Source organism: Struthio camelus, chromosome 23 (genome assembly GCF_040807025.1).
Source record: "Struthio camelus isolate bStrCam1 chromosome 23, bStrCam1.hap1, whole genome shotgun sequence".
Classification (NCBI taxonomy): Eukaryota; Metazoa; Chordata; class Aves; order Struthioniformes; family Struthionidae; genus Struthio; species Struthio camelus.
Genome location: NC_090964.1, coordinates 7,866,337 through 7,998,610, shown reverse-complemented (window position 1 = coordinate 7,998,610; position 132,274 = coordinate 7,866,337). Strand labels below are relative to the sequence as shown.

The 132,274-nt window shown below is 49.9% G+C and overlaps 13 protein-coding genes, 2 long non-coding RNA genes and 1 other non-coding gene across 34 annotated transcripts in view; 8 read left to right on the top strand and 8 right to left on the bottom strand.

Moving 5' to 3' along the window:
* LOC138062022 (uncharacterized) overlaps positions 1-2,526 on the bottom strand; it is an 8,077-nt gene extending 5,551 nt beyond the window's left edge. The window contains exons 1-2 of the long non-coding RNA XR_011135997.1: positions 2,422-2,526; positions 1,486-1,645 (exon numbers count right to left, since the gene is read on the bottom strand). This is a non-coding gene — a long non-coding RNA (uncharacterized lncRNA). The remainder of the gene's footprint in view (positions 1-1,485; positions 1,646-2,421) is intronic.
* Positions 2,527-2,602: 76 nt separating this feature from the next.
* Positions 2,603-16,693, top strand: CAP1 (cyclase associated actin cytoskeleton regulatory protein 1). The gene is made up of 13 exons (XM_068917348.1): positions 2,603-2,703; positions 8,033-8,145; positions 8,596-8,696; positions 9,349-9,426; positions 11,323-11,466; positions 11,567-11,652; positions 12,196-12,301; positions 12,412-12,589; positions 13,299-13,486; positions 13,694-13,817; positions 13,919-14,001; positions 14,547-14,690; positions 15,263-16,693. Exons 2-13 carry the CDS (start codon positions 8,052-8,054, stop codon positions 15,344-15,346), a joined length of 1,410 nt encoding a protein of 469 aa, XP_068773449.1. The 5' UTR covers positions 2,603-2,703; positions 8,033-8,051; the 3' UTR covers positions 15,347-16,693.
* Positions 16,694-16,882: 189 nt separating this feature from the next.
* PPT1 (palmitoyl-protein thioesterase 1) lies at positions 16,883-21,917 on the bottom strand. Its single transcript, XM_068917349.1, has 9 exons — positions 21,779-21,917; positions 21,453-21,562; positions 20,499-20,626; positions 20,100-20,170; positions 19,172-19,274; positions 18,989-19,079; positions 18,380-18,478; positions 18,098-18,169; positions 16,883-17,621 (listed from the first exon to the last, which is right to left on the bottom strand). The coding sequence occupies exons 1-9, from the start codon at positions 21,882-21,884 to the stop codon at positions 17,499-17,501; spliced, it is 903 nt and encodes a 300-aa protein (XP_068773450.1). The 5' UTR covers positions 21,885-21,917; the 3' UTR covers positions 16,883-17,498.
* A 60-nt stretch (positions 21,918-21,977) lies between these two features.
* Positions 21,978-27,899, top strand: LOC104139847 (sodium-dependent phosphate transport protein 3-like). Of its 7 annotated transcripts, none has more exons than XM_068917694.1 (13): positions 21,978-22,187; positions 22,700-22,849; positions 23,221-23,393; positions 23,649-23,882; positions 23,960-24,047; positions 24,370-24,456; positions 24,897-25,015; positions 25,230-25,391; positions 25,590-25,722; positions 25,807-25,954; positions 26,308-26,398; positions 26,940-27,090; positions 27,200-27,462. In XM_068917694.1, the coding sequence occupies exons 2-12, from the start codon at positions 22,753-22,755 to the stop codon at positions 27,069-27,071; spliced, it is 1,464 nt and encodes a 487-aa protein (XP_068773795.1). In that variant the 5' UTR covers positions 21,978-22,187; positions 22,700-22,752; the 3' UTR covers positions 27,072-27,090; positions 27,200-27,462. The 7 variants fall into 7 exon arrangements, 6 of the variants coding, with proteins under 6 accessions (XP_068773795.1, XP_068773791.1, XP_068773792.1 ...); XR_011136042.1 differs by lacking the exon at positions 27,200-27,462 and adding an exon at positions 27,757-27,873 and having other exon boundaries at positions 22,012-22,192; positions 26,983-27,090; XM_068917692.1 differs by lacking the exon at positions 27,200-27,462 and adding an exon at positions 27,757-27,899 and having other exon boundaries at positions 22,012-22,192.
* Positions 27,900-28,584: 685 nt separating this feature from the next.
* RPL11 (ribosomal protein L11) lies at positions 28,585-32,354 on the top strand. 2 transcript variants are annotated; one of them, XM_068917688.1, is made up of 6 exons: positions 28,585-28,705; positions 29,066-29,216; positions 29,560-29,666; positions 30,065-30,196; positions 31,113-31,223; positions 32,284-32,354. In XM_068917688.1, exons 1-6 carry the CDS (start codon positions 28,700-28,702, stop codon positions 32,311-32,313), a joined length of 537 nt encoding a protein of 178 aa, XP_068773789.1. In that variant the 5' UTR covers positions 28,585-28,699; the 3' UTR covers positions 32,314-32,354. The 2 variants fall into 2 exon arrangements, with proteins under 2 accessions (XP_068773789.1, XP_068773790.1); XM_068917689.1 differs by having other exon boundaries at positions 28,697-28,781.
* Positions 32,355-35,137: 2,783 nt separating this feature from the next.
* On the bottom strand, positions 35,138-61,073 carry LOC104139849 (kelch-like protein 31). 2 transcript variants are annotated; one of them, XM_009668237.2, is made up of 3 exons: positions 60,828-61,073; positions 37,391-38,602; positions 35,138-36,163 (listed from the first exon to the last, which is right to left on the bottom strand). In XM_009668237.2, exons 1-3 carry the CDS (start codon positions 60,911-60,913, stop codon positions 35,431-35,433), a joined length of 2,031 nt encoding a protein of 676 aa, XP_009666532.2. In that variant the 5' UTR covers positions 60,914-61,073; the 3' UTR covers positions 35,138-35,430. The 2 variants fall into 2 exon arrangements, with proteins under 2 accessions (XP_009666532.2, XP_009666531.2); XM_009668236.2 differs by lacking the exon at positions 60,828-61,073 and adding an exon at positions 41,661-41,769.
* ELOA (elongin A) lies at positions 42,586-57,964 on the top strand. Of its 2 annotated transcripts, none has more exons than XM_068917685.1 (11): positions 42,586-42,764; positions 47,974-48,030; positions 48,720-48,838; positions 49,738-50,956; positions 52,413-52,527; positions 53,020-53,172; positions 53,641-53,738; positions 54,055-54,235; positions 54,530-54,641; positions 54,953-55,104; positions 55,791-57,964. In XM_068917685.1, the coding sequence occupies exons 1-11, from the start codon at positions 42,693-42,695 to the stop codon at positions 55,850-55,852; spliced, it is 2,340 nt and encodes a 779-aa protein (XP_068773786.1). In that variant the 5' UTR covers positions 42,586-42,692; the 3' UTR covers positions 55,853-57,964. The 2 variants fall into 2 exon arrangements, with proteins under 2 accessions (XP_068773786.1, XP_068773785.1); XM_068917684.1 differs by having other exon boundaries at positions 42,587-42,764; positions 53,017-53,172.
* On the top strand, positions 60,430-63,475 carry PITHD1 (PITH domain containing 1). Its single transcript, XM_068917686.1, has 6 exons — positions 60,430-60,663; positions 60,873-60,916; positions 61,080-61,157; positions 62,061-62,165; positions 62,735-62,843; positions 63,046-63,475. Exons 1-6 carry the CDS (start codon positions 60,460-60,462, stop codon positions 63,145-63,147), a joined length of 642 nt encoding a protein of 213 aa, XP_068773787.1. The 5' UTR covers positions 60,430-60,459; the 3' UTR covers positions 63,148-63,475.
* A 640-nt stretch (positions 63,476-64,115) lies between these two features.
* Positions 64,116-76,002, top strand: LYPLA2 (lysophospholipase 2). 2 transcript variants are annotated; one of them, XM_068917230.1, is made up of 10 exons: positions 64,116-64,163; positions 68,953-69,058; positions 69,760-69,791; positions 70,531-70,596; positions 71,422-71,469; positions 71,687-71,757; positions 71,975-72,048; positions 72,257-72,358; positions 72,804-72,980; positions 73,324-76,002. In XM_068917230.1, exons 2-10 carry the CDS (start codon positions 68,981-68,983, stop codon positions 73,372-73,374), a joined length of 699 nt encoding a protein of 232 aa, XP_068773331.1. In that variant the 5' UTR covers positions 64,116-64,163; positions 68,953-68,980; the 3' UTR covers positions 73,375-76,002. The 2 variants fall into 2 exon arrangements, with proteins under 2 accessions (XP_068773331.1, XP_068773330.1); XM_068917229.1 differs by lacking the exon at positions 64,116-64,163 and adding an exon at positions 64,223-64,245.
* A 172-nt stretch (positions 76,003-76,174) lies between these two features.
* Positions 76,175-82,387, bottom strand: GALE (UDP-galactose-4-epimerase). Its single transcript, XM_068917228.1, has 11 exons — positions 82,191-82,387; positions 80,476-80,602; positions 80,257-80,372; positions 79,723-79,836; positions 79,046-79,222; positions 78,737-78,850; positions 78,581-78,647; positions 78,367-78,452; positions 77,738-77,815; positions 77,417-77,531; positions 76,175-77,327 (listed from the first exon to the last, which is right to left on the bottom strand). Exons 2-11 carry the CDS (start codon positions 80,594-80,596, stop codon positions 77,272-77,274), a joined length of 1,044 nt encoding a protein of 347 aa, XP_068773329.1. The 5' UTR covers positions 80,597-80,602; positions 82,191-82,387; the 3' UTR covers positions 76,175-77,271.
* A 1,012-nt stretch (positions 82,388-83,399) lies between these two features.
* HMGCL (3-hydroxy-3-methylglutaryl-CoA lyase) lies at positions 83,400-87,856 on the bottom strand. Of its 2 annotated transcripts, none has more exons than XM_068917227.1 (9): positions 87,508-87,856; positions 87,039-87,119; positions 86,721-86,828; positions 86,206-86,301; positions 85,494-85,642; positions 84,794-84,857; positions 84,251-84,439; positions 83,968-84,093; positions 83,400-83,638 (listed from the first exon to the last, which is right to left on the bottom strand). In XM_068917227.1, the coding sequence occupies exons 1-9, from the start codon at positions 87,556-87,558 to the stop codon at positions 83,537-83,539; spliced, it is 966 nt and encodes a 321-aa protein (XP_068773328.1). In that variant the 5' UTR covers positions 87,559-87,856; the 3' UTR covers positions 83,400-83,536. The 2 variants fall into 2 exon arrangements, with proteins under 2 accessions (XP_068773328.1, XP_068773326.1); XM_068917225.1 differs by lacking the exon at positions 87,508-87,856 and adding an exon at positions 87,194-87,317.
* A 559-nt stretch (positions 87,857-88,415) lies between these two features.
* Positions 88,416-94,856, bottom strand: FUCA1 (alpha-L-fucosidase 1). Its single transcript, XM_009668266.2, has 8 exons — positions 94,481-94,856; positions 93,254-93,388; positions 92,907-93,044; positions 92,117-92,222; positions 91,449-91,649; positions 91,048-91,238; positions 90,100-90,199; positions 88,416-89,433 (listed from the first exon to the last, which is right to left on the bottom strand). Exons 1-8 carry the CDS (start codon positions 94,825-94,827, stop codon positions 89,293-89,295), a joined length of 1,359 nt encoding a protein of 452 aa, XP_009666561.2. The 5' UTR covers positions 94,828-94,856; the 3' UTR covers positions 88,416-89,292.
* LOC138062007 (uncharacterized) lies at positions 94,753-103,355 on the top strand. Its single transcript, XR_011135969.1, has 3 exons — positions 94,753-95,059; positions 100,959-101,273; positions 102,881-103,355. It is a non-coding gene; the product is annotated as an uncharacterized lncRNA (long non-coding RNA).
* Positions 95,571-104,800, bottom strand: CNR2 (cannabinoid receptor 2). 3 transcript variants are annotated; one of them, XM_068917223.1, is made up of 2 exons: positions 104,239-104,800; positions 95,571-97,776 (listed from the first exon to the last, which is right to left on the bottom strand). In XM_068917223.1, the coding sequence occupies exon 2, from the start codon at positions 97,761-97,763 to the stop codon at positions 96,654-96,656; it is 1,110 nt and encodes a 369-aa protein (XP_068773324.1). In that variant the 5' UTR covers positions 97,764-97,776; positions 104,239-104,800; the 3' UTR covers positions 95,571-96,653. The 3 variants fall into 3 exon arrangements, with proteins under 3 accessions (XP_068773324.1, XP_009666536.2, XP_068773325.1); XM_009668241.2 differs by having other exon boundaries at positions 104,456-104,695; XM_068917224.1 differs by lacking the exon at positions 104,239-104,800 and adding an exon at positions 99,066-99,559.
* Positions 104,801-113,051: 8,251 nt separating this feature from the next.
* On the top strand, positions 113,052-118,117 carry LOC104139854 (uncharacterized). Its single transcript, XR_011135968.1, has 3 exons — positions 113,052-113,269; positions 114,367-114,572; positions 115,745-118,117. It is a non-coding gene; the product is annotated as an uncharacterized protein (transcript).
* A 1,237-nt stretch (positions 118,118-119,354) lies between these two features.
* On the bottom strand, positions 119,355-130,438 carry SRSF10 (serine and arginine rich splicing factor 10). Of its 6 annotated transcripts, none has more exons than XM_068917220.1 (7): positions 130,124-130,419; positions 127,969-128,073; positions 126,099-126,202; positions 124,349-124,511; positions 123,994-124,047; positions 123,725-123,826; positions 119,355-120,581 (listed from the first exon to the last, which is right to left on the bottom strand). In XM_068917220.1, the coding sequence occupies exons 1-7, from the start codon at positions 130,186-130,188 to the stop codon at positions 120,563-120,565; spliced, it is 612 nt and encodes a 203-aa protein (XP_068773321.1). In that variant the 5' UTR covers positions 130,189-130,419; the 3' UTR covers positions 119,355-120,562. The 6 variants fall into 6 exon arrangements, with proteins under 6 accessions (XP_068773321.1, XP_068773322.1, XP_068773319.1 ...); XM_068917221.1 differs by having other exon boundaries at positions 123,994-124,044; XM_068917218.1 differs by lacking the exon at positions 123,725-123,826 and having other exon boundaries at positions 130,124-130,434.
* Between the last annotated feature and the right edge of the window lie 1,836 nt (positions 130,439-132,274).

Sequence of the window (132,274 nt, the reverse complement as noted above, 5' to 3'; positions counted from 1 at the left end):
GTCTCATCGTGATGCAGTCAGAGACAGAGAGAGCTGCAAGAGGCAGACAGACACTGGCATGGTGGAAAATAGAGCAAGAAAAACAGAAAATGCATCAGTTATGAGCAGAAGCCCCCGTACACAGAGCACCTGGGACAGCAAGGGGGCCATCAGGCACAGTGTCTGATTATGTCAGGCAGACCATCCAGGTGACTGCAGAGGAACTGCTCTTGCCTCCTCTATTGGCCTCAGCCTAACTAGGAAGGAAAACGTGAGGGCAACGGTTCAGATCTCGGAGGCTACTCAGCCCTGTGTGATCTTCCAAGGCAGCTGGCCAGGAGCCAAGGGGTTGTGCAGAGGGGAAGAGGGTTACAAGAGCTGCAGTCTTCACCAACAAGACGCAGGTGCTATCAGCTTGCTGCTCATCCTCAGAGCCCACAAAAGCAAAGCCTGAAGGTTTTCAATGCCTCCCCAGCACAGAGGGAACACAAACCTTGTGGAGACAACCTCACTAGATGTCAGTAGAGCCCCGCTCGCCTGCTCCCAGTCCTTCTGGCAATTCCCAGCAATGCAGCCCCCCTTCTTGCCTTCCCCTGTCAGGGACCCCAGGCAAAGCCCAGAGCTCTGGCTCAACTCAGGAGCTCTGAGGCAACACCATGGTGACTCGTCCCCCATTCCTACTTTGCTGAGCGGCTGTTGCAGCAGATATTACCATCTATGGTAGCAGAGGAGAGGGCAGGAAGCAGTGGTAAAGTCAGCAGACCTCACTGGGTTTCTCCTCCTTCTCATTCTGTAAACGGGCCCCAGCCTTCTCAGGGGGAGATGCTCAGTCTGTTTTTCCATGCACAAACCCTGAACTCAGAGGGCAGCTTCACCTCCTGCTTCTGGGGATCTGAAAATGCAGAGGAAAGCTCCTGTCCTTGCAGCAGACAGGCATGACCCTTGCCCCTTCTTTAACTGTGGCAGCAAACACCTTTTTTTAACAGCAAGTCCCGCTATAATGGTAAAAGCAGACAGTGGAGCCTTGTGTAGGAACAAGCCAGCGTTGACTCCAGGGACCTCTTCCTGATGCTGAGTAATTTTTCCCTTGACCTCTCCATTCTTGGTCTCTCCAGCAACAAAGCCAGGATAACAATATTTATCCACCCTCTGCCAAGCGCTTTGAGACCCTCAGATCAAAGGTCTCTGAGCACAACAAGGCTCCAAAGTGCTGCATACCCAGCAACGTAAGAGAGTCTTGTAGAAGGTTCCTTCTGCAAAGTGCTGAGGTTCAGATAAGCCGGCACAAGCAAAAAATAAAAAGATTTATCTTTACCATGCGTAGACCAGCAATAAAAAGCTCCCTGGCACAGAACACGAGCAGCACCAGGACAAAAGATCTCCAGTTTCCTGGCCTGTCCTTCCCCAGGGAAGTACAGTTGCACCTCCTCATGCAAAAAGCATTTCCCACTGTCAGCCCAGATTTAACTCACATTTAGCCCAGTTCACCTTGCAGCTTTTGCTTACCTAGGCTCCTCGGTGAGGGAACTTTCTGCTCTTTTGGCTTCAGCTGGAGCGGAAATGGCTTGTGTCCCAGCCAAGTGCTGCTGTTGAGCAGGATGCCAGGAGTGCCTCCCTGGACACTTAAGAGCATCTCCGGATCTGTGCCAGCCGCCAAGGATGTATCCTGAGGAAAGTGTGCAGCTGTTTCAATTGTAAATAGCCCCCAAGAGGGCTTTTCTCCCATCCCACATCCATCAGACCTAGCTCAGAGGGGGCCCTGACCTCAGTTCCCCACCATGCGGCGTGACACCATTGCTGAGGGGAAGGAAGCCCCAATGTGTTGACCTTTCCACCTCTTTTGAGGGGTATTCATGCTCCAAACCCCGATTCTGCCCTGGAAGTACCTTCCCAGAGAAGTCCTCTTCCCCTCTACAACAGCTTCACCATCCCTAAGGGGACCACTGTCCCCCCCAGTCCCATGCTGGGGGTCCCAGGGAATAGCCCCTAGCCACTTCACTAGAGCCCCAACCTCCAGCCTAGCCCCATGCCCAGGGGTCCCAGCCCCCTAAACCATCCCATCTCCCAACCCCTCTCTGGGGCCCTAGACCTCTTGAGAAACCCAGGGCTCCCCAGGCCTCCCCCTCCCCTCTACAGGCCCCCCAGGGGACCCCTAGCCCCTCCCTGGGGGGATCAGGCCCTCCCTGAGCCCCTCTCTGTGTGTCCCAGCCCCTCTCTGGGGACCTCAGCCCCCCCCCCAGCAGACCCCTAGACCCTCTCAGGGGGGCTCAGGCCCTCCCTGAGCCCCTCTCCACAGGTCCTGACCCCCCAAAGGACCCCCAGCCCTTCTCTGGGGAGCTCAGGCCCTCCCTAAGCCCCTCTCTGGAGGTCCTAGCCCCTCCCTGGGGACCTCAGGCCCCCCAGAGGACCCCCAGCCCCTCTCTGGGGAAGCTCAGGCCCTACCTGAGCCCCTCTGTGGGTCCCAGCCCCTCTCTGGGGACCTCAGGGGACCCCTCCCTGGGGAGCTCAGCCCCCCCCTCAAGGGGCACTCAGCCCACCCCCACGGCCACGCCCCCGAGCGAAGTCCCGCCCACCTGCCCCGCCCCTCCGCCAATCCCGGGGCTCCGCCCGGTCCGCGCCGCGCCGCGCGCACTTCCGGCGCGCGGGGCGGGGGCCGGAAGCGGCGGGCGCGGGGTTTGCTGGGCGGCGCCGGGCGGAAGCGGAGAGCGAGAGCGCGGCGCGGAGGTGAGCGCGGCGGTGGCGGCCCCGGTCCCGGCCCCGGCCCTGCTCCCAGCCCCGGCCCGGCCCGGCCCGGCGGGGGGGCGCCGCTCCGCTCCGCCCCCGGGGCCGTGCTGGCTGGCGGGCGGGCGGGCCTTGCCCCGGGGGCGGCGGGAGGCCGGGATCGGACCGGACCGGGCCGGGCCGGGCCGGGCCGGGCGGGGGAGATTCCGTCCGGCTCTGCCGCGCCGGTAACCGGATTAAAGCGGGCGGTTTCGAGTCGTTCCGCCCAGCGGCAGCGAGCGTGGGTGAAAGGCGTCGCTCGCTGCGGGCGGCTCGGGGCGGTTTCCGTTACCTGCGGCGGGCGGGGGCGGCCGCCGGTCAGTGCAGCGCTTCCCCGGCGGCCGGCGCTCGGGTGTCGGGGCTTGGCCGGCGTCGCCGTGGGGCCGGCGGCCGCGGCGGAGGGCTGCGCCGCCGCGGTCGTGCCGCTGAAGGGGAGTTGGGCCCCGCCTGCCCCTGCGCTGCCCGCAGCCCGGAGCCCTGGGCGTGCGGGCGGCTGCCCGGCCCCCGGCGGCTGGCCGCGGCCTTCGTGCCTCGGTTCGGGCCTGTGCGCCCGGGACGCGACGAGCAGGCAGGTCGGGGAGCGAGCCGGGCCTGTAGCTTGGCGGGGCTGGCGGTCCCCCGTGACTCAGGCGGGCAGTGGAGGCGTGCTCGAGTCACGTCTCCAGTCTTCACCTCCAGGAGTGCTTTGTCTGCAGCCTCAGGCAAGGATGTTTCTGTAGCAAGGACCAGTTTGTCCATCAGAACGCCAGGGGCTCTTTACATATTGCTGTGTTGGGGTTTTTTTTTTTTTTTTCTCTGTAGTCTATTGCTGACATTTCTGTTTACCTATTACATCTTGGTGGTGAATAGGACAGGGTCGTGGGACAAACTGGTTGCCTTGGTTTTCTGTGGCAGTGAAATGAAAAAAAATGATAGAGACGTTTCATGCATCAAGTCACAGGATTTTGCACATCAGGTTCTGGAAGTCATTGGTAGCTGGGCTGTAGATGCACATCACTGGACAACTGTGAAGCAGCAGCATTGAGAAACTGCTGTATCCCATTTCTCTTCCTACAGAACCACCTACAAAAAAGTAGAATGTGTCCTAAGGCGATCCTCGTGTTTCCAGAATATTGCTGAGCTTTCTGAAAGCCCCAAATACCCCTTATTTTTCATGTAACAAACTTCAGCCCAGCAGCTTCTGCTTGAGCAGGCACGGCTCAGGAGAGATGCCGACAAGGGTCGGAGCTCTGGATTCCTGATAGAGAGCTTGTATGGTATCCAATTTAGCTTAGATTTGAGATCCTTAGTTACTTCCCTGGTGGACTCATCGTCCTGACTGGGGAATGGAAATGAAAGAGGACAGTAAGTCTGGCAAGTGCAAATCTCCTATTTTGTGTAATTGTGATGAAGAAGGAGTCCTCATGTTTGCTCTAGTGGAGTAAAGTGCTACTTTTAACCTCTCTTAATGTCTGGGTAAACATGCCAAATAACGTTTTTTAACAACTTCAGTAGGCTTTGTTATTTGGGAGAGCTTAAATAGGGTCCAGATGGATTTTTCTTTCTTTTTTTTAAAGCAGTCTTAGTTTTCTAAACAAAGTTGAGCTGAAATACCAGGAGTAGGCACCGTGGGTTCTGGACCAGCATCAACAAATATTGCTGTACTATAAACAGCAGAAATTTCTGTCTTGGCAGCTTTTGGGACTACCAATAGCTGTCTTGTATTCGTTTCTAGCCCTGACAACTCACTCTAAAATCAGTCCTTTGAGTCCTGTCTTGCTTCAAATGATTCTTCACTCAGTCAGCTGAACTGTTTTAGAACAAAATAATTGTTTGGGCTTTTGGAAGATATAAATGCTTGAAATCATCTGGTAGCTGATCCCCTGGGATAGTGCAATGTCAGTTCAGAAATAAACTGTGGTATGTTCTTAATTTAGTTGTCCCATCTTTATTTCTTTTGACTGTAGAAACAGGAAGTAGCTGATGCACATTTCATGTTGTTGACAGCAATTTGTCAGGCTTCACAAAAACTGAATCCGAACCGAGGTGCGAGTCTGCTCTAACACTAGCGTTCATTTCTTCTAAAATCTCTGAATGAGGACTCAGGTTAGGGTACTGTCTTGGGCAACCAGGTGAATTTTATTTATGCAGTTTTTTTGAGGACTTGTTCACTCCTCTGAGGAGCAGCCTTTGGCTGACTGCTGAGGAACATGCCGACTCCTTGATGTTCTCTAAACGGGAAGCTCCTCTTACTGTGTTGTTGTACAGGATTGGCTTTGGATTAACGAGCGTTTTTACAAATGAAATCCTTTCTCTTTATTGCTCTGGTCAGTATTAAGCAGACTAGTTATAAGGGAAAGCCAGTTGTATGTACCGCTATGTTGAAAGCCATGTTCCCAAGGCTTGACAGAAATAAAGGTTAGTTAATAGATTAACCGAATGTGCTATGAAAATGAATAGACTTGCTTACCTAGAGTGAAACGCACAAATGTTTTGCTGCAAGTTCATAACTTCTGCTCCGTTGGTAATCAAAGTTCAATTGAATTTAAAGAAGACCTAGATTTAAATCCTGCATTACAGTCCCAAAAGGGAGAGCTTCATCTAAACTCCAGTTCTGTCATCTGGAGAACTCTAACCCCTGCTGCATGACATAACTTGAAAACCTTTCTCCGTTTATCCTGAGTACAAAACAATGCACTGGACAAAAATGACCCTTAAATGACCTATATGTCTCCTTTTCCTGTTTAAAGAAGGCAAATAAGATCTTGCTATATATACTTTACTAAGATACTAAGATCCCTGAAGTGCAGTTACTGACAAAGTTTACATTCTAAGTGTTCAACAGACAAAACGCTATTTAGATATAGCCCAAGCAGGTGTCTTGTGTGTGGGTGTTGTGCGTTTCCCGCCCCCCCCCCCCCCCCCGCAAAGTATATGTCAGGCTTTCTGGATTGCAGGCTCTTGCTGTTGATGCTGGGTAGATTCTTGCCTGTAAAACTAAATATTTATATTTCACGCAGACTGGGTTTGTGGATAGTAGAAAGAGCTGCATCTATGACCAGAGAGCATAGTAAGGGTGAGCCAGGATAGATGTAGTGAGGAGTGACTGCGGTATAGCTGCCTGCTGTAGGACATTGCGTTGTCTGTACTTAATTCTGATTTCACTTTACCAAATTATTTTTCTTGAAAGTTGTCCTTACGCTGTCCATCAAACAAATTAAAATGATTTCACCGTCTGTCAGACAGTACTAGATTTCCAAAAGAAAACTCACTGAGGGCCCCAGAAAGATCTGTCAAGCGGCAAGGAGAATGAATTTCAAGGAGCAGTTTCTTTTTAAAGGACGTTAATCCCAACAGCGTATCTAGGACTAATGCTATATGTTCCTCACAGTACAGGCCCACAACAGCATGTTTTATTCCTCAGGGTAGGAAGCTACTTTCCATCTGGACTTTCTGGTTTGTAATCCTGATTTGCAGTGCAGTTTGAGACTCGGTAATGGGGCTGATCAGATTAGAGTCTCATATGGAATGTGGTGGGGATCAGTGGTGCAGAATAGCAGCTTTGTCCGCCCAGTGCTCAGTAAAGCTGGTGTCCTTTCTGAAACCCCTGCACTGAACCCCTGTGCCTGCAGCTTGCTGCACTCTCAAAGAACAGGGAAGCATCCTTAGCAGGTGGCTCTCTAAAAAAAGCGTTCCTTTAGCGTGCTGGGAGCGGGGGAGGCAGAGCCTTGCTCTTGGCTGCACGCCTACTTGTAGACGTGAGCCCCATTCTGGATACGTCGTCTTCAGCTGAAGCAGAGCACTTGGATCCTGTGGTCAGGGTTTCTACATTATGCAGAACAAAAAAAGAGGTATTCATTACTGTTGATTATATATGTGACCGCCCACAAGTTTCAGCCTCTCTAAACTTTTTGCATCTGGAATCCATCCAGTAACTGCTGTCCAGTTCTGTGCAAAATATCTCCTCTGGTTTGCTGTTGCACAGAGGAGGAAACTGCTCTCTTCCTTTTGGGGGGGCCTTCCCCCCTTGCACCACAGCATTGCTTCTCCTGATGCAAACAGGAGAGAGAGGAGTGGAAAATGACCTTGTTTGTCTTGTGACATCAGTGCTGCTCATGACTAATGCTGGATCTGCCCCACGTCTTCTGGAAGTCAGGCGAAAATGTGGACTTTAGAGCAGGGCTGAGAAGGCTTGCGAGCAAAAGCAGAACAGCCGTTAGAATTCAGAGTTTCGTTTCTGAGGGGAGATCTAGTCTTGGTTCGTGTTCGCAGCTGGATAAACCCTTTTGGGTATGCCAGGGAATGTGCTGGGAAGAACATTCTCCTTCAGGCAAGGTTTTGAGCTTTTGCAGGCTCTTGCAATAAGAGGGAAGCTCAGTTCAGGCCATAATCGTGATTCATGTTGTAAAATGTTTCAACGACTGGCGATAAGATAAAAATGCAATTGGTGGATTGCTGCTCCCTCCCTACATTCCCTGTGCATTAGTGTGCTTAGGGGGTGACTTGTCTTGCTCCTTAGTGCTGAGTCTCTGCAAAGCAGAAATTAACGGAAAGTTTATATTACATTTAACTTTTCCAGATGAGAAGCTTAAAATGACTTATGTGCCTAAATCGCTTTCCCGTGCAATACTTGCTTGCAGAGTAGGTTCTGCAGTCTACATATGAAAGCCTGTAGGAGGAGCGTACGAACAGGGGCATATTGTTGCAGAAGCAGCTATGCATTCTTAGTTTGCACAGCTGCCTGTCTTGGCATGTGCCTGAGTGGCTCAGTTTGCACAAAGATGCTCTGGACTGTGGTGATGTCTCTAGGTGGAATTCAAGACTCCCAAGAGTTGCCTGTGGATGTATTTGAAGAATCAAAACCACCAGTTCTAACATGAAGCGCGGTGAAATCCTTCTAGTGAAGCAGTTTTGTTTGACTTGCTATATGGTCGTATTTGGGACTTTGGCCAGTAATTAACTGCAGTAAGATTCTCTGCAGGCTTTTGCTTTATTGAGTGGTGTCAATATAAGGTTAGAAGACGAACTGTGTTAATATCCTAATAAGTACCTACAGCAGCGTAGAAACTATATGGCCATTATGGATTGACTGTGGCCCTAGAAAGTGGCCGTGTGCATGGCTACTGCATAATCAGAACGCCTCTGCTAATGTGAGGCTACCCTGTCATCCATCATTGGGGTGCAGACCTAGGCAGAAATGCTTCTCCTGGAACTGGCAGAGCTTGTACCAGACAGCTGATAAGCCCTCTTGAATATTTGGCATATGGTTTTCATACTGTCAGAGGATGCGAATAATAGTAGTCCGTCTGTGCAGGTTGTGAACAGTGGTAGATATGGAAAGACTGGTTGAACGGTTGGAGAAGGCTGTGGAGCGCCTGGAGGTGGTGTGCCAAGGACCTGGCATGTGTGGAGATGATACTTCCAAAGGTAAGGCCCCAGCTGCAACTCCCCTCACCAGCAGGGTCACCCACAGCAGTCCCTGGGCCGAAGCGTCAGCCGGGCAGTATTGCGATGTCAGACAACAGCAGTACCTGTTGCAGAGCAGCCGGTGCTCATGCAGTACGTGCAAAGAGCTGTTATGTGAACTGGCTGTATGCAGCGGGGAAATGAGTTGCACAGCAGATACTGCGCAAATGCAAGGAGGCCTGTGGTTACCATCCTGCTAAGAAAGGAACTTCCTGTGGCTGCAGCACTTCCCTTGTCTGCGTTTAGCTGTGTGCTTCAGGACGAGCCTTGTGCGTTCCATTGATGTGACCGTGGGAGACAGTTCAATGAGAAGTGGGTGGGCGGTGTAGCCCAGGAGCACAGTGTGCCTGAGTGCTTCCAGCTTAGGATCCCACCGGCAGCAATACCCATGCTGTGATTCCTTCTCTGCAGGAGTGGCGCAGTATGTGCAGGCTTTCGATGCTCTTCTAGCTGGCCCTGTAGCTGAATACATCAAGATCAGCAAAGAAGTTGGTGGGGATGTGCAGAAGCATGTAAGGATTCACTTTCTTCTCCCTCTGCTCTAAATAGATACTGCTTATCCTTCAGGAGATTTAAAGGCCAAGTGTGCTGTCAGTGTTTGTAGTCCTTTAGCACTTTTTTCTAGGATGTTAATAATCCCTTGGCATTCAAGACAGATGCAGATGCCCAGATTACCTCTAGTAGATTGCCACGTACATATGCTATGCGTCTAGCCCCTTTGAAGCAGTTAGGCGCCTAGCTCTCTTTACAGACTTTGGCGCATGCCTTTAGGAGACATGTAAACTATCCAATCACAGAGCTGTTAAGTTCTTGTTGGTTTTCCCTGAGGATAGCTGTCTCCAAGAATATGCACAGCTATCAGAAGGAGAAACTGATTACACATGTCGGCTTGCCCGCCTTCACAACCATAAGCAAGTCAGAAGGATGATGTTGCCTAGACTAGCAGCATGTTCTCTTTGTGTGGAGTTAATTATAGCAGCCCTTTGGACAGCTAGGTAGCTAATATATAATGGTACATTTCCCAGCGTTTCAGATCAGTGTAACTGCTTTCTTACAGACTAGGAACTGGGGGCAGTGGGAGCTTAAATGACTCCATTAGCGTAATTGCACTGGGTACCTGTGATGAAGCAAGGGAAGATCTCTCACGTTTCTCTTTATGCTCAGGCTGAGATGGTTCACGCAGGCTTGATGAGCGAGCGGTCTCTTTTGGTGATAGCATCTCAACATCAGCAGCCGACAGAGGTAAGCCTGGAAAATCACTCACTGGAAACAATGTATGCTCTTATTTCAGAGCGGGGGATAACTGCAAATGTAGGGGAATCTGGGCCATTATAGTTGCTTCAAAGGAGGAACCAGACTAGGCCTGGAGACCCGCACTTGCTGAAAGTGTGGCCTGTGCTGGGTGCTCATCCAACTCCTATGCAGAATTCCAGAAGTTGATGCTTAGAGCTGCAGAACCAGCATTTTCCAGTAATTGGAGCAGCACGTTTTCTGTAACTGTGAAAGCAGCTTGTGCATATCATCTCACAGTTTGTATCTCAAGTTTCACCTGGCACCAATGCTGCACAATCACTGTTCCCCAAGATGCAAGCCACAGACAAGAACCTGTCTGAGACAGGAGCCACAATGTGATCTCTGTAGAGTGTGCTTTTCATTACGTGATGCTAATACATCTTCAAGCATTAAACAGATTCCTTCTGCAATAGAGTAGACATTTGTCTCCCCTGAATGGTGTCCGAATAATAGCTAGGCTTTTAGGATTGATTTGTCCTTAGTGAGTAATTTAACACTTTTTCTTAGCCTGCCACTTCTCAGCAGGATGCGAGTGACTGAGAATCTGATCCCAAGTGCATTGGCATTTCCCTGCTGAGAAGTGATTTGCCTGAGCAACAGGATCCCACCCTTTTTTTTTGTAGTTATTCTCTGACTCAGTTGTGGCTTCTACTGTTACGCTGTGGTAGCTGGATTTCTGCGCTACTTTGCTTTTCACTGTAAAATATGTCTGTGTCTTTTTCCCCAAACTAGGCACTGGAAGACTGTTTATCTTTAACCAGGCTTGCTAGGATGCTGCTCTGCATAGCCTTCAGCCTGAGAATCTGCTTATAAATTCCACTGACATTATTTAAATAAAGGATTATGAACAGACAACAACCTTAATCCAGTATAGGTCTTTGTGCAGGCTGTCCAGCAAGAGTCTAGTCAGTTCTGAAGTAGCCAGGTTAAAATGCTGAATGCGTGAACTCTCACTGCTTATGTTTGTTGAGGGGTTGGGTGGGGATTTCCCACGTTAGGATGGAGCTTCTCAAAGTGTAGCCTGGACGGTCATTCTAGCTCTCAATGTTTTCATCTAAGTGGAGGAGGAGACAGCAAAAGAAAAAAATCAAGATAAGCAAAGCTTGGTTTTTAAAACCTAACTTTATCCCTCATTCCTGCCATCACCAGGAGAGGGACTTTCTGATCTGAAAGGAAAGGAAAGTGGCCCAAGAAGCATCTCTTGAAATTTGTAATGGGCTGCTCTGACCTCAGAAGACTTCTAAGCACTTGCATTCAGGTTTCCAAGTAGACAACACCCAGGACAATCTTTTTTTGTCATCCAAAAATTAAAAGCTTGGACTGATTTGAGGAGTAATTTGAATCCTGAAGTCCAGACATCATCTCTGTTTTGATGGGGTGAGTTGAGAACTTGCTGGGACTCAGATTATGATGCCAGCTGTAGATCCCAAGCTGCAAAATCCCACATAGCACTTCCTTTCTGTGAGCATTTACAAAGGAGAGGAAAATTTTGAAAAACTGCCTTAGAACTAAAGGATCCAGGAGAGGCAAATGCTATTTCTAGCCTCATTACTAACAAGCTTTGTCAGTGTCTCTTGGATTGTACATGAGTCACAGTTCTTGGCATATTCCCACGGTACCGATCCGGCTGGACTATTACTTCAGCCCTAGAGAAGCTGGACTGTGGGACTGACCTTGACTTGTGCAGGGGGTCATGTCTAGATGGGAGCTGTACAGGAACTTGTGCCAGTTGGAATCTTTCTCAGAACGACCATCATTTCAGGCAAAACCGCCCATGAAGACGTGCTGCTGTTCTAGAGCGCAGTGCTAACGCTCTTAATTGTTACTGCCTTTATTGTCTTGCAGAGTAAGCTGTCAACACTTCTGAAACCAATTTCAGAGCAAATCCAGGTGGTGCAAAACTTCAGGGAGAAGAACCGTGGTAGCAAACTGTTCAATCACTTATCAGCTGTCAGTGAGAGCATCCCAGCCCTGGGCTGGGTGGCCATGGTAAGAACTGCACTGGAAAGTGGTTTCCTTGGGCCGGCAGGAAAAGCCTGGCTCTCTGGTGCCTCAGCTGCTCTGTGCCAACGTGTTCTTTCTTCTTTAGGCTCCAAAGCCTGGCCCTTATGTGAAGGAAATGACTGATGCTGCCATGTTTTATACCAACCGGATCCTTAAGGAGTACAAGGATGTGTAAGTTCACCTTCTCTCTTAAAGATATAATTGAACCCAGCTAACGGGGTGTGCAGAGCCTACTCCAATCTGTAACCACAGCTGCCTTGATCTTAGCTTTGTTCTTCTTTTTAAAGGTTGGGTATGTTTATAAAGCCTTGCTTAGCTGTTTTTTTCCTGATTCTTATGGCTAAGATTGCTTGTATTCATATCGCAGCTTGAATCTCTGGTAGCAAATGCATGGCTTTTCCTGTCTTGGCATCACCTGGTGATGGTCTGAACTGCTTCCCAAGGCAGCAAGATGCATCTCAGGAATGGGTCGTTAAAATTACCAGACCCCTCAATTAACCTGGGGTATGGAGCAGGCCTGTGGCCTTCCACCTGCAGGTATAAGATGATTATTGAAGTCGGAACTTAGTGCTGGAGATGTGAGACTGCTGTGCTTGTCCAGCTGAGCCTTGCCTGCAGGCTGAGAGGTGGAAAGACAGAAGGATCTGTTCATAGTCCATAGGTTTTGATGGTAAATGTGCCTTTTCGCTCCTCGTGGTCTCTTTGTATCCTCAGAGATAAAAAGCAAGTGGACTGGGTGAAAGCTTATCTGAGTATCTGGACAGAGCTGCAGGCCTATATCAAAGAGTATCACACCACAGGGCTGACTTGGAGCAAAACAGTAAGTGTTGGCTACGTCTGCAGGAGCCTCTTGGAAAATGAGTGTTGCGTGACTGTTGCAGCAGATGTGGAGCTTGTGCAATCACCTTTCCTCTTGCTGGCCTTTTACAGGGTCCAGTAGCAACAGAAGGGGCTAATGTGCTGTGTGCGCCCCCAGGTGGGGCTGCGCCTCCCCCACCGGGCCCTCCTCCCCCACCTGCTCCTGCCCCCGCGAGCGCCAGCACAGACACCTCTGCCTCTCGCTCAGCGCTGTTCGCCCAGATCAATCGGGGAGAAGACATCACCTCCAGTAGGTGGAAGTAGCTAGCAGAGGGTGGGCTGCCGTGAGCGAGGATGTGCGCGCGAGTACTGTTGTGCTGTGAATCCTGAAAGACTGGCTTTTTTGATTCCTCACTTGTTGCCATCCATGAATACACCCGTGTAGAACGTACGCTGGCAACAACAAAAGATCATCTGCTCTGAGTATGAGGCTAGGAGCCACAAGCAGTCCTGAGACAATTCACAAGGACAAAGGGAGCACATCTGACTTACCATTCTCAGCCTCATCTGTCAGGTGTAGCAAGAGATTAGTGTATAGCTGGGATGAGGAGAGAGGGAGCTCTTCAGTTGCATGCACATCTCAAGTATAGAAGGTGCAATTTTTCATGTATTCATGTCTGAACAAAACTTGCCCTTTTTGTGTGCCACCTGGTTAGCACATCAGGAAGGATGTGAAGCAAAGGTGAGGTGCTTAGCTCAAGACTTTTTCCAACTGCAGAGTGGAACAGCTGGGACCTTCTGGTTCTACAGCACATCTTGTTTTCATTAATATTGAAGTGTTTCTGGCTCCCTCTTTCAATAGCTGTCACTCATGCTTGGGTTCCAGTTAGGGCCAGCCTCAAGAGCTGATTTGTATTCTGAAAAACATTAGCATGCTGATCACTGTAATCACTGATGTCTGGTGTCTGTGAAACTGCATTATGAGGAGGGCTGGAGCTCAGGTTTGGTTTCTTTTGCAGGCCTGAGACATGTTTCAGATGACATGAAGACCCACAAGAATCCAGCACTGAAGAACCAAGGGGGTCCTGTACGAAGCGGACCCAAACCTTTCACTGCTCCCAAACCAGCATGTAGCGGTAATCCCTCCACAAAAACCTCTCCAAAGGAACCTCCATTGCTAGAATTAGAGGGCAAAAAGTGGAGAGTGGTGAGTGCCTGACGTCAGCATGAGCGTGTGGGAGGGATGGGAACCTTACAGCAGGGAAGGAAGAAGGTCCCCTAAACACCTTTGTTGTAAAAGGCATCAGCCGGAAGGAATGTGCAGTTTACTTTTAAAGGGGGTCTGCTGTCCAACTGTTCATAGATTAATTGGTCTCTCCTCCAAGAATAAAGTGCACTTTCCTGGCCTTTTCAGGAAAACCAGGAGAATGCCACTAACCTGGTGATCAGCGACACAGAGTTGAAGCAAGTAGCATATGTTTTCAAGTGCACAAATAGTACACTCCAAGTCAAAGGCAAGATCAACTCTATCACCATCGGTAAGTGGAGCAACCCTCAAAATGCTTCTGCATGCTGATCTGCGTGCAGAAGGCTGAATCTGCAAAACCTTTTCGTGAGCTACTCTATCTTCTCCTTGCAGATAACTGTAAGAAGCTAGGTCTGGTGTTTGATGATGTGGTGGGCATCGTGGAGATCATAAACAGCAGGGACATTAAAGTTCAGGTGAGCGTCTGCAGCTTGCTGGCTGCCTGGGGTGTGAACACTGCACTATACAATGGGACATCTGTAGCGCCTGCTTTCAGTTGCATTCAAGAATGGGAATGTCCATCTGTGGAGAAAGGTCATGAAACCTCTTCTGACCTAAGGCTCTTCAGCCTCACCAGCCTAGCCCTTAAAGGCTTGAAATTTGTCTTGCTGAGCTGCTTCAGGGATCTAGATAAAAGATCAGTCTGCGAGGTGGGCAGTGGATCTGACTGCTCAAGTAAGAGGCCAGCAGCAGAATCTTACTCTGATTCCAGCGTTGGTACCTGATACGTGATGGGTGACTTGCCTGGTTTTCACTTTAGTTTTGTTCTGAAGAGACCAAAACAAGAAATAACCCTGGATTTTTGTCAAAGGTGGGAGTATGAGTTCAGTGTGTCGGGGTGGGAAGAGGGGTTTAAAGCCAAACAAACCTCTTGCCTTGAGGGCAACTGCAAAAGACAAATGTTGCGGTTGCCCAATTCAAGAGGATGCTCTTGTAACTGCTACTTTGACCAATCTGCTAGGTAATGGGTAAAGTGCCAACGATTTCCATCAACAAGACAGATGGCTGCCATGTTTATCTGAGCAAGAACTCCCTAGACTGCGAAATCGTCAGTGCCAAGTCATCAGAGATGAACGTCCTTATTCCCACGGAGGGCGGTGACTTTGTAAGTGTTGGTTTTCAAATCAGTGTGGAGGTCTGCCAGAGGTGGAGTAAAGCAGGACAGGATTCCTTGAGAGGCAGGAATTTGTAGTACTACACAGCATTTCAGTCCAAGTGATATCTCTTCCAGTATGTCTTGGAGGGGAAAGGATGTATATAAATAAGGAAGGATCCTTCTGGGTCTGCTATTTGATCTTGATGTTTGAGAAGTGTTAGGCAATGGGATGGCATTTGTTTTCACAAGGAGATCTTGGGGAAAAATCCAACTTTAGGGTCAAGAAAAAAAAATCGGTCTTCCCCCTCCACTGCCTTCCCTTTCTGAAGGGGAATCCTGCTGCTGACTGAGGAGCTGGCTATAAAGACGAGCCCTTGAGAAAAGGTTATGGCAGGGCATATTTTGAGCCCAGCTGGGAGTATCATAGTTACAATGAGGTCTGCAGTGATGATTCTAGACTGGGGACACAGCACATTTTTTTTTTTTTTAAAAGAAGAAAAAGTGCCTAAAGGAGTGGGAATACTTGCTTGTCTCAGTCATACACAGATTTTTGATGACAGATTTCTATTTTTACTCTCCAGACTGAATGCCCTGTCCCAGAACAGTTCAAGACAGTGTGGAACGGTCAGAAGTTGGTTACCACTGTGACAGAAATCGCTGGCTAAGCAGAAAAGCTCCAAGGCTCATGCCTTCCCCTGGCCCTGCTGTGGGACAAATCTGCTTTCAGATGATTCTCTTAGATTTCCTGTACCTTTCTGCTCTCAAACTGCTTCTCTTCTACCTGAGAGACACAGCTACCTGCCATCACTGAAATACCTCTGGCTGGGATTTGGTGGTGGTGGTGGTGGGTCAGTTATTGTCCACGTCTATTAGCAGGAAGGTTTTTTTTTTTTTCCCTCCCCTTGTCCAATCTAACTGCACCAATTGATCATGTCAGATTTTGAGTGAACTTCACAGCCAGTATTGGCAGTTGGCTTTCAGAGTGTTGTTTGGGTGGTGGTGTGTTTTTTTTTTTTTTTTTTAATTGCCTTTAAGCAAACTCTTCATGTGAGAGAAGAAAGCTGTCCCCTTTTTTTGAGTCAACAAATAACAGTGTCTAGGGTCCAGAGTACGCAGTTGCTATGGCAGATGTCTCAAGGATGCCCTGGAAGCTGCTAATTCCAGCTCTGTGTATTAATCACTGGCATTACAGGACATGGGAACAGTTTTGTTGGACCAAAGGCTGAGGACTTGGGCTGTAGCATTCCACCCTGACTTCCCGTTCATCATTCCTACTAGCTCAGTGTATTTCTGATTGTGCCATGACAGGAGGCTTTATATTAACTGGTGCCACAGGAAGACTGCAGTGGAGTGACTGCAGTAACCCTCCCCCAGCAGTCCAGCTGGAAGCTTGAGCTGAGCACCTTTCCATGAGCCCTCCACCCTCTAAAGGGAATCTTTGCCCCAGGGCTTCCTTCTCAGAGCAGCTGAACTCAGGTTCAGTCTTCCAGGACACTTCTCAACCTGTCCCCTTCTGCAGAGGAAGGGTCTCCTTCATTCCAGGGTCAATAGTGCAGTATAGTAAACATCTGAGTTGGAACAAGTTGGTTCATCACTCTTTCTCATTGGTGTTCAGTCACCATAGAGTGAAACTTCTCAATCTCCCCTTTCCCCTGTTGCTTGGCTCTTTACTTTGCGGGAGGCTTGCAGTCTCTGTTCCAGGGCCCTGGAGTAGAGCAATGAAGCTAAGACACAGTACTGTACTGACCTATACAGGGCGCTGCACGTGCTTTGACCTTCATGTTTCCAATGCCTCGGGTGGCATAAGCATATCTTAAAGGCATTTCCTCTGTAAAGTGTCAATGTTCTCTTTCTCTAGGACAAAACTTACAAAAAAATATGCAATTTTTTTATTTTGAGACTGTCCTGTGACTTGTACTTGTCTTCTCCTGAGGCTTGTGGAAAAACCTTTCTTATGTACTTGAGATTATACAGAAGATAGAATAAAGTTAATGCCAACTTGCTCATTATAATGGCTCTTGTTTAGTCTGCACAGAGATGTACAGGACCTCAGATAGGACAAGATGGCCCTTGCTGGATAACTCTGCTGGGATTGCTTTGAAGAGTACTTGCTCCATGCAGCAAAACTGAAGAGGAAGTGTAGACTTTCCCTTAACCCCCCTCACTGACTCAACCTGTCAGTAACTCTCAAATCTCACCCCTTTTTTAGTTGGTTAGAGGTAAAGTTTTTATTCATGTGAATTGCTGTACAAAAGTGCATAAAGTAAGCCTTTAGCCAAAAACTGTTAAAGATGTTAATACCCACTTAATCCAAAACCCTCCCTTTCCCCCTAGAATCACCTAAATTTGGCCCTTTTCCCTGCCTTGAAGTAGAGACTGTAATCTATCTTTCCTCTGCATACAGCTATGTAAGTCTACTTGCTGATCTCCTTCAGCAATGCAGCTTACTTAAACTAGTGATTTTGGTTAATAGTGCCATTGCTTCCTGAGAGGAACAGGTACCATGGGCTGTAAGCGTGACTTAAAACAAACATTTTGAGCAGCTCAGCCATTCTGCCATGATGGAGTGACTGGCACAACTGCAGCCTTACCAGGGCCTGCATAGGATTGGAGTGCTTTAGAGTTAGTTTAATTACGTTCAGAGGAATCTCAGTCTCCTACTGCAGTATAACAGGGGTGCCACCTCTGCATACTGTGGAACTGCTGAGCTAAAGCCCCCCTTCTGCTCCCCCAGATCCCTCACAGGCACAGTAGCAGCTGCATTAACTACAGTGACAGAGCCTCCACAGTACTCTCACGTGATGCCTCCTCCTAGGTTCACTGGAGGAAGGGGAGGATAGTGGTGTAAAACCACTCTTCTGAGAAGTGCAGGTGATCCCCTTTTACCCCCAGGAACACCAACTTTCCTGCTTTGTCCATTTGCTGCAGCCCCAGGCGATCCTGAAGAGAGAGAACCATTATGATAGCTTCACTGGGCCCTGCCATAGCCAAGCACTGCTAACAGCTGGTGAACCGGGCCCAGGAAGAGCCCCAGTGCTGTTGCAGCAGCAGTGGCTGGCAGGCTGCAGCAGGTTCCACCTCTGCTCTTAGTAAAAGTTTCTCATAGAGCAGAGAAAGCCAGTTTTGGATGGCTCTCATAACAAGGCTTTAGAAAGGAAGAGAGCTCATTATTCAAGGGCTCAAGGGAGTCTGGTTGCAGACCTGAGACCTTTACTGTGATTCCTACTGCCAGGCCAGGCCTACAGGGAAATGCCTTCCCAAACGGTTACTGGCAAGCAGAGCCCATGCTGCAGGAACAACAGGGCAGTGACAAGAGCAGAGCTGCTGGTTTTAGAGCTCCTGAAGTCCCTGACTTCAGGGCACTACCTTCTTTAGAGTGAAATAGTAGAAACCCCTCAGCACCTAGGAGAACGTACCTCTGTGTACAGCAATGTCTCCTTCAGCGGAATGGTCTCCTTGGCTTGACCACTTTTGTAAAACCCAAACCACTGTCAAAATAAAAACAAGGAAACAGTTACTAAAAGGCCCCCAGGAGAGAAACTGGATTATTCAGATAGATAGTGCACTGTCAGGCTTATGTTTGTTCTCAGCCTGCTCACCAAGTTCAAATTCTGCTATCAAAAGACAAACCAGAAGCGAGCAAGCAAATGAATAACCAGGACACTGGCCAAAGGCAGCACCCATCCCACCTGCCTCACCTCAGAGATTGGAGGGTCGACCATGGTATCATTGAGAAATTTCACCATCACAAACTTTTTCAGAGCCATTAGGTTTTTCTTGTATGTCTCATTGATGCCCTGGATGAAAGCGCAGAGAATAGATCTAAGACATTGGGGAGCCCCCCCAAGACAGGGTAAGAAACTGCCTGCTCTCAACTCATTCCATGCCCATGGGGGAAACCCTGGACTGCACTCGCTTTGGAGCCAGCAACACATATTTCTATCATCATCCTCCCTCTGCTGTGCTCATGTCACTCAGCCTCACCTCCAGGCTATAAAGGGGGGGGGGGGCTCTACCCTCCCTCCAGGGGGAAGGAGAGGATTTGGTGATGTGTGGATTGAGCATTGGGTGCACCATTACTTGGATCACTCTGAAGAAGCCTGGTGACACAGAAACTGCTCTGACACAGCACAAGTCTCATTCATAGGTCTATCAGTTAAAACGCTTGATACATTCCCGGGATGCAGGGCACAAATGCTCCCCTTCAAATACTAGCAAAGGTACTGCCAAGGAGAACTACAATGAAGGAACTCACTACTCAGGCTTATGCTCTGCTGCTGGTACTTATTTATCAGTCAGGTCCTTACCCTCTCTTGATTTATGTCAGCCAAAAAGATGCTGTTTTTCCTGTAGTCCTCCTCCTTCAAAGGGTCATGCCAATACTCTGCTTGTACCAAGCTGAAGAAGAGAGAAACCAAAGATCAGATGGGAAACCCAGAGCTTCCCACATGGGCCTGGCCCCATCTTTGCAGCCTGATGAATATACTCACTGCTCCTGAACAGCTTGCGTGTAGGCGCCCAGATCCAGCGTCTTTCGGATCCAGTCACAGATATGGGAGCTCTCACCAGGACAGCGTGGAAAGCCATAGACTCCTGGGGTATGGAGATGTATAACAACTCAGTGAGCCAAACGGAAACCTACTTAATCTCTCCATCCGGTAAAGAACCACCCTCTTACAAAGCAGTGGCAGGAATTATCCAGGGGATCAGGAAGCCTTTAATCCCGCAATCCCATTAGACAGCCCTTCTGCCCCTGGGCATTATTATTCACAAAGATAATGGATGGTGTTCTTGCACTGATCAGCAAGTGATACTGCTATGGAGAACAGGACAAGCAGAAGAGTCTCCAGCTCGCCTAGTCTGTTCCCAGAAGGTTTCAGGATGTTTTCCTACCAGTCTTCCCCACTGCACTACAAATAAATGGATTCAAGCCATGGAACTTCCCAGGAGAGAGTATTTGAAATTCATTGCCAGCCATTCTCCCAGATGCTTAACTGCACAGCTCCTAAATTACATTTCGCACTGCCTCTTTAACCTACTGTGAGAAGTACCTCCCTTCCCTGGGGGTTTTAGCTTTCCAAGTGCTGATGAAAAACATCCCTGAGACCCAGGAGGTAGTCAGAAACTTCCTCTCCAGAAACAACTCATCCAAGCTGCTTCCAAGGTGTATAAGAATTCTACCTGGACAAAAAGTCATCTGCTTACAAAGGTCCCTTCTCCCTGCCAGTTAAGCAAGACTAGCCCAGAAAATAATGTACTCAGCTAACTGGGCCAAAGCAGATCACCAGCTTCCAACGGTTTAACTCACAAGAAAGTCATCAATTTCAGGAAGAGGCCAAAATACTCATTCCTCCTGCCAAGGAGAGCCCTCCACCCTTCACCATGGTTAAGGGTTGTGATAGCTTAAGAGCACACTACCTTGGTGCTGCCCCCCAACGGAGATCAGATTGAACATGGGTGGAGAAGGACACCTCTGGGCCACTGCCCTCCTGTGGGGAAAGATAAAGGAGCTGAGTTAGCACAGCCAGGTCACGAACAGTGGTCCACATACAGCTCAGCTCTGCTGCTGCATGAGCTAAGGCATTTGGGAAACCTTTGCAAAGATAATTGAGCCCTCCTGAGGGAGGGGGGCTTCAGGCACTCAGGAAACCGCATCCTCCTTCTGTCTTCTTGCCTCCTTTGGAGCGCTCTTACATCCATGAAGGGGCTTAAGTCTTTGCCAGTTTACATCTGCTTAGTACTTTAAGAAGTTTTAAGTATCATAACCCAAAACCCACCAAAAAAATCGCTGGAAATGTAACAGAAGTGTAAACTTACAAGAACTGGCCTCCTTGGGAGAAGCCAATTGCATTGTAGCCTCCTTTCAGGTGAGGGTCCTTTGCAAGCTGGCTACACACCTCTCTCACTTGATCATTCACATTCATAAAGAAGCTGTTCTCCATATCCTGGTGAATTAGCCAGATTAAAAAGTACGACTTATGCCTTTACAATGGCTTAAGTTATTTCAAGCTCTACAAACAGAACACTAACAGCTCCGCTTTTGAAAGAGGACCTTAACTTTCATAACATAGCAGAGGTGAAATTCAAGTTTTGAGACTTCCCTTTATCATTCTTCCTGTTCTGCCTAACAAAACTCTCATACAGAACAGTGACATTTCCCCAGACATCTTAACCATATGAGTGCCTTTAGGATTTTTTTTTAAATACACACATATATATACACACATATAAACTTCATCCATATTTTCAGATCCCAGAAAACAATACACACTGCACATTATCCTGAGAGACTATTTAAAAAAATTCACTGTGGCTACATAGAACAGTCAAAAATACAAAGGTGCAGAAGAAGCTATATCTTTATTCTACTGACAATATATAGCAAGTGAGTGCTGACAAGTCAGAGGAATTGGTATTCACAAAAAGTGGCAGGGACAAAGCTCTACCTTAAAGAGTATGGTAGCTTATCACATGTCTTCATGTTATCTGGAGTGGTTAGAGAGTGCTAATCGGTGGATTTGCATAGCAATCCAATTTGGACTAGGGATTTGCTTTCTTCCCCGTTCTGTTCTGCAGGTATTAGCTAGACTTTATTGGTTTCTACCTGTCAGAGCTTTTTACTTCACAAAGAAGAAAATTAATAGGGACAGCTTATAGCAGTCCTCATGGAACCAAGTCAAGAACGGAGACCACAGTAATTACCGGGCCTTCAGATCTGCACAGCCATCAGCAACCTGCAAAGGCAGCCGTGTGCCAAGCAGAAAGGTTTACCTGGATCAGGTTGTCTCCAATCCTGAGAGAGAGAACATAAATCCCTGGTATTTTCGCCTCAACTATTTTCTTGATGTAGCCCATGCTTTGCGGATTGCAGCAACTGTCTCCTGCGAAGGGGAAGGTCGTTTACCACCGCGACGCCACGGCTTCAAGGACGTCCCCGCCGCCCGAGAGCTGCCCGGGCCGGGGCTCCGCGGACACCCGCGGCCCGAGGGGGCCCCGCAGCGGGGCGGGCGGCGTGCGCGGGCCGAGCCCGCCGAGCCCGCCACGCCTCCCACCCCACAGAGCCGGCCCGGGATCCGGATCCGGTGCGGACCCCTCACCCATGCCGTGCCAGATGACCAGCGGCACCGCGGCGGCCGCGCAACCCAGCGACACCAGCAGCGCCGCCGCCGCCGTCCTGAGCGCCGCCATCTTGAGTGAGCACATGACCCGCGCCCCGGGCGCGAGGGGCGGGGCTGCCGTCGGGGGGCGGGGCAGACTGCAAGGGGCGGGGCCTGAGCCTGGAGGGGGCGGGGCGAGCGGCGCGGGGCAGGCGGACCCGGGGACGGCTCGGGGCTGCTGGGGGGAGTCAGAGACGGAGCCGCGGACGGGGCCGGCCGCCCCTGGGATGGGCCCACCAGCTGGCAGGCTGGTTTAAGCCCCGGCGTCTGCTCCTCCCGGCTCAGGTTCCTAAAAGATCCCCAATTCTGCGACAAAGCACGTGGCAGCGTCCTGCTCCCGACTCCAGAGGCAAGGTGCCAAACCCGTGGTTACGTGGCCTGCCATTCGTGTGACCCCTGTCCATCCACGTCTGCTCCGCGGCCTCGTGGAGGGAGGGCAGCCCTCGTCCAGCGGCCGGTCCCGGGGAGGCTCCTCCGGGGGCTGGGAGTCACCTTGGGGGGACGGTGCAGGGGGAAGGGGCTTCGCTTGATGCGGCCCAGAGCAAGGACGGCGGGAGGCCCCCAGCACGGGAGGGAGCATCCCGCTGCGGGGAGAGACTCCATGGCCCTTGTCGTGATCGAGGGTTAAAAACCAAGGATGCGAATTAGACCGTCCCGGGAAGGTCTGAGGCTGCTGTAAATCAGCGTGCTCATAAAACGCTTGTGTCGTTTGCGCTGGCCGTGGAGGCGTCTGTGATTGCCAGCCCTGCTCTGCTCTCGCAGCGCCACTAATTGCACATTCGGAGGAAATGCCGGGGGTCAGTTTTGAGCGGTCCGGCTGCTCCCATGTTTACTGATGTCTGAAATTCGCTTTCCTGACAGCACAGGAAGTTGTCTTGAGGAGAAGCAGGCAGCAGCGTTGCTGGCAGGAGAGGATGCAGTGCCACGTTGACAGCATGCAGGCAGAGGACAGGCCGGAGGCAGAGCAGGACGAAGCCCCTCTGCTTGCTCAGCAGACATCCTTCAGGACAGGTAAATTCACTCCCCAGAGAGAAGCGGGGTGAAGTGAGGCCCTGAGCAGGGGCTGGCAGCCAAGAGCCTCTGACTTTGACATGCCCCCTTCATCTTCGGGCAATTCGCCTCACCTTCCTGCCCCTCTGTTTCTCCTTCTGAACAAATAGGCACACACAAAGTGCCAGCCCCGTGAAGGAGGAGGGAAGGGGCTTGTGGAAGGTATCAGGAGAGATATCTGGAGGGTATCTGGAAAGAGTGATGTGTTGCTGTAATTAGGTGACTGTCTGGGGCTTTCTTCCTACCTGGCGATGTAGATACGCACGAGTGGGTGAGAATTAACCTGCAGCTTCCCTGACCAGCTCTGGTTTGTGGGTGCTCTCCCTCTGCAGGGCTCTGCTCAGCTCGCTGGGGCCTGGCCCTTGTCCTGCACATGTCTCTCTTCATGGCGTACTTGCTCCGGGTCGGCCTCAGCATCACCATCGTCGCCATGACTAACAGCAGCAGCCCCCACAGCTCAGCCGGCATCACTCCCAACGGCTCCCACCGAGGATTTGCTAGGGGCGTAAGTGGAAGGCAGGCTAAGAAAACTGATAGCTCCATCCACCCTTGCGTTTTCATGCAGCATGGACTTGGAAGCAGCAAAAAAAAGCCTTGAGGCCAAGGCGGGGTGAGGGAGCAGAGAGGTCAGTTTGTTGTACTCAGGGCTGTGTTTCCTGGTTGCTTCTCCCCTTCTGGAGGAGTCTGTGCCTGGAAAATAGACATCTCCTGCCTGCGTTATACGCTCACCCCTCTGACAGCTGCTTTCTGCCTCCTCCAGGCCCCCGTGTACAGCTGGAGCACTGAGACTCAAGGGATCGTCCTCAGCTCCTTCTTCTATGGCTATGGCCTCACACAGGCGCTGGGTGGGTACTGCTCAGGGCGCTTCGGAGGGAAGCACGTCCTGGGCAGCGGGCTCCTGCTCGCCTCCGTGCTCACCCTCCTCGTGCCCCAAGCAGCGGACCTTGGCGTGAGCTTCCTCATCGGGCTGCAGGTGCTGCTGGGTTTGGCTGAGGTCAGTCTTGGCTCTGGGTGCTGCCAGTCTAGGAAACCTGCTCTGGTTATCTCCATGCTCCCTCCTGTCCCTTGCAGGGGGTGATATTTCCAGCTCAGTACACGCTCTGGGCAAAATGGGCCCCTCCGCTGGAACGCAGCAGGCTCATGAACGTTGCTGATGCGGGTAAGACATAGGGACTTTCCCTACCACCAATCCAGCAGGTCCAGGATGCTACCTCACCTGCTCCTTTCCAAGACAGTCCTTGTAGCAGCCTCAAATTCAAGGCTGTGAGTCCCTGGCAAAGTGTTAGTAGCGTTCAGCCCTTCTGCCTCTCCTTCTCCCATCCTGCATCTTCTCTGTCTCTTTGGCTCAGGTTGGGTGGGGGCAGGAGAGATCTCTCCCCACATCACTCGCTGTTGGTCACAGGATGTGCCAATTGCACACACAAAGGGTGCTTGGGTACCACAGTCCTATTGAAGCAACGTTTCTGGTTTTTGATCCCTAGGATGCACTTTTGGGACTTTCTGTGCTCTCCTTGTGGCTGGGATCATCAGTCAGAGTCTGGGATGGCCTTTTGTCTTCTATATCTTTGGTGAGTAATGGCCCATCACATCCCTCTGCTCCAACCCCACCGCAGGGTGTTTGCTGGCAGATCTCCCAAAGGATTCCCTCCTTCCTCACTAGCCCCACGCAGAGCTCTGGGCTCCTCTCTTACCCCCAGGCCAGGATGAAACCTTTTTTGCCAGGAGACTGTTAAGAGAATGTGCCTTTGCTGAACCTATTATGCTGTCAGCTCAGCCCCTTCCACTGTGAGCAATGGGTTCAGCTAAAGCGCAGCAGACCGTGACCTTTCCCAACTTCCTGCATTCTCCATCTCACTAGCATCAGCCTCTACCCCGCTGGCTCTCAGTTCTGCCACCTTTCACCCCTCGCCTTGTCCTGTCCCAGCCTGACAGTGCACGGGTTGAAGCCACCTACCTCCAGGATGAACATCCTAAGAGGAGCTGGCATTGATAGCCCTGCTCCCCACAGGCGGTGTTGGCTGTGCCTGGTGCGTCTGCTGGTTCCTCCTTGTGTACGAGGACCCGGCACATCATCCTTGGATTAGTGCCACGGAGCGGGAGTACATCGTGTTGTCGCTGGCTCACCAGGTATGCAAAATCCTTTAACCATGACTGATCACGCTGCAGACTCTGTGGCAAAGGGATTGCTCTTAGTGAGTTCGGCTGGGCTCCTTATACAGGTGCCAAAGCTAGTCCTAGTCCACTCAGCAATGGGTGGAGAGGCCAAGGAAAGAGGGGGCAGCCTGCCTAGGGGATGGGAGCCTAGAGAGGAGGCCACTGACCCATGGATTTTTCCTTCCAGGGCAGCTCTCATGGCCACTCCCTTCCACTTTTGGCCATGGCTAAATCACTGCCTCTCTGGGCGATTGCCATCGCCTGCTTCTGCACAGACTGGTTGTTCTACATGCTGCTGACCTCCATGCCCACGTTCATGAGCGAGGTCCTCCATTTCGACCTCAGAGAGGTGAGTGCCGCCCTGAGGCTGGTCCCTGCAGCAGGGATAGGACTTGATCCCTCTGTAGGATGGGGACATGGAGGTTCCTCAGGGACATGCCTTCTCGAGGGCTGTCAGCTCTGGGAGCAGGGGTGCTGCAGTCTCGGAGCCCTTGGCTCCGTTGCTTCAGGCCGCGGAAGTGACAGTGCCTTGTTCTCCGCTCTGCAGAACGGGCTCCTCTCTGCCCTGCCCTACATTGGGAATGGGCTGGGGCACATCCTGGCTGGGCTACTGGCTGATTTCCTCTTGGCCAGGCGGGTGTTTGGCACAGCAGCTGTCAGGAAGCTTTTCTCAGCACTGGGTAAGCACAAGATTTCATCTGCCATCTGGTCTTTCCAATGTGTTTGTGTGGCCCATAATAAAAAAGGCATCTCCTCCTCCCAAGGGATGCTGCTACCAGCCATCTGCCTGGTGGCTGTGCCTTACATTGGCTGCAGTTCCACGGCTGCCGTGGTCCTTCTAACGCTGGCTCTTACGATAATCAGCATGACAGGGGCAGGCATCAATATTAACCACATCGATATAGCCCCCAGGTAAGTGGGTCAGTCATCGCCTCCCTGGCTCTGCACCTTTCTTGTCCCTGATCCCAAAAGGTTTCCACTACTGTTGCTTCTCCTTTCCCTCATCCTCTGCAGCTGGTGGCATTGTAAGCTGAGGAGTAAAACAGAGGCCTAAAATCTGAGTGTTGCTCAGCAGGAAAGGCAGTGTTCATGCAAATGAGCTCATGGACTCTCTTTAAACAGATTTGAAGACCAGTTTGTTCTGGTTGAAAATCTCAGTCGGTTTGTTCCACTGCAGGGAAGGGACTGGCAGAACCTAGTCTTCTCTCTTCTTGTGGCAATTTCCTCTCTGCCTCACTCAGGAAATCTTTGCTTCCTCTCCCCAGATATGCAGGGTTCCTGCTGGGAATCACAAATACTTTTGGCATAGTTTCGGGAATTATTGCTCCTACTGCAGTCGGACTTCTCATCAGCCAGGTAATTTGGGGCCACAAACCACAAACATATCCCTGGAAGAAAACAGGCTCACTCTCAAAAACAGATCTTTTCTTTGCACTAAATCAAAAATTACTTCCAGCCAACTCCCCCTCCCCTCAGCTCCCTCTGCCGAGCCAACCCATGCCATGTAGCACCCAGCAAACTGGAGCTCTAAACCATTCTGAGGATACGTGGATGACTCAGAAAGCAGGAAGAGCACCACATGGGCCCCGTCTGCATGTACTTACAGATGGGGAGAGGCTGGAGGGAGTGGGGTGAGAAGGAAGCTCTGTGCCAGTGAGGAAGGCGTCCCTAATTCAGCCTAGCACACAATATTTCCAAAGATGCCCAAGGCAGGAAACGCATCTCCAAGTAGAGGGGGTCTGACATATGTCTAGAGCTGAGCAAAACTCTTCTGTAGTTGATACTAGTAGCAAGCAGAGGATGATGACAGACTAGTTAAGCACCTATGGTCTGAGTGGTGCTAGCTGAGATAAAGAGAAGGATGGTATTACCGTGATGTGTTCTTGGGCTCCCCCAGGATCGCCAGACTGGCTGGAGGAATGCCTTCTTTGTATCTGCAGCCCTCAACGTGTTTGGACTGATCTTCTACGTAGTCTTTGGCAGTGGGACCATCCAAGACTGGGCTAGAGAAGAGGCTGCTGTGCAGTAAGACCCAGCTGCAAGGGAAGGTACATAACAAGGGACTGGGCTGCAAATGAGCGCGGATCGGGCAGAAGTCCCCAGCCTCCCCCAGGGATGTGCCAGCCCTTTGACCCATGTTGCCTGCTGTACGTTTAGGCCTGCCCTCAGCCTTTTCCCACCAGAAGGAACACTGCAGCATGGACAGATCCTAAATGAGATCCACAGAGAGCTGGTCAAGTTGGCTGTGGGCCGAGCTCCGTAAGGAGCCTGCGGCTCTGTCTCTAGCAAAGCTGTTCTTAGATGAAGTAAATCAAGAAAGAAGTAGTAGAGTAACATTACTTTTTACTAGTGGCCTCTCACTCCCTCTGCATGGAAATTCCTAACAGTTTTTTTTTTTCTCAATGAGACAAGCTGATTTTTAATTCGTTCTTTGTCCCTTTGTAAAGGGCTTCTCAATGCAAGGAGCAAAAAAAAAAAAAAAAACAGTGAGGGCTATAGTGAGTTCATCCTAGCAGCCCTGAACAGGAAGGCAGGGATGGTGATGAGCAGAAAAAGCAGCGACTTGGGGTCATCATTACCCTGGCGAGAGCCTCATTGCTGGTGCTCAGCCCAGGGGTGTAAGATGGCCACTGAAAGAGATGTTTGTCCCCATAAAAGGGTGTGAATTCAGCTGCCCTCTTCCCAGAGCAGCTGCGTTAACATTTTGCTCCCAGCTAACAGGGCTGGGGCAGTAGGCTGGGACTCTTCCACCTTGCTCCAAATGAAGTCAAAATGGTGCAAAAAGAGGATCAAGAACCCAGGTGGAGATCTGAAACCCACAAAAGCTTCCCTGAAAGAGTGAAGTGAAATCGAAACAGTACGTCTCTCTGCCCGATTCAAGGAATCTGTGGGGGGGGGAGAGGGAGGTCTTGTGGCAGGTGCAGCCCAGGGCTTTTGGCCATGCTCTGAACTCGCACCTTCGGCTTCCCGAAGGCCATACCCGCGGGCAGGTGAAGGGCTCCAGGCTGCCACCGGCCGGGGCGCAGGGTTTGATGCGAGCCTGCCAGGGTGGGTACAGCGGAGGGCTCAGGGGCCGCGGCCTGGGTCAGTCGGTGCTGCGTGGGGAGAGTCGTGCAGCCCCGCCTGCCCCCCTGCGGGATTCAGCGTCTTCCCCTTGCTCTCAGCGAAAGAGCACAGCTGTTTTTGCTCTTGCTCCTTTCTCTCAGTTCCCCTTCGGGCTCCCCTGTGTCCTTGCCCGGATCATTGAAACGCTGCAACTCCAGCTCGCGGAGCGAAGCTGCGCGATCCCCCCACCGGCCCCACACGCTGGGCTGGTTAACTCTGCGAAAACCGGTCTCCGGCCCCAAAGCCACCCCTTCGCACAGCCAGAGCCTAGGTGGAGGGGAAAGGCTGGCTCCAGCCGGCTCGGGGGGCTCCGCGGCGCGGAGGGGCCGTGTCAGGCGGGGCTGGCGCCGTCCCCTCACGGACGCGCCCCCGTCGCCTCATGGCGCCCAGGCCGCCGCGTTGTCCTGGCAACGGGGGGGGGGGGAAACAGCGCCGCCCTCCGGCCGCGCGGGGGCAGCCGCGCGCGGGCAGCGCCGCTCCCGCCGCGCCCTGCCCGCGCCGCCCCATAAGCCCCCGCGGGGGCGCCGCCGCTTTCTTTTCCCCGCCTCCAACATGGCGGTGAGTGGTAGGATCTGTGGGCCGCGGCCTTGCTCCGCCGCCTCCATCCGCCGCCATCCGGCCTCGGCGGGGCTCGGTCGGAGCGGGGGTCTGGCGCGCGGGAGGGGGGAAGACCGGGCAAGGGTCTCCGTGGGGCGGGCAAGGGGGAGGGGGCGGCTGCGGGCCGCCATGACAGGCGGTGGCCCTGGTCGCCGCCGAGGCGCTGGCGGGGAGGCCCCGCGTCGTGGCCGTGGGGCGGCGGCAGCGGCGGCGGTGTGGGGGCTGCGCTGACTGCCCGGAGGAGCCGCGTCCGGCTGCCGGGGCGGCCCGGCTGGCCGCGCCCGCCCCCCCCCCGTCAGCCCCCGTGTGGTCTCTCCGCAGCAAGACCAAGGTGAGAAGGAGAACCCCATGCGCGAGTTGCGCATCCGCAAGCTCTGCCTCAACATCTGCGTGGGGGAGAGCGGGGACAGGCTCACCCGAGCGGCCAAAGTGCTGGAGCAGCTCACGGGCCAGACCCCCGTCTTCTCCAAAGGTGAGGGGTGGCTGCTGCTCTGTCTTCTGCTTTCCTGAGTGCTTGTGGTGTGAAATGACAGCCCGGCTCGCACGGAAGAGTCTCCCTGTCAGAGCCAGCGTGGGGAAATCTGCCCCTGGGCCTCCAGGGTTGTGGTTGTCTGAATGGGGCCTTAAATGGTGATCGCTTCTGTCAGTTCAGTTCTCTTTCTAGACTCAGGCTGCAGCTGTGCTCCCGTCCCTAAACAGAGAATGTGTGGTGGTCTTGTTTTTAAGTAGTTTCTTTAGTCTTCTAAAGTAAGTTCTGTGACCCTCAAGTGGGAACTCCTTGTGTCGTCTCTAAGTGTAATTATTGCTGCTTACAGCACGATATACCGTAAGATCCTTTGGAATCAGGAGAAATGAGAAGATTGCTGTTCACTGCACAGTTCGTGGGGCCAAAGCAGAGGAGATTCTGGAGAAGGGGTTGAAGGTGAGAATTTGGCTGGTCTGATTTTTTGTGGTTTATCTGCGAAATCTCAAAACGTAAACTGCGTTAACTGGAAAGTCATAACATGTGCTTTGAAATACTGCATGTGATCTAGTTGCTGGTCAGTCATGGGTGTTAACATTTGTGTCTGATCTATAGAGTGTTGTGTTTGCAGTCTGTAGCTGGTCGCTTCCTTGCTTATTTAAGAGCTAGTTGGTGTGGCTGCTGCTTTCTTTAGAGATTCTGTCTCTGCTGCTGTGGTTTCTAAGGCTGTGGGGTCAGAATCTGATGGCCGAAGACTTGTGTGTAAAGAACCTGTGGATCTGGAAGTTGGTAGCACATGCAGGACTTATTTGTTTTGCAGTCAATAATGAAATAATAACTGGCAACAAATATTTCAGGTGCGAGAATATGAGTTGAGGAAAAACAACTTCTCAGACACTGGGAACTTTGGCTTTGGAATCCAGGAGCACATTGATTTGGGAATTAAATACGATCCCAGTATTGGTATCTACGGCTTGGACTTTTACGTGGTGCGTATTCTCTGTCTCCCTGTGGTTACTGCTTTTGTGTGAAAGATACGGAAGGAGCCTAGAATGGTAACTCTGGCTCATGTTAACTTGCTGTCCAGTATTGGAAGCTGCAAAGATGTCAACAAAATCCAAGTCTAAACTGAGCTTCACAGGGCTGCTGCAAGAACCTTAATTTAGGACACCTCTCACAAAGCCTCGTTGGAAACAAATACTGTTGCTCCCTACTGCTGTTTCTGGGATAACACTGAGAGGAATCACGTGCTAGATTTTGGCCAACTTCTTCGGAAAGGAAGAAGTGAATGCAGGCTGAAGGCTGTCGAGTTCAGGCAGATCTAGAAACATGGAATTCAGGCTGGCTGATCCTTGTATCTGAAGTGGTGCATTGTGACTAAGCCTCTCTACTGCATGCATCAGAGCCTTTAATAAGCTATATTGATTGTATTATTAGTGCTCTGCTGGAATATTCAGAAGAGATGGTCATGGGATGTGCTGGTGGCTGGTGTGTTTGATCCTCTCCATTCTGCTGTGCCCCAAATCTAAATCTCTGAAATAAGAAGAAAGCTGTTTCATGCGTGCTAACAGTGCTGTTAAACATATGTTTTTTCTGGGGATCTGAGGCCTCTCGGGGAGAAATAGCGCATCTTCCAGGCTCATTTTGTTTCTCTGAGTCTGTGTACGTCGCAAGGTGTCCAGCCTAGGAGCTGACCCTGTCAGTTTACCTGGCTGTGCAAAAGTCGCATAGTTTTCAGTTTGCATTGAGGCCGTAGAAGGTATTGCTATGAAGTCTCATCTGTAACTCGGACAACAAGATTACCAGTGATCTGGAAACTCTAAACTTTCTTCCTGGAAAAGTGTTAAGTTTAAAACAAATAATTAATCAGAATGAAATAGTGCTGTTGATCTTCTCCCCTGCCAGGTGCTGGGCAGACCTGGCTTCAGTATCGCTGACAAGAAACGCAGGACTGGCAGCATTGGAGCCAAGCACAGAATCGGAAAGGAAGAAGCCATGCGTTGGTTCCAGCAGAAGGTAAAGTCCAACTTTATTCTTGTATCCCAAGAAATTGCTAGCAACCTTATCGACAAAGTGCTTCAGTGGCCTTGTTGATTCTTCTTGCAGAAAGACTAAAACAAGTTATTGAGCATGACACTGTAGTAGGCAGAAATAGTTGTTAACTATTGCTTAAAACAGATTTTGTACTGCTCTGGAGTAATGGAAGCTGCATTTGAACATGAGTACTGTTCGTGTCCCTTTGTGTGGTGTGAGCTTAAACTGCAGTTCTCGCAGGATAGCTAGAAGTATCAGCTCTTGTATGTGGTGGTTTTATTAACTTTTTAATCTCTGAAGAAGCCTTTACTTATGTAGGGAAAAGTACAGTGAAGCAGAAACTCTTAAACCCCGTCTCTCCCTTTTGCACACAACCCTGAAAGGTGACCCACAGTATAGGACCCTCCCATAGTTGCTCAGAGTGTTGCATGTTCCTGGATCACAAGCAAGTAAGCAGGGTTAGAGTTTTTGTCCTGTGGGGCTTCGGGCTCAGCTGGCAGGCTTGGAGGATGGAGCAGTCCAAGTAAAACCCATTCTTGGGTTCAGTGCTCCATACCTTTTCCTGACACAGACTGTATAATGAATGTGAGATGCCAAAACTTTGCTTGCAAATACTTGGAGCCTTTGTTTATCAGAGGTAGAAAGGGTAAGGAGTCCATCTGGCAGCTTTCTTGGCTACTCTGCCTAGATCTACATTGGTCATACCCTGCACAGCAAGGACTTAAGTCTGCTCCTGCTGAATGGCTTTTTTCCCCTAATCCCTGGTACTGCTCATTGTGACATAGCTTGTCTTCAAGGGCCATACCTTGGGGACTGTACAAGGGATGAGTATAATTCTGCTCAGATCAACCCGTGAAGGGAAGGGTCGTCTTGTCTCACTTGGCTGAGGAGTGGAGTTTAATGGCTATCTGAACCAAGCCCCCCTTTGAAATTAACAGTAAGGCAACTTTGGGGAGTACCACCGCGTGGTACTGCACTTTTACCTGACTGCTTTCTCACTTGGTGTTCTCTCTCTTTCTCTCTCTCTCTCTCTATCTCACAGTATGATGGCATCATCCTTCCAGGCAAATAATTCCTGTAATGAAAAAGGAAATAAAATTTTCTAACCCTGAACTGCTATTGTGAATTTTGTGGGGACTCCTGCCCTGGGAAGCTGCTGGGAACAAGGGTCACTCGCATTGAAAAGGCAGCAGAACCGCGTGGACTGTGATGCTGTGCAGTTGGAAGAGAAGGTGCTGTTCTCAAGGAGCAGGTGTTGGATTTAATGTGTAGTCTTCACTTTTGTATTGTCCAACAGTATAATTAAGCAGCAAAATTGTTACTAGAGTCAGTGGCTGGTCATAGAAAGAAAATATTTTTGGCCACTTGAGGTGCAGAACAATTTTCTGAGGGTTAAATTCCAGAGGAGGACAGAAGAGTTCAACATGCTTGTTCTGGTCTTCCCACAGCCCAAGCCTGCAGTCAGAAGGGTGGTCTGCTCTTAAAAGTGGAAGAGGGGTTCTGTATTTGTGAAAAACCTCAGGTGCCCTAAGACCCAGTGAAGTGTAAGTTCAATAGGAAAAACAGAAAGGAAATGGTGCACATACCTCCCTTTCAGAGATAAAGCACAGCAGTAGATTCAAAACGTGGCTGAGGGTTTTTGTCTAAATAAGCATGACAGAACTTGGTTAAAACGCCTGAGCCTGAATGACTAATGCATATGCTGCTGGCAGTGTTCTGGGACTGGCAAGGCTCCTGAACCAAGATTCAAACCTGCCAGGGCAAGAGGGGGCTGAATATCAGCCAGCAGAACAACTCATGATCCCTGCTGCTTCCTTTAGTAGTGTGTGTGGGTGACCTCAGCTGCCCTTACCTACAGCTGGTAGAGTTGTTCCTACCCCAGGGATCTCCTTGGTGCTCTTAACACACTGCAGAAGTGCTAACAAGATAATACTAAAAGTACCTGAAAGGTGGAGGATGGATCTGGACTTGGTTAAAAATATTTCAATACCTACTGGAGTTGGTAAAAATCAAATACTGTAATTATACAGCCAGACAGACTGCCCCTGCAAAGGAGTGGCTTTTATTGTTTAGAGAGAGAATTCCTTGCAGGACAACACAGCTCATGCAACTGGAGTTCAGCAACATCCTTGCCTCTGCTCTAGCATTTTGTCCTCTCAAGCATGTAGCAGTAAAAAATGTAATTAAAAAAAATGAAGGAACAAGGGACAAGTTCACTTCCATTCAAATACACGCACGCTCTGTAACACCAGTGACTAGTATAGTGTTGTCTCAAAGATTACAGCACTTTTCAAGTGCTGTAACTCCAGCAAGGAAAGCCTATTTTGAATTGTAAACCAGAGGAGGCTGCCAGTGCTGTTCAGGATGGGGCCCTTTCCAAAATATGCAGTGCAGCATGTTCTGTTCATGCAAAAAATGCATGGAGGAAAGTAAACTTGCTGAACAGAAATAATGCATCTATGTAGCTCTGTACTGCCTTTGCATAGGTTTAGGCTTCTTGGTATGAACCTACCCTGTCTGAATTGAAATAGGGAATTCCTAGGGAAAGATCAATACCTCTCCTATGTGAATGATAACCCACGCAACCTGCTTATTGGCTTTTCAGCTTTGGCGATTTTGGTGAAGTAAGTGCAATATGATCTGTTTTTCTGAAGTTCTTGCCTTGGCATTGCCTGGCGTGCAGCACATGGGAGTCCCCTTTAAGGGGTTCAGTGGCTTCCTGGTTGTGATTTTGTTATGTTGTGCAAAAAAGACCAAAACCAAGAGCGTTTGCCTGGATGCTCAGCATTGCATAGTTCACTTGCAGCCAAGGTCCAAGACAGAGGTGACAAGCCAGTCTGGAATTGCATATAAATGTTCTCCAGTAGCATGACCCCCATTATCAAAAGATTCTGGCCTCAGCATATGACTTCTGTGTGGTGTTCTGTGATAAGCATGGGTTGGGGCCAGGAAAACACCAATCTCTCACCTCCTGCATGTCACAGGTTATCATAACTCTTAGGCTGTATCTGAGACCTGCTGGGGCAGGGTTTTGGATCGCTGTGATGAGGGTTGTCCTGAGATACCGAAACTGAGAGTGTGAGTCCCGACCTCTGCGGCCCTGTAAAGGAGTTCCTGCAATCCCTACGCCCTCTGAAGGGCCATTGTGTCCTAGTACAGCACTAGAGCCGTGGGGTGAGAAGAGCACAGAGGTTCTGTGCCAAGAGGGGTCTGTCAGATTTTAAAGAAAGACCAATAAGTTGTCTCACTCAAACTCAGTGCATGTATGCGCTCATGACAGGGAGGGTCTCCAGACACTGAGCAAACACTTGTTTGAGGAAACAAGTGGCCTCTTTATAGTCAGTTCTCCTTTTAGGAGTCTCTTAGGCCAGACCCTGATTTTACAACAATGGTGAAGCAGCGACTGAGTTGAAGACCAAGCTGTCAGCTTGATGGTACTAGGAATATATCTAAGATGGCTCCTGCTTAAGATATGAAGAGCTGCTGGCCTCTGATCTAGCTGATACTTAATTTCAGGGCACCATTTGCCTCTTGAATCGCCTGGAGCCTTATAGTTAGCGTCCCCTGGCACTCCCCGATTCTCTCTGCTTGAGCTGAAACAGAGCTCTTAGAACAGAAATCTTAGTAAGTTGTTCCAATGATTGATTGTCTTTCCTGGTATAAAGATTCACTTTCTGAAGGTGTCTAGCTTCAATGAGTTATTAATAAATATGTTTCCCTTGAACAAACAGTTGTTGTGTGAAGAGCAACAGGAGCTATTCTAGACCTGTCACTTTCTTATATCTAATACAATTACTACTGTTGTTTTGCAAGTGTCTTGCGATACTATTCCTACAGTAGAATTCCTCCTGCATTACTCCAGTTTGTTTTACTGTTTTTCTTTTTTTTTTTTTTTTGATTCACGATGTGATATAGCACTGCAGACTGATGAGAAAGGTTGTTCCCTCCCATGGTTGATTCCGTGTCTGCGCTGCTGAACAATCCCTGCTTAAGCTGCAGGATGGAGAGATGCAGGCAGCTTTCCTAGAGCTCAAAATGTGCTGTGATGGAAGAAGAGTATTTGAGACCTTGGAGTGACTTCAAACATAAGTGTGCTACCCCATCCAGCTGCCCTGCACACCATGGGCAAGACCTGAGCTCTGTCTCCTTTCCTAGCTGCTGGCCTAAGGCGTGTGGCACCCAGGCCTCCTTACATGCTGGCTGCGACCGAGGCCACGGAGCTGGCCCGGGACTCGCGGCTCTGGGGGCGCGGGAGGGTGATTGTGCAGCACGACACACCCACAGTGGCCTCGGGGAGGTCCTCGGCCTCGGCCCACTCATTGAGGTCAGGGTTGTAGCACTGCACGCACTTCTGATACCTCTTCCCGCTCTCGTTCCAGCCACCCACTAGACACAAGCACCCCTCCAGCAGAGCCACCCCGGCTGTGCTGACCCCCGTGGGCAGGGGCGCCACGTAACTCCACTGCCCCGTGGCTGGACTGTAGCACTCCACAGGCATCACGTCCACCCGTTCGCCCTGGGGACCCAGCTGGCTCCCACCCAGCACGTACGCCCGGTTGGCCACGGTGGCTGCGCAGTGCCAGCCCCGAGGCGTGCTGAGCCTTGCCTGCTCCTTCCAGGTGTTGGTGCTGGGCTCGTAGTTGCACACGGTGCGGGAGTAGGCATAGTTGATGTAGCCACCGGTGACCAGGAGTTTGCCGTCGATGACGGTGGTGGCATGGCAGCAGCGGGGTGTCTCCAGGCTTGCCTTAGTCTGCCAGCTGTTAGTGGTGGGGACGTAGCACTCGATGGACGCCAGCATGCCCCCAGCATTGCGCCCTCCGACAGCATAGAGGAGCCCGTCACAGGCGCTCAGGCTGAAGTGTGTCCTCTTGTGCTGCATGCTGGCCAGGTGCAGCCAGGTGTTGAAGCGTGGGTCGTACCTGCAGGAGAGAGGAGGGATCTGTCCATGATTGGCACCAGAGCCAGTTGCTCTGGCTCCTCAAGTCCCGATGCTCTCCCCTCCACTGGGTCTCAGCGTGGCAGTGGGGAGAGCAGGACCTAGAGGCAGGTCTTCTCTGCTCACCCCTGCCAGGCAAAAGCAAGGCATGTGAAGCAAAGCAGGCTCCTGGCGTGCCCACATGAGGGCAGAGGGAACTTGAATTACTGTGCCCAGAAAGCGATGCCACGGGGACTAAGGCCAGGCCAGAAAGGATGGCTCAGACACCGGCTACAAATAGAAAGGAGACCTGCCAGTGAGTCCCAAAACCTCGCTCAGTGCAGGAGAAGGAGCCCAGTGACTGCTCCTAACCGATGGGTGGTGATCTGGGGCCGTATCCCTCCACATCCCAGACTGGGACAGGTCACGGTAGGTCTCCGGTGAGGGAAGGGATGGCCTCAAGTAGTGCCAACATTTCTTGTGGAGCCCCAGGTCCCTGAGACAAGCCACAAGCAGAGGCAATGGGAAGTGTGGGCTTAGGTTTCACACAAAATACTGCCTGTTAGGTTGCCATGGTTACACCTTTCTTTTAATAGCAATCCCTTTGCAATCCAGTGACGGGTTTATGGGGATTCAGGAAACAAACTCCATCATTTAAATAAGGAGGAGAGGGAGGTGAAGGGGAGAAAAACTGAAGGGCAATAGGGATCACGCAGACAGTAAATCTACCTTAAAATGAATCCTGCCAAACTAGAGATCTTGTCGGGGCTGGCACTGGTTGGAGGAACAGCCAGTGGTTGGAAGGGGAGCTTTCCAGAGTATCAAAATGGGCTACTTCTGAACTTAAAAAAACAGCTAAATAATGAGGAGTGCTCTTCGTGGAGCACTGCAGCTTTGAAGAGGCACTTCCTCGCCCTCGGCCTGCGCCAGGTGCTGCATGGTGCTGAAGAAAGTGTGCAGCACAGCCTGGTTTGCCAAAGCCCCCAAGGGAAACACAAGCTGAGGTCACACAAATCAAATGCCTGGAGGTCTCCCCCAGTCCAGCATCTTTTGCTGATCCTCACTGCTTTTGTCCCTCCCTAGCAGGTTTATCCCAGACACTAGACCAACCTCCTACTTATTGACAACTCTTTCTGAGCCTATTTTGATGCTCTCTGGACACAGGCCATAGGGCATGCTGGCTCTGAACCCCTCCCCAGGAACCCCATGGCCAGGTTGGAGCCCAGGTTACCTGCTCAGACTGCTGACAGCATGCTTAGCCTGGTTCCTGGCATCATTTTGGTCTTCCCCACCTGCGATGTAGATGAACCCATCCATCACCACCACACACTGGTTAAAACTTTTTGCTGGCATCTCTGTCAGCTTGTTCCAGTTTCCCTCTGCATCCCTGTAGCTGATTTCCCTGCTAAGAGCTTTCTCAGTCAAAGCTGGACGGCCCCCGACTGTGACAAGCACCCTTTGGCCTCCCCGTATCCTGGTTCTCCTAGACTGAAGTGTGTTTTGCTGGTAGGGAAGCAGATGGTAGTTCATGGCATCCACGAGGAGCTTGTGGCACTGCGGATCTTGCATCATGCGTGGCACAGGTTGCACATGGTTGACCAAGTCTGGAGCTGAGATTGTGCCAAATCGAATGTTGCTCAGGAGGTCAGCAGCGTACCGGACCCGTTTCGGGTCAAACTCCAGCCACTTCACAGCTATCTGGAAGGCTGCAACCTCGCTGGGAATCTGCAGGCCATCGTCCATCAGCAGCTCATTGATCTGATCAAAGGGGAGTTTCATGAACTGGTCAGTCTTGGAGAACTCCAGGAAGTTTTCCCGGATGAATTTCTGGGTGGCGTCCTTCACCTGGTTGAGGCTGTACGTGGCCGAGATGTTGGCGATATACACACAGTTCTCCACATCCATCTCCTGAATGAGGAAGTCGCTGCACATGTTCAGCAGCGCTGGCACCTGCAGCTGGGTGGCTGCAGCGATGGTGCTCCCGATGGTGTACAGCGAGAGGCTCAGCTTCCCTGTGTAAGCGTATGTGATGACAGAAGTCAAGCCCAGCGGGGAGATGTTGTGGACCTCCACCCGGTGCAGCTGGGGGTCTCTCTGCAACAGGCTGTGGAAGTACATGCTGCAGGAAGCCAGGATGAGTTTATGCACCTCAAAGGACTTTGTTTTGGTGGCAATGGTGAGATCACAGAGGAAGCGCTCCTGGCGCATCTTGTTCACCCCTTCCAGAAGGCCGGCTCCATGGTCCGGCGCTTCAACCTCCGTAGCTGTGCAGTGGAAGCCGTTGGAGCCGCTGTCGTACAAACCATTCAAGTGATTGAGGTGTTCAACATCCAGCAGAGCGTCTTCCACCATCATAGGGGTGATGGATGCATCTCCTTTGACCACCTTAGACTTTTTGGTGGGTTTCTTTTTGGGTGCCATCTTGGTGGCATCAAAATGGGACCTGGCAAGAAAGTAGAGGTTAGGAGCCCTGTAACAGGGCTGTAGGGGTCCTTCTGCTCTATGAGACACACTAAGCAGTGGATGCGGGAAAAACTTCCACTACTTTACATACTCTTCGGGTCAGGCAGGATAGATGAAAACTGCTTCCCAAGCCCTGTACCCTTCTAAGCTGACTGAAAGGCATCAAGGGCCAGGACCGGGAGAGGGGAGACCTAGGCACTATCCCTGACTCTAGCCCAATTCAGTCCTCAACCAGTGTCGTTGCCTTGCCTGTGTTAAAAAAGGATTTTCAGAGTGGAAATTTTTCACTCGCTTCACAGTGGAGGTGAAAGGGGAAAAAAAATCTACAAAAAAAATCCAATTTTTGAATGTTCCCAAATTCCAGCTTGAAATTGCAGATTGAAATTCAACAGTGACCTCATCTCCTCCAAGGGAGCTAGGAGCAGCCAATATATTGGGGGAACAAATCCACTGCAGGCCAGAAATAGCTGTTACTGCTCCATCTCACATGTCTCGGTGCTGTTTATTACGCTTGGCCATAAAGATCAGGTTTCTTGGAACTGCGTAATCAGCTCGTATTTAGCACTGGGCGAAGGGGAAGAGGGGCATTACGTGCTCTTCCAGACACTTAGAGACCTCAGCAAAAACATGGAGAAGGGAAAAGTTTAGTAAAAGTCCCTTCTGGGAAGGAGGATGCAGAGCTGAGTCAGAGGAGGAGGGCAGCGGTGCCCAGCCCTGCAGGGCTCAGCCTGCCAGTGAGTGAGCAGAGGGAGCAAGAAAGACGCGGGCGCCTGCAGACCCTGCTCTTTCCTGGCTCTGCACAGAAACCAAGAGGATTCAGGAGAGAAGTCCCAGGCGCTTGAACTATCCCTGGTATCGTGGCGTTTCATGGCCACTACCCCAGTTTACACCGCTGAGGAAAAGCCTATAATAGTGTCATATCCTGGAGCCAGGAGTCAGTCCTTCTGAAACTGGGACGCATATGCCGCGCTCTCTGTGTATTTGTATATTAAATAGTTTCTGACACCCAGCTTAGAACTAGGAAAATGAACCCTTTCAGAACAGAAATGTTTTGATGTTTCCAAACACACATTTTGTTCAAACTGTCCATTCCCCAGGAAATTTTTCAATTTCAGCTTTTCAGCTGTATTTCAATTGAAAATATATGTTAAATATTGGAGTTTCCCATGGAATAAAAGTGTTTTTTTCTAGACTTTCTCTCCAGATCCCTCAAGGGATCAGACCTGCATCTCTCTGAGATACGCTACTGCAAGAACCTCTTTGCTGCCTAACAAACTGGAAAAGAAGAAGGATTTGTCCTGCAGGGAAGGTGGCTGACCCGCTGCCTCCCAACGCTGAGACCAGTCCCAGCAGGGCAGATGCCAGGTTGGGGTCCGCAGCCTGCTGGGGCAGGAGGGTTTGGCCCCGTGAAATAAATGACTTGGGCTGCTCTGAGGATCTGTCAGATCCCTTGTGCCCTCCGGATTGCCATGATTTTGGCCATAAAACTATCATCCCAAATCTCACTGCTTCCTACCCTGCTGGTACCAGAGCCTCACAGCAGAACCGCAGAGGAACACGGTCAGTAGCAAGGTGTTATATGGACGCTGTTCGGGGCTGGGAGCAGGGCTGCCTGGCCAAGGGGCAGTGAGCTCCAAAAGCCGTGCTAACTCCTTCCGGGAAGCCCAGAAATGCAGCTGGCAACCTTTACTACCTGCAGTTAATTTAAAATGGGACATCATTGCTGCTTCTGATTGAAATATCACTGTGGTTACTTGAAAGGAATATTTTTTCATACAGCCTAATCCCGTCTGCTGGATTAATCCTGGGAGTTGAAATGGTTTGAAGAGATTTCAAAGGGCCCAGACAGAAAACTGGGAAGACAGGGCTTTTTTCCAGTTGTTTAAACTTCTCTTAAAAGGCAGTAGTTGTCCTCATGTCCTGTCAGTGCTGCTAATCTCAGCTCTGCACCACTGGCTGACTCTGTATTAGGGAGCTAACAGCAAAGAAGGACCTGTGCTGAGTGATATCTTCAGGAAGTTTCACCAGGGCTATTTTCTTTAATAGCTAATCAAACAGGTTTAGCTGCCATGCCCCCAGCCCTGTGTTCCCTGAGCTGCAGGAACAATCACAGCAAACACCAAGCTTACCTGGAAAACTACATGGAAACTACAGCTCTGGCCACTATTTTGCTGCCAATAATTACCCCCACCCCATTTGAAAAAAAGAAGTATCTCCCCATGACATTATTCTCCATTTACATTCAAATTCAGCAGCTCCCATGCCCCACACAAAGTCTCTCTGCAAATTCTGCTGTCAAAGAGGGTGAGCCCTGGCTTTCCATGACTTATCTACAGGCTGTGTCTGCTTCTTACCTTGCTGTTACAACAGGTCAGTCCAGGGAGGAAGCTCTGACCAGCACTGGGCTCATGTGCTCAGCTGGTTAAGAGACAGGGACCCTTCAACTTTCCCCACACAACATCCTCCTCCCTCCTCTCTCCTCCCAGCCAGCTGACTGCTCTTATCAGGTCTACATTTACACCAGGCTTTTGGGGTGATGCAAGGACAGCTGCCCTCAGCAGAGTCCTGAGAGGCATGGAAAGGGCTAGATTCGGCGCTGCTCTAGCCAAGTGCATCATTACAGTCAGTGCCAGTGTCTGGAGAAGGCAGTAAACTGAAGGCTGATCATGATTATCTGGCCGCTGCCAAGAGTGAGGCAGTGAGGACAGAGCCAAAGACCCAGTCTAGCTCAGAGGGGGTTTCAGACAGGCATTTTGGGAGGAGCTGCTGGCTGCGCACCTTGGGCTTTCACCCGCCGCATGTTCTGCTACTCACATCCCCCTGCTTTGCTGTGTGAATGCTGGGGACAGCAGCCCTGGGGCAGCCCCAGCAGGTACCGAGGAGCCTGTGGCATCAGGAACCCCTACCCTGGATGGCTGACAGCCCAAGCCAGTTCGCCTTTGGCCATTAACTGATTTAGAAATCTACTTTGTAGTCATGTTTCCACCAGCCTTGCTAGAGCAGTTGGCTATTCAGAGCAAACAGGAAAAGGTACAAACCAACAATCACTTCCAAGCGTGCAGAAAGACTGTCCTGAACGCTGGGGGACCGTTTTCCTGCGCTGCAGTGATGAAGGCTAGAGGAGTCGGAGGTGCTGCTCTCTCCCTGCCGCCCACGCGGTTCCTCGGAGGGGTGTTCAGCAGAGGCACGAGGAGCTCTCCTAGCACCTCACTGGGATGCGATGAGAGCTCAAGGGAGGCATACGGGGTCCTGAGCTGTCCAGTTATTGTATCACTAGCGTCATTAATTCTTTCGGGTATCCCACGGTACAAAACTGGAGGAACTGAGCGGCAGCGAAGCCAAGCTGTTGGCAATTCTTAGCAACAGGAGGGGAAAACATGGAAAGCAAGAATGTGTTCTGAGTTCGAAGATCAGCTTTGTTTAGTCTTAAGTATTAAAATACTACAAATAAAAGTGTTAAGTATCAGACAAGGAAGCCAAAATCCTGCCCTGCTTTCCGAAGGAGTGGGGATGACTGGGAACCACTCTGCATCGGCGGCTGCGGACGCCTGTTGAGGTTGGTTTGCCTGGGAAGGGACCGGCGGGACCGGAGCGGGTTGCGGTCTGCCGAGGAGGGGACGTTGGTCTGAGGGACAGCGGGCCGAGGGGACGTCGAGATGAGGGGATGCCAAGCCAAGGGGACATCAGGCCGAGGGACACAGACCCTTACAGCTCCCTGAGCCCACCAGGCTCGGCGCAAGGCTCTAGCACGCGTCGCTGTGGCCCACCAGCGAGGCACCCGCCGCGACACGGGGACAGCGGCTGCCAGGCCCGTGAGGAAAGCCCTCAGGCAGCGCCCTGCCAGCACCCAAGATGGCGCTGCCTCCCGCCACAGCGACGCCGCGCCAGGCCCCAAGATGGCCCCTCCGGGGCCTTGCCCGCACCCGCCATGGCCGCCGGGGGCCGGGGGAGCCGTCGAGCGGCTTCCGCTTCCTGCCCGGAGCCAAGATGGCGGCGGCGGCGGGGGAAGCGCCGCGCGGCTAGCGGGCGGTGAAGCCGCTTCCGCCGCCGCGGCCTGTCCAGCAGTAAAAATGGCGGAGTCGGTGCTGGAAGTTGTGGGCAAGCTGCAGTCGCGGCTGGCGGGCAGCTCGGAGCCGAAGAAGGTGACGGGGGGCGGCGGCGGGGCCGGGGGTCGGGGATCCCCCCGCCCGGCGGGGCCTGCGGGAAGGCGGGGGCCGCCCCGCCAGGGGCCGGGGAGAAGGGCCGGGCCGGGCCGAGCTGGGCCTGCCTTCCTCCGGGGCTGGGGGCAGCGCGGGGGGGGGTGGCGCCCGCCCCGGGGCTCCCGCGGCCTCGGCCCGGCGGGGGGGGGGCCGCCGGCTGGAGGCCCCCGGGCCGGGCGGCGCCGCGGGGAGCGCCCGGGGCTCGCCGCGGACTGGGGCGGGTTCGGTCGGTTCCCCCCGCCGGGGCGCCCCGGGGCTGCCGGAGGAGACGGTCTGCGTTAGGCTGGCGCTTGAGGTCTTCGCTGACTTGTCCGTTTTTGGCGTGGATTTGGGTTTGGTTTGTTTTTTCTCTCCCCTTTTTCCCCTCTTCGTTGCACGTAGACGAGACGCTGTTCGTGGCAGAGGCAGGGCGGCCGAGCCAGGAGAGCTCCTTGCTGGCGGAGAGCCTTGCCCTGGCACTGGGCCGATGGCGGAGAGCGCTGCGGTCTCTCTCGCGCGCGACGTCGTGCGTGGGATCCCGGCCGGCGGTGACGGGAGCGCGAGGCGCCGGGGGCGATCGATGCCGCCACGCCGCTCCGCTCTCTGGAGAGGCGCAGGCAGCGCCAGGAGTTCCCGAGTTTTAATTCGGGCCCTGACTTTGGATCCCGTCTCTGGCCTTGGGGAAGCGTTAACGCCTCTAGCCCGTCTCCACGCGGGACGGCGTCTGTTGCCGTCCCCAGCTTGTGCTTCAAATCTGTTTAGTGCCGTTTGGCTACGTCTGTTGCTTGATAACCACTGACAGGAACTCTTGTATGAGGCTTCTGATTAATTGCTTTTTCATCTGAAACTTGAAATTGGAATCGAGCTGAACTTCTGATTCCTTCTCTCGCCCTCTCAGCCAAGGCTAGGAGGGTTTAGCTGGTGGGGCCCTGCACCCCAAAATGGAACTGGGTGATTGCAGAGAAGCTGCTGCGTCCAGGGGGCTTTGGGGCTTCTTGGTGCTAAGAGCATGCACAGGATTTCAAAGATCTGCTCAGCATACTGTGAACAGAGTATTGGTACTGCTTTTTCCTGACCCTTGTGTAAACTTGGGGCAATGATGGCCTGTCTGTGTTTCTGAGGCTTTGTAAGTCTTCGGGCAGTGTTTGCACAGGCTGACTTTTCCTCCAGTAACCTTGCAATGTTAAGTCATTTCTTTCTCTTCTTTCTCTGTTGATTCTATGTGGTTTTGCAATGGGGGGGGGGGGGAAGGTGTTTAGCACTAGCAAGCTGTTACCAGCTGTAACAGTGACTTTAAACTTTTTTCCCCCCTCTCCCTTCGCCAGGAGAAAGATCCTGTGGCCTACACCTTTTCATTTCTGACACCCTTTAAACTCTGTCTGTCCTCGGAAGTGTTAGTCTTCTTAGACTCAGATTTAGTTGCTATTGTATGTTGTTGACAGATCGCATATCTTTTTGAGCACGTTCGTTTGTCAGAAAATGTCTTTGCTCTTTTGCTATAAATCTTTACCCAGCAGCTCTGTAAGCAGTTATAGCTATACCATGTCAGCAAGACTTAGCCGCAACATCTTTGAGTGCTCCCCATATGTTACAACACTGTTACAAATCTTGAGTTTTCTTGCCCTGTTCTGAAACATCTTATCAGTAATGTGAAAGACCAATATTTACTCTCTGTTGTGTAGGACTGTAAACTGCCTTGCTGAAAGGTGTTGAGTATTAATATTACCTTGAGGGAAAGTTGGGCTGCCGACACAAAACAGTGCGACACTTTGGATGCTGTTGTCATGGTTTGCAAATGACGACTTTTTCCAGTAGAGAGGGTACAAACTCTGCTTCGGGACTGCTCCTCTTCTAGGGGAAGAGAGAAGGTAAGGGAAATGTGAACAGGAGAAAATCCTCATGAAGAGGATGGGGCCAGGCCATGCTGCACTAATCTGATATTAGTGTGTGTTGTTAGCATAGTAACGGTCTGGCTAACTTCTTTTAGAAAAAAGAAAATAATCCACCTATGTTAAACAAGACTGTATTGGCACTGGAACTAACAAAGCCAAGTTTTTCTTATTTGTATCTTGTGGCTGACTGACTGAAACTTTACTCCGCACCGGGGTGTTTTAGAAGAGCTTTCTTGTATGTGTTTTTTCTGGTGTCCCATAAGATGCAAGCCCCTTTGTGAATTTTCTGTCTTCTACCTGGCTGCCTTTTTCTCATAAAACTCGTAGAATCATAGTTATTTCTGAGAGGAGCTGTCAGATTTGAGCCTGCTTAGCTGATTTCAGCTGCAGGCAACAGAGCGTATTGTATCAGCTAGTTTCCATAGGAAATATTTGATACAAGTTCTTAAGTCTTGTTGCATCATTGTCTTGCTTTGTGGCTCTTGTGCACGACTGTACCTGTGGCTCTTGTGCACGACTGTACCTGTGGCCCACAGAGGTTCAGGCACAGCAGGGTTCTGCTATGCTGTCCAAACGCAGCTTCCAGGTATCCTCCTACCCAGATAGTGCTGGGCTGTGTTCCACTTGGACGGTGCCAATAAGCATGCAGTTGTTAATATACTTATCTGACAATCTAAGGTGTCACTGCTGACGCAGGTAACAGAAATTCCTTATTTCCTGACAGCGTCATTTTGAGATTTACAACTCGGCTGGAAAAATCTGCTGAACTCCAAACTGTAGTAACATTTCTAATGAATGTGCCAGCATAAAAGCTTGGTTGAAGTGACACACAGGCTCTGTCTTGATAGGCAAGAGTAAACGTATGGTGGCTTTTCAGAAAGCCAACTTGTTAACTTAGCTACCGTGACTGGAAAGAGCTCTGCTTTTTAAGATGCAGAGAGGTTTCTGACCACTGACAGCAGTGGAGTGGAATAAACTAGTCCCAGTGAGAAGTATTGTGGATCGGCTGTGTGGGTCCTCTGCTCTCAAACCACAGTCAGTTTCCCCTGTATGTACAAAATATTCAGATGAACTCAGTTGAGAATAGCGCTTTTCCTGTTGAATTTCAACCCTGAAGGCAACATATAACCAAACAGCAAAGAGTTGTTGAAGATGCTACGGTGGAGTGTATCTAGAAAATAATTGGGATGACATCAAGGATAACAGAAGGAGTTTTCCCTTACTCTTATGGTAGGATTTCATAAGCTGTGAAAGCTCTCCCTAGGAAGGTGACCAGCTCACAGAGGCTTTACTGTTTTAATATTGCCCCATTTTACTTCATCTAATCATGCGATCCATCCTTCTTTCTGTCCCTTCCTGCCCCCTTCCTTCCAACACGGGCTTTGCACGTGCTAGTCCAAATCCCTGCATTGCTGGTGCCAAAAGGATCTTGGCCACACAGAGCTTCCCAAAGGGAACCTGACCCATGAGCTTTGGTAGGCTCTGCCGCGGCGGCTTGGGGTGAGGCAGCAGAGGTGGGCTGTGTCTGCAGCTCTGCTGCCCCTGTTTGGTGTCTTGGCTTGTGAGTGGGTTTATCGAGCAACAGGTCTGGCAAATCACAGCAGTTCTGGAAAACCGAAAGGACTTCAGGGTTTTTAGCCCAATTGGATTGCTGTGCTGCCCCCCTCCCCCCACCCCGGATGAGTTGAGCTGCTGATAGAGTGTTGAGCATGAATGTGTTACCTGCACCAGATCCTGTGAATCTGGAGCAGTCTCTGCACTAACATCAGTCTGCAGTTGCAAGGATAGAGATTTTGAGACCTGTTTTGCTATTGTTAGAGTGCCTCTAGAAGTGTTACATCCTCATTTGCATCCCATCTGCAGAGTGCTGGAAAACAGTTATTGTTGGTATCAAAATGTTTAACTGATCCAAAACAAACAAGAAAAAAAAAAAGCCTTCAGCCTTGGTAACAAAGTCCTAAATATAACAGAGATGGGGCAGTGGCCCCGGTGAACGGAAACCACTGTGTAGTTCTGCTTAAGCTAGATGAACTCTTATCTCTGTGTCAAGGAGTACTCTCTCTGAAAGTTTGAGCGCTCTTTAAATATGTTAAGAGAAGTTATTTCCTTCAAAAGTCACTCTAAACCTCTTTGACCCTTGCATGATGGAAGCAGGGGGTGATTGGAATAGCTTATGCCAACAGAGTGCTGATTTGAGCATGAGTACAGTGCTTTAAAGAGAAGACCTTCTGGGTCAGGGACAGCCCTTTGTATGGCATATAGCACAACAGTGCTGAACAAAGCTGGCCTGTATAGGTGCTATAACAATGGGAATGCTGATTAGGCTGATCTGTGGCTATAGCCGTGATGCAGGAAATAACATGAGGGGCAGTGGTACAGTTAGATACAGTTAGATCTGTGCTATGACCTTTACTGTAGCTAAAAAATCTACAGAAATCTCGGTGAAGCAATTTCTCAAAATTGTCTAGGTGGCAGAGGTACAAGTACCTCTGCTTCACCAGCAACCGCTCTTGTCTAGGGTGCAAGTCAGAAAGGGTTCCTCTTCTCTCCCTGGCAGGTGGAGTAGCTTGATGTGCCTGAACCTGGCAGTGCCTCGCTTGGCAGTGTGCATATGGAAGAAAGAAACATTCTTTGCTAGTGTGTGGTGAAGGGAAGGGAGCAAAAGTGAGGCTACAGGCAGTGGTTCTGGAAGGGGTCAGTTGTCTTTCTGGTAGATAGCACAGACTGTAGTTGTGAGGAGAGAGACTGTCACCAACCCTTGCCCCGTGGAGGGTCTGGCACAGGAGATCAGGGTTCCTTCTTACATCTTCAAGAGCATCTATAAACCTTCCTTCTCTGAGGGTTTAATTTGCAGAACTTCAGAAAGGATTACCCCCACCCAGTCACACCAAGGGATGTGATTTTTTTGAGCATCACCTTCTAAGAGTCACAAGCTTCCAAGTCCTTTTTTTGGCTTGCTGTGCAACAAAGTTGTGTGATGCGTCTCTGTTACTGATTCTTTAAGCCAAAGTTAAATTCCAGTCCTCTGTGAAGAAAGCATTAATGTTTGAATGCATTTAAGGTACTCAGGTGGTCCTTCTTAAGCAAAGAGACGTTAATTTCTTTACAATTGCGCCTCATGTGTTCAGCTTCTTAGGAGCTTGATTTGGAGCAAGATAACAGCTGTCTGCCAGTTGGATCTTTCTAACAAGCTCTCACACAGTGCAGAATTTTCTTCCTTTCTAATCACAGTATGTGACTTAGTAGGACAAGTCTGAACGCTTTCCTCCTTGTCTCTGCAGCTGCTGAAAAGTCTGAAGAGGCTGTCTGAGTTGCCCATCACAGTTGACATTCTTGTGGTAAGAGCTGTGAAATCTCTTATGCTTTCCTCATGTCTGTCAAGCTACAGAATAACTGTTGGCCATGGAAGTGCTGCTTTCCCTGAAGTAGAACATAATGCCTTGGCCACCTGCTACAAAACAGTATCATAAACATGATTGTGATGAGGGCTCTAGAAATTCCGGATACAGAATTTCTTTACAATAAGAGGGGGAAGGAGCATGCCAGAGCAAAAGTAAAATAGCAGAAGACAGTTTGTCATCTGAAATTCCTCCAAAAGCTTAACACGTGATCAGGATATGAGAGCCAAAATGGTCCCTAATAATGACTGAAGCTGCATGAGTTTAGAAGTGAAGTGCTAATCCCTGAAAGTATTAGTGACTGACTTCTGTCTTCAGACTTATCAAAAGTTATGGTAAATAATAACTTGGTTTATTGAACCAAATAATTGATGTTTGACTAAGGCGAAGTTCTCTGTCTTCTCTGATCTACAGAACTAAACAGCACAATACTAACAATGTAATCAAAATGTTTGCTGAAAACATAATAAATTACATGTAATATCTTTGCAGTTAGTTCAGGGAGGTTTACTTCTATCTGGTAGCAATAGATAGCAGGTTAACTTTGGTCCTCCTGCGGAAGGTTTGGCAGTGACAAGAATGCTGACTGTTTTGCAAAGATGAATTAATATCTTGACTCTCTCATGAAGGAGACGGGTGTCGGGAAGACTGTGAATGGCTTACGGAAACATGAACTCGTTGGAGACTTTGCGAAGAACCTTGTAGCCAGGTGGAAGAAGCTGGTGCCAGTTTCCCAAGAGGCAGAGAGGTAAGTGAACCTGTTGGGTTGTCTTGCTGGATAAACTTTGTTATATTTTGCAGCGGAGGAGATTATAAACTTCTCTGACCATGGAAACAAGTGAAGGCTCTGGAAAAACTTGTAACACAAGTGTGCTAACTCTGCATGGCGTTTTTGGCCTGTTGTGGAGTAAACTTCCTGCCTGTGCTAGCCACAGAGCATTGGGTTGCTGACAGCTGCAGCTTTGAGTGGAGGTAGGGGCTGACTTTCAGGAAACTGCAGTTTGATGGAAAGATTAACAGTAGATGCCAAAAAAGCACCCTTAATAAGGCAAGAGATGCAATCGGTTTGCTTCCCATTTTATGACACTAAGGAGAAGTTGTAGGTCCAAGTAAAGGAAGTGGCTTGCTCTGAAAGAAGACTTTAAGTGCAAAAATGGCATGGAAACTGAAAGTTAATGCTAGCGAACACGTTGCAGTAGCAGCTCTGAGCTCTGTTGAATCCAGCAAAGAAATCTTACAGATGTGGATGATAAAGACCCAGTTATTCTTGGTAATCGTGATGGCTGTGGTATCCTTGCATGCTTAACTTGTGAATTAGGGAGCATGTGTCCCATGTACACCACACAGTCAGGAGTGTGTAGGCATGGAGGAGTCTCTGTAGGCATCTGTCTCCACTTGCCCAATGAACTGGGAAGTGTCTAGTCCTAATAAATGCTTAATCACTTCCTGCACCAGAAGTGCTGTTTCCAAATCCCTGAATACTGCTGCGCCAAGGAGAATTAGTGGTATTCTTGTGACAAAACTACCAAACGAAGCCTTGGCCCTCTGTAAGAGAGGGTCCCACGTTCATACGGTCTATGGGAAGTGGCTCTCTTGATTCCTACTGGGAAGTTTCAGACAAACTGTTTTGTTTTCTTATTCCTTTAGAAATAATCTAGATTCTGAAGACCGTGACTACGAGAGGAGCAGCTCAAGGAAAAGACAACGAGAACCTTCCCCCAGAGAGGATGAAGAACCTGACCAGGACTATTCAGAGCCTTTCCAGCCTTCCTGCAGCCAGTCCTATAGCCCAAATCATAGGGAAAAGAAGCCCAAGAGGTATCCTGGCTCTGAGAGAACCCATCAGACTTATGGCTATAGCAGCCAAGAGGGTAAGGGTTGGGGCAGATCTTCCCCAGTGCTCTCCTCGGATCAGGAGTACTCAGACTATGGACAAGCTGTGTCACCTGAGCCAAGTGAGAGCCCTCAGGATATGTACACGGACCCTTACGCCTCCGAGGAGCAGGAAGAACAGACAGTGTTTCATCGGAAAGCCAGCAAAGGCCACAGCTTTCAGGACAAGGTGGGGGGAAGCCGGGAGAGGAATCCTGGTGAGTCCCACGACAAAGGGAACCTGAGTCGAAGCAAAGAGCACAAGTCTTCTCACAAGGAGAAGCAGCGACTTGATGGCAGAGGGGAAGACAAGACCTCTGCCTTCAGCCCAGAAAGATTGCACAAGACCTCTTTTAAAGAGCAGCTCCGAGAAGCCCCAGTGGCAGGGGGCAGCAAGGAGAAGCAGAGGATGTCAGATGGCACCAGGAAGGAGAAGAACCGAGAAAGTGGCACCTCCAGAAAGGACAAGTTGCATGTGCAGCCACAGTTGGAAGAGTCTTTGGACAACCATGTTAAGAAGCCAAAACATCGGGACTCTGAGAAAAACAAACTAGAAAAGTCCAAGCTGAGCCTGGAGACTTCTACCGCAGAGCGGGAGAAACGGAAAGCTGAGAGTGACTCCTCAAATAAGAGTAAAGAAAAGGGGATTTCTGGGAGCTTAAAAACTTCAGAGGGGAAACACAGGGCCTCTGATATGGACAAAAAATCAATGGGCTTTTCCTCAAGTTTTGGGGAGGGGGAAGTTGAGGATGAATTTGAGCAACCTACAATGTCCTTTGAGTCTTATCTCAGCTACGACCAGCCCCAGAAAAAGAAAAAGAAAGTGGCCAAGCCCACTGTGTCAGCTGGGGAGAAAGACCGAGGGCACAGCAAGCAGAACGGATCCAAAGCCAGTACCAAGAGCTCGAGCTCAAGTCGAAAGAGCCCAAGCCACAAGCGGACAAGTGAGAAAAAGGCAGAGAAGAAACTACCAGAGCCTCCTAAACCAAACAGGGTAAGTGTTTTGTGTGGTTTTTTTTTTTTTTTTTTTTTTTTTTTTTTTTTTTGGAAGGCTCTGAACGTGAACAAAGAAGGAGGGACCTGCTGCTCTCGGTCCTCTACTGTCTGGGGCTTATCATTTTTCCCCTTCAAGGTGTTGGGCTGAGGTCTGCATCTTGCTTGTGGTGTCCCATCTGTGTCTAAACCTGTGACTGTGGTCCCTGCTGGGAGGCACCATGTGTTTCATAATGCCCTGCTCTGTAGTGCACCCTTGCAGGCATCACATTGTACTGTTAGAATGTAACTTTGCTAGAAAGGTGAAGAGGGAGAAGCAAAGAAATGAATAGACAAAAGGCTGCTTATTCAAGGAAAGGGAGAGTAAGAGAGAACCTCTCCAGCTAATACTCATAAGAAAACAAGCTTTGCGTTGAGATATTGGATGTGATATGTTTGTTCAGCATGCAGAAGGTCTTTAGGAACGTGCAAAGTTAGAACTCTGCCTCATGTGCGGTGCATCCCTACCTACTACAAAGGTTCTCATAGCTCTCTTCTCAAGTATTCATGCTTCTCTAAAATTGACATGGGTTTTTTTTGCTATTTTTACCTGTAGTGCAATTTTGTTAACCTGTTGGTCTCCAGAAGCGGTGAAGAAATAGGACAACTCATGTTACAATGCAGCTTATTCTAGAAGCCTGACTTTCCTTTGTGAAAGCTCGAAAAACGAATAATGACCCTGGATGTGTTCATTACCATAAGGGTGCAAGTATAGTGTATATATAAATCAGGACTAATGTGTAAGAGCTTTACTGTGTAATCTTTCATACTCAACTTTGAAACAGTTTACTCTTCAAAAAGTGGTTTTTTTATACTCTTAACACCATTTTAAAATCCTAATTTCCATTCATTCTAATAAGTATTTCATAACAAAGTTCTAGAATTCCCAGAATTCCCCCAGTTTGTGAGGCTCCCTTCTCTTCCCCACTACTAGTGAGGTTTGTGGGTGTTTTTGTTGTGGGTGGTGGGTGGTTTTTTTTTTTTTTTTTTTTTTTTTTTTACATTTTTGTCTCTTCTCCTTCTCTGCAAAAATGAATGTTTGGGGTCAAGGAGATGTTTCTGTCTACTTTCTCTTCTGCTGTTTTCTGTGTTCTTTGCATCGTTAATCTGACTTGGCTTCTTTCCAGAGTCCTTTAGCACTGAACTTAGGCTAAGATGTGGATGGCCCTTGTTAGAGGGTGCCGAGTGATTCGGATCCTGAATTTCGGCTCCTTCATGTTGACAGCCTGGGCAGAGTCACAGTAACGTGGCAAAAGTGCAGCCTTGCCCTGAGGCTATTTCCTGGTGCAAGCTGATCAGCATTGCGTACCTTATTTAAAATATAAAACAAAAAGCAGTTCAGTGCAGTTTGTACGCTGGCAGGATGTAATGTTCTCCTGTATTCTCTGCTTAGTTGCATGCACATCCTCTCCTTCCAGATACTTCTAGATGTGGTGCCAACGTTACCAGACATCCCACTGCCCCCAATCCAGGCCAACTACCGCCCTCTTCCCTCAATCGAGTCCATCACCTGCTCCCAGACGAAAAGGAAAGGTGTGTGCTGGATGAGAAGATGGGCCTGACGTGGGCAGTGGCTGCTGTTTGTGGGAGGGAGCGGGAGCGGATGCTGACTGGGCTCAACTTCTGTAGAAGGGAGGATAGCAGTAAAGCTGTATGGACTCATTGGCTGGCTGCCCCTAATCTGCCTTATGTTGGGGGTCTAGCAACCTGCCTCTCACAATGCCCAGGAACTGGGTTTCAGAAGAAGGTTGGTTTGTTGTTTTTTTTTTTTTTCCTTCCCATGCACTCTAGTAGAAATGAGGAAGATCCTTTGCTGACCCTTCTCAAAGCTTGTGCTTTGGCCTTGCCCTTCCTGTACCCTGCACACAAGCTCAGGTCTCTTGAAGACTCGGCCTTACAGGTTGCTTCTGGGTGTCTGTGTTTTGCTTGTCTCCTGTGCTATTCATCAGGGTGGGCTTTTTTTTTTCTGTTCCCTACTTACTCAAGTCTTTTTTTTTTTTTTTTTTTTTTTTTTTTTTACAGCAGTGCCCTCAACAGTTGAAGAGAGCGAGGCTGGTTTTACAGGCCGCAGGTTGAATTCAAAGATGCAAGTGTATTCGGGCTCTAAAACTGCCTACCTCCCAAAGATGATGTCTCTGTATGAGCAGTGTATCAGAGTCCTCAGCAACAACATTGACTGTGAGTACCTTTCCTGAGCAGTTTTAAAGTCGTGTTGCCAGGCAAATATACTGATCTCTGTTTCTTCTGAAGTCTTGGTAACTTGTTTGTATATGTCCTAGCAGCACCTGGCTTTGAACATTTGAACAGTAGTCCTTGTTACAAGGCAAGTTCTCCAATATGGGAGAGAGCTCTCATATTAACTTGAGTGCTGCAGGAGTCAGTAGCCCAGCACACGTCTAAGGAATGCTCAAGTACTGGAACTGGTGGTAAATACAGCCTTGCAAAGGGACATATACGTTTGACTTCTTAGCTTGGTGTGTACTGACCCATTTGAACTCTTAATACCTACTGTTCATTTTTCCTCCTCATGTTGCTTAGTAGCATGCAGCATTGCTGTTGTTCCACTGCATTTCAGGGTGTCTGAAAGCCCTTTCCTCGGCAAGGAAGGAATAGGATAAATACTCTGTGCATCTTCCTTCTCCCTAGCGATCTATGAAGTGGGTGGTGTCCCTTTCTCGGTGCTGGAGCCAGTGTTGGAGAGATGCACCCCGGAGCAGCTGTATCGCATTGAGGAATGTAATCATGTGAGTGCACTGGCCTGGGGAAGGGATGCTGATGTGTGGGAGTGATGTTCTCTCCTCATCTGGAATAGCAGAATGATAAAGAACAACACTCTTTACAAGAAGAGGTGGCTTTTGCTAGATTCCCATGTTCCTGGATTTGCCATCTGCCTGTCTCTTGCTGCAAGCAGGCCCCCAAGTCGTCTTTCCCTTGGTGGTATTCCAGTGGACCTTGGACCTGCTGGTGCTGAGGGAGAGGGACTGATACCTGTGCTAGGGTATAGAGCCCAAAGGTGTCAGGAGAGATCCCAGATAACGTGTGTGGGTGCTTCTTCTTCAGGTCTTAATTGAGGACACAGATCAACTGTGGCACAATCACTGTCTCCGAGACTTCAAGAATGAGAAGCCAGAAGAGTTTGAATCCTGGCGGGAAATGTACCTTCGACTTCACGACGCACGAGAGCAGCGGCTGCTCATGTTAGCACGGAACATCGGCTCAGCTCATGCCAACAAACCCAAAGGTAAAATAGGGCTGAATGACCTGGCGAACAGAGAGGATTCTGGGAATGCTGGCTGGGGGAAATTTCTGTGTTGAGCGGAAGGTGTAGAAGGTCTTTTGAGTGGCTGGTTTGAATCCTATCCAACCTCGGAGCTGTCTAAACGTCTGTTCTTTATGTAGTGGCCTTTGCCACTTGAGCTTTGGAACGGATGGACTGGGAAGGAGCAGTTGGAACTTGCTATAATGAGACAAGTACTGCAGAGCCTCCTTCATAGTAAGCTGGATTCAAGCAATGTTTCCCTCTTCCCACCTGCAGGCAGAGTGGCCAAGATGGCATTTGTGAACTCTGCGGCAAAGCCCCCTCGGGATGTACGGAGGAGACAGGAGAAGTTTGGAACTGGAGGACCTCTTCTGCCAGAAAAGACCAAGTGAGTGTTTCCCAGGAGCACTTGCTGTTTAGGGCACTTTTCCTGTGGGCTCCTGCCAGGTTCCCTCTGAATCTCCATATCCTTGAGCTGGCAGGAGAGGAAATGGTGTCTGGGAGGTCCTTTTGTAGTGAAACTTGCAGCTGTACTAGCCTCTTTCTTGCTGGGAAGTTTGCTGGAGATCCTGGTAAGCGCTAGTTCCGTTTGTTAACAGCAGCAGGGCTGACATCAAACGTGGCTCATGTGTCTGAAGAATTGTATCAAAACGCACTGGTTCCTTTACTGAATCATATGTTCCCATCCTTGTTTTTCAGAATAAAACCAGTCCTCTACACATCTAGCAAAAGCCATGCTCGTATGAATGAGGAACAGTCCTATGATGGGCCCAGCACCAGCAGTGCCCATTCTGTCCCGTCATCAGGTAGCACCTTCTCCTCCTATGACCCCAGGAAACCACCAGTGAAGAGTAAGTACAAACAGCAGAATATTTGTGTGGCTTCCTATAGCTCCTGTTTCATAAACGCATTAATCTGCTCTGTGTTCTAGTAAGATTAAATCTAGGCTATGTAGGAAGGTTGCTGTCGGTGGTCTCCCTCCTCTGCCTGGAGAGAGGTGGTAAGGTCTGTTCAAGCTTCTTGCACAGGAAAAAGCGTAAGGGAAAGCTGGGAGGTACAGGGCCATGACGTGGAGACAAGGGTTTTGCTCTCTGACTCTCTAGAGGTCCTAGGAGCATCTAAGGAAGCCGCTTTGTTGCTGTGTCTTGTTCACTTGCCTGCCCAGTGCTGACTCTATCGGCTCGCCCTAATGGTATCAGTGAGGCAAAAAGCCTGTTTTCTCCCTTGTGCTGGTTTTCTGTGTTCTTCCCACCATTTGGAATGATGAAACTGTAATGTGGTTCCCTTGGGGAAAGGAGCAGTGAATTTTACTGGAGATCTGTGCTCTGGCAGTGCCGAGAGCAGAGTGGGCTCTCCTCTGTCTGCGACCTGAAAATCAATGGGCTGTAAGAAGAGCACTGGGGCACCCCTTGCATCCCCTTAGCCAGGTCTGCAGCTCTGAATTGCACTCTGTTCTCCGAGTCTCTGACTGCCACTTGAATTGTTTCTTTTTCTCCCTCTCTCTTTTTTTTTTTTTTTTTCCCCTCCTCTGTTACAGAAATTGCACCCATGATGGCAAAGACGATCAAAGCTTTCAAAAACAGGTTCTCTCGAAGATAAGCTTGCAGCACAGAGCTGGAAATTTCCCTCTCATGGAGGAGTGGCACTGAAGGGGGAGAAGGTACCCAAATAGCCCAGGTCCTTTCCATGGAACTCTGCGGAGGCTGCAGCTGCTGGGAGAAGCTTCAGTCTGCACAAGATGACAGCACAGTATTTTATCTTTTATTCTGGTCCTTTTATCTGTGTCAAGCCCCCCCCCCTTCTCCCTCCCCTTCACACTTAACATCCTGTTTCTGGCCTTCTGTCAAAAGAAGGGTGTACAGAATCTCCAGACATGAGAAAATGTGAAGTCTTGGCACCTGCTGAGAGTGGAAGATCCAGAGACTATTTACTATTTAACCTCTTAATAAATTATAAAATGGTTTTAACTAATATTTCCCCCTTCCTTTTCCCCACTGGTACTATTTATGTCGCTCCCAGTATTCTCCCCCCTCCCATGGCAGTACAAGGGCCAGCCTTTCTCTATGACTCAAGCTGGCAAGAGTCCGTCTGTCTGAACAGACGCTGGTTATCAAGGGAGTCTTTCCTCGTGATCTGGTACCTGCTGGGCCCGAAACCCCACCTGAACTCTCTGGGACGGGTAGTACTGGTGACCTATCTGCTCATCAGTCCATTGGCAAGTGCATCCAGACCCGAGGCTTTGCTCTCTACTCGTGTATGTTAAAATCTTAGCTCTCAACCTTCTTTCTGCTGTTACTGTAGATCTTGTACAGATGCTTGCATTGTTGTGCAGGGATGCCAAGAGCCTTTGGAGACTTTTTCTCTGCTGCTGTTGTCTTCTGCTGGCGACTGGGAATAAAACCATGAAGGTTTGGGGGAGAAATTTTACTGTGCTCCAATGAACATTTTAAGTCTCTCTTTCTTTTGTATTTTTTTTTTGAGGGAGGGGACTTGGTTTTGTCTGCCTCTGGAACTGAAAACAGTTTTTAAATATCAATGAAGGTATCAATTTGACTCTTTTAGTGGAAAGGAGGAGTACTTTTATCTTGTTTTCTGCATGGAATTGGGAAGGATTTATTTCCAGTTTGGAAGCTGGTACTTGAATGCTGTCCTTTCCCTCTGTGTTTCCCTCTGCCCTCTCTTTGGAAAAAGCAAGAATTTTCATCTTTGAACCTGAAACCACTTAATTGGGGGTGAAGGGAAGTGAATAATGGAATTTTTTTTTTTTAATGTCTGCATACATCATAGGAGTTCAAAACACTTGGTTGTATGTGATGTCTGAGGAACTGGAGCTCTGGAAGGACAGAGTGTAAGATGTGACCTAGCTGAACCGCTAGGCTGCTGGGCTTGGTTCAAGTGTGACAAGGTGCCCTGGAGCATGGCTCCTCTGCAGAGGCACAGGAGGGTGCTGGGAGTTCGGCTGGTGGTAGATGTGTGATTTCAGGTGGACTCATTGTGGCTGCAGCAGAGACAGAGGAGATGGACACTACTAGGCTCTTGCTGTTAAATGTGATGCCTTTTTGTGGTGAGCATTTCCACTTGTGGGTTAAATCTGCCTTGAAAGCAAACTTACCCGGAGGTAGTGCTAGTGGAGGTTGGAGTTGGTTAGACCCAGGTCATGCAATGAGGGAGCTGGCCTCTGTGATGGCCCTGACCTCTGACTGGATCAGGAAAAAGGAGAAAATCTCCTGTTCCAAGCCATATTTGCTCCCCTAGGCCTTTGCTGTCTGAGTGGAAAGGTGCTGGTAGTAGGTGCTGTTCTTGGTGGCAGCTCTTGAAGCTCTGCCTCTGGCTTTCTGTGGCTGGAAAATGCTGAACAAGTGGAGCTGTCTGTGTGTGCTGACCAGGGGAAACCTCCCTGGAGGGCTTTAGAAAAATCCCTGTATGCTTCCCCCCTCCCCCTTTTTCTTTTCTTTTCTTTTTTTTTTTTTTAAATCCCAAATGCCTGTCTTTTGTTTATTTGGTCTGTTTGCTTCTTATTTTGAAGGTCTTGGAAAAGTGTTCTCAGACTCTCGTGTGCTGTAAGTTTGTTACAGTCCCAGATGCTTTAATGTTACCGTGCAGCATTTCAGTGTGTGTTGTGCTGTAAAATAATGGCTCCTTAATCTTGCATTTTGCTGTATTTAATTTTGCTGTATTTTTAATTAGATAACAATATATATCTTCTGCTGACTGTTGTGCTACCATTTATTTCCCCTTTGTACTCGGGGTAGGGGCAAAGGGGAGGGAAGTCTGGCATTGCGTTCATGCCCCAGTGGAGCAAAGGATCTGGGTGAAGCCCAAGAACAATCTTGGCCACTACTAAATTGCCACTTAATACGATGGTTAAATATTCAGATGTGGGTACTGCCCAAGGCATTGCTGTTACTGGGTGTACCCTCTCACTTGGAGCAGCCTCTTTGCTCGAGGCTTTGCCGACTGTGCCAGTATTTTAGCTGAGCTGGATCGTGGGAGGGGGCTGTGGAGAGTATCAGCCATGACAGTGTCTGAATTAACTCTGCTCTGCGATGAGTGATGCCAACATCTCTCCCTTCCCTCTCCCTCCTCCTCCTCAGACACTAAAGCTGCCCAGCCAGAAGAGTGTGAGCACCAGCCCTCAGCAGGGACGGGAGGAGGGATGTTTCCACTGGACACAAACTAAGCAAAGTCTAGGGTAAAAGTGCTTGCTCCATTCCCAGCCTCTCGGTGCCCAGGGTGTTGTTACACTTGTGCAATTTTTCTGTGCTACACTACACACCAAGGATCTAAACAGAGCTGCCTCTTCTCCCTTTGCGGCCCTGCTGTTGGTGGGATGAGTGATGTGGGCAGGAGGGGAGTGACTTTGACTTGCATTTGTATTTTGGTCCCCAACTGTGTATATACAATTTTCTATGTTCCTTTTTTGTGGTAACTAAGATGAATATTTTAATTAGATAAGTTATATGAAAAGAGGAAAATCATGTCTCAATAAAAGCCAAACACTGGACCCTGTCTGCTTGTTCTCTTTCTGTCTCTGGTAGTAACTGCACAGCCATCAAAATATCAAGAGCAGAGTGTCAGGTTAACTGTGCCTGTCATCATGTAGTCGTTGGTGACTAGACAGCAACACAGCTTCATGACGAACAGTGGAGTTGTAGCATAGAAATAAGAACCGTATCCTTGCACGTGTTTCCCCCTTCCAGGCAGGGGAAACAAAACCGCTTCCTTCTTGCTTTGGGCCAACGCGTCCTTCTGTGCATGGAGGGTGCCCGTGCTGCAGCCCACGGGGCCTGGGGAGCGCTTCTGGGGCCAGACGGGACGGAACAAAGGAGTTTCGGCTTCTGCTCGGGGCCTGACTCTGCTACCACTCTGACTGCGCAGGTATCCCTGCTGTAGTGAAGGGGCGCAGCGGTGTGCTGCAAGGGGGGGGGGGGTGCAGCTTTCCTCTGGGGCAGTGGGAGGGGATGCCACAGTGGGGTATGCTGGAGCATGGCTGTTTGCTTGCTGTCCCATTAAAGGGGGCTTGTAGGGGGGAAGGATTTATAGTTTTTTTTTTTTTTTTTTTTTTTTAGAGCCTTCCAGGCTTCCTGACAGTTCAAGACTCGCTCAAAATCTTTTAGCTGAGCTTCTTATTAGGCTAAAATGAAATGCTCCTGTTCCCCCTCCTGGCTAGAAGAGCCTGAAACTTAAATTAGAAAAGCTTTTACTGGGGCTGCTTGTATTAGCCCTCCTCTGAAAAATAGCTTTGTTCTTCCCAAAATAGTACTGCCATCCTTATCAGCCCTTGCTCAGGGAACATGCCTGCTAGGCATAACTAGGGCCGCAGTTCAGAGCAGCGTGAGTCTAAGGGTCTGTCTCCCTCCTGGCAAAGTGGGACAACATCAGGTTGAACTCGCCCAAAGATTTTCAGTAGTGCAAATTCAGTTTGTGCTAGTGAGTCAAGGGAAATCAACAAAGGAAGAAGTTGTACCAATATAGCTTCATCTAGGAGCCTTTGTAAGCCAGATGTTACAGTAAAAGGCCTGATTTGACTTAAAACAAGCATGAGATGCAGTGTGTCAAGCTCCTGTCCTCATGGACCAGCCAAGAACAAGAGGGCTGAGGGCAGGAGGCCGTGCTACCGTGCTAGGCACTTCTGTCCAGCCCTGGCCTTCCTGGGGGCCATGGGGGGCTCTGGCCAAGCGCCTGTCCCCGTGCTGAGCCACCGCACTGCTCACAGCAGCTGGCGCTCCAGGCAGATGGCAACTCACAGGCAGCCCGGCCTCCCCGCTGCCACGAGGAGGCTGCACTGAGCACATGTGGCGCTGAGCACATGTGGCGCTAAGCACATGTGTGTGTGCTCCCAGCATGTGCAGCACCAAGCACACATGCACTCCCTTGGCACGTGCAGTGCCGAGCACTTAGGTGTGCCCTCAGCATATGCAGCACCGAGCACATATGCACGCACACCTGGTACGTGCAGCATTGAGCACGTGGCTACAGCTGGTATGTGCAGCGCTGAGCACGCATGTGCATATTGGTACGTGCAGCGCCGAGCACACGGCTGCACCTGGTATGTGCAGCGCTGAGCACGCATGCGCACACCCCCCGTACGTGCGGCGCCGCGCACCCTCCCGGCGCGCCGCCGCGGTCGGCCGGGGCGGAGCGGACTGCGCAGGCGCGGCCCGGGGGGCGGGGCGGAGCGAACTGCGCAGGCGCGGCCCGGCAGCATGGCGGAGGGCCACGGCCCCGGGCACGGGCCGTGCTGCTGCTGCGGGGCGGCGGCCGCGGCGGGGGGCGGCAGTGGCGGCGGCGCGGCCTGGGGGCTCTACCTGCGCATCGACCGGCAGCGGCTGCAGTGCCTCAACGAGCGGCGCGAGGGCAGCGGCGCCCTCGTCTTCCGCGCCTGGGAGGAGCGCGGGGACCGGGCGCAGGTGCCGGCCGGGCCCCGCCGCGGGGCGGGCAGAGCAGCGCGGCCCGGGGTGAAGCGGGGCGGGTGCGGGGGGGGGCACCCGGGGGGTCCCCGCCCTGTCCCTCGCCACCCGCCCGCGGTTACCCTGCCCCACACCCCTCCCCGGTGCCGGCGCGGGAGCGGTACCTGCGCGCCCGGGGCCGGCCCTGACCCGCTCTCGTGTCTCCGCAGTTTGTGGAAAGCGACGACGATGAGGAGCTGCTCTTCAACATCCCGTAAGTGCCCGGCCTGCGCCCCGCTGGCCTCCGGCACCCTTCGCTTTGCTGCTGCCTGGGCTCGTCCTTCGCCCTTGGGGAGGAGGCGAGCGGGCACGTCTGTGTGCTGATGTCACCCGGTCTGATTTGGAGATGAAAACGCCGGTCCTGTGTCTCTTGGCAGGTTTACGGGTAACGTGAAATTAAAAGGAATAATTGTGATGGGAGAAGATGATGGTACACATCCAGCAGAGATGAGACTGTAAGTACGATGTGTGTTAACTTTGCGGGAGCCTGAACTGAACTGATTGACGTCTTGTATCTAATAGCGTGTAAATGAGAGCAGTAATTCTTGCGCTGCTGGAAGGAATTGTAACTTGTATGGAGATGAACATGACTACTTGCTACTTTTTCTTAGCGAAACCTGAGTGCTGACTTTGGTTAGAAGTGAGTATTTGGTTTTAATGCTACCTGTGCGCCATGAGGAAACCAACCTGCTGCTGGCTTAAAGGCCTGCAGTAGGTTAAATGAGCCGAAAAGGGGTTACGCTTTGGAGGAGAAATCTGAGAAGGAGAGGACACCCGATGGGAGCGTCCCTTAGCCAGGTGAGGTCTGTAAGGGTCCTGGCAGCAGTTCTGTTTTACTGAGCAACGTGTTCCGTTTAGTCCCTGAAGGGAGGAGGCTCATTTTAATATGCACTTTTTAAAATGAAAGATTACTGAATACTCTGCCCTTCCTGCAGTGCAGGAAGGGGCACTTCCTGCCCAGTGCTAAATTTGGCTGTAGTTGTAATTATCTGCCAAGGAGCAGGAATTGTTACCCAGGTTTCCACTGGGGGCAGGTGTTCTCATCTTCCTTTGGTCTCCAGGGCACCAGAGTCTGAGGGCTTTCTGAGTGCCCAAGTGTGTTGAGTTCTGTAACTCCTCAGCGTTGTTCCTTGCTCTTGCTTGATGGTTCTTCAGGACGTTTAACATTCTGGAATATGATGCGACTGCCTTATGGGGGCTGTTAGTGTTTTCTCCCTTGGGAAACTCTTCTTGCTTTTATATCTTCTGTGGTTGGAAAGAGGCCGAGAAGCGTCTGGGTAGTGCTGATGGATGGGGAGCCAACCAATTAGTTGACCTGCATCTTAATAACTTCCTGGGTTTTCTCCTTCTCTTCCCAGGTTCAAGAACATTCCTCACATGTCCTTTGATGATGCAGCCAGGGAACCAGATCAGATGTTCAGCCTGAACCGGGATCTCACGGGAGAGCTGGAGTACCCCACCAAGTACGATGCAGACCCACAGGTCGGGGGGAGCGCGGGGTGTCACTTCTCCTGAGCTAAGGAGCTGGACTCTTGCTTCAGCCTGCTGACGTGCCACTGAGTTTTAGGAAAGTGTCAGTGGGGGGCAGTTCCTTCCCTTCACTTCAGTGCCGCACACAATACAACTTGCCTTCTGGGCTCTGTCCTGCGCTTGCCCGGTGAGAGCTCTCGTCTCCAAAAGGGTCTGAAAACCCGAGCAGGGGGAGGTCTGCACTGGTGACCCAGGACACCTCAGGGTTCAGAGTCACCTTGGTGTCCTGTCCCTTGCTCCTGGCCCCAGCAAGGGCTTCCCGTGGGCCAGCGGTGAGATGCCTGCACACTGCAAGGATGAGGCAAGCTGCTTCTCCTGCTTCTTTAGCCATTTCTCCCAAGACTGAGCGGGGGAGCTACACCCAGTGTGAGCTGAGTGTCTGCTGGGCCAAGGTGTCCCGCTGAGAGAGGAGCGGGTGATGCAGCAAAGAGTCCCCCTTCCCCTGGGTCTGGTGTGGCAGCTGGTGTGCAGAGCTCTGGTTTCTGAGTGTTTTCTCTTTCAGAATTGCCCGTTTCTCAAATGTTTACCATCTCTCGATGCACTTTCCGAAGAACTTTGGAGCTGAGACAACAAAGATTTTCTATATAGGCCTAAAAGGAGAGTGGACAGAGGTAGGTGAGAGCAGAGAAACGAGGAACAAGACAGTGCTATGAATGAAAAAAAGAGCTTTAAATCATAGCTTAAGTTGACCTCTAGCTCTCTGAGGAAGAAGTGAGAGAACGGTCTGGAGGGCGGAGGTGGAAGGTGTGTAACGTTTTTGGAGGAACCTGAATTTTTTCGGCTTCTGGACTAACACATTTCATCTTAATTCAGGCTCATCGCCATGAAGTGACCATCTGCAACTATGAAGCATCAGCAAACCCAGCTGATCACAAGTTGGAACAGATCACCCCACAGACTCACTTCATTTCCTAACAGTGCTGTTGGGAATATCACGAAGGCTCTGGTATAAGTACATGGAATTGATGGGACTGGCTTGGAAGGAAATGGATTCCTGAAGCACTGGAGAGTGGTGCAATAGCTTTACTTTTTGGTCTTTGCCTTGGAAAGCAGAGTGCCAAACGTGTGAATGCCTGTACGAAGCTGGTGATTGCTAAGGGCAATGGCTTGTTGGGTCCTCCAGAACGCAGCAGATCTGGCCTCGTAGCGGAGGAGACGTGTTCGTTAGGCAGTGGCAAACCAATGTCCGATGTTGTTTACTTCTCTTAATGGCCAATAAAATGTATTCTGAGGTTTAGAACTACTGCTGTGGCCTAGTCACCCAGATTCTTGCTGCCTGGACATGGGTAAGGGGCAGCAGCTGTCTGCTGAGCACAGGAACCACCTCTAGCTGCTTTTCTATCCCTTGGTAGGGAGCTGTCGCTGCTGGTGGGCGAGGGTTTGAGCTGAGCAACGATTTGGCGCCGCGAGCGTCGCTGCCGTGAGAGCGAGCAGCCAACGGCAACGCCTCGAGGCTTTGCTACCCTCCGCGCGCGATGCAAACTGAGCGGAAGCGAACAGCGGCGGCGGCCGGGTCCCGCAACAGGCGGCACAAAACCGGCAGGCGTTGAGCTGCGTAGCTGGAGGCGGCGGGAAGCACGGGCGGCGCAGCGCAGCTCCGGCCTCTCTCTCTCCAATAAAGCTGTGGCGGCCGCAGCTGTCTCGTTTCCTTCCCCGCGCGGTTCCCTCCGCGGAGCGGGGGGCCGGGCCGGGCCCGGCGGCGGCGGCGGCGGCGGCTCCGGCTCCTCCCGCGCGGGGCTGCGCCTACCCTCTCCCTTCGCTCCGGGCCAAAATGGCGGCGGAGGGGGCGGGGCCGGGAGGAGGGGGGCGGGGCCTGTTGGGTGTCACTTCCGGCGGATTGACCCCCTCCCCCTCCCCGCGCGCCCCCGCAGGCGGAAGTTCCGGTGGGAGCCGGGAGGGGAGCGCGCGCGCCGGGCCCCAGCGAGAGCCAGGTGCGGGCTGCCCTCCCCGCGGCGGGGGGGGGGCGGGGGGGGGCCGGGCCGGCGGGGGGGGCACCGGGCCCGGGGGAGCACGGTAAGGAGAGGCAGCCGGCGGGGCGGGCGCTGGGAGGAGCGGGGGTGCGCCGGGAGGGAGGGGGGCGTTGGGGCGGGAACCGACTGTTGGGGTGGGGGGGATGTCGTTGAGGGGGGAGGGCCCTGAGGCGGGATGTGGGCCTGGAGCGTGTGGGGGAGGGGAGTCCGGGAGGGGAGGGGGAATGAGCCGTTGAGGGAGGCGCCCTGGGGTGGGCTGTGCCGTCGGGTGAGGGGGGGGCGTCCGGGGGGAGGGACTGTGCCGTGAGTGGGGGCACCCTGAGGTGGGATGTGTCGTTGGGGTCGGGGGGGGCACCCTGGGGTGGGACTGCGCTGTCGGTGTGGGGGGGCCTCCATGGGGGGGGGGATGTGCCGGTGGAGGGGGGCACCCTGAGGTGGGATGTGTCGTCGGGGTCGGGGGGGGCACCCTGAGGGGGGCACCCTGGGGTCGGACTGCCCTGTCAGGGTAGGGGGGCTTTCGGGGGAGGGATGTGCCGTGAGGGTGTGGGGCGGGCATCCTGAGGGAGGCAGCCTGGGGTCAGACTGCACTGTTGGGGTAGGGGGGCATCGGGGGGGGGGGATGTGCCGTCAGGGTGAGCCGTCACAGGGTGAGCCCTGGGGACCCGGCGGGCCTGGGCGACCCTGCGGCATTAGGTAACGGCGCGCAGCAGAGCTCGGCCGGCCTCAGAGGGAGCGCTGGTGTTGGGACGCGTGCTGTGCGTTGGCTCTTAGCTTCCCCTCTTGTGGTTTAAGTGACTTTTTAAGTGTTTTCTGTGGCGGCTGAGTGCTGCTGAGTAGATCACACAAACCGCTGTGCAGCTGCGCTTGGCTGGAGGAAAAGCAGGGCACTTTGCTTTGCGCTGCAGGAGGTCAGGCATGCGTTGTCCGGGCGGGAGATGGGGTTATGGGAGGACATGGGCCAGCGATGGGGAGGTGTGGAGATCTCCAGGATGGTCTGTATGGGCCTTGTTTTCACATGTAGCAGGACCTGCATGAGAGGGAGCTGCCCACTGAAGGCTGCATTTTACACGTGGTGCCTGGAAGGGTTTCTGACTAGGCTGCAGGTGCATGTGCTGTAAGCTGTGATTCCTGTGCTGCGGGAACATGACTGTATGCGATGTCTCATGCCTGAATTGAGCCTTAGGGGCTCTCCTTCCCCCCTGTGCGTGCCAGCGTATGTTTAAGGAGGGAGGCATGAACTGATTTGACTGAATTACAGTCTGATGGAAGTTATTGTCCCACATTCAAAGGGGAAAGCTCTGTAAGAAAGAAAGACGAGAAATCTTGAGGCTGAACTCTTCCAGATTGCAGTTCTGACTCTGGAGATCATTGCGGATGAATTTGGATCAGGCTTTAAAATGTAGGCTCTGGGGCTCCACGCCTTTCATGTTTGGAGCGGATGGGAAAGCATCCTGCTTGTGCTTAATTGGTCGAGGGGATCAGGGCTGCTCCATTCAATGTAGTGTCATTCTTCTACCTGAAACACAAAAACCACGTCCACTCACGTCCAGTGCTCCCAGGGGTGTCAGTGATACCCCTTGGATGTCAGTCCAAAAAATCCTACAGGTTTCCAGTCTCCACCAGAACCCCCAAAAGCCTGATTCCATGAAAAATCAAGAGTTCTCACTTACTGTGGCAGGCAGGAAGCTTGTGGTGTCCTTTGCAGCGCACATGTGCAGCACAAATGGCAGTTCCCCAGCGGTTGTGCACTTCCGTATTGGTACGTCGGGTTTGCCTTTTGCCCTTGCTTTAGCCCACTCTTCCTCTCCTCCCCTCGTGACAGCTCCTCATGCTCCCGGTTCTTATCAGCCTTATCTCCCAGCACTGTCCATATCTTTCCAGTCTGGCTGTTTGCCCCAGCTCCAGCCAGCTTCCCAGGCTGGATTTCTCCTACCTCCTGTTGTGCTTCCTTTCTCCTGCAAGCTGAGTTAGTTCCCCTCCAGCCCTATATGTTGCCTCCTGCATCTTCAGCTCTCTTGCCTTTTTCTGCAAGCCTGTCACCTCCCAGCTGTGACCATCTCCTTAGTCCAGCAGTCCAGTCGTCCCCTCCTTTTGTGCTCTAGAAGTTAGGTAACATGCCGGTTTGGGCCTTGCATAGCAAGGGAGGCTGTAGTTGTTGACTTTCCTCAGCCCCGATGAAAGTGGCAGCATCAACGTGTAACCGCGGAGTGAGGCTGCCGCAGCGGGGCTGCGAGTTCCCTGCTTGTGCCTTGTCCCTCTCTCTCCTGGGCAGGGCAGTGAGCGGAGCCGGGGCTGGGACTGCTCTGGGGCTGTCACTGAGATAGCCCGAATATAGCCCGAACTGGACATAGGCCTCTAAAAAGTGTGGCCCCTTTCTGTGTGTGTGCACGCTTTCATGCAGGCATAGACCTGTTTGGGGGCCTTGTCCTTGTTGCGTTACATTTTGGCCTTGGGGCTGCCCCTGCTTTAGCTGCTCTTGATGAGGCAGCGTTTGGGCAACGCACCCTCTTCCAGGTATCCCCAGTTTGGGGGTGAGAAACGCCGCAGAGAAGTCTTGGCTATCTCCAAGAGGTGGACTCCACTGACGTGCGGGAGCTGGGGGTGCTTTGGACAGCCTTGACCCTCTTAACCACCTTTTTGCCCTGAAACCTCTGTGATCAAAGCAAAGATTTGAGTTTGTCTCTGCTCTGGGGAGCACGTTACAGAGTTGCCACCTGCCAGCAGAAGGCTTCAGTCTGTCCTTCTGGCAGCCAAGAGCTTGCGATGTAGCTCTTCTCAGGATGGGGTATGTGAGGCCATGCTGCCTGGGAGATACTTTTATTTATTGCTCCTGTCACCAGGTGTTTTGGCAAGTGCTGTTTTTCTCGCTTGTTGTTTCGATCCTGATGTACACATTAGTGTGTGAGACTGTGAGGTGTGCCAGACCTGAGGAGCAAGTTGTTTCGATGTTTTTGAATTGGGAAACAGCTAATGAACAGTCAGTGAAACGAGTTTGGCAGGCCTTGGCCCAGGCTGGCAGAGGAGGAGGCTGTTTTTCTCTTGGGTAAGGCAGTCCCGTGCATCAGAAACCCACTGCGGCTGGCACCCGCTGTCCGTGCTGCTGAGACACGGAGGGCTTGAGCAGACCGCAGGGTTCGAATTTGCTCCTGGTAGTAGCCAGGAGACGACGGTAGCGCTGTAAATGTGGTCTGATCTAATTAGTCCAGCGCATAAGCTACTGTTGTACATGGACGTTATCGCCTGTCATGTGAGATGTGACAGTTTTAGTGATTTGCATTGGACTGGGAACAAATATCAACTGTCGCATCTTGGCAGGAGGAAGGAGGTGTCGTGGGGTCTGTTAACTGTGTCCCTCGCAACTGCCGGAGCCTCGGGCCCTGCAGGTGACGGGGATCCGGGAAGCGACAGTCAGCCCTTTGCACTGGCCGGAAGCCTGTGTGGAGGGGGCAGGAGTGGGTGTCAGGCCAGCGCCTGAACGCTCCAGTTTCTCCCCAACTGGCTTCACGGTTACTCTATAGAAAAGGGCTGGACCCCTTATTAGTGCTGTAAAAGCCTGTGCTGCTGCCTGCTGCGTGCTGAAGGCTGCGCACAGCCTGCATTTCCTGCTTTTCCGTCGGACCAGATGTGGGTCAGGCTCCTCCTCGGCTCTGCTGGCAGCCAGGAAGGGATGCTGAGGCCACAGGCTACTCAGCCTCCTTCTGCCCACATTGTTGCAGGCACAGAAATAACCTCGTCTTTGAGGTGCAACAGAAAGAAGTGAGAGCTAATTTTAACACCTCCAACACCAGGCACATCCCCGCTCGCACGCATCCCCACGCGCCTCCGGTGCTGCAAAGTGGGAAGCGTTTGCTGCTTCCTGGCTTTCCGGCGTTGCCAGGCTGGGGACGGAGCTGGGCTGTCCCGCGAGCCTCCTGCGTGGTGAGTCTCGGGAGGCTGCTGGAGGTGCCGCAGCCCCCGCCGGCCTCGGAGGGAGGCGGGGAGTCGTACCCCACGCAGCCCGGAGGGGAGGCTCGGGCTTGCTGCCGGGTTGGGGTTTAAAGGTTGCAGTTCTCCCTGGTGAGAGCACAGCGATGCCTTGGCCCTGGCCCCAGGGGTGTCTGTGAAGGCAAGGAGGGCAGCAATAATTTCTCTGAAATGACAGGATTCCCTGTGTTTTCTCTCAATCTGAGAGTACTGAAGGGGAGTCTGCCAGGCTTGGGCTGCTTTGACTCCCCGCTCAGGCCTGGAGGAAAGGGTCGAGCTCTCTGCGCTGCTGGTGAGAGCGCCGCCTGGGACCCCGGCGGGCTGGGACGATGCTTGGTCTGGGATGGATGGGTCTGTGGGTCCGCTGGGGTGCTGATGGCTGGGTGCATCTTGTCTCCGGGTGGGAGAGCTGCCAGGCTGGGAGCCCCGAGCACCGGTGGCCCGTGTGCCCAGGCCGCACTGGGACAAGCTTCGCCGCCCGTGTCCTCGTTCGTGTCTGCTGTGGAGAGAGCAGCTTTGAGGGAACAGGTCTCCGGGCTTGGGTCAGAGCCAAGGGGGTCTCTGTGGCGGCTGTTCCCTGCTCAACTCTCTTCTTACCCTTGTCGCAAGCTGCCTTCCCAGGATAACAGTCCCCTGCCAGCTGGGCTAGCCTGGACTGGGGGTTAGACGTTGAAACCTTTGTGTACTACCTCACATCCCCTAAAATAGCTCGTCCCCCTGGAGCAAACTGCTGCCAGGAAGGAAGAGGGTTTTATTTCCTGCCTAACTTTGCCCTTCTCTCTGGCAGGTGCCAGTGTCGGAGTCCCTCTCGGTGTATGTGTGGTAACAACATGTCTGTCCCCCTCCTTGCTGATGCAGTGACTGTCTCAGGGGCAGAGCGGGAGACTGCTGCGGTAAGGGTGCTGCGGGTGGGGCTCAGCCAGCTGGGACGGGCCCCTGCTTCGATCTCGTTCTTCTTTTCTTTTAGCGCTGTTAAAGAGGAGCTATTTCCCGTGGCTCAGAGCAGGCTGTGAACTGAGCCTGTAATGCTCTAGCTTTTCAAACATGCATCTTAGTGGCTGGTTAAAGGAGGTGCAGGACGAGTGAGGTCTCTTTTTGCTGGGGAAAAGTAACTGGTTCCTCTGGGCTGGACCATTTGTTACTGGCCCAGCGCAGAAGCAATGGGCAAACCTCAAGCCTGTCTTAGATTTAATGCCTGTCGAGGATGGGTTTTTGCAAGTCTTTGGTAAGCTCAGCCTCATCTCAAACTGGTGTCATTCAGGCGTCATGAGATGGTCCATCACTAACTGGCCCTCTGCTAAGCTGGGCAGCCGAGGGAGCAGTTGACACCCACAGCCTGGCTGTGACAGCAGACGCTGGCACGATGATGATGGGATGGTGGTGTAGCTGTTCCACCCATCCGTCATGCTCAAAGATGCAGAGACATGTCATTAGCATTGGCTAATTCCTGCCTAGTCGAGTCTCCTCTCGTTAGTGACTAAGTGGCCTTTTGCAGCGTCCCTGCAGCTTCCCTGTGAGCCCAGCCCTACCTCTCTCCCAGGGCACCAGCTGTCGCCCCAGCTAATTCTTTTTTTTTTTCTGCTTAATTTAACAGGTCATTTTTTTACATGGGCTTGGAGACACAGGGTGAGTATTCCTGGATCCAGCTCTGACTGTGGCGTGTGGCTTGCTGAACGGATGGCTCTGCTTTGATGGGGGTTGGCAGGATGCCTTGTTTGCTAGCAGATGAGCTGGGGTGGATGCTCTGAGAGAGCCTGGGCCCGGCCACTTGCTGTGAGCCCCACGGCTGCTCTCCTCAGGGGTAATTCCAAGGTTTGTCTCGGGCTTTGATCTTGACCATGATAGCCCTAATAGGGGATTTCTGGCCAGCAGCTGTGTGCACTTCAGCTTGAATATTTATGACCCTGGTGGCCCGACAGCCCCCCGTGGGTTTGATTTTCTGCTTTGTTTAAGGCAAGCAGATAAGCACTGCAGTTTTTTCTGTCCTTGGGAGGGCTGGGAGAAGGGTTGTGCCTAGGTGAGTGCATCTCTGTGTGTCTCGCAAGGCCACGTTAGAGGACAGTGTCAGATATAGCAGTAACAAAAGGCTTTTCCCTGCAGAGGAGGTTCTCTCTCCTCCCTTGCTGATAGCAGCTCCTCTGCCTTGAACTGCTGGGCTTTGTGTGCTGCATTTGCCCTACAGTAGAGGAGATCTGTACTGGGGATTCACATTGAGCTGCTGGGGTGGGTAGGACCTGGTACAGCAGCATTGGGGCAGGGAAAGGGGCTCGGCAGCCCTGGAGAGAACCTGTCCTTGTCGGGGGAAATCCCTTGCATCCAAAATGGTAAGGCAAGCTTTGAACTGCCTCTTCTCCTCTCTCCCTAGGCACAGCTGGGCTGATGCTCTCTCCTCTATCCGCCTCCCCTACGTGAAATATATTTGCCCTCATGCGTAAGTGCCGCCCTTGCCTTGCAAGGGGCTTGGGAGAGCCTGGGTGGGTGGTTGCCCTGGGCTCCTGCTGCCCTGAGTGTCCGGGCAGGCAGACAGGGGCCTGTGCCCTGTTGTACCCGCAGGGCTGTGTGGTGAGGCTTGCTCTCCTGCTGTGGGCAGTTTGTGCAGGGGGGGCCCCTCGGCTGACATTTTCTGCCTGCAGGCAGAGGGGTTTCCCACAGAGCCTGTCAGTGTGGGAACTGCTACTCTGAGGCTTTCTCCCCTGTCCTGCTCCTCAGCCTCTCCCTGGTGGCTGCAGCAAAAAACAGAAAGCACCAGAGCTCCTACCCCTTCCCCTTCCTCCTGGTTGGGAGCCAGGCAGGAGGGGGGCCAGCAGAAAGGGAAGGAAATGCTCCTCCCCGTGTCCTGCTGAGCATTTCCCCAGTGTCAATAGTGGCCTGAGCAGGGACGCACTCACCAAGCTGGGAGAGCTCCGTCACAGCATCCCTCGCAGCAGGGACCTCGGCTTCCCAGCGTCCCGTCTCTGAGCAGCTCCCGGCTCAGCAGCAGCAAACAGGAGAGGCAGGCGCAAGTGCTCGCGTCCCCAGGGGGACTGCTTGGCAACACTGTGAAACAGCCAGCTCGGTGGGACCTGCTTGGTGCTTGGGGGAGCTCCCTGGGGTTGCCCATTGGCCACCCCAGCGGGCTCCGGAGGCACTGACTTGCCACTGTCCCTTGGCAGAGATGTCCTACAGCTGTGGGCAGGGAGGCTGGACCCCCCACTCCCATCAGCACTGACTCACTTCTCTTGCACTTGAACTGAAACACAAACTCTTTTCTCTGCAGGCCTCGGATCCCCGTAACCCTCAACATGAAGATGGTCATGCCCTCCTGGTCAGTGCTCTGGGTGGCAGGGCTGTATGGGGCAGGGGGCTCTCCAGAAGCGGGTAGGACCTTGGGCACTTTTTGGGGGTGAGAGGAGTTGGGGATTGGAGAGCCAAAATCCACCATCCTGGAGGAGTCAGGGGAAGGGCAGAGCATGCCCAGCTCCCTCCTCCCTGCACCCTGGGTACAGGGAGAGTTTCGGGGCTGATCTTGCTTGTTCTCCCAGGTTTGATCTGATGGGGTTGAGTCCGGACGCACCCGAGGACGAAGCTGGGATCAAGAAAGCTGCAGAAAACAGTAAGAGGCTTTGGGGAGGGGGAAGCCCTGAGCTCCTGGGCTCCTCTTTGTGGGACAGGAGCTGGTGTTTTCCCCCCACCTCTCCTTTTTTCTGCTGTCCCATGGTCCTAGCCCACCTTCTCCTTCACTGAGGCCAAGCACATTCAGTCCATGAGGCCTCAGGTGATGCTAATCAGCCCCGTATCTTTTACTGACCCATCTCTCTGGCTTTTTCCAGTTAAAGCAATTATCGAACACGAGGTCAAGAATGGGATCCCACCCAACCGCATCATCCTGGGGGGCTTCTCACAGGTGAGCTGGGCTGCACAGGCAGAGCAGACCTGGGGTTCAGTCTCCTTTCCCCCCTCCGCGGACACCCCTCAAAGGGAGCACCAGATCCCCTGCGTCAGCTCCACCTCGTGCGGCAGGGAGGCACGGAGCGAGCTGGCGCTGGCAGGTGTCTGGGGTGGCAGGTCTCCCAGTGGTGCTAACAGATTTTCCTCATCCTTGCCTGTTGCAGGGTGGTGCCTTGTCGCTGTACACGGCTCTCACCTGCCAGCACCAGCTGGCTGGCATCGTGGCGCTCAGCTGCTGGCTCCCGCTGCACAAGGCCTTCCCGCAGGTATGCTGCGCTGCTGCTACCTACCCCGCATGGCCGCAGGAAGAGGGAGTCTTGTCTGGACTCTACCGCTGCGAGCTCAGCCTGGGGCTTCTGGAGGCGGCGGGGGCTTGCTCCTGCCTCCTTGCTCAGGCCTGGGACAGGCGAAGGCACAGCCGAGACTGGTGCCTCTGCCTCCGATCGGGTGTGGGCACCTGCCCTGCAGTGAGCCCTGCCGCTCCCCAGACCTCCTCTCGCCCGCTGGGTAGCAGCTCCGTCCTGGTGGCAGCCTGGGAGGAGGCATTTGGTGGCAGGGCAGCAGCCACTGTGTGAGCAGCTCTCCCATGTCCCTCTCGAGGAGAAGAGCTGCCGGGTGACCTGCTCTGGGATGGGCATAAAGCACCTGCCCTGTTCCCTGGTGGGGATCCCCTCTCCTGGGCACCCCTAAGCGCTTCCTCTCTTACCACAGGCGGCGAGTAACGGTGTGAACAAGGACATCGCCATCTTGCAGTGCCATGGGGAGATGGACCCCATGATCCCCGTCCGCTTTGGAGCCCTCACTGCTGAGAAGCTGAAATCTGTTGTCACTCCCACCAAGGTCCAGTTTAAAACCTACCCCGGCGTGATGCACAGTTCCTGTCCTCAGGTCAGTGCCTTGGGGCAGAGAGAGGGGACAGGGCTGTCACGGGCTGGTCTTGCCTTTGGGAGTGACACCTACCCCATGGGACAGGCAGGGCAGGGAAGAGCTTGAACCCAGTGAGTAAAATCTGCTGCATCTGGGACACCCGAGACGTGTTTGTTCCGTTTCACCCTGGAGGAGGCTGTGTGGCCCTTGTGCCCCACGTGGTGCAAAGAGCCTGGTTCGGGGCATGGCCAGAAACGTGCTGTGTTTGCAGTGCTGTCCTTGCTGCACCGAATACCAGCACCCTGGCGTCTCGCGGGCTCCCTGCCTGCCGGCCCCGGCGTGACGGGCTCTGTGGTCTCTGCAGGAGATGATGGCGGTGAAGGAGTTCATTGAGAAGCTGCTGCCTCGGATCTAAGCGGAGCCAATCGAGACTGTCGCAGGGAAGGACGCCAAGGTCGCAGCCGCCGATCTTTCCCCCGTGACCTGTCAGCTGCAAACGGAAGCCATGGCAACCAACCTCACCTCCTGTCGTGCCCTGGCTGCCTCCTCTCCCCGTCTCTTAGCACCATGCCCTCTCTGGCTGGGGGTGCCCCGTCTCGCCCTGCCGCTCTCGGAGCTGAGATTGGAGCTGTCTAAGGCAAGTCTTCAAGCGGCCTTTTCTCTCCTCTTGCTCCGAGCGGTTTCTGCAAGGGTTACCATCCCCTCGATTCCCTGTCCAGGCACCACAGCGCGTGAGCCTGGTATGGGGCAGGCGAGGTTTTATTTGTTACAGTATTAGGGGTGGGTTGTTGCCCCCATGCGGCAGGAGGAGTGGTGTGGGCACAGGGCAGGGCTCGGGCCCCCTCCAGAGCCCCTCTGTGGCTCAGAGCAGCCGATGCTCCTCCTCTGCCCTCAGCTTGGCCTCTCTGCAGCTGCTCTTGGTCCCTGCTCAGGCGATTCACGGGTTTTCGATCACAGCTCAGGAACCCGGGACTCTCCTGCAAGCGCCTAAAGGCCCAGGGAGAGGCTCTGCTCTGGGCTGGGACCTGCAAAGGCTGCCCCGTCTCCCAGGCCCTGACAGGATGGCATCTGTGCGGCCCCTGCAAGTCCCGTGTCCTTGCAGGGGGCTGCAGCCCCTGCCCTGTCGCACACGCACACTCCCCTCCGCGGGCTCACCCTGTGCTCCAGCAGTCTGCTGCCAGCCTGTGGCAGCTCTGTCCTCCTCAAGATAATCACCTCCTTCCTCCTCCTCTTGTTGCTTTTACAATCTCCTGTGCCCTGCACGGGAGGGACTGCGAGACACGTCTGCCTCCCTCAGCCCCGTTCGGTGCTCTTGGAGCCCCAGGCAAAGCCCTGCCGTTTACAGCTGGCTTCCCCGGGGCTTTGCCGTGAAGCCTGCCTGGCACTGGCCCGTCCTTCATGTCTCTCTTGCTGCTACTCCTCCTTCCCTTTGGACTCGGGCTGGCTCAGGGGTGGGAGAGGAGAGGCGAGGAGAGGGCTCCAGGCCCTGAGGGACGGCTCCTGTCCCAGGCTGGCATCGCTGGAGGAAGCAGGTTTGCTCCCAGCTGTCATCTCACCAGCATCTAGTGCCAGGGAGGCACTGTGCCCTGTCCTGCAGGCCAGCACGGAGGTCTCCTTGCACTGGGGCGAAGGCTGCAGACGCTGTTGGCCTTCCTGTGAACAATCAGAAGGTGCCCGAGGGCTGCCCCGGGCCCTCGCCTCAATCAGCTGGCTGGAGGCCGCAGCCAAGGTGTCTCCCGTCCCCTGGTGGTGGCCGGGCAGGCTGGGGCCAGTGCGATGGGCCGTGCTGGCGCCTGACGGAGGTTGGCACTGGCCAAGGCGCAGCGCTAGGAACAGCCAGGCCCACAGAGCAGCCCCTGGGGAGCACCGAACGCCACCTCCCACTGCGGGCTGGGCTCTCGGCTGCCCACTCCCCTCCCGCAGGGCCGAGGGCACTTGCTGTTGAGCAGCGCTGCCCTTCTCGTCTCTCCTCTCCTCTCCTCCATGGGCTGAGCCCACGGCACTGTTGGGCCCTGCTGGGCTAGAGCCGTAAATATCTTTTAAAGAACCCGCCCAGGCTAAGGGCTTTTTTTTCCCCTCGCGCGCTCCGGCTGTCGATCGATGCCCCATCCTGCCCCCTTGCACCACAGAGCCTCTGCTTGGTGCCCCACGGGCAGCAGCGGGCTGTGGCCAGGACCCCCGTACCAGGGCTGGCATCTCCCTGAGGGTGATGGCAAGGCAAGGGGCCGATCCAGCCCCGCTGCCCGGGGTGCGGAGCACTGCCCCACGAGGCAGAGCCAGTGCCGGCCTGTGCTGTAGCCGTCCTGCCAGCCAGGTCGGCTGCACAGGCGGGGAGGGGGCCTCACCTGCTGCAGCCTCCTGCTTGAGCCGTGCCCGCTTTGCCTGGGATGTGCAAAGCAATAACCCGCTCTCCAGAGACTTGGGTCTGTTGGACCTATTCTTGGTTGGTTTCTTGGTTGGTTTGGGGTTTTTTTCTTCAGGCAGTCTTAAACCAGCAAACCTGCTGCTGGTGTAGGGGGAAGCCAGGCTCTTCCCTGTGCTTGGGGCTCAGTCCCACTGTTTCTTCTACTTTGTGTCTGTTTAAAGCTGCTGTGTCCTCCCCTCCCCTGCTTGCAGCGGGTGGGAGGGGAGGCGAGGGGCTGGCTGGGCCAGGGAACCGCCACTCCCTGGAGCTTACATTGGGGCTGGCAGACGTACCGACCTATTTGACTGTGAACTGGAACCTTGTGTGTTAGCGAGGGGCCAGCGCGGGCCCAGGACTCGTGGCCATCCTCAGGCACAGCGTGGGTGGCCGCGCTGGCCTGTTCGCAGAGCATTCCTTCTCGCTCCCTGCGTGAGCGGCACGGCACGCGTCTTGCTGGGGCGGCCAGGGCTGAGGCCGTGCTGAGGACCCGGGAGGGAGAATGGCTTCTCTCCATTCCTCAATACAGCTATTTTTTTTTCCCTCCTCCTCTCTTTCGTCTTCCTTGTACACGTTTGGGGGTTTTCTGTGTGCGTTCCACAGAGTCAGATACAAGGTTAAATAAATCATAAACCTCTCCCAGAGCTGAGCTGGCGTCATTCATGGCTGGGCAGGAAGGCCGTCAGCACCTCCTTAACAGAGGCACTGGTTCATGGGCGAGTGGATAAGTATGACACCCCAGGGTGCCTTTTCTGGCTGCTGGGGCCCCAGGTGAGGCAGCTCTCGTTGAGGGTAAGCAGAACACAGCTGCTGCTTAGAAAGTAAGAAAGTTTATTTAAAAACAAATCAAAAGCCCCATTCATAATTTAGTAGCATAAGTTATTAATCTAAGTGACAGCAAACCAGGCTGGCTGCGTCATCACTGCCTAATGAAGGCGTTAGAGCTGCCGGTAATAAATAGGACCAGTATTTGACAGCCAAGTGGAGCCTTCTCCTGGACAGCCCTTGGCAACACGATTACGGAAGTGGCTGCCCCAGGCAGCTCAGAAGCAAAACCGGACACCAGCCACCTCTGCATTCCTGACACCCAGCCCGGAGACATGGCTCTCGGGGGCTGGGGGAGCCGCGTGGCCAGAAGCAGGGCTGGTGGCCGCGATTGCTCGCACAAGCACTTTAGGGTTTCTTGCCTAACCCGTGCCTGGGAGCAGAGGGAGTAGTGCTGGGTGCGGGCTGCGGGCGTGGGCTCCGCCGGCCTGGCAGGAGAATGTGGCAGATGCAAATCGGGCCCTAGGCCTGCAATGGGGGTGGGGGAAGCAGGGCAGCCCCCACCCGCCAACAGGGCCCCCGTCCCCAGAGCGCTGGGCTGGGGGAAGGAGCCACGCTACCTCCTGGGCCAACAGCCTCAGGCTGCGACTGCGGTCCCTGCGGGGGTGAGAAGAGGTGGCAGCCTGAGGCCATGAGGTAGGTAAGGGAGATGGCAGCCATCTCTGGTCCCCAGGAGTCTCCCCCTGCTCCCAGACTTGGGGAAGCAGAGGGCCAGGCCAGGGGCAGGCTGGGAAGGGGATGGCCTAGGAGCAGCTCCAGCAGCAGCCCCAGGGCCTAGCTAAGCACCTTCTTGCTGGGACCAGCAGCAGCCCCCACAAGGGGCTTTTCTGGCCTAGGTGCCCAGGCTGGGCCCTAGATCTGCTTTTCCTTGTCTTCCTGGTCTATGAGATGAAGAGGACCTGGGGACAGGGGGAAGAAGTACAGGGAGGAGGCTGAGGGACCTCCTGCCCCATGCAAAAGGTGGGTAGGGGTTGGAAAGTCATCCAGGATTATCACAACCTCACTGGGACCTTGGGAGGGTGCAGGCAGCGCTGCCCAGTGAGGGCCCACGGCAGTCGGGCATGCCTGCGGGGCCCCCAACCCAGTTCAGTTCTTGCTGAAGCCTGCGGGATTCTGCAGCTGCCATCGCCACAGGTCCTCACCTACAACCGGAGAGAGACACGGGTGAGGGATGGGGCAGGAGGGGGCAGCCAGAGGTGGCACGGCAGGCTGGGAAGGGGTTTACTCTTACACATCTTGTCCAAGCCAAAAGCAGCTTTCCAGCCCAGCTCACGCTCAGCCAGCGCTGGGTTGGCATAGCAGGAAGCCACATCTCCCTCCCGCCGGCCTGTGATCTTGTACTTGATCTGTAGGAAAAGCAGCACCATGGGGTCTGGGGGCTCCCAGGGCTCAGCAGAGGGGACTCACACCTGCCCCAGTGCCCAGGAGTGGGGACGGGGACAGGAGCTGCAGTCTGGGAGCTGCAGGAGTGCTGCCAGCAGCTGCCACACACACAGGCTGCCAGAGCAGGGGTTGGCTCTGTGCTCCCTGCAGGCTGTGGGTCCAACCTTACCTCCCTCCCTGAGGCTTTCTCCATGGCCCGGACCATCTGCAGGACAGAGTAGCCGGTGCCTGTGCCCAGATTGTAGATCTGCAAGGAGGATAAGGGACAAGCGTCAGCTCCTTCTGCATGGGCAGAAGGGTAAGGGTCCCCCGTTAGCTCCCTGCAGGCTGCAAGAGCTCAGCCTGGGCCTGGCCCCTGGGGCTTTTTTCATCACAAGCCTTGGGGGAACAGTCCATGCAGCCGCAGCCCTGGCTGGGCTGCACTGGGCTCCCAGCGGGTTCGGAGTGGGGAGAAAAATCACTGCTCTCCTTCTCTTCCTGTCCCCTCAACCTGCAGCCCTCCGGGGGGGGGGGGGATACGTGCTTGCTTTGCAACAAGATACAAGTAGAGCAAGAGAAATTTTGCAAATTCCCATTAAGGCTGAAGACTTATGGGCAGTGGGGACAGATGGGCCTGCAAGTACAGCCTAGAGTTGGAGGCAGCCGGGGGAAGACAGGTCTGCCCTATCCCTGGGTGCAGGACTGGTCAGAGCCCTCCCAACTCCACCCTGGGCCTGTGCCCATGAAGCTGTGGGTCCCCTGCAGTGCACAGAGCACCCAGCACCCGTCCCTGCCCCACAGCCACAGCAGTCTCGATACCTTGCAGCCGCAGTTCTCTTTGAGCTTCTTCAAAGCAGCGATATGGCCCTTGGCCAAATCCACAACATGGATGTAATCCCTGACACCTGCGGGGAGACGGAGGGTGAGCGCCGAGCCCTCCTGCCCAGGGCACAGCCAGGCTGGAGAGCTGCTCTGCCTGCCCAAGGGGACAGGATGTCTCCTCCACGTCCTGGGGAGCCGAGCTGCGACGCACCCGTTCCATCGTCCGTCTTGTAGTCGTCCCCAAACACGCTCAGGACGTCCCGGCGCCCCACCGCCACCTGCACAGAGACAAGCCTGTGAGAGCCCAGCCAGAAATGCACAGAAAACATGAACCCTGGGGCCTTCAAAGGCTGCAGCTGGGCAGTACCTGAGCCACATAAGGCATGAGGTTGTTTGGGATCCCCTGAGGATCTTCTCCGATCATGCCTGACTCATGGGCACCGATAGGGTTGAAGTAGCGCAGGATAACGGCGTTCCAGTCCTAGGGAGACACAGACACGCGGGATTGTCTGGGGAGGGTGTAACATTCCCAGCAGCAGCCCCAGGTCTGTTCAGGGGTGTGGGGAGCTGTGCAGCACTGCCTGGCCTGGCTGGGCAGCTGCAACCCCAACCCTGGCGTGCTCTGAGGGGAAATGCCTCAGCTCCCAGCCCTGCACGCCTCAGGGTGGCTCATCACCTTCTCTGCTTTGCAGAGATCTCGAATCATCTCCTCAATGAAGTACTTGGATTTGCCATAGGGGTTGGTGCAGCCTCCAACCGGGTGGTTCTCATCCAGGGGCAGGTATTTGGGGTCTCCATAGACAGTGGCAGAGCTGCTGAACACGATGTTCCTCACGCTGTGGGCTTTCATGGCCTGGGGAAGCAAGGACCATCCACCACTGAGCCAGAGAGTGTCATGCCCCTCATCTAAGCCACATGGCTCAACTCTCCACAGACACCTTATGGGTCACGCCGGGCAGTGCTGAGTCCTCACAGGGGCTTAGGGGGTTCAACCAGCCCAGTCCCCAGCCGTTCAAGAACCGCGAGCAAAGATTTTGTGCTTTCTGCCCTCATGGGAACAGGCAGGCAAGACCTCTGCTAGCACCAGTCACCTCCTCTCCATGCAGGCAGCATCCCAGCGAAGGCCTTTTAACCCTGCCTGTGCAGCACCGGAGGGAGCTGCAGCGTGATGGCGGGAGTCACCCACTGCTGGGTTCCTCTGCCCTCTGGACTCCACATTTATTGAAATGGGCCAGCAGCCCCCTGCCACCCCCTGCCCAGCAGCACCCACTGCACTTTGCTCCCCAGGCAGCCGCTTCCCCCCAGGCCACACATAGCTCCGAGCACCACATGCTGCCTCCTGGCTCTGCTCACCTCCAGCAGCCGGATAGTCCCAGTGAGGTTCACCCTGTAGTACTCCAGGGGCTTCTGCACAGACTCCCCCACTGCCTTCAGCCCTGCAAAGTGCATCACGGCCGAGAAGTGGTGCTGGAGCGGAAGGACAAAGCCCAGTATTAGTGCCACAGCAAAAGGAGATTGAGGGCAGCTCCTGGTTTTCCATCACTGATGGTTCTGGGTCCAAAGGGGGCTTGTCAGTTAAGGTTAATTTATTCTGTGATAAAAGGAAGGGCCTGCATTGTCAGGAAGAACATCTCCTTCAGAGGGAAAGGCAGAAGCCAGTCAGAAGTCTCTCCCGGAGCACCACTCACCCACCTCACATGGTCTCCATTGCCACAGAGGAACATTCACTGGTCACAGCATCCCCTCAGTGCTGTCCTCTGCCCTCACCTCCTGCCTTGCTCACCTCCCTCTTCTGCATCCCACCCCCCAGCACAAATCCCTTTGCACTGCCCCATTCCTCAGAGAGCCCACAAGGCCACCTTGGGACATCACAGCTCCTGCTCTCACCTTGCTGAAGAGCTCCTGCAGCGCTGCCTCATCTGTGATATCCAGCTCCTGGAAGAGGATGGGCTGGTGCACGATCTGCTGCACACGCCGGAGGCTTTCAGGGAGCGCATCTGCCCCTGGGGAAGCAGAGAGGGGTTAGGCACTGGGATAAATGAGTTCCCGGAGCAGGCTGACAGGGGCTGAGCCCTTCGCATGAGGGGGGACAAAGGTTTTCCATACCTCGGATAGCATTGTGAAAGTTGTCTATGACCACAGGGACATAGCCAGCCTCCACCAGCTCCAGCACACAGTGGCTGCCAATATAACCAGCTCCACCAGTCACCAGGATCTTCTCTGCCATCGTTACCTGGGGAGGGAAGGCCACTCAATGCAGAGCTCAGCATGGAGTGGCCTGATGCCTTACAACGGCCAGGAGCTCTAGCAGGGCAGGGTGGGTTTGGAGGCTGTCACGTCAGGGCTGTCTCTAGGCCCTCCCAGCCTGGCACTGGTCCAGAGAGGAACCGGCTAGACAGGTCCTAGCACACCCTTGTCCACGTGGACCACGCATCCGGGTCTGGGAGGGTTTATTGCCTTTCTGATACTTGTCACAGGTTGAATCCAACCAAGATCCTGGTGTCACCCATATCCTTCATCACAAATCCCTCAGGGTAATTAGTCCCTAAGCACAGGCATCACCTAACGGCATTCATTTTGGTATCACCACAAGGGGTATCAGCTCTGTCCTTTTCACATTGTTCCCCGTTTTCTCTCCAACTCCAACAACGCCCCCTCCTCTACAGTGGTGCCCCCAGTCCTTACAGCTTCCCTTCCCAGACCCAGCTCTGGCCCCTCTCTACTTCGGCTTCCCAGGAAAGTAGGTGCTGGGTCACTGCAGATTACAGGGAGATTTGCTGGCATACACAAGCCCAGCAGGAACGTGGAAAACATCCTACAAAGGAACCTTTGTCCCTTGGAGCAGAGAGCTAAGAAGACACTAGCCCCAGTTACCTACAGCCCAGCAGTTCTTGCTGCTCCTACCCAGTGGGAAGGAGGAAGAATTAACTTTATTATCAGAGAATATGGAGACATCACAGGGAAAACTTCCTCCCTGAGTGACTTCAGGGAAAGTCACTCTCAGCACAGGGTCTCAAACTCAAAACCACCCAGCTAAAATCATTAAATAATCCTCTGTGAAAAGGCCAGCAGAAGGCTGGGTTCTCTTGCCAGGCTGCCCAGTCCTGCTCCAGCAGCCAGCAAGGGCATCCCCGGGGAGTCACAGCCCAAGTCAGGCATGGCAAGGGCTGGGAAAAATAAAATAAAGCTGCTCTTTGTCCAGCAGATGAGCAGTAAGCGGGACAGGGCATGGCCAGTGGGACAGGGTGTGACCATGGCACAGCTAGTGGTGCAACAGGGCATGGCCAGCGGGACTGGGTGTGGATGTGGCAGAGCCGGCGGGATAGGCACGGTCAGCAGCATGGGGTGCAGACGTGGCACAGCGGTGGGATAGAGTTACCTGTGAGGCTGGGGTTACATGAGGGGGCCAGGGGTAACCTGAGGGCCAGTGGGCCTGGGCCTACCTGTAGGGGCAGGGGTCACCTGAGGGGCTGGGAATTACTTATGGGGCTGGAGGTTGGGGCCAGGCATTACAGGAGGGCTAGAGGCTTGCTTGAGAGGCCAGCGGTTACCTCAGGGTCTGGGAGTGGGATTGCTGCAGGGGTCGGGAGTGGGGTTCCCTGAGGGGCCGGGGGTTCCCACCTGTGGGGTGGGAACCGGGCTTACCTCCGCGGCCAGGGGCAGGTTTGCCTCAGGGGCAGGTTTGCCTCAGGGGCTGAGGCCGGGTTTACCTCAGGGACGGGGCTCCTTGGGGGACTGAGACCGGCGTAACCTCAGGGGCCGGGCTAGGCCGCGTCCCCGCCGCGGGGCAGCGCTCCCCCCTCCCCCCCCCGGTGGCTCACCCGCAGCTCCAGTCGCCGCCGCCGCTGCCGCCAGCCGCCTCGCTCGCGCCGCCCGCGGCCGCTTTAAGGCTCGCCCGCCCCCCGCCGTGCCACGCGCACCGCTGCCCCATGGAAACGCGTCACCGCCAAGTACGGGGCGGCGGCGGGACCAAGAAGCCGCGGTGCGCGCATGCGCGGGCGCGACCACTTTACCAAGTGACGGCGGCCATTGGCGCTCCCGGGGGGAGGGCGGGACTGGACTAAACCATCCCTGCTGGGGGGGGGGACTGAGGAAGGGTCGGCGCCGCGCCGCCCCCTGGCGACCGCCCCGCGCACCGCTCCTCAAGCGCCGCGTGTTTAAAAGCACAGATTTATTTAAATAGTACAGTTTATTTGTTACAGGTCGTTTTAAGCGGTGTAGAGAGGCACGGAAGGGTAGTCTTGTGAGCAGCACAGACAGTCAAAGAAACATGCAGCAGGCAAGTACGAAACAAGAAAGATTTTGCAATTGTCTCTGCTTTCACAAATAAACTATTAAATAAATTATTTTAAATAGAAAGGATAGCAAAAAGCCTGCCCTAGAACCTGTCTACCACTGAGAAGGACGCACACATACAGAATAAGCCTTCTTCAAAGTATCTACTCTGCGTGGACGGGCTACAGGCCACTATGGTAGAGTGTTTTCCCCCATAAGCGAGTGCTGCTGAAACAGGCACTTGGAACAAAATAAGCAGCGAAAGCCCTTTTCCTGGCTTCATTAAACCAAATTTATAATATTTTACAATATTAAATAATGCATTTATTACTCTTAGTATTTAAAAGTATCTTACAACAGATACAGTCCTTTATTACAATCCTTAAACGCTAAGACAGAACATCCAGGCTGCTCCTTGATACTGGCTTTGAATCACAAAGGAGCATCTTTCAATTTCAGTCTTAACAGTTGTAGCTTTTGTTCCTGATAGGAGGAAAAAGAAGGGCAGAAGGGTCAAGCCCGTCCTGGAGAAGTGCTCTAACCAGAAGAGCTGTGGTTTAGCCTTTGCTGGTCATTTATGGCAACAGACTCTTGAGGTAGAATTTACCGGAGGCTGTTCTGAGCTGATGCCAGAGACCGCAGCACTTTCTTCTCTATGTGAAGGCAAGTGGCGCATCCTTTACTTCTCCACCAGACTATCTGAGCCCCCTCTCCAAGGAAAGGGCTTAACATGTTCAAAGTTGGATATAGTACTCTTGTTCCTTTTCATTTCTTCATAGATTCTAGTGAAGAGCACTGAAGAGCAGATGTGACAGAAGGGAAGGGAAACCTGGCCAATTCCAGATCCCTGCTTTCTTCTCTGACTTGATTCAAGGACAAACTTGATCCAGTATCACAGTCTACAGGTTGCCTGGGATACTTTGGAATTGGTTCTTCTGTTTAGAGCATTGCAAATAAATGTACCTGTAGCCATCAGCTTCTGCAGATCCACACCCTTAACAGGACAAAGAATATAACATGCATTGGTACCCGTTCTGCCCCATAAAGCTGCCCAGTAACAACTCATCACTGGGTCAGACCACTAGCAGAGGGTGAGGGAGTCTGAAGGGTATTTTAAACAAGGCCCTCAGAGCCAGCCGCTCGTTAGTGCAATTCTGACAGTGACTAATTGCACAGCACCGCTCTGAAAAAGGGGCGAGAAGAAACGCTCCCAACAGTGCAGGCAGCAAGACTGCCACAGCAAAACAAGGCCTGTAGCCAGACAAACAGAACTGTAGCACGAGAGGCTCTGCCGCTCCTTGGGCAAAGGCTACTTGCACTCACCGTGTGGATCCCCAGGCCGTTCAGCATGTACACCAAGTCCTCCGTAGCAACGTTTCCTGACGCTCCTTGGGCATAGGGGCAGCCTCCAAGGCCAGCAACGGAAGCATCGACCACACTCACACCCATCTGTGAACAACATCACCACCTGTAAAATCCTCTTAATTAAAGGACACATTATAGTCCTGTTCCTAAAACCTATAGGTTTTACAGTCCTGTTCCTAAAAAGCTAGCAAGCACAGAAGAAACTCAAGGAAGGATGCTATCCTGCAAGAAACTATCTTACCTGAAGTGCTACCAAGATGTTGGCAAGAGCTTGCCCATAGGTATCGTGGCAGTGAACAGCAAGAGCCCCAACCGGCACCTCTTTCATGACTGCTGTCAGCATCTCTTTCATGCTTCCTGGGGTCCCAATGCCAATGGTGTCACCAAGAGAAATCTCGTAACACCCCATCGAGTACATCTTCTTGGAGACCTGTGTAAAAGTCAAAATGATTACTGAGAAGCCAGTTTGTCATTACCTTTGTCAGGGATGGAGACCTGCTGTACAGAGTAACCAAAGCACGCACAACAGCCATGGATAATCATCAGGAGATTCTTCTCTAGGTACAAAGATCTCCAGGTCCACCCACCTCCCTGAATTCTCCCAGACACTTCAGCTAGATCCAGCCTTCCCTCTCTGAGGTGGCAACTAGCTATAACCTCCTCCTGTCCTCGGCAAGGTGGTTTGTCACCTCCTCCAGCCATTAGATTCTGATTCATGGCCATCAGGGAACCAAAAAAAAAAAAAAACTTTCAGAAATTCTGTTTCTATTTATGATGAACTCACCTCTGCAACTTTAGCTGCAGAAATCTTCCCTTCATAGGGACAGCCAAGGACACAGGAAACATAGCTACAATTAAAAAACAAAAAAAAAAAATAAAAACCTTAATTAAAGAACTGAAGTGAGATTATAAAGGCTAAATTAGTCATAGCCTGTGACTGCTGACCTGTGCAGCATCTTATATGCTCTACACAATGGAAGATTTCACTTCATATTCTAAAAGTCCATGTGTAATCCAGTAGAAAACAATTACCCAATTAATTATTCCATAATTATGTATTCTATGCAAATGAAAAGCCTCTCAAAACCAGGATCAAACAGATTGTTAGTTTTTTCGATTTTCAGGCTTCAAGGCAGAATGTCTGCCAAAAAGCTAATATTTCTTTGGATCCTTTGGTAAAGCTGAAGATAGAATTATTACACGGAGGGTAAATCTATCTGCAAGACTGTAAACTGCCATGAGCTGTACAGATTTAGCATCAAGCAAACAATTGGAGTTTTATTAGTGTGGTGCTGCTACCAAATTAATGCCTCTCCGTGCATTGAGCTCACATCTGATTGCAGCAATCGACAGAAAACTCCCCCAAAAAGCAGAGCTTTAAAAGAAATTCTGCTCTCCAGCGCTGTACAGAGCAGGACTCCAAAGAGTCACATCTTCCCATATGGCCTGCTCATTGCTAAGCTCACAGCGGGCACTCTTCTTACCCCCGGACTGGAATGCTGGCTGCTCTTGCTGCAGTCATAACTTCATCAAATCTCTCCAAACTCTCCTCTATGGAACAGTTAATATTCTTCTTAGTGAAGAGCTCAGACGCTGCTCCAAAGATTGACACTTCTTTGGCCCCTGCTGCCACCTGTCAATAGGAAGTGTAAGTTAAATAAGTGAACTGATTTCTCCACTAACGGAAATAAAAAGTGCAACCACGAGTACAGTTCTCTTATTTTATACAAAGATTTCCCCCCAATTGCCCAGTTCTTTCCTCAGTTCATTCTACAGCAAAAACATGAGACATCCAAGTTTGTCCTCAAAAGAAGTGTAAAGTTACACATGCAGCAGTAAAGCTACATCTGCTGGATTAAGTCAGGAGAACTGTGGGATGTGGAGATGAGACTGGCACGTTGTTGTCAATCAGCAGAAGTGATTTTTTTTTTTTTTAAGAAAATATAACAAGGTATTTTCTATTATAAACACTAGGTTTCTAGTTCCCCAGTAGAATACAGGTATTTTCTATTATAAACAATAGGTTTCTAGTTCCCCAGTAGAATAATCCCTTTTAAAGGAGCCACAAGATGAAACTGCCACTTATTAGAATAAAAGAATATACTACATTTTCACCCTTAACCAAAGTCGAAATGTTCCTTCCTAGGCAACCTGTGCATGAGACACTACAGACATTAAGATCCTATGATCTCTTACCGCTGCTTGAAATCCTTTCAGGTTAGGAGTCAGGACAGGATAACTAACACCAGGCAACTTATTAATTCCTTGCATAACTTCATTATGGTCAGCCATCTGCACGTTAAACAAGGACAGATTTTTAAGGGTGAAATCAAGATAGTTATCTACTTCCGCAAATTAAAAAATAAGTTTTCAGATTTATTTTTTTAATATTCAGCAACAAGAGAAATGGGTCTTCTAAGAGCAAACAGCATTGCAAACTGCAAAAGATCATAGTTCAGTTAACCCCCCCGCCCCAGCCCATGCAAACACATGCACGCTCAGTTGTTTGTATTTGAGCTCCTGTTCCTATTCAGGGTCCAAAGGGAAGGTCTAGGCTATCGCAAGCTCCTTTATTAGGCTTTGCTGCTTCTTGTCCACCTACAGATATGGTAACAAGGATTTTGGAGTGAGCAGAATCTTTTTATCATACTGCTATGTATTAGTGTGCGTTTCAGCCAGCAAACAGCGGCAAATCCCACCCAAGCACTGACCTGCGGAACCCATTTGGGGGAGACAAAGCTGGTGGCCTCTATAACCTGGAGTCCTGTTTCTGACAGCATATTGATCAAGTTGATTTTCACCGGTGTCGGCACAATATTCTAGAGAGGAGAGGAAGTAAAATAAGCTGCAGTCGCAGTTATTTCACAGCGAGCTTCTCTGCCACAGCAAAAGCCGGGGCATCACTCAAGGAACCCCTCCGCCGCGGGGAACACAAAGGAGCCTGTCAGGCGTTGGGTGGGACCAGGCGGACTGGGAGGTGCTGAGGGAGGCCGGGGGGCGGCGCGGGAGGCCCCGCGGCCCGGCCGTACCTTCTCGTTCTGCAGCCCGTCGCGCGGCCCCACCTCCACCACCTTGACGCGCTTCGGGAAGGCGCCCGCCGCCGCGCTGACCTAGGGAGAGAAGGAGAGATTGAGACTGAGCCCCGGCCCCGCCGGCCCCGCCGCCCGCCCCCGGCCCCGCTCACCGGCCGCAACGACACCGCCCAGCGCGGCAGCGACCGCCGCACCGCCGCCATGGCTGCCTGCCCTCCCTCACGTGACCGCGCGCCCGGCCACGTGCTCTGGGGGGCGGGGCTGTCGCTGTCACGTGCTCTGGGGGCGGGGCCTCCTCCCGCGGCGCCGGGACCCACCACGTGGCGCCGGGACCCCCCGGGACCCCGCCGGGCTGGGGAAGCCTCGGCAGCGCCGCCGCCGCCTCCAGGCCTTTTCCCCGGCCCGGCCTCCTCGCCTCCAGCTGCCGGGGGCCCGCTCGCCGTCCGGAGAGCGGGGCCAGCCGTACCTGTCCGCGGCAGCCGTCCCGCGGCAGCGACCCCACGGCGCACTGTGGCATGTTTCCTCCTCGGACACCGGTGCTGGAAAGTGCCCGGGACCCGCGTACTTATACCACAGCTTTCCGCACGCTTACGCTGCTGAACAAACACGCCGTGTTTGGTTTGGATGGGCCCCCGGCCCTCGCACAGCGCGAGCCTGAGCAGAGGTTACCAGGGAATGACAAAAGTGCTGTGACTTTGTGTTTTCCCTGTCTTCGCAACAGTGTCATCCTTGGAGCCAGGATGCTGCTCCCCAGGCGCTTGGGGCTCCAGTAATCTGCGCTGCACCCAGCAGTGCCAGTTCTCTGCAGTGCACACAGCTTCATCGGTACAGGCTGTTATTTGTCAATTGAGTAACAGCTTCCCCAACAGCGACCCAGGGCATATCACAGCATTTGCGCTTAGCTTGCTCTGCAAGTGTTCCGGCAATTTTTGTTTGCACCATATTGTATAAGAACAACGTAAAACCTCTGCAATGTTGTCAGACCTTCACAGCAATTGTGTTGCAGAAGAACAAACCATTATGAGGAATTTCCTAATTTTAAGAACATATTGTTCAATTCTTCTTTTTAGAGAAGTTCAACATCAACGCAGGAAATTCTATTTCACTAAAGCAGAAGAGGGCATGGGTTCAGTTCAGATCAGTGACATCTCTCTCCAGTCCACATAAAAACACAAAACTCTTTTTTTCTTATAGCTATCCACACCAGAATACAAATAAAGGTTTGCTAATACATTTGTACTGATGTTAGATGACAGTTTTCTATAGCTGAATTTCTTCTAATCCACCTCCAACAATAAACATCCATTATATTTACTCATGATGGAAGTATGTGATCCTAATTGTTTTAGCCAATACTAAAGTAATACAATACAGTTCATACAGTTACTTTTTACTTATATGAAAGTACATCATACGCAGGAATGTGAGACGGCACTGTAATTGATCCTCTTTAGAACATGCCTGTCACAAGCATGGCTTCATAACTGCACATACAGGACTTTCACATTAGTTACCAAAATTAATTTGGTAACTAGTAGATGACCATGAGTAGATTACGCCACGGAAGTGACAGGGCCTGCTCCTGCCCGGGGAAGCCTGGCCCTGGCTGCTGTGCATAGCCTGGCTCCCTGGCACGCATGTGGGCACAGCTCCCACTGCTCCGGGTGACCTGTGGGCTGCTCTAACAGTCTTCTCCTCGCTAGCGTGCAGATCTCCTCCTTGGCAGATAAATACCCTCTTGGCCGAGTGATTTGCCAACTTCAGGCATTGCTATTGCACCCCCCACTGTAATACCTAGATACTGTACAGTGTGGCCTGACATCCCAACTCAGATTCTCTTAACTGCCCAGTATTAACTTTGTACGGACTCCTACTAATGGAGCCTGTCCAACTTCAGCACCTTTAATCATGGCAGTGAAGCAGAAACATCTGCCAAGACGCTCCGCTTTAAAACAAAAACCCTGTCATTGCAAGTTTAGGTGTTTGGCCCACCAGCAGTCACATCCCAGCAGAAGAGTACTGCAAATCATGTTCACACTTCCCCTTCTGTCAGCAGGAACTGCTGAGCAGAGAGGTCAGTCCTTTCCCCCCAAACAAGGTCCACAGACACTGCAATCCCTTATAGACAAAGTGTCTTAGAAAAGCAGTTCTACTGAGGGAAAAACAATTTACTCAACAATAAATGAAAAAAATTCTTAGCCTCAAATTAAAGGAAAAGCAGGGGCAGATTGCTGCTTTCATCCCACAGCTGTCATTTCACACCCTCAAGCTTGACAGTCCAGCCAGACTGAGCAGATATAGGAGATGGAGGCACACAGGGCAAAGTTATCAGCAGTCCTTTATCGGGAGACTTCTGCCACTTCAGAGCTCCTGCAAGACCCAACATCGTCACCTGCAGAAAGAGGGAGGGGACACGCAGTTACAGCTCAAACAGGTGTTTTCCACTTGGGCATCCTAGTACACCTAACACATTTGCAGTCTCTATAGAGCCTTCCTACTCATTCAGAGTGGTCTTGTGCACTTCTACCTATAAGTCACAGTGCACAAAAGGCAACATAACGGATATGTTGGGGCCAAACATTTGACTGTAGTTCTTTTTACTGCAAAGTCTTTACTTATGTTTATTTAGAGCAAAGGGCACTCCAGCATTTGCGTCACTTACAATTACATTTACAATTAGCAGGTCGATGCACCTGACCTGCATTTGAGATGTTATACCAGTGATCCCTTCTGCTATGTGAGACATTTTTCATTTACTTCTCCTTACTGTGTCAAAAGGAGCAAAAGACTGCAGGGAAGAAGTATCCCTACCTACTCTGTGGCAGACTATGGGCCTGTCCTGCCAAGTCCTATCCACTGTTCTATGGGACAGTGACCATGAAGCTTGAAGACTAACCTGGGATGCTGCATGGATCAGTAGGAGGGACAGTGAGTCCCAGGACAAGAAGCAAGAGTTGACAACTTCTGCATTCCCACCAGCTACCAAATGGGCCTTCCCAGCACGCATGTGCCTGAGATGGGCTCTCCACGTTCATTATCTATTTTTAACGTTCCTTACTTGCGTGTCTGGAGATGGAACAGGTGAAGAGAGCTTCAACAGATTGTCCTGGGGCCAGGTCAGAAAGATGGCATAGACAACCAGTCCTTTACAAGTGTACCTAAGAGAGCAACAGCTCAGCAACATGAAGAGCTCCATACAAGAGACATGAGCTTGACTTTTCAGACAACCCAAGAACACCGGCTTGCCTCCTGTTGTCATACAGGGGTCACCTACTTTCCTCTCGTTCCAAAACGTGTCACTTTTGACCCACCATTTATCCAGGCAGCGCTGGCTGATGAAACTCACACAAAGTCCACACATGCTCGCTAAAAGTGGACGTCATTTGCTGATCTGTCCTTGCTTCAGGCTGTGGTCAACAGAGTGGACACACTGCCTTTTGCTGATCTTTTCACTGCTCTGCATTTCTAGGCTGAACACATTTGGGCGCGCTTGCAAAAAAATCCCAGCGTTTCTGGCTCTTGGCTCCCTTACTATGCCTTTCTCAGCAAGTAAGATGTAACAGTTGGGTAACAGTGAGCAGTACTAGTATATAACAATTTAAAAGCAAATATCACTACATTCACAGATTGCATGAGTTTAGACAAACTATATTTATGCAACTCAAACTAGCCAGGACCACTTCTTAAACAGTCCTGACAGCAACAGCATGGAAATTTTTTTGAGGAAGATTTGTTCTTTTTTAATTAAGCAAGATGGCTGAAGTCCTGATTTTTATTCTCTTCTTTCTAACTGCATGTGCACAGCAAGATATTCTTTACATTACACTCAGGGGCGGGAACTGAGCGCTCTGGTTGTAGGATAGTTCCTAAAAGCCATCCACACCTGATGGCAACACTTCAGAGAGTACTGAATTTAAGAACAAATAAGAAAGAAATGTCAGCTCTGGAAGTCCCAGCCCATGCTAGATTCCTGTTTCAGGAAGGTATTTAGCAATGGAGTCCTTACCAGACACTGTTTGTGCTGTTCTCCATCTGTACTCTCCATGGCTTTGATTCATAAATTGCCTCCCCATTAGTGTCCAGCCACCTCCCAAGTGCCAGAAGTCTTTCTTGGAAGATGGGAACAATCACCCCTTCACTTGTAGGGCCCACATTGAGAAGGTAGTTGCCTCCAAAACTCACAGTCTGCACTAGTTCCTGCGACAGATAAAACAAGGTTAACCAACTGATTTATCTTCACTTCTGACAACAAAGACACAGGCACCTGAGGAGTACTTTATCCTCATCCAATACTCCTTTAACTTCACTCTGGTTGCATAAAGCACATGACAACTCTTTCTGCAAGCCTCCTCTGCAAGGAGGAAAGAAACCTCTAATTCTCAGCAATTTTGACTTAAGATTTCTTACCTCAATGATACTTGCTTCATCCATTAACTCAGCTATACGCATGTTGCTTCGATACCCCCAGGACAGCTTGTCGACAGAGGAGCACATCTCCCACTTGTGAGTTGGCAGGGTACCTGGTTTGTATTTGTCAGCACAATTGTAGTAGCCTCCATGATGGCAAGAGCAGTTATTACACCAACGATCATTCACGACAACAGTGTCCTGAAAGAACAACAACAGCTCAGAAGGGAGAGTGTTTTGTCCTGGACTTTTCAGCTTGCATTCATCCCTCCTACGTGAGGCACTCAAGTTGGGAGGCAAAATATCTAAGGCTGCCTATCTAATCAAGAGAAAGAGAGAGAAGAGCCTCCAGAAAAGGCTGAATGCCTCTATGGAAGAAACTCCCCGTTCACTCAAGAAGTTGAGGCGACGAGGCTCCTGGCATCTGAGCCTCCCACATGTGTGCTGTAAAGCAACAGGCCTGTGGCTTCTTTTCAAGTTCTGATTTGGACACCAGAGTCTTCTCACAGGAGCAGAGCATGGACTTTTTATTTTTGAGGAAAGAATAATGCACATGATTGGCATCTGTCAAACAGATTTCTGACCTGACCACAGTCACACCTCACTGCTGCCAGACCTTTCATACCTACAGAGTGCGAGAAAACAAGAAGGATAGCTGAGAGCAATACCTTGACAGGACTATCATTATAAAGCCAGGCAAGGAAAGAGGTAGAATTCCAGTACGACTCCGGAGCTTCCCAGTCTCCATCCGACCAAATCAAATCTGGTTTATATCTAACAGAGAGAGGAATGTTATTTCAAAATGGCCTCTTATTTTCTCCTACCTCAAAGGAAGCCTGTCACAGCACTGCCTTTCTTACTTCCGGAGTCCATCTTCACTTCCTCTTCCCATTGCCTGACGTTATGAGGAGTTCATGCTATCATTTCCTAGTTCAGACAAAGCCACAAACAAGGTTCTTGCAGCGGCATGTTGATCACAGCTGAATACAGGATGCAATTCTTCCAAAAACAGAAGAGTGCATCTTAATGGCAATTACGAAGCACATTCTTTACCTGGAACAATGGCCATTCTGAGCAACACATGTCCAAGCCTGGTATTTTTGTCAACTCAGGAAAGCAAAGCAAGGATGTAAATTCACAGTGAAACTGCTTTTCTACTCTACGTAATATTAAATAGCTTGCTCCACTTTCTAGGCCACTATGCTCAAAATGCTGCAGTAAAGGGCATTGCTCCTGCATCTAAGCTTTTTCCCTGCATTACTGTGTAAGTCAGATTGTTCACAGGTCAAATAAATTACCCTTTTTCTAGTTACCTCACACCACTACCGCTAAGAAAACAAAGCTGCCTTGGCAAAAATTAACATTTTTCACTCCTCTTCTCTGCATCCAGTTTGCACCTTTCTCTACAGCATGGAAACCAAGAAACGCTCTTGAGTCCTAACCAGTTGTAGCTCTTACCTTAAGACAAGATCATAAAGTTCTGGCATTGTCTTCTGTAAAACGAAGCTCTGGGTCTTGAAGCCACTTTCTTTGTCGGCTAGATAGAGTGGATTAAACCACTCCAACAGAGAATGATACAGGCCATAGCGTATGTTGCTAAAAGATAGAAAAGAGAGAGGAAAGAGTTAGGCTGGCAGCAGGGATTAAGAATTAAATTACTAGCATTATTATTTCACAGATTTCACAACTTTGCAAGCACTACCGTTTTCGTCCTAAACTCAGCATTTTTGGCTGTTTGTCAAGAACAGCCAGGATAATTTAATGCACAAAGATGAAAGGAACAACAAAGGTTGGCAGCAATGTACCTCTCCCTGAGAGCTTGTCCCAGCTCTCCTACAAGATCTCGGTGGGGCCCCGTATCCACAGAGTTCCAGCTCCATGACACAGGTGACCCCCAGTTTGTGAAGCCTTCATGGTGCTTCGCTGTCAGTACCACATACCTTAGGAAAAGGAGAGTACTCAGTCAGGAGGACAAAAGAACTTGCTAAGATATTCCTCAGGCTCACTGGCAGACCCGGTAAATGAGAAAGCAAGGGACTGAATAGCCATGCTGTGAGGAGCACTCTTTAGAAAACCCTTTCATTATCCTTTACATCTAGAAGAAGCTTCCAGAATAGTAAAGCTCTTAAATGGTCTTTAACGCTGGTAAAGAATGAACAACTGAGACTCACGAGGTAGTAAGACCTGCCATCTCCTCAGGACCGCTGGGCATGGCCCCCCAGGGGCCCCCAGGCTCTGCTCAGGAACCCGCCATCCCCTCAGGATTGCCCAGACGTGGTCCCTCCATCCCCTCAGGGATCCTCTGTCCCCTCAGGGACCCAGGATGCAGCCCCCCAGGGACCCCCCTCCCCTCAGAGACCCTGGGCATGGCTCAGGGACACCCCCCATCCCCTCAGGGACACTGGAGACAGCCCCTCAGGTACTCCTCATCCCTTCAGGGATCCCCCATCCCCTCACGGACACCACCATCTCCTCACGAATCCCCCTCCCCTCAGTGATCCCCCATCCCCTCACGGATCCCCTATCCTCTCACAGTCACCCCATCCCCTCACAGATCCCCCATCCCCTCATAGACCCCCATTCCCCCACGGATCCCTCATTCCCCCATGGATCCCCCATCTCCTCATGGATTCTCTATCCCCTCAGGGATCCTCCATCTCCTCACAGATGCCCATTCCCTCATGGATCCCCCATCCCCTCACAGATCCCCCATCCCCTCATAGACCCCCATTCCCCCACGGATCCCCCATCCCCTCACGGATCCCCCATCCCCTCATAGACCCCCATTCCCCCACGGATCCCCCATTCCCCCACGGATCCCCCATTCCCTCACGGATTCTCTATCCCCTCAGGGATCCTCCATCTCCTCACAGATGCCCATTCCCTCATGGATCCCCCATTCCCTCACGGATCCCCCATCTCCTCATGGATCCCCCATCTCCTCACAGACACCCCATCCCTTCACGGATCCCCCATCCTCTCAGCGACCTCCCTTTCCCCCGGGCCTCGCAGGCCGGCACCCTGGCGCTGACCTGGCGCCGGCCCGCTGGAAGAGCTGGGCCCACTCGCGGGGCTGGAAGTCGTGGGCGGTGAAGAGAGGTGCGAAGTCCGCGTAGGTGGTGGCGGGCGGGTAGCGGCTCCGCACGAAGCGCTCGTAGTCGGCGCGCTGCTCGCCCCGCCAGTGCCACCAGAACCACTCGGAGCCCCAGGCCGGGACGGCGAACACCCCCCAGTGCACGAACACGCCCACCTTGGCCCGGTCGAACCAGGCCGGCACCGGCCGCGCGTCCAGGCTGGCCCAGTCCGGGCGGTAGCGCGGCTCGGCCAGCGCCAGCGCCAGCCCCGCCGCCGCCAGCCACAGGAGCCCGCCGGCCGCCATAGCGCCCCGGCCCCGCGCCGCGTGACGTAAGGGCGGCGGCCGCCATTGCTAGCGAGGCAAAGGGTGACGCGCGGCCGCCATTGCTAGCGAGGCGCCGCGAGTTCGAGGCTGCTGTCCGCCTCGCACCCTGGGCTGAAGCCCCGCTTCTTGCCCACAGCTCCGGGTCTGCCCTGCTCCAGCTGTCTCGTGTGCCCTCCCGCAGCCAGCCCGCGCCTCGCCGTGTGGGGCCAAGGTAAGAGAAAGGCCTCCCAGAGAGAGCCCACCTGCCTGCGCCTCAGCGCTGGCGGCCCCGCTGCGCCGTGGGGGGCCCGACGTGCAGTGGGAGGCCGCCGGCGACCGGCCTGAGACCCTCCGTCACCCCCCGCGGCCTGTGCGCCGGCGGCTGGAGCGTGGCGTGTGGGCCTGAGGCCTCACTCCAAGACCGGCACGTGAGGGCCCTGCGGGGGGAGAGGGCGAAGTCCGAGCAGCTGGAGGCCCTGACCCGGAGAAGCCGCTCCGGGCCTCCTGCCCCGCCGCGGCGCTTGGCGGCGGCGGGGATTGCTTTGTAGTCACTACTGAGAAAGAGCTGGCAGCAAACCGCGCCGGCCGTGGCGGTTCTGACCAGCCGAAACGGCCGCTTTCGTGTATTTTGCCAAAGAATCCATTGCTTACGGTCGGAATATCCGGCCAAGGTTAGCCTTGAAGCTGTTGCTTGGAGGGGAGGATCTTGTGTCCCAGAGGTTAAGGGAAGAAGAGGCTGAAAAATGGTTTGATCGTTTAATAACATAACATCCAAATACATGACATCCAAATGAACAAATGTCTGTGTCACATAGATTAGGTTTCCTTAAACTTCCTGACTGAAACGTGGTGCCTGCAGTGTCAGATCCATCTTGAAGCGCTTAGCTATTGCAGAGTCTATAAGCCACAGTGAGAACATGTTCGTTTTCCTACATAAAGAATGAAGCGCTAAAAGCAGTACGACCTTAAACGCTGTGAGACGTGATTAGGCAGGACAGTTTGTAAGCAACTCCAGTGAAACGATTTGCAAGGTGTAACTTTTTCCAGCAAAAGCTCAGGTATCTCCTCTGCTGCTGCAGGCCCTGCTGCTGCAATGATGCACCTAGGTGTTAATAGGTGGAGGGAGCCTTGTCATGAGTCGATGTCATTCTCCCACGCTTGCCAGGACCTCAAGACCTGTGTCACCACGCTGTTAATACATAACACCCCTGCCTTCAAGACTGGTATAAATAGATGTATCTCTGCCACTGAATGATGTGCTGTTAGCACTTTGCTGATAGTGCTTGTATAATTTTGCCCATGCCCAGTTAGGGGTTTTAGAGAGAGAGCTATATGATGCCTGGTTATTTCTAGTGTGCCTGAAGTTGTAGGGGGCTTTGCTTGAGTTTGGCTGTGTTTTAAGAGTGTGTGAGGAAGACACCACTGAAAAATGGGTTAGGAGGTGACTGGCTGGACAGGCAGAAGGCCAGGCAGGAAGACCTATCTTAAAATATTAGGATCTGCTGTTCTGGGGTATGGACTCCTTTATCCATTGCCCCATGGGGGTCTGCAGAAGGCTCTTGACTGGCATGGTGTTACATGGCACTGGTATCTCTGCAGCCTCCATATGGTAGCACAGCACAGGGACTGACTGTCCATGTAAATTTTGCGCACTTTGTGTCTCAGTGTCTAAGAATAACATCAGAGGGAGGTGGCTCCATGACAAGCATCTGATCCATCATCTCCCAGGACCCCCACAGAGAGGAGAAAAGAAAAACTATCCAAAAGAAAAATGAGCCAGATTCTTTCCACCTGCCCAAGCTCAGACTTTCACTGAGCGTTCCTCCCTATGTTACGCATGTTTCTTCACAAACAGTCTCTATCGCTGAGGACTTGTGGGTACTCTCTGCTTCTGGGCTGCCCTCTGTGGCCCTTAGCTGCCTCCTGAACCGAGAGAAGGCCATCCTCAGGGAAGAATACAGCTCTTTACTCCGCAGGGCATAAATAATGGGGTTCACCATGGAATTCAGCAGGCAGAGGGTGCTGCAGAAGGCAAACACCCTCCGAAGCTGATTGCTCAGCCTCACAAAGATGCTGTAGATCATGAGAACCAGGACTGGAGACCAGCACAGCATGAGGACAGTCAGTACTATCACTAGCGTCTTGGCCAGCATGACGTCCATCCTCATCCTGGCATTTTGCTTCCCACCCTGCACTTGCTGCTTCCCCATGTAAGCCACGTGCTGATGAGCCTTCCACAGCACACGTGCATAGGCACAGACTATCGACACCAGCAGGACCATGATGAGGCAGATCCAGCTTGACAGATAGTTGTCATCCACAAATGGGAACAGCTCAGAGCAGGCTGAATCGAGAATGCAGCAGTTCCAGCCCAGAAGGGGCAGGGAGGAAATGGTCACACATGTCATCCAGAGCACCCCCAGGGCTACCCACGCTCTCTTCCTTGTCACAAGAGACTTGTATTCGGAGGGCTGGCTGATGGAGATGTAACGGTCCAGGGCCGTCAGCAGCAAACTGCTCAGGGATGCTGTGAAGGATGTGTTGACCCCTCCCAGCTTCAGCAGGAATGTTTCTTTAGAGGAATCAATTGTATTAAAGACATGGAAGTTAACAAAACTGGAGACGAAGATGATGCTGGCCAGGATGTCAGCCAAGGCAAGGCTGCTGATAAAGAGGTAGGAAGGTTTTTTCCGAATTGTGGGGGAAGAGAAAATCAGATACAACACCAAAGAGTTCTCCAAAATGCACAGTGTCCCAAAGAGGCAGCACAGCGTGGCAATGCTTATCTTCTGCGCTTGTGTGCTGAGAACCATGAAACACTCCATGGGCATGGCGTTCGCACTGCATTTGGAGGTGTTTTCATGTACCTTGCATATATCCATAGTAGTTAACTGGGGCCAGGAGCTTGCAGAGAGCCTTTTTTCTTCCTTCTGCATTTCTTCAGATGCTCTGAAAAAGAACAAGGGGAGGGTGGGGGATCACACTCACAGGAGCACAAAGAGCAATAAATTCAACCTACTTGGGGACCTCTCTCCCTTTAGAGGAGTACACGCAAAAGAAAAAGAGTCTTTCTCAACAGAGATCAAGGGTTTCTCCCACTGGTGATTTAGCTGTGATCTGTCTGTCCCAGCTGGTGGGTACAGCCTCTGTCTCCGAGGCCGTTTCCTCACCACAAGAGGGAAGCAGTAACGCTGATAACTGCACAGATTCCTGCGCCAGCTGTTACCTCGTCTCCAAGATTCACGCTCGCAGCCCGAGCGGGGCCAGCAGAGGTGGAAGGGCTGTTGTGGCTGCCCATGCCAACACTGTGCTGTGGCTGCGGACAGGCCCTGGAGAACAACCTCTCTGAGTGATACTGCCTGAGCGGTCAGGAAGATGGCTGGGTTGGAGAAGGAGTAGGGATATTGCGCTGCTGGGGACTCAGTGAGCCTCCTCTGGGGACACAAAGTGCATTTGGAAGCATTTACTTTTCGCCAAAGAGTGTTCAAATATACAAAATGACAGGGTTTTTACACTTAAGCTTGCACATTACAGTTTTATAAACCTCAGCCACATTAAAGTTGCATTTCTCTCCCCATAATCCCTGTGTCAAAGGTGAATTATAAATGCTTCTAATTTTCTCTCCAGTTGATTTCACTCTTGTCCCTAGGCAAGTCTCAAAAAAAAAAAAAAAAAGCCTTTAACTATGTTTTATTGTCACACATACCGCAAAAGGAACAGGGAAAGAACCTGGCTGTGTGTAGGCATGATCTCAGTCCTGAAACGGGGCAGCGCAGAGCAATTGCTGCCTGGAGGGGCCTGCCCAGGCAGTGCTGGGGAAACTGAAGTAGAAAGGCATTATCGTTTGGAAGTGTTTTGTGCAGGGCTGGCAGCACAAATGGCAGCTAATACTCTCTGCTCTGAGTGGAAAAGCTGTAGTGCGGGGTGAGGGTGAAGAGGTACAAGCGTAGGAAGCCTCTAGTAGAGGCACGGGAGACTGTTGTGGAGTAAAGCCTACCCAATAACTGTGTTCACTATAAACATGCATAACTTCTCCAGTGGTTATTTTAAGGAAGGAATAATTTCTTTCACTTATGCGTAAGTAACGTAGTGGCTGCCTCTGTGTTGGCCACACTGCTGGTGGCTTCAAAATCAGCCACAGAAAGGCCCATCTCATGCCCAGCTGCAGGCAGGGAGAGACAGATTCAGGAAGAAATAGATGGACTGCAACCAGGGACCAAAGGCTATTTGTGCTGTACCTATTGCTGCAGTGAAGGATTCCCCTCGGTGCGGATTTGGGTGCCACAAGCCATGGGAAGATTCAAATCCAGCTCTGCAGAGGGTTGCACAGCCAGGGTGTCCCTCGTGTTCCCAGTGCAGAAAGTGAGGCGGAGAAGGCGAAATAAGGTCGAATGCTTTCCCTCATTTAAAGGATATGCCCTGTGGAACTTCCTTTTCTCCTGAGGCCAGACACAGCTCGCTGCAGGTGCCTCCACACTGGCCAGGCAGGTGAAGGAGATGCTGGACGCATGCTCATGCACTCAGAGCCAGTATTGCCGGGTCAGAAACACTGCAGCGCTCGGAGCAGCGGCAGCTTGGCTTGTCCTGGCAGGAAACGTTGCAAATCTGTCTGCGCCCAGCCTCAAGGCTGCAGTACCTGCCCTCCCCGGGCTCCCCCCACCCCGGCCCGGGTTAGGGACCTGCCTGGCCCGGCCCTGCGGGGATCAGCCCTGGGGGAAACGTCCCATGGCCCTCCTGCAGCAGGGAGTGGGCAGAGCTGTTTGCAGGCTGCAGGCTGCAGATGATGGGAACGTCCCACCCTCCCCAGCAGTTGCGTTGAGGCTGTTTGTGCGTCTGTCTGTCTCCCGCTCTAGCTGGACCTCCTGGCAGTTAAACTGAGACACTGGCAATGCAAGTCTAGCCCAGATCTCTGTAGGGATCAGAGCAAAGTCTGCAGGAGAAGACGCCTGCAGCAAGACTCCGTATGTCCCAGGGATGGAACTGCCAAAATAGCAATGCCGGCACAGCCCTGCCCTTCCTCAGTAATGTTACCATCGCTTATTTCTGTAGCAGCAACATTTTGCCTGATTTCTGTGTGGCCACATTTGCCAGCCACATCAGATAATATTGCCTGTTATCTCAGCCTCTTGCTGCTCTTCCGCGCGCGGTCACGAAGCACGCCGCCGCCGGCTGGTCAGGCCGTGGCTGCATCGCCTCGGGGAGAGGGAGCGAACGGGCGGTTAGTGGGGACCGCGCTGCTCTTCCACGTGCCTGCAGTGCCTGGGAGTCTGGAGAGGACGAGGCACTAAACACTTTGGAGATTTTGTTAATGAGGAACAGAGCCTTTCTTGGGATCACCAGAACAAGCACATGATCAGAGTGATTACAAGTTATTGTTTAGCATAAATATAACAGTGCGGGTAGGAAATATAGACAAACGTGGACGTGACGGGAGTTAGATCACCTGAACCTAGAAAGCCTTGTACATGCCCAGGATTAGGTTAGTTTTGTGAACACTTTTAGCAGAGATCTGGTAGAAGGAAATGCCTTATTTTTCCTTGGTTAGATGTTAAGCTGTTTGGTGCGTTCTATAGCAGCTCAGCCATGTATTTTTTCTACATTTCTGCAGCTTAATACATTTAAATACATTATACTGATGAGCTTGCCGCTTGGATGTTGCTTTTCTCTCTTTTCTGCCCTTGACTATAATTTTACTTTAAACTAAATGCATTTTCCCAAGGGCTCAGCTGCATTGGGTCGCCTCATGTTTATGCTGGGTAAGAAACACCCCTAGCAGCTGGCGGGGAGGGATCGCTGCATGGTGACCGGTCAGTCTGTTATAGCTTCCTAACAGTGATCTCTGGAGCTCAAATTTAATGGGAGCAACGAGGTCATCTTGGGGTGCAGACAGCAGATGAAGAGGAGGTTGATGGATACATTAAGGCTGCCTTATCTGTCTAGTAGAGAGAGATGTGTCCTGAGTGCCACGCACTGGCAGTTCATACCCCAACTGCTACAAGGGCCCATGGGACAGGAGCCACTATCCTGACTGGCTCTGAGTATCCAAGATCCCAAATCTGGGCAATGAGACCACGAGTTTCAGCTGCTGGAGGAAAGCATTTCTGACCTGACAGCGTTTTTCCCTTCCCCAGAACCACTGTCTCCCGCTCCCCTCAGCTGTCTTTCAAAAGAGGAAATGTCCAAAAATCGTGAGCCACAGGCTGCTCAGATAACTACTGAATACGACAGGAGCGAAGCAAGCACTGAATGAGTGAGAGCCAAGGTGGGACAGGGGCTGTGCTGCTGCTGAGCTGCTGGGTTGTCAGGCATCTGTAGCCGACTATCTTGCGGTCTCTCTGTGTGTTTGCTGAAATTTGGCGAAAGCAATGGCTATCTCTAGAGGCAACAACAGTCAGCAGCGACCAACATCCTAGAAACCTCCGTCCACAACGGATTAGCAGTGACAGGTATTTTATATCCGTCTTTGTCACTTCCTTCCCTTTTTGACTCAACCAACCCCTGATACCCACTGCTGTTTGTGTTCAGTCCTTGTAAGGGGGCTGGGCATAGTGGTGGCAATAGTTGCAAAATAGCCCTCCGAATTTGAGATGCAGCCTAGGAGCATGCTGAGAGGAGCCTGAGCCCCACGCTTGGCTCTGGAGATGAGCTCCTGCCATGCGCCAGGGCTAAAACATCAGCGGTTCCAGGGCGTTTGGTGCATGTCACACCGGGAGTGGTTCAACGCTGGTTTGCATTTCTTGTCATATCAGACTGGAGAGATCCTGGACTTTGGGCTGAAATGTGGCGGTGTTGCAGCAAGCCTCTCTCTTGTTACATCATACTCTGGCATGGGATAATCCCACTGCACGGGGGATATTGCACTCGTATCTCAGCACTCTTTGTTTCCAGCAGCTCTTCACAGAAACGTTGCAAGTGCAGCATTAATTACTAACTGCTGTTATTAAACCTGACAGCGAACCAGTCTCTCTCTGGAGAGAGAGATGGATTGTGCAGACAGATGGACTTTGGCCTGTCTTAGGGCTCACCAGGGACCACCAAGGCAGCAACTGCCTCCTCAAGTATCCAGAGTTCCCCAGCCAAAACTCTAGCATCCATTTCAAGATATCTCTTGATTAACTCCAGCATCTCCTTGACATCTATTAATTGCAGCCAACATTCCTGGGAACATCTAAAATTCTCAGTATCTGCATTTATGCAACGCCCCGAGAATGTACTTAGGAGCTTGGAAGTTGTACTGAGCACTAGGCAAGAGTTTCAAGGCCAGTAAAATGCTGTTCCTCATGTTATGTTGCTTAGGGAGAGAATTTAGTTTAAATGGCAAAATAACTCTTGCACTGACTGGTCTGGTATAGCTCTCTCCATTAAGCTGACATCATTCAGATAAGCCCTTAGGTTCAAAATAGTGTGCTGGGCTCATAGCAACCAGCCAGAGAAGCCAGACCGTCTCTTCCCACATCTGTTTTGTCTCAGACTGAATGACAAGGACAACTCTCTACAGTATTGACTGAGCTTCCCCAAATCCCTGTCCCAGCTCCTGTGTCTGCAAGAGAAAGGATGGGGCTTTGCTCCAGCACAAGGTCTGCTCTTTTGCATGAAGGCTCCAGAGCTAGAAAACATGGGAAAACGTTGAGAGTTGCCCTCCTCTCACTGCCTGACCCTTCTTTATCGTCTATGAGGGTGCTTTTTCACAGCCAGGGGACATTTTTTCTCTTATCAGAAAGGTCCCTGTATTTGACCCATCGTTTGTGCATCCCCACTGCCTCCTGCCTGCTTCAACTCCTGGGAAACAAGCCAGCTCGTATTTAGGTCCTGGGAGGGAGCTGGCCCACAGCATCCTTCATGGGGCATGACCCAACCAGGACTGGTCACAGTCCCGCTTCCAGGCTGGAAACTCCCTTCTGAGGGGCAGCAGCTCCACCACACGGGAGTTAGAGCCACAGGCGCAGCTGCGCCTCCCTGCAGCAACCAGCCCCAAAACCCAAGTCCCTGCCAGCGGGGCTGACATTTCGGCTCAGCAAGAGCGAGCAAAGGAGCTTCTCTCCCTCTTTTACAGACAGGAGACTGCAGCCCAGACACACTCTGAGCGACTGGTTCCCTGGAAGCCGTGGGAGCTGAACTGGGATTTCCTGGGCCTCTGCTCAGCCACCGGATTAAGTCTCCTCCTGGAACAGTGGAACGTTTCCTGCCGACAGGATCTCTCGGAATGGGGAATGTTCTGCCAAAGCAAAGCAATGGAAACCCCAGCTCTTGCAACGCTAGAGTGGAGAAAACCCCAAACAATGCCAGCAGCATAGCAGACCCCAAGGGGCAGCAAATGGAGGCAACGCACCAAATGAACTGAGCTAAATGGGCCCTGCTGTTAATAACAAAACGCAGAGAAGGCATGTGAGAACGTGGTAGATTTCTGATACGGTGTTGCTGACTGCAAAGTCTGTCCACAACCAGCAGAGAAATCTTCCACGCATTAGATCTGGTTCTGAGCCCACTCACACCGGCTTCAGTGGAAAATAAATCCATTCCCCCTTTTCCATTCGAGTGCATTGGTGAGACTGATTTCAGCTGTCAGACTTACACTGCATTGCACATAGCAGCATGGTTTCTGATGGTTTCTTCATTTACAGAGGCACCTCAGAATCCTTGTGATTAATAAGTTAACATACCAGTTACTTGGATAATGGAAAATTAAATTATTTGTGCAGCAATCAGTCATTGCAATGTTCATACAGTACTTTGAAAGTGCTGCACTTGAATATTTCATCACAAGAATTTCTGAGACCTTCGATCTTTGAAATAAAATAAAATGTCCTAAATGATCACTTAATAGGAACAGATGAAATGATTTACACAAAAATCATCCTTAATGCTTTGACATTTCACTTGCTAGTATGCTGAAAAAACAAAATATCTTTTATTTTATACATATATTAGTTTGTATATGATTTGTTGTTTCAGTTGCAGGAGAGGTTTTGGCATTAGTGTGAAAATAGCTGATCATCCCGGCTTGTCCCACTGACCATATTAAATAATGCTATGTGTTGTACCCCCTGGATGCTAAAAATTGTCTAGCACAAATGCCACATTGAAGATTATTTGCGTTATTTCTTTCCACAATAGTTCTGCCCATGTGTGACTGCTCAACATTCAAAATACACGAGGGTGTGAGTACAGCGCAGCAATGCAAATACCAGTACGGCTATGAAGCATGGCAAACCAGTGCTTCTGTCATCATCCTGAAACCAACACACACAGAGTTGCAATAAACATTAACTAGTGCAGAAAGCTCAGCCTGAGAGCTCAGTATCATACTCACCCTTGCTAGACATTTGGAAATACCTCTGACATGTCCAACATTAATATTCCCTAAAACCAAATGCAAAGAGCTAGTCCTCAGTCTGCTATTAAAACACTTACCTTTTGCGTTCTTGTTAAGAAAGTATTCATCCTAGAAAACAGTTTTCCCAGCCTTTGTTAACTTTGTATTGCAGAATAGCCTAAATAACACATCTCCCTGTGACAAACCCGTCGCAGCAGAGTCTCACCAGACTGCGTGTATGTGTGTCAGCACTGTGGGCTCCGAGCTACGATGCGCTTTACCGTGAGAAAAAAGATCCTTGCCTACAGGATGTACCTTTGGGTTAGTAAATGCAAACCACTCGCTGCCTCTCACTTGAGTCTCATGTTGGGGGTGCTTGGGGACTTCTATCCCTCCAGCTCTCGGGGCATGTTTTGCAGCTGTGTACGGCGCCTGCTTCCCTCTTCTCTTTTACAACACCACTTCTGGTTTCATCTGGGTTTTTTGTACCATTCCATATTATTCCCTTGGGCTGGAAATCCATCAGTTTGAATCCTTCCTCTGGTTTCTTGCTCTGTCTCACATTCTTTTGGTGAAAGCGTGTCAGGTTTTCTGTCCTTCCCTACTTCCCCTCTGGGTCTCGTGTTCCGCCTCTGGCTGCTAGTGGCACATCTCACAGCCACCCTAACCCCCAACTTGCTGAAATCATCTGCTCAGTCTCTTTGATTTCTCCACGAACCTGGAATGTTTTAGGCAAGACATTCAGGGTCTTTTTCCAATTTCTATGCAGAAGTGGAAGAGAAGAGGGAAAGAAGAGAGCTAGGAAGCAGATAAAGAAAAATCTGGAGATGCCTGTTTGTGCACAGGGCATATCTAAGGGCAAGCTCGTAAAACTGCCACCTCTGTCTTGTCTGGTTCCATTAACAGCAAGAATCTCACCTCTCTGTGCCTGTGAAATTGTGCAAGGCACATCTCTGTGTACTAACATGCTCGGCTAATGCCAGAACAGTAAAGTGATTTTCTCTTTGCAAACGGAAGGCAAAGGAAACGGCTTGCCTTAAGTTACACAGTCCCACAGCCGTGGTCATGATGGACCCAGGTCTGCAGAGGCCAACATCTCTGCTCCTCCTGTCCTAGGCTACCCTTCCTCCCAGCTAACCGCTTCTTCCCTGTCAGCTGAGCGGCAGCAGCACGGAGCTAGTTATCCGCGGGTTGTACTGGTGTTGCAGAAAAGCCAGGACAGCTTGCAGGTGCTGGCGGGTGACACCAGAGCAGTGGGAGGAAGTGGGATCTATTATTCCAGGGTCCATGTCAGCGGGTAGATGCAAAGTTGCCTGAAATCTCAAAGGAATTTGGCGTATTGTGGGTGGGTAGGATAACACAACACTCTCTAATCCCACAGTGAGGAGCACACAGTGCACTGGCTGCAAAGGGCGGGCCACGCTCCTTTGCCCCTGGATACATCCTGCCTTTGCCTCGCAGCAGGCCCTGCTCTAACCTAGTAAGGACCAGCCGCAGCCCCCTCCCGCAGCCCCATCGCTGCACGTCCCCCTTCTCCCAAGGGGGAATTCTACCTTCCCTCCTGTCTGTATCCCAGTTCCCACTATTCAGGGGATTTGTGGTGACTTTGAATAGCAGTTTCATCGCTTGCTCTCCAAATCTTTACATTTTCCCCTCTGCTGTGAGCCAGAGGCTCCTCTCCCATTATTTTGACCCAGGAATTTCCCAGCAGCTCCTGGAGCAGAAGCAGTGGGGCCATGTTCAGCAATACTCGGCTGCCCTCTCCAGGGGAGCGTGTGATACTCACGGGGACACTGATCTGCACACGCATGAGAAAGAGGTGGTGGCAGATGTGGGAACCCAGCACTTCCTCTTGGTCTCTGGGAGGGAAGATAAGGGTTCCCCATTGCTCCCAGGGTGCCCGAGAACCATTGGCACCTGGATCCCATCTGACCCTTTAGTCGCTGCTCGGCGCTGGGTATTTTTGAGAGCTTACTGCATAATGGGGTGCTGTTCTGTAGCCCTCTGGATCAGACTGTGGTGTGGAAACTATAGTAAAGATGAAATGCATGAAGGACTACAGTATAAGCGAAGGAGAAGAGACAAGTTACCAGCATGGTCTCCAAAAATAATGTGTTTCATTTTAGTTCCCATGTACTGGCAAAACTTCCCGTGCAAGAACAAGTATAAAACTGTAAAAAGCTAACAAAACAGAGAAAGATGTTTTATGCTAGCTTGCTGCCAAGAGCTAAAGAATCGAGGTTTGCAGGACTTGTCCTTTTCAAAGAAAAGGAGCTCCCAGCCCTGCTTCACCATGTGTCTGTCCCATTCAGCGAGAGCCTGAGGCTGTGCAACCCAGGGCTGTTACCTTCCACCCAGGCAGGGGTATAAGTAAAAACACAGGGCACAGTCTTGCAATAAGCAGGGAGTCAATGAGACTCTAAATCTTTTTCTCCTCAAATGAACGTGTTTTAGAGCAGGGCGATGTTTCTCTTTTTATGGCACATAAGAAAACCTCTGGGGTAACAAGAACGTGTCCAATATGTTAACACCAAGATCCTTCCAGTCGCAGCAGGAGAGCCCACAAGCTTCCTAGGCTGAAGGTGGCTGCCCCACGGCAGGACCCTTGCACGCCGCCGCTCCGTTTTGCTGGCTGAAGGTAACTGTCGTTACCTGGCAGGACTGGGTCAGGGAGCTGGCTGGGAAGATCAGGACTTTCCCAGTTCAGGCTTTATCCAGTTAACCTCCTATTAATCCTTCCTGGGTTCTCGGGTCTAGAGCATCGTCCCTGTAATATTTCCTGGGCACTGAATGTCCGCTGCCCTGCACAGGAGAGGTAACTGCATTTCAGTGTGGCAGTGATGCTTGTTGGGGGGCTCAGCGTGGATATTGGGCATCCCAGATATGTTAGCAGAATGCGATTACCTGGGAGTAAGAGTCATACAGAGAGCTCGGCAGCACAGTATGACCCTGGGGTCTGATCTGGTACTTTACTCATGTGAGTAGGTTTAGTTGATTCAGAAGGATTGTCTAGGTGAGGAACACTACTTCCACAAGTAATTGTTTGCAGGATTACATCAATAGTTTATAAACTATTGTGGGATAAAGTAAAGCTATTGTAATACAGTAGAGTAAAATATGTTCATATTATCTGCCAGAATTACCCTTAGCGTCTGCTAAAAAGCTGTACTAAGACTTATTTGATCAGCAGGGAACACTGCTTGAAGAGCTCCAAATTGTCCCCAGCAACATAAGCTGGTAACCATCTTTTTCTCTACAATAGGAGAACTTTCAGCCCCTTTGGGACACCACATCATGAACAGTGACAATTAACGAGAACCACATGCATCAAAGTGAGAACGGACTACCAGCCTGGCAGTTAGTCCTGAGTCAGAAAAGTAGCAGGCAGCCCAAAGCCATTCCCTGCTCTGTTATATAGCTTTGCATCCAGCAGGCTTCTGTGAATTATAAAGCCAGGTTTTCTATCTGCAAAGAGAGCTGTTGTTCTGACAAAAGAACAAGCGTTATAAAGGAAGAAACATTATTATTGCAGCATATCTGGAAGCACATTCCAGGTTTTAATTAGGTTTCTGGATTCTCTTATATAGCAAAATTGTCCTGCCAGAGTAAAAGAAAATTCTTATAGTCTGACTTTTACAATCTGAGGGCTTTTTGTTCCCCTCTAGTCTAGAGGCAGAAGCTAGTGAGTTGCTCCCTTGGCCTCAGCTGTGGCTAACAAGTCTGCAAATAGCCTTGCTCTGGAAAATCCCCATGCCCACTATCAACAGCTGAGATCAATAATCAGTTTACATTCCCATAAAGGTCATGTTTTTTCCTCTTTTTTTCATTTTTGCTTGCTGGTGCTTAGCAGAAGTGAAATCAACCCATGACCCCAAGGAACTGAGGAAACAGCATTGCTGAAAGAGAGCTCTAGAGAGACTGCACTGGCCTGGGGGGCTTTAAATGGCTCGGTGGGTGGGGTGGCCTGAATTCATTGCACCTGATTTTATGGTACTTAAATTGGAAGCACAGTCAAGCATGGCTGAGTTGTTAAATAGATGCTACTTAGTAGTGTAAGACTATGCTAAGCTCCTCAGGACAGCAGTTTGACTGTCTTGCTCTGCTGCCAGTGACCTTACTGGGTCTCACTGAGTACATGATGCTGAGCAGAGCCTGTGAGTGGGAGAGGTGCTTTGGATGGCCGCAAGCACAGCAGCGAGGTGCTGGCATAGCTGTGGGAGGGCTGCTTTCCTTGTAGCCCCCAGATAGGCACCAGAGCTTGCTCTAGCAGCTTGTGTGTGGTTTGGTGGTGATGCAGCTGTAACAGCACAAGAGATTAGCAGGGGCTATACAGCTTTCCTTAGGGTTTAAAAATAGTTGAGTAGGTGTTCATGATGAGCTTCCTGTTCTGATCTGTCCCAGAGTAACTGGCACAGTTGTGTCAGCTGGCTGTGGTGGTGGGTGTCCTAGGCTGCTGGGGTGCAAGACAGGCTGGAGCTGTGGCCAGGTGAGTTCCTAGCTCTGCACCATACTTGGGGGGGGGGGGGGGAGGCTTGAAGAAACTCCCTGCAGGCAGGGGAAAGAGTGTAAGTGAGCTTGGTCTTGCTCTGTAGCAGCTTTGCCTCCAGAGCAGCAGCTCCCCAGGCAGAGGGGGCTGTTGTCTGCATGCAGTTGATGTGATGGGGGTGCTTAGTCACCAGGGCTGGCAGAAAACTTGGCTGTGCTCTGGGGGAGGGCTGTGGCTTGTTTGTATTTGTCTGGGCTTGGTTTGTACTTGGACTGAATGTGAAAACAGAGGGTGGCTCACATAGGGTTGAGGTGTTGCTCATGTGGATAAAGTGTGAAGCAGAGAGAACCAGTGGGCTTTTACACTGGGCTCTCAGAGGAAGCGCTCATGGGGGGGAAATGTCCTCTGCGCAGTGTGGCTCGCCTGAGTGAAGGGGGGCTTGTCTGGTGAGGTTGCCCTCCATCTGTGATTTTTCTGCTAATAAAGTGTGAATTGGGCATACTGAGTTAAATAGGCTGAAGGCTCTTACAGGCACTTGTGACTCAGAGCTGCTGTGGATTTGAACAGGGAGCTGTTGAGGCATGGTAGACCTGAAGGGTGTGACTCAGGAGTCATGCCTGGATGTGCTTTTATTTACAAAGTTCAAATTTCAGTTACAGTGAAACTGCTCCATCATGGGCTGTTTAATCCCTCCTGGGCCCTCAGGCTCCTGGCTTAGATAACTGGCTTTAAAGGAGCTTTATGTTTCCATATTTTTTTTTACTGTTGCTGGGTTATGTGTGTATATATGCATATATATACAAATATGCATGCTGCAGTCACACCTTTGCAAAGGAAATAGTCCTCAGAGATACTCCTTAGCCTATGTCTGGTTAGGCAGTCTGGAGGAGGAATCTCTTACTCTGGAGATAATGCAGTGCTGGTACCAGTGGACACTGACTTAATCCAGATCCATGGCTTACATAGAAAGTATCTTGAGGTATCCTGCCTCTGATTTCTTTAAAAACAAACTCTTAAGAGCCTTTATTTAAGCAATTAGTTAATATAGTACTCCCTGGAATTGCTAGGGTGTGTGTTGCCTTGTACCTCTTCTCTGTGTTTATTCTGGAGAGATTCAAAAGCCTAGCCAGCTCCTGTATATCACTTTGCTGTGCATTTCCTAAGCTTTCATTAACTTCATTAAGACTGAAAACCTGAGGTCCTTTGCCAAATAGAATAAAGGCTATTCCAGCTGTTACTATATATGTAGCTCATGTGGATTAAAAAAAAACAAAATCAACATATTTACCACACAAAACTTAGGTAGATTATTGTTACCCTGGTTAGATGTTACCATCTGAGCCAAGTATTAACTAATTTAAAGCATGTCATGGGGCTCTTAACAATGCCAAGGTGTGTTTACTTTTTATGTCTCTTTAAAAACCAAGAGTCATGGGAAGCTCGTCACCTGTAGAATAAGACTGAGGCAGTGGTTCAGTGTTGACTTAACAAATGAATCATCTGTCCTGTTTACTTCCTGCAGTGGCTGTTGATGGGCATTTCCCTTGAAATGCTGTCCTGTCCTGGCACAAGTGTGTGTGTGGTTAGGTCTGTCTTGATCACAGCTGGAAGCAGTTTGGTGTTTGGGGCTAATGAGACTCTGAGGCCCTTGTCTTCACTAGAACTTCTGTGCAAACTGCTGGCTCTTGCAATGTCAGCGCACATGGAGCTAGCTTCACTTGGTGGCTGCTATTAAGACTTGCTGGTTAGACCTGCTTTGAGAGGGAATGGAGATACTGAATGGAGAAAAGGAAAAAAATCACTGTGGTGGTAAAAATATACTGGAGGGTTGAGGGAGGAGAATTTGAGTAACGTAGACCCAACCTAGGAAATTGGCTCACTAGGAACATTAGGAAACTTGGTCATTATTGCAGTCAGCCTTCAATTACCTGGAGGAAGCAGAGTAATGAGGACAGAGCAGAAACTTGCACAACAGAAAGCATTTGTAAAATAAGTTAAAATAAGAATAGGTAGTGAAGGCAAGGTGGAGATGAGGTCAATGAGTCTGTCTGCAGCCTGAAGCCACATGGTGATACAAAGTCAGGTTTGGAGTTATGCTGTCCCAGCAGTGTGGGTAAGGGCACTGCCTCCTAGGCCTTGTCCCATGTGGGTGGCAAGCTGCATGGCATGAATGGGGGGAGCTGCTGCTCCTGGACACAGCTCATGTATTGCCACATCCCAGGCTGCAACCCAGACCAGCAGCCTGAGTAATTGAGGTGAATATCCTTCCATATCCTTTGGAACAGGAAGCCTTGTGTTGAGGCCATTAAAACAGAGTGAGGATTTAAAATCAATTTTTGGGGGAGTGGAATATATTCGCTCGAAGCGATCCTAGATCTCTTTGAGACATTACAGCAGGGAGCTAGATTTGGCTGTGCCCTCAGAAGATGCAGGCGAGGAGTTGCAGACGCATAAGGTGGTCCTGTACTTGTTTGGGTGTTAGAGTAGCCCTGGGGACTTTGTCTTCTCTTCCCCACTGCAGGAGAGGGAACTTGCCCAAGTTTTTAGAAACTGCTGTGGGAAATGATGGTAACTTCCTTTTTGCTTGAAGTTAGATATTGTGTTTTGGATTTTCTAGCCTGCCTGTCCTTTGATTTGATTTAAAAGTGCCCCCTGGGTTCCTGCTTAAACTGAGTGAATAACACAACTTCTTGAAGTAGTCAACTGGCTTCCCAGTATGTTTCAGTGAATAGGCTTTTGCACAAGTATAGGATTGGTTTATCACTGATGCTGCCTGCTCCCTTGTGCCTCTGGCTAATGTGTCAGCCTGACCCTGAAAGCAATCCTGAAAGACAAGATGTTTTCTGAAATATCTAAGAGAATGTGGAAAAACAGCCAGATCTCATGTCATCCTTGATCTGAATTTAAAAGTACATGGTTGCTCTCTTCTTTGGACAAGAGCATATTTGCTGCCAGTAAAATGTTATTTCTAAACTTCAGTGATGTGTCCTCATTTAAACACATTATGAGATGATACTTTAGCAGATATAAACATGCAAGATATCAGCAGATTCTTGCTTTGGTGATATGTATTACGGAAGAGTTGTTTGAGATCACTAGTGGAATCTCAAGGCTTAAATGTTGGGTTACAGCAGATACTGTTATTGATGTCTTCTATTTAAATGAAAGCTACTAAAAGAATCTCAGACATAACATTAAATGTCAAGAAACACACAGTAAAGGGAGGAAAACAATTAATCTCAACTTGGTTGGTGCAAGCATGCAATAAAGAGTATGAACAAAGGTCTCGGCTTGGTTGTGTCAACACATTGTGTATATTAGAATATAATATAGTTTTTTAATAACACATTGCATTATGAAATACTTCTTGGAGTCAGCTTTCTCTCTGGGGTACTTATCTTTGTTCCATTTCTGCCTGAGGACTGTAAGATAAGTCAGTGCCCTGTACCAACAGGTGCTGGTCAGTAAGAAACCAGCTTTGTTTTAAAGTATCTTAGAGATAAGAGGAAATTGTAATTTTTTCCATTGTGTGGCTGATGGAAGCAGGGCACCTCTAATGACCTCCTAAAGGAGTCTACTCAGAAACCCATACTCCAGCTCCTGAATCCCAGCCTATTAATTTGTATGTACTTTTCTCCCTGGAGTCAATTACACTGAAAATCATGTTCACTTTCCTTGTGATTTTTTTTTTTTGCTTGTTTGTTTCTTAACAGAAATGTGTGTGAGTGCAATGCCTGATGGAAACTGGAGGGAGAGGATCGCTCGAGGAGCACAGGGGTTTCTCATGCTTGTGTAACTCGGCTGGGTACAAGGTGAAGGCCAGAGACTTGGTTTCTGTGGAAGTGATCCCCCGAGGCAGAAGGAAACGACCCTGGGAGTGTAAAGGCAAGCCGGGGCCAGTTTCTTTGCAGCGTTTTTGGACTCCATTCCCACAGCACAGGCGCTGTTTTAAGTCGTGAAAACCTTTCCTTCATCCTGGGCTTCGTTTCGGCATGTAAACTCCCTCTGAATTCTTTAAATATCTCCTAAAGCTTCCTGAAGAAGACATGAAGGCGGCGGGGGGTGTGTGTGGGGGGGGTTATCGGCGTGCCAAATCTCTTGCTAGGAGATCTTCCTTGAACTGAAACTGACAGCAGTGACTTAGAACAGATTATAAAACAAACTTGCACACGTTATGCCGTTTACAAAGTTAAGGACGTAAAATAAAGCCCTCGGACAATAGGGGAAGCCAGCGGCCCCGGGACAAAGGGGCCGCGACGCCCCTCCCGACCTGCCCTTCGCTGAGGCGATTCAAACCGCGGCTCCGCCCGCGGCGGCGCCGCCCGCGCCTGCCTCGGCCCCACAGCAACAGGCGGGGCTTGGCTCTCATTGGCCGGAGGGGGCGCCCAGCGCGCTCCTATTGGCTGGAGCGGGAAGGACGGGGGAGGGGGGAGGAGAGTGACGACGTTATACAGCGTAGGGCCGTGGCCGCCATTTTGTGTGGGAGATAGAGGGAGAGCGGCAGGAGTTGGTGGAGTGAGTTGGACTGCGCTGTGCCGGGGGAGGGGGGGGTTGGCGAGTGGCGGCGGAGGAGCGGCGGGGTCGGCTCCTTGAGGCCCGTGTGTGTGTCTGTGCTTGTGAGCGGACGAGACGGACAGAAGTCGGTAAGGGAGGAGCGCTGTGAGAAGGGCCGGGCGCCGCCGCCGCCATGTTGTGCTCGCCGAGCTGCTCCATTGTTGGGGCAGCGAGGAAGCGGGCCCGGGGAGTGCCCGGCCCCGCGGGGGCAGGCGGGGCGAGGGGAGAGGAGTGAAAGTTCGGAGGCTCCCTAAGGGGGAGCAGCTCCGGTGGGCAGGGAGCCCTCATGGGGCAGTGTGCAAACGGCGGCCTGGCGTGTGCTAATGATCGTCAGCCCTTGTTTTCCGCCGCAACAAGGTGAAGGCTAGAAACGAAGACGTGCGGGTCTTTCTAGTGCTTTTTGGGGAGAGGGGGCACTTAGGAGTGCCGGTGACACTGGGTGATGCCCCTTGTAGGGGGAGGTCAACAGACTGGGGCGCCTTAAAAAGACTTCAGGAGGGTATGAGCCATGGGTTAAACAGGAAACTATTTTAAGAGCTAATCAGGAGTTCCTCTGCTAACAAAGGTGGAGAAAAAGGCTGAAGGATTGGAAATGGAGTCCTGTGTTGTATGGCTGGAATAGGCTTTGAGGGTGCGATTGGTTTCATGGGAAGTGTTTGGACGCTGGGTCAGATGCTGTTCACAGTAGTCCCGGCAGTGCTTTCCTGTTTTCTGGTCCCACTGAGTTAGGTGGGTGAGTTCTCAAGGGGCAGTTTCGGGGGGAGGGTTTCTTTCTGCTCAGAGTTATATATTGAGGTGCTAGTTTTCTAGGATTTAATCCCAAAGTATGTGTGGGTTTTTTTTTTTTTCCATTTTATTTGACTTTTCTCTGAAACAAAGGGTAAGGTTCTGCTCGGCTCTTGCTTAACTAAAATATTTATTAGTATAGTATAAGACACAAAATGATGAAAATATTCTTTATGGAAATGCTAAGTATGATGGTGAAGCTCATGTAGATAAGTAAAATGTTTTTACCATATAAAAACATCTGTTTAAATACGTTGTCATCTTTTAGACAGAGAAATACAACTGACTTGTGCTTAGAAATTCTGTGATTTTTTTCATCTTTTTCTCATTTTTTTTTCTTCAAATGTAAAAGGAGAGAATTGTTCAGTTTTTTGAATTCAAACTTCTCTAATTTATACAGTTGAGACTTCTCCCCTGGAGCCCCTGTGCCGAGAATCTGATGTTGGGCTCGGCTACCTGGCTGAACGCAGCAGATCAGCCCATGAAAACTTCTATTCCTAGCCAAAGGCAGGAGTCCAGCAAAAGGCAGCACCTATTCTTTCAGGCTTGGACGCAAGAAAGAGGACAGGAGTTGGAGAGTGTGGAATCTGAGAAGACAACTGAAAGGTAAATGGGGAGTAGTGTACTGTGGGAGAGATGGTGTGAGAGGACCAAATAGGGTGTATTAATATCTGGCTCTGTAGTTTAGAAGCCCAGTTATAAACGATGGCTTTTCATTTGAGGTTGTTTTTGGTTCTCTTCATGTTTTGAGGCCAGCTCTCTTCCTGAAGCGTGCACAGTTCTGGCTGTATGTGCCACTGGTGCATGTCCCTCCCCCTTTTTCCCCTGGGAAAAAGCTGTTTGGGAAGTGGATCTTGCCCCTACCTTGCTGTGAGCAGCTATACAGCTCCTTCTTAGGATATCAGGAATCATCTGTGTTGTTCTTGGGCTTAAAAGGAAGCTTTATCTCTACAAACTACCTCTGCCATTCAGCTGAGCAATTCCATTGTGCTGGGGAGTGGCTTTATCAGTTGTAGACCTTGCCCAGATCTTTGTTTACCATAGGCTGGGCATAAATGTCTTCCGGATACTAACAGCTTAAATCTGGCACTGCATTTTGAGCAACTTCTTTAATGTGCTTCTAGTAGTGTTTGTTGAGGAGAAAAGAAGTGGCAGCTGTCCCCACAACCCGCTTTTTCATAACTAGGCAAAGTTGTAGCTGTTACAAGGGGCAATTGTGTATGGTTACTGAAGGACCCATTGGCATACAGTGTCCTGATGAGCCGTTGCCAAGCCATTATGTAGTTGGTATCTCCCCCTAGGAAGATATGCTCTCACTGTCAAGTTTTTGGCTTTTCTGACCCAAAACTCACTTCTAAATCCTTGTACTTGTGAGCTTTGTAAATTTATTTTTTATTTTATCCTCCCTCTTTCTTCCCTTCCACCCCAAACGTGGGATTAGTGTTGGTTGATATTGGTTGCCTGTGTCTTGGGATGATGGCTAGGTAGGACGCCTGTATAGTCCTTAGTTCATCTGAGTTGCCATGTGTGTTAACACTGAACAGACAAGAAGTTTTAAAGTTCACTGCTCTGTAATTCAGTTCTCATGACCGTGTCAGTTAAGTTCTTGAGTTGGCATTACTGAAGTCTCTTCTGCCAAAGGAGAAAAAAAACATTCTCCATTTGTCTAATTTTTGGATAGATTGATTTCAGTTCCCTTATTTAGAATCTAAAAACTACCTTAAACTTTTTGTTTCAAAAAGTCAAATTCCAAACTGCGCTCTCTTTCTGTTTTATAGGTGACATTTAAGTTGAAGATGGGTGGTGGAGAAAGGTTCAACATTCCAGTTCCACAGGCTAGAAATACCACCAAGAACCATCAACAACTTAAAAACAGACAGAAGAGCAAAGATCAGAACTCTCAGATGAAGATGACCTATATGAAGAAGGAAAGAGGACATGGATGCAACTCATCTGCTGCATGGCAGGCCATGCAGAAAGGGGGAAAGAACAATGTTCACTTCCCCAGTAATCAAAATTGGAGTCCTAATTTGTCAAGTCCCAACTTGTTTTTCACACCTCAAACCAATCAGAACTATGCTGGAGCAAAATTTAGTGAGCCACCCTCACCAAGTGTTCTTCCTAAGCCACCAAGCCACTGGGTACCTGTTTCTTTTAAACCTTCTGATAAAGAAATAATGACATTTCAGCTTAAAACATTACTTAAAGTCCAGGCTTGAGATGTAACTTTCCATATTTTTAGTTATTTAAATTTACAGGGTTTCAAATTTGAGACAGACATTTATAACTCCAGGTGTACAGGTACATGGAACTAGTTGTTTTTGTTGCATGTAGTTGGTCAGCTGGAAGGGGGACGGGGATAGTTTACCTCCCTCTCCCCCCCCCCCCACAGTGCTTCACCTCAAAAGCTGTGCTGTGTGCGTTTCACTGTGAAAAAGATGTTTTATCTATAGCGAATTTAAATTCTGAGCAAGTTGCTGATTCTTGCATTTACTGTGACACATTTGGACTGTGTCTCAAAATTGGAATTGTGGCTACTTCCTGGTATGGTATTAGGAATAGTATTGGAAAACCACCTTTTGCCTAACTTAATGCAACATTAACTGGGGAAAATACACTGAAAGCTTTAGTCAGTTACTTTGTCTTGCAAACTTGTGTCAAATTTGCTAGTTGTATAAAAGTTCTGCAGAGGAGACTTTTTTACCTAGGGGGAGGTCTCCTCTGCTGCTACTAGTAGAAAATGCAGAGTGGTTTTTTTTTCCTCTTCATACCTGTGAGGTTCTATTAGGCGCTCTTGAATCATTGGACAAGAATTCAAGCCTGTGACTAAAACTCAGGTGTAGGAAATTGGTTCTTATATATTCTTGCATGGATAGGAGAATGCATCAGGCAAATCAGTATTTCAGGCTTTCTCCAGCTCTAGAAATTTCATTAGAAGCTCAAGTCATGCTGTGCCAACTAATGACATATTTTACATTGCCAGATGACTGCCAAAAACTTAAACCTTTGTATTTTGATTGCACTGATGAGTTTTAAAATGCATTTTTGTATCAATTTTGTAATTGTGAAAAAATTGGAGTAGAGTTACTTGGGTTAGTCTTAAATTGGTTACCCTGTAATATTGTTTTAAGTTACTGTAGCTTGTGGCAGGTATTATAAAATGTTTTCACAGATAGGGAAGAAAGAGCCATGTAAATAAATGTAAAACTTTGTAGCATATGTAAATTTATGCTGGGCTTTCCTGCACAAAAATATTTTTAGTATGAAACTGCTGAATGTAAAATGACCATGCTGAGTACATGGTCTGATTTAAAAAAAAAAAAAATATTTTGTTAAAGAAAAAAAGCCTAAAAGCACACTTGTGGCTGTGCCCTTGCACTTAACGTACAGTGAACATGCACGTTTGTCTTTATAGGCTCATTTCTTAAAGTAAACTCAGTGCAAAAGAGGCTTATTTAGGATTTTGTAATAAAATTTAAAAAAACTTTAAAAAAAAAAGCTCAGATTTAAGGTGCTCATGTTCTGAATGTATAGGAGAGATGCATCTTAATGATCAGATTGCAACAAGTGTTTAAAATCAATCGGATGTCTCATAAGAAACGCAAACTGCTGCATTTAGGAACCTGATGAGAGCTGAGCTGTTGTGATGTTTCAGTTTCTGAAATCAGTCACTGCTACAGCACTATTCTGTCCCAGCATTTACTAGTTGCCAGCAGTCTAGTGGTGAAATGACAAATAAGTTCTAGTAATATCCACTGTGTAGATATCAAATGTTGCCACAACTCACTTAATCCCAATAGAAGAAACTGAACTGTGATCAACAAAATCTGAGGTTATTTTTAAAAATACAGTAGCTAAACTAGTTTAATTTCAAAGTGATTTTTGTAGATTGTAAAGTGTTTTTAAAGTGTGTTCTTCCTATACATTCAGAATGTGTTGGCAGCTGGTTGAATGTTTACAAATGCATTGTTCCAAATAAGATGGAATTGGCAGTCTTCTAAATTTTGTCTTTGACCTGGATTTTCACCAATGTAAGAGCTGTATCCCAACTATAATTGTGTAAACTCAATTTCAAAAATGTTAATTACTAACTGTATGTGTAAAAATTGGAAACAGCATCAATTGAATAAACTAAAATTTCTCCCCCTAAATTAATCTATTTATTTTGAAATGGTAGTGCAGAGTGTTTCTTGCTGCTACCAATACAAGCACTGTAACTAGATTCTGCAATACAGCAAGAATGCATGCAGGATTTTTGGACTCAGCTGAAGGTTATGGGAGAGGCAATACTACACAAGGCACGGAGTTCTGCTGTTACCCATCAAGTCAATACATTTTGCTTCAAAAGACTTGAGTCTGTACATGTTCCAATCCAGCATACATAATGCAGTTAGTTAAAAATAGTTTCTAAAACTTTAAGCCTTTACATTATCTTGTATAGTAATTGGTATAGTTGAACCAATTCCTTTGCAGTTATTTCACAGAAGTGCTTTGAAGAGATAACATCTCAAAACCTTGGCCTAAATGAATTCTCAAATACATGGCTTTTGACAGTTCCTAACAGTAAACAGATTCTGACCCCCTCCCTGCCCCCAGAAATGCTTATTTTGCTCTTTACTTTGGAGGTAAATACTCTTTGTGAATGCTCTATTCCAACTGAATTTATGCAAGTCTACGCTGAACTCCTGTAACTTAAGTACCTTGAGGAGAAAAGGCATCTACCGCCCTCTTTAGCCAAATTCTTTCGAAAGGGATGTAGGCATAGGCACTTAATTCCTAATCAATCTGAGCCTCTTTGGTTTCTTAAATTTTAAGAAGGGGGATTATATCACACTGGTGGCTCTGGCTGCTGTAGAGTACTGACACTTTGACTACTGATTAATATACTTAATAGCCCCATTTATGTCATTAATTACATAGGCAATAAGCCAGGATAAAGACACTTGTAAGCATAAGGATCAGGAGCCTACCAGGACCAGGTGAGTGAGCTGTATTCAGCTGTAGGCTAGGAATACCAGGAAAACCTAGCACACACTAACAGTGAAGGTTTCTTCTACTGCACCCCTCTCATTCATGTCTTGCCAAGTGATTTGTACAACATAGGACTTTAAGAATGACTGCTCATGTTATCCCTCAAAAGCTGTGTTAAAGGACCCATCAGGCTCTGCCCAGGAAAGCTTGACTCAGGAGCAAGAGAAGCTTCTTTGAGTAGAGGTAGCGGCAGTTTGGCCGAGGTCAATCGTGATTATGCTCTTGGCTACCTAGGGTGGCAAGCTGTCAGCTCAAGCGCTCTGGGCTTAGAGGAAACTTCCTTGGGCAGTTCAGTGTTTGGTGACCAATCTCCAACAGACTACAGCTGTGTTAATTAAGTCAGAAGGTGCTCTCCAGTTATAGTCAAAACTTGTACATTTTATTCCCAATTCACAGGGTTATTTGCACAGATGGAACACAAAACTCAAGAAGAAAGGATGTGTATGAATAAAACATTAGCATCTTTTGATCAAACACACTACAGGGTACATAGTCTTCCCTTCCTATAATAGTCTCATCAGTAAGAGCATCTTTAGACAAATATAGCAATGGACTACAGACTTTTTAAGCAAGTTACAAGATAAATGGAGAAAACCAGCAATTGCTAATGGGTGATTATGGCCTAAAAATGTGTAAATCTATTCCTTTGTACTTCAAAATGTTATCTGCAACATCCCTGCCAAAAATCATGTAGCAGTGCTGCAATGTATTTCAATCCAATTGCCCTTCTCTGAACATTTTTCAAGCTGTTACCCCAGACTAAACATTTAGAGAAAAAGAAAAAGCTCTTTCTAAGAGCAGAGGTCAAAATAACATTTAAATTGAGAACTTCCACTTTGAATAAAGCCATTATAGTGTACATTTAAACATCTTTAAAAGACATAGAAAGGATAACATTTAGCTTTCAGAGACCAGTCTATCATAGTCCCCAATTTAAACACCCAGCTACTTAAACACTAAATTTAAAGATTTTTAATTAAAATTATCAGTTGGGTGCATGGACTTTTGGTGAAAAAGAAGTTCCAATAGAGCCTTCTGTTACTGCTGAGATAAATCAATATGCTGCAGATATTTTGGAGCACAGCCATTAGTTTCAGCAGAGTTTAAACACACTACTTCAATTCTACAGAAATTTGCAGGAATGACAAAATCTAGTTTACCACAGAAAAAACGTAATTCCCACCATTCTTGAGACTCCAAAAGAAAGGTGCCTATACATGATCTTTTGTAGCCTGCATATGTTCTTGCATTCCAGCTGTGCATAACCTGCAGGTAGCTTGCACAAGACAGGCTACTGCTTTTTTAGAGCAGGAATAGGATACCTGCATCAAGGAAGGGAGATGTTATCTAGATGGGCTGTGGCTTGACTTGCATGAATGCATAAACATTCCCTGCCCTTTTGGCCACATCCTGCTAACTCGTCCCCAACTGAAAGGCCCACAGAACAGCTTCTTCACAATTTTTCCATGGGAGCAAGAACTAGGACAACATCTTTATTCATGCACTCTTGAAACATCGTGGGTTTGTGTTCGGCTTTTCTGGCTTGTTCATATACACAAGTCAAGTCAAAGTTTAGTCCTACCTCTGGGAGAGAAAGAAAGAACCATCAGAACTGTCAGATACTACATTATACTTGCAACGAATTGGATTTTCAAAACAGAAAAATGTAAACTGTGCTATGCATAAATTTTGAGGCACACAATATAAGGACATGCTGACAAAATAGTTAAGGTATGTTACTATTACTCGGCAGTCAAAAGTTAGAATCTCAGCCTGGACACAATTGTCCTCTTCCCTCCTCCCCACCAAACCAGCTGCAATTCTGGCTGGACTGACACGTGAACTTAAGCACAGCAATCCTTTGCAGGTTGCTGACCAAAACATGCCAGCTTCTGTAACCACATTATCCCAAGAGACAGTCAGGTGGACCACTTTTAAGCAGGATTTGAGTTTCGAATGCTGTATTGTTTAAAGATTCTGAAAAAGGGCTTTTCTTTTTTTTTTTTTTTTGCTGTTACAAACCATTTTTATGGAAATCAACTACCAGATAATCATAGTTCAACGTAAACAGTATAAGATTGGATTTATCGAAGCATTTAAGTGTCCCTCAGAATTTTCATTCAGTGGCATAAAAAGAACAAGTTATATGTACCACTAGTGCCAGGAGGCCGCTCAAACTCTACACACCAAAACATGTTTACAACCTGCTAGAGAACCACGGCTGGTGCGGTTTTTGATAAGGCAAATGTAAAATGATGAGCTATCACCTAGAAATTAGCTTCTATATGAATCTTTAATTGCCGATTATAGCAATTCGTAACCCAGCTAGTAATATCTAAGTTATACCCATAGGGAAGTCCATCCAGCAATAATGACGGTCAATGGAAAAGAAATTTCAATACATTTCTTAATATATTAAGACAAAAACTTTTGCTCAGCCTTATTTTGTCTAGTACTCCTTTTAAAAATGTGACGTGATATTTACTCAGACATCAAACAATAAACAAATTCCTGACTTTACTGAAATACCATAGTAAGGATTTTACTCCATAAGGGATGCATAACTATTCCTAACAATGCTCTGGAGTCAAATTCTAAAGCTACAATAATTCCAGTGGATCAGTATTTCCTTCATTTTTTTTATTATAGCATGTTTGCTAAATTTACAGCAAGCAGAAAATAAGCTGGGTCTTTAGTTATTTTGATCAAAACATTGATGTTTTAAAGGTAGTACACAATATTTGTTAAAAAGAACATATAAAAATACCTTTTTAGAAGCCTCTATAAGAAAGGAAATACAAAGTTTAATCCCACAACTTTCCTCTGCTAGAGCTGCACGCTACTGCTACAGTTTTAAATAGACTTTTTGTTGTTTTTAAACTATACATCCAGAAAAAGTCTACAAAATTAAAGGAACGTGCATATAAATGATTGCATAGCAGAACATGAACATTAACTGCAAACAGTAAAGAAAAAGTTAGAAATACTATCAAATATACAAAGGTTCTAGGATCAACCCCCTAAGCACGTTCCACTGCCAATGTTTAAAATCCATCCGCATTTCTTCAAAGGCCCTGCTGAAAACACTAAAATCAAAACCTAAAACATTTCTCTAAAAAGGAATTTCTTTAAACCAATGTCTTTATATGCTACTATATAGACAGCAAGGAACACTAGGTGTGTGAGGCTGGCTTTTGAAGGTAAATAGAAAAAACGATGCCAAAAGCCATTTTCATAACAAAATATCTTGCCTTCTAGAGAAATACTGGTAAGATTACACACTGGTTTTGTCATTTTTCACATTCAATTTACTAAATATACTGTATTAGTGATAAACTAAATAGCTAGAGATGCAGCTCTTGTTCATATCCAACTTGAAACATTTGTTCTTAAGTAAAACGAAGTCTTGTACCAAACCACTATCCATTCTGAGGAAGAAATGATTCAGACTTGCTTGACTAAGCACTTTTTGATGTGTAAAAGCAAGCCTTTGTTACTCAAGAAGAGAGATGGCTACAGTTTTATACCTATGAATACACCAACTAACCACAGGAGTCATTGGCATAAAAGTTTAGTTCTTATATACTGTACACACACAACTCGAAACAATCTACTTGTATCTAACAGCAGGAAAACTAAGCAATTTTATGGTTAACTGCTCACTAAAATTTAGAATAGATACAAAAACTGCATAAAATGTACACACAACCTAATATGTAGTTGCTCTGTCATTTGCTGAAATCTGAACTTAATTTTCCATTTTAAGGGCTTTTCCCCCCTCTCACACATTTCATATTAGCAGCCAGGTAAAAAGCAGTGAAGCCTCTATCCTGACAAGTCACGACACTGCACAATCTCTGAACACGCTTCCAGGACTAACTCTCTCCCCATGTAGTATACGCAATGTTAGTACCATCTCTCCAGATGGCAGGGTTAAAGAGAAATTTCAACACTCTCTCTCCACAGAGCTCCATTTACCAACCTACTTGTGTCGGTGGGCATGGAGAACACAGAAACCTGCCTTTGAACAATGGAAACATATAATTGCCAGTCTGCATTTCACAGCAGTCAGTGTTGCACTACAGCTGTCCAGTTTTCCATTTTATCACAAAGTTTAGTATTCAAGAACAAGTTAAACAGTTGGTTTAACTGTTCAGCACAAACTGGAACCAATTTCTCTGCAGGTATGACATTTTTTAATAGGACAATGTTGCAAATTACGATCAATCAAGTCATCACCAATATTTAAGCATTAAAAATGCAAGTCTTTACAAAAATATACATAGAGACACCACAATCAAATCAGTAGCTGCCCATGACATTTAACCAAGTGGACATTCTCTCTCTCTCTCTCTCTCTCTCAGTGGCTTCTCAACATTGTTTTAATTATAACCATTGTCTGCTACAGGGAAAACTGACAAAGAAAAGTTTTTTTGTTAGCACTGTTGCAACATCATATTCCTGATAATTTAAGTAAACTGAACTGTGTGTAAATGAATGTTACATGCCTAAAAACAACATGGATACACTGTTAGTGGCCACTGGACTTGGGACTAGTCCATGACCTCGATCTGGATTTTGACCTAGATCTAGAATGTGATCTTGACTGTGATTTGGATCTAGCTGGTTCTTTTTTTCTCGACTCCTTTTCATATCTTGAGCTGGACTTATAGTGTGTTTTAGAATCTGTTTTAGAGGTGCCTCTAGATTTGGTGTGAGATGCAGACCTAGACCGTGATTTAGCCTTCATTTCTTTCTTGGGCTGTGACTTGGATCGTGATCTTGAATTGGACTTAGATCTTGAAAAAGATCGATTGCGGTGTTTGAACCTATCAGAATAAAGGGGAGAGAGGAGATTTGAATGTAAAAACACTATTCTTAGACATCTAGTACATTAAAAATTGTTTACCATTTTTGCAGGAGAAACTTTTAAGCCTATAGTTAAAGGAATACAGTGATCTAGTTTTCAATTTAAATGGTGTAAAAATTATTTTACCTATCATTGTCCGAATGGCTTCTGCTACGACGAGGTCTTCCAGTAGGTCTACTGCTAAAAAGGTACATCAGAAAAAGTAAACAGTGACAAATACCTAGGTATTTATACAGATGATTAATTTAAAGTTTAGTTTTCTTGAGATGTGCATTTGCTTTTAGTCATTCTCCAATGAAGCACAGAATCATTTCATTCAATATTTGTTTTGATGAAGCATGCAAGAAATGTAACTCCCACAAGTGATTACAAAGTGAGTATAGAAAAAAAAATATTCAAAATGTTAACAACTAAATAGTCAATATGGTGTTTCTCCTCCAACAGACTGCTGTGTAGTTGAAGCCAAACACACTACACTTACTTTCTAGGACTATACGATCTTCTATAGCTGTAATCAAAAGAACGACTTCTAGACCGCCTCCTTTCGTAACTCCGACTTCTAGACCGCCTATATCTGTCATAGTCATCGTAACGAGAAGAACTGTATAGGTTTCTCCCTTCCTTGGCTTTCATTTGATTTGGTGCTGTAGAAAAATAACAATATTTAACATCTTAAGTTCCAAAAAAAGAAAAAAAAAATTAATGCAGTCCTGTCAGTACTATCAATCTAGAAAAAATGCAGTAAGAAAGGACTAAGGCTCCACAAAACCAAAACACACAACTGGCTAAGGTGATTTCAGCCCACCTTGCAACCGTAAGCTGGTATGACAGGCCAGGCTAATGACTCGTACATCCCGACATTCCTAAATTCACCTAAAAAGTGAGAGCTAACTGGCAATTAAACTCCCATTTTACCCCACTATGCAGTACCACATGTTACACCTGATCCACTGTCTTACTTAAATGATTAAAAGACTTATTTTTTCCACTACAACTCCTTTTGTCTACATGGAAAGATGGAAAGTTTATACAGAAGAAGTAAAGACATTGATTCCACACAAAGAAAAGTCTGATTCTACAAAACCAAAAAGTGAAATCCACCCCCGCAACCCACAGTACAGCAATGCATTCACTTTGTACTTTAATTATTAAAAAAAATTAGTGGAAATGAACTTAGACATCTTCTGTTACGTTTTCTCAAAGCAGCACAACTATTTTTGCCCTCGTATTAAATCCAATCCTCATTCAAATCCAAAGATAGCATTTCAGTGTATTTCAAACAGATTGCACCCTATCAAGGCCATCTATTGTAGCTGGTGGCTACAATTTTTATGTTTAAGTGCTGCTGCTGACATCACTGAAGTAGCTCTAATTAGTTTTTGCTCAGAAACGTAAAAGAAACCCCAATGTTTTCATACAGGACAGAAGTTTGCCCTGCAGAGTATGTGATTTCTATTAACTTCAAAAAAATTAAATTTGTGCTTTTAAGGGAAAACTGAACAATTAGGTTGTTCCATTGACAACCTTAACCGAAAGATCTTTGAGGCACTCTCAAGCTGCACATGCATATTTAACTGAGAGTAACTTTTTTTTTTTTTGCAACTTTGCATATTTGTAGCCTGTTGTTTGCTGAAGTACAATACTGAACAAACTGTATTAGTCCTGTTTTAGACCAACAAGCCTATGCTTCCTTTGTACCTAAAGCATCTTATCGCTCATGCAACTAAATGTGTGAGAAATAATTTCTTAAAAATTATCTGATCAAAAAACAAGAATTCTCCTCCACGGTGGATTATTTTGAAATTTATTTTTATGCTGACGCCAAATGAAAATGAAGATGTTACCTCAATCCTGCAAAGTGGACTGGCACAGAACACAATCACTAACACACTTCAGTATAATATGAACATTGCAATACGTTAAGCTGAGCTACATATTTTGACAGGGAGAGTTTTCATCACTGTGTCCCTGCAAGAAAGCTTGATAAAGCTGCACAGAAAGCTCTTAAGTATTTTCAGCTTACCACACGGTGGTAAATGACCATTGCACTGTTATCCCCTTTTAATTAAAACACGAGACATTAATAGTTATTGCATAAAAAGCGAAATATCTACCTGCTCTCTGTGTAGAAGAAAGAAGGTATCACAATAATTAACAACATCTGTAATGTTGCCTAGCACTAAACATTAAGGCTAAAATCATAATCTGATGAAATACACGCAAGCACTTACTCTTCCGATCCCCCTGTGCAAACTGGATTTCTATTTGCCGACCACAAATCCACTTTCGGTCCAAATTATGGAGAGCATCTTCTGCATCGCGGACATCTTCAAATGTGGTGAGTGTTAAGGTACTTGGGAATTTGAGTAATTAACACATTTGGTATTTTAAATCAGTCAAATTTGGTATTTTAAATCAGTTATTTTCTGATTTTACAACTTTTTTTCGGTTGTTTTGGGCATGCTATAGGAAATGCAAGCATTTTTTTTTTTTATTAACCAACTATCTGAGAACTCCTATAATAAAATATAATAAAATTAAAATCTCATGCTGTGACCATAAACTTATCCACAAGCAACCAATTACTATGCAACACTCGAGTTTTTTTTCATCCCCTACTTGTACTTATGTAAAAAATAAGTATATCCTTTTCAAAATAAGTTATTTAATTATTAATGGTGATTCAGTTCTCTGCATTATAGTCACATTACAAAAAAAGAAATTGTAGTTCTTAAAATACTTTAGGCATGCCAACAGTAAAAACACTACTTATTTCTATTAATTTTAGACTTGGGATAAGGCTTTCCTTTTTCACCAGCTGATTTAAAAAAAGGAAGTTATGGGATGCCAAGGACACACATATAGGCGGTCAACGGTATCTGTGATAAAACCATACACTAAAAGTACTACTCTATCAGTCAGATATTCAGTAACAGTCTTTGCCAATTTTAATCCCTGAGATCAACCACTACTGTCATTCAAACACCTTCTTCCATGTATGGCACCTGAAAGAATGAATTGCCTTTCTCCTCATAGCAACTCAGTCCATCAACAGCATCATCTATGCAGAAAATAAACTACCATGTTGTAGGTATATTTACCTTGATAAACCAAGAACGAATGCATTTTCATTCAAGATCACAGTTACAATAGCACTCACAAGAGAAATATTACAGGTTTTGTCAATGGACAACCAGAATCATTCATCAAATTACTGCTTACATGACAAACAGAAGAAAAACTGTTATTCTGTAGGATACATCAGGTATGACTCCTTTAATCTTGGCCACCATTCAACTTCATCTTGACCTTTAACTCTTTAAGTGCTTGTCAGAAGGACTTGTCATGAGATGCTTGGCCAAAAATGACAGATGGCTTTATCTTTTACTTTGAAAAACAACCTTTTCCCCCTTTTGTAGATAAAGCGAAGCTTTGTCTCCCATTATGGCTTGTCCTTCTTCCAGCTTTTCTTTATTTTTTCTTTTCCCAAACTCTCCCTTCTCTTCAAGCCTGATCCTTAAGAGGTCTTTGGCTTGTCTACTTGCCTTAATTGTTGAACTCTACTCTAAAGGTTCTTTCATGCTTTCTCTTTGGGGTCGCCATTACTGTACAGCTTTACATTCTGAGGCAACAACAGAGGACAGTAAATTAGGGGACAATATTAAAGAAAGAAGTTCACCTCATTTTTTATACAATCTGCTTTTGATCAAGTGATTCCAGTTCCCATTTTTTTTTAATTTTTAAATTAACAACGAATAATAGCCACAATCTGCTAAGCACAATTTACTTACATACCCGCTATAATAAAAACATGGTAGAAAATTTTGAGTCAGTGATAGTTTTTCATTTAAATCATATAGTATCAATTTCAGTCACATAAGCAAGCTTTTATATTACTGGACTTAAGTTTTGCAAAAAGGCAAAGAACAATTGAGAGGAGTTAATCTTCAAAAATAATGAAACACCACGATATAAGAAAGACACTTATTAGATACAACACAAAAGTAAACTGCTTTTTCATTTAGATTTGTTACCTCTTACACAAACTTGAATTTCAAACTTCAACACCCCTCACTAATCAGCCATCTGAAGAAAGGATATTGAACATAAGCAAATCCTCTGGGACGACGAGTGTAGAAGTCAAGTGGAACGTATACATCAACTATAGGCCCATAGCGACCAAACTCACGGCGCAAGTCTTCAGACCTAAAAATATCACAAATATCTTATATATGTTTTTGCTCTATTTTAGTTAAAAACATCCACTAAATAAAAAAGGGACATCTACAATCAAATAATTCGACCAACCATCTTTTTGGAGTGCTCTGAAGAGAATGAACGTAACAAATATTTGGGGGTGGGGAAGAGTATGAGCAGTTCATTGTTAAGCAACACACTAGGCTTTTCTGAAACACTGTTGAACCTCAGGATGCTCAAAATACACCTCAGCATTTTGAATTCAATGTTTAGCATAACTCCATAACATAAGCGTAAACTGAGAAGTGACATATTAGCTAATTCAATGCAAAATGTGCTAGGCTGAAAGCGAGAAGGATCCAAGAACTTTTTTTTCAAGAAGTACCCTATAAAATTCTTAACACTGATTTTGCAGCATGCAAACATTAACTGTAACATGCAACAAAAAAGTACAAGAATAAATCAGTCACACAAAACTCATTTTCATTGAATACAACCATATCAAACGGAACAGAATTTGAGTGAGCAAGCCGTTCATGCTTTTAGCTATTCCAAAGAGGTGGCAGAGTACAGAACAGCTCAAACTCCTGTCCCCTCAGAGAGGTTACTTAATCACATTAGCTTCTTCACATATATTTTTCTGTATAATTTCAACACAGCAATCTGTATGAGACACTCACGTGAATGCATAATTATGTAGTGTGAAAGAGCTATTGCTATTCATTTCTCTTTCTCATCAGCTAAGGGAGAACAAAATCCATACTGCATATAATCAGCAGACTATATTATGTATATGACAACAGAAGGCAATTCCAATAACCAACATAAGGCTCTCACAGCGAAGCTATCTCTAAAAATATCATTTAATCACAAGCTCACAATGAAAGCCTAAACGGGAGTCTCATACTTAAGAAGTTTGAAAGTCTTCTTCCCTTACTGTTCTGACCCTAAAATAAATTACTGTCAAAAGAGGAATGAACGCTGATAAAAGGATCATTTTTATTAAAAACTATTTATGTTTTTGGCAACAGTAAGGTTTCTAACTCACTCCATTGCGCCTACATTACCGTTATTTGCTGAACAACTTTGGTGCAAGCTGTCCAGCCAGCAAGTTTCAAAACTCAAGCCTGCATTTTATACAGGCAAATCTTGTAGTGATTTCCACAGAAATTCTAAAATTAATAGCATGAATAATGCTCCAAATCACGTTTGCATTCTATACCTGTACGCTCTATAAACATTTCACAACTAACAACAAACACAAAAAGGAGCTGCTGAACTGTAGAAGGGAAATAGAGAAATCTTAACAGTTCACTAAAAACATCCAAGCCGCAAACACCAACGTGTGCAATATGCATGTTTAATTCTTCTAAATAACGATGAAAAATTATTGCACTAAGCTGCACGCAATCGGTTCTTACCTAGTTTTGCTGCAATTACTATAGAGAAAAGGCGTTTTCTTTTTTTTCTCGTAAGAGGCCACGGAACATAACAATTAGTGCAGTAACATTCCACCCGAACAGGCAGCAATTACCATACTAACGGAACCAACCACGCTATGAATTCCGAGGGCATTCACAGCAAGCGTGCTATGTTTTCTCCCTTCTCGGAATAATCGCTGCATTTTAAAAGCATATTTAGAATTCCAGCGGCTGCTGAGCACAGAAGCGGAGCACAGGTTGCTACCGCCGAACTGCGGAGGCAAATCCCGCCTCGATCTCCCGCTGCAGAAACTCGAAGGCGGCTGAGAGAGTTTCACTCTCTCCTGTCCTAGCTTTGTTCTCTCTGGATGTGTTTTGAAGCCGATCCTCGGGGAGCGTGGGGTAGGGTGTGGGGGGGGGGGATCGAAAGGACGGGACGGCGAGGAAAATGGAGAAGGGAGCGGAAGGCAAGGCAGGGAGAAGGAGAAAGCAGCCGAGAAGGAAGAGGCCTGCGCCTCCGCCCCCCTCGCCCGGGGAGGCCCCGCCGCCGCCCGCGCGGCCTAGCGAGCCCGCCAAAGCCTGCGCGGCCCCCGCGCCCGCCCCGCTCCGCTCCCCCCGCCCCGCTCGCCCCCGCTCACCGGGTGTCGTCGGCCACGTTCCGCACGAAGAGCGAGGTGTTGGGGGGCCGCAGGTAGCGGGACATGGCGGCGGCGGCGGGGGGCGAGGGGGCAGCGAGCGGCGGGGCCCAGGCGCTGCGGGGAGCCGAGCGGCTGACGAGACCCTCCGGAGCGGCACGCAGCGCCACAGCCAGCCGCCCGCCGCCTCTCGCGAGACTTCCCGCGGGGCTTCCGGCGAGAGCGCCGCGAAAGGAGGGAAACACGGCGGAGGGAGGTGGAGGCGGGGGATAGCCGCCGGCGCCAAAACCGACTCTCCCCGCACTGCGCATGCCCCGTGCGCCCGCCCCCTCCCCTCCACCGCCTCCGGCGCGCACGCGCAGCAGGCGCCCCGCCTGGCGCGACTGGCGGCCCGCGAGGGAGCCCTCCCCTCCGGCGGCGTGCGCACATGCGCCCTCCGCTCGCCCTGCTGCGCGCGTGCGCCTGCGCGCGCCACCGCAGCCGTTCGCCTTTCCCGCCCAAACAAGGGGGAGGCGCGCGCGCTGGGCTGGGCGCGCGGGAGGCCGTTGCCGGCGGTTGGTAAGATGGAGGCCAAGCCGCCGCCGTGAGGGGAAAGGGTGTGCGCGCCCGGCCGGCCGCCTCCTTGCCCCGCGCAGTCAGCCCTAGGAGCCCCGGGTCGCCCCTGTGCAGTCTGCCAACGCAATGGATTGACCCCGCGGCTGGCTGGGGTGCAGAGCCACGGAGCCCGCTGCGCTCGGCCTTTCCTAGTGGCTTGAGGGAACGCTGTGCCGTGGCCCCGTCATTGTGCTACAGGACTTTTCAACGGGTGACAGTAGAGCAGCCCTGTTTGCAAAGGACCAGGGCGTTCTTACTAGAGCCATTTGTGTTATGAGAACAGTAAAGCGGGCAGCTGGAGGAGTTATTAGTTATGTAACACGTAATGCATGACTTGCCCGTGGTGAAACAGGCAAGAAAGTGGTAGGTCTGTGAATGGTTACATGTTTGAAAGGTGGGTTGATGAAGGGCTCAGTATAAGAAGCCTGTCTGCATCTTCACTGGTGTGAGGAAATTTTAGCAAACTGCACAGGCAGATGGAGAAGAGGGACTTTGAGTTCATGGAGTCCTGATGCCTGTCAGTAACATATCTTCACTTTCTGACTTTGCTGGTCTATTTTAAATAGCTGAATACGAGTAAACCTGTGGTGGGTGGACACGCTGCTGTCCTGGCAATCTCACATCCAGAATCCTCTGACACATTTTTACAGGTCTTGTATGACAGAGGACTTTGAATCACAAGTACAGCAGGTGGAGAAGCCAACTATATATGCCACTCTTTTGGAAAAAAGAAAATGATAGTTACTGTATGCTTAGTGGTCTGTGTAGAGGACTGTGCTTTTCTAAGAGATGGAGTCCCTGACAAAGTTTTCTGCATTTGGTATTTCCCTTTAATGTTGTTCCATTCTGGATATGCTAGCAGCAGGTTTTAGTTTGTAACCTTGTGCAGAACATACACAGTCAGATTCTGTACAAACACAAGAGTTGTCAAAAGAACATGAAAATCAAGCCAAGGAGAGGAAGAGATTGAAATTATGATGGAGCACACAACACAATGAAGCTATAACAAAGCAGAAAAAATTCAGTCCTTAGACATGCTGAAAAACGATAGACTCATCAAGGATTGGAGTTTGGCAGTGGATAGAAATGTTTGCTGCCAGGATTACCCTTTTAGAGCCTTTAGAATTGGAAATGAACAGTTTTGAACAAGACAGCGATGCTTCTGATTACAAGATTGTAAATAATCTCCTGAAGTCCTTTGCAAAAAGTTTCACTTGGTTTTGTGAAAGAGTGGATCCAGTGCTACTGTCCAAAGCTCTAACAGTTTCTCATCCAGAAATAACTGATTACCTAGAGCAGTAAGGTAAGGTCCCCAATCTAACCAAAACCTTCAGGTTTGGACAGTGAAGTAAAGAACTGCACTGAATATTTCCCCTAAATCTGAGGTTTCCTCTGGCAAACAAATACTGCAATGGGATTGATAAGATTGGCTGAGTTGATGGAAATATTATATCACTAAAATTGTGAAGTAATGTGAGTTCTTTCTTTTAAGAATTTTTAGTTGTTTCAAATTAAAATTATTTAACATCAATTTAGATTCCATATACAATTAGTGTAATT

What these genes read in the sequence shown, in the direction of transcription:
- CAP1 (XM_068917348.1), top strand. Translation starts at nt 8,052, where the DNA reads ATGGAAAGACTGGTTGAACGGTTGGAGAAGGCTGTGGAGCGCCTGGAG. An exon ending in CCCTGGGCTGGGTGGCCATG is followed by an intron (nt 11,467 to 11,566) that starts GTAAGAACTGCA and finishes TTTCTTCTTTAG; the next exon opens with GCTCCAAAGCCTGGCCCTTA. An exon ending in GGCTGACTTGGAGCAAAACA is followed by an intron (nt 12,302 to 12,411) that starts GTAAGTGTTGGC and finishes GGCCTTTTACAG; the next exon opens with GGTCCAGTAGCAACAGAAGG.
- PPT1 (XM_068917349.1), bottom strand. Translation starts at nt 21,884, where the DNA reads ATGTGCTCACTCAAGATGGCGGCGCTCAGGACGGCGGCGGCGGCGCTG. An exon ending in TCCCAAGGAGGCCAGTTCTT is followed by an intron (nt 20,171 to 20,498) that starts GTAAGTTTACAC and finishes CTTTCCCCACAG; the next exon opens with GAGGGCAGTGGCCCAGAGGT. An exon ending in AGACATTGCTGTACACAGAG is followed by an intron (nt 17,622 to 18,097) that starts GTACGTTCTCCT and finishes CTCTCTCTTCAG; the next exon opens with GATCGCCTGGGGCTGCAGCA.
- LOC104139847 (XM_068917692.1), top strand. Translation starts at nt 22,753, where the DNA reads ATGCAGTGCCACGTTGACAGCATGCAGGCAGAGGACAGGCCGGAGGCA. An exon ending in TCCATTTCGACCTCAGAGAG is followed by an intron (nt 25,392 to 25,589) that starts GTGAGTGCCGCC and finishes TCCGCTCTGCAG; the next exon opens with AACGGGCTCCTCTCTGCCCT. An exon ending in CACATCGATATAGCCCCCAG is followed by an intron (nt 25,955 to 26,307) that starts GTAAGTGGGTCA and finishes TCCTCTCCCCAG; the next exon opens with ATATGCAGGGTTCCTGCTGG.
- RPL11 (XM_068917688.1), top strand. An exon ending in TTCTGGAGAAGGGGTTGAAG is followed by an intron (nt 29,667 to 30,064) that starts GTGAGAATTTGG and finishes CAAATATTTCAG; the next exon opens with GTGCGAGAATATGAGTTGAG. An exon ending in ACGGCTTGGACTTTTACGTG is followed by an intron (nt 30,197 to 31,112) that starts GTGCGTATTCTC and finishes CTCCCCTGCCAG; the next exon opens with GTGCTGGGCAGACCTGGCTT.
- ELOA (XM_068917684.1), top strand. Translation starts at nt 42,693, where the DNA reads ATGGCGGAGTCGGTGCTGGAAGTTGTGGGCAAGCTGCAGTCGCGGCTG. An exon ending in TCACAGTTGACATTCTTGTG is followed by an intron (nt 48,031 to 48,719) that starts GTAAGAGCTGTG and finishes TCTCTCATGAAG; the next exon opens with GAGACGGGTGTCGGGAAGAC. An exon ending in TCATGCCAACAAACCCAAAG is followed by an intron (nt 54,236 to 54,529) that starts GTAAAATAGGGC and finishes TCCCACCTGCAG; the next exon opens with GCAGAGTGGCCAAGATGGCA.
- PITHD1 (XM_068917686.1), top strand. Translation starts at nt 60,460, where the DNA reads ATGGCGGAGGGCCACGGCCCCGGGCACGGGCCGTGCTGCTGCTGCGGG. An exon ending in GAGCTGCTCTTCAACATCCC is followed by an intron (nt 60,917 to 61,079) that starts GTAAGTGCCCGG and finishes GTCTCTTGGCAG; the next exon opens with GTTTACGGGTAACGTGAAAT. An exon ending in TAAAAGGAGAGTGGACAGAG is followed by an intron (nt 62,844 to 63,045) that starts GTAGGTGAGAGC and finishes ATCTTAATTCAG; the next exon opens with GCTCATCGCCATGAAGTGAC.
- LOC104139849 (XM_009668237.2), bottom strand. Translation starts at nt 60,913, where the DNA reads ATGTTGAAGAGCAGCTCCTCATCGTCGTCGCTTTCCACAAACTGCGGA. An exon ending in GGCCGGCCCCGGGCGCGCAG is followed by an intron (nt 38,603 to 60,827) that starts GTACCGCTCCCG and finishes CTTTCTTGCCAG; the next exon opens with GTCCCATTTTGATGCCACCA. An exon ending in GCTGTCAGCAGTCTGAGCAG is followed by an intron (nt 36,164 to 37,390) that starts GTAACCTGGGCT and finishes TCTCTCCTGCAG; the next exon opens with GTACGACCCACGCTTCAACA.
- LYPLA2 (XM_068917230.1), top strand. Translation starts at nt 68,981, where the DNA reads ATGTGTGGTAACAACATGTCTGTCCCCCTCCTTGCTGATGCAGTGACT. An exon ending in CATGGGCTTGGAGACACAGG is followed by an intron (nt 69,792 to 70,530) that starts GTGAGTATTCCT and finishes CTCTCTCCCTAG; the next exon opens with GCACAGCTGGGCTGATGCTC. An exon ending in TGCACAAGGCCTTCCCGCAG is followed by an intron (nt 72,359 to 72,803) that starts GTATGCTGCGCT and finishes CTCTTACCACAG; the next exon opens with GCGGCGAGTAACGGTGTGAA.
- GALE (XM_068917228.1), bottom strand. Translation starts at nt 80,596, where the DNA reads ATGGCAGAGAAGATCCTGGTGACTGGTGGAGCTGGTTATATTGGCAGC. An exon ending in AGAAAGCCTCAGGGAGGGAG is followed by an intron (nt 77,532 to 77,737) that starts GTAAGGTTGGAC and finishes CTTTTCCTACAG; the next exon opens with ATCAAGTACAAGATCACAGG. An exon ending in TTTTGGCTTGGACAAGATGT is followed by an intron (nt 77,328 to 77,416) that starts GTAAGAGTAAAC and finishes CTCCGGTTGTAG; the next exon opens with GTGAGGACCTGTGGCGATGG.
- HMGCL (XM_068917227.1), bottom strand. Translation starts at nt 87,558, where the DNA reads ATGCCACAGTGCGCCGTGGGGTCGCTGCCGCGGGACGGCTGCCGCGGA. An exon ending in ACGGGCTGCAGAACGAGAAG is followed by an intron (nt 86,829 to 87,038) that starts GTACGGCCGGGC and finishes TCTCCTCTCTAG; the next exon opens with AATATTGTGCCGACACCGGT. An exon ending in GCCAGCATTCCAGTCCGGGG is followed by an intron (nt 84,858 to 85,493) that starts GTAAGAAGAGTG and finishes TTTTAATTGTAG; the next exon opens with CTATGTTTCCTGTGTCCTTG.
- FUCA1 (XM_009668266.2), bottom strand. Translation starts at nt 94,827, where the DNA reads ATGGCGGCCGGCGGGCTCCTGTGGCTGGCGGCGGCGGGGCTGGCGCTG. An exon ending in ATAATGATAGTCCTGTCAAG is followed by an intron (nt 91,650 to 92,116) that starts GTATTGCTCTCA and finishes TTGTTCTTTCAG; the next exon opens with GACACTGTTGTCGTGAATGA. An exon ending in ATGAAGCAAGTATCATTGAG is followed by an intron (nt 91,239 to 91,448) that starts GTAAGAAATCTT and finishes TATCTGTCGCAG; the next exon opens with GAACTAGTGCAGACTGTGAG.
- CNR2 (XM_068917223.1), bottom strand. Translation starts at nt 97,763, where the DNA reads ATGCAGAAGGAAGAAAAAAGGCTCTCTGCAAGCTCCTGGCCCCAGTTA.
- SRSF10 (XM_068917216.1), bottom strand. Translation starts at nt 130,431, where the DNA reads ATGCGCAGTGCGGGGAGAGTCGGTTTTGGCGCCGGCGGCTATCCCCCG. An exon ending in AGAGGATTTGCTTATGTTCA is followed by an intron (nt 126,203 to 127,968) that starts ATATCCTTTCTT and finishes AACACTCACCAC; the next exon opens with ATTTGAAGATGTCCGCGATG. An exon ending in TGCACAGGGGGATCGGAAGA is followed by an intron (nt 124,512 to 126,098) that starts GTAAGTGCTTGC and finishes ATTTTTCTACAG; the next exon opens with CACCAAATCAAATGAAAGCC.